General features: G+C 41.6%; 1 protein-coding gene and 1 long non-coding RNA gene across 2 annotated transcripts; one reads left to right on the top strand and one right to left on the bottom strand.

Moving 5' to 3' along the window:
* Nucleotides 1–36585: 36585 nt before the first annotated feature.
* On the bottom strand, nucleotides 36586–85933 carry LOC143106489 (tripartite motif-containing protein 29-like). Its single transcript, XM_076270768.1, has 4 exons — nucleotides 85346–85933; nucleotides 84644–84739; nucleotides 40635–40904; nucleotides 36586–36810 (listed from the first exon to the last, which is right to left on the bottom strand). Exons 1-4 carry the CDS (start codon nucleotides 85931–85933, stop codon nucleotides 36586–36588), a joined length of 1179 nt encoding a protein of 392 aa, XP_076126883.1.
* LOC143106151 (uncharacterized) lies at nucleotides 55962–62637 on the top strand. Its single transcript, XR_012983633.1, has 3 exons — nucleotides 55962–56704; nucleotides 60204–60302; nucleotides 62067–62637. It is a non-coding gene; the product is annotated as an uncharacterized LOC143106151 (long non-coding RNA).
* Nucleotides 85934–117979: the final 32046 nt, after the last annotated feature.

The raw sequence follows: 117979 nt of genomic DNA, 5'->3' as shown, positions 1-117979 counted from the left end.
TTTGCATATAGTTTTATGCATGATGGGAAGATGGTTTCCACCAATGTAAGCGACCCTGCTTGGTACTGATTGGTGAAGGGTGTTGATGCAGATGGCGTGAGAGGGTGGCACTTCTCAAGGGCTGAGGAGTATAAAATATAGTGTATGGTTAAGGAGTCTGTAGGAGAGACATTGTCGGGGGCCCCAGCTGATGACATCTCCTCCCTATTGCTTTGATGGTTGGTCTGAACTTTGGGCTGTACTATCATTGCAATACGGGGCAATACGGTGAATAAAGATCAACAGTCTTCAGAAAATCTTCTATCTACATTGTCTCCTTCAGATGCCTTGTTCCAGAGTGCTAAATTACGAAATAGTCAAGTGGTAATTGTTAATTGGTCAATTGGATTTGGAAGTGGCCATTTTCTAGCCTGGAAAATCCAGACCCTGATAATCTACAAAGATTAAGGGTCTGTGGCCGGTTGCACAAAGCACCTTAAGTTTTTTCCCTTTAAGGCTTAATTTCTCCTCAGGTAAGGGATTTACTTAAGGGTGTTGCACAGAATACCTTAAAATGTTTCCTTAGTTGAGGAGAAACGTCAAGGGATTTACTGCACTGAAAGGGATTTTCCGGCATGAAAATTCTATAGTTTCCACGGAGATTGTTCAACAGCTGTAGCCTAGCTAACTGCCTTTGCCGCGATGCCGTTAGTTAACCCACCGAACACAGTGCTTATATCTTATCATTCATCTTACCTTAATAATATTAGCGGAAATTATCCAGGTAGCAAGTAAAACATGTTATATACATGAACTGAAAAATACTAGGTCTTTTGTGCAACAGTTTAAGGGATTTCTTACAAGATAAGGACAAAACCTTAAATACTAAGGGAAAATGTTAAGGAACCCTTAAGGAGAAAACTTAAGGGTGTTTGTGCAACCGTTTTTATTTTAAGGGACCCTTAAATCAGATTTTAAGGGAAAAACTTAACTTAAGGTGCTTTGTGCAACCGGCCCCTGGCCACGAACAATGTAATGGCCCAACTCGAGGGGCGGCACCATGGATGCATTTGAAAATCTCACTGCACACAATTGGATAACACTAGACCAATGTTTACTCTGAATGATTCCGGACTTCGACACAATTGGATAACACTATGACCAATGTTGCAGCGCTGTCGTCATCAGTTTAGCTCGCCTCTGGCCTGTATATATCAGATGCAAGGGGTAAAAGTAACGTGCATCATTGCTCATTCCATTGTGCTCTCGCGAGAACTCTCGTTCCACGACAGTATCCTGATTGGAGTGCGCTTCTCTGTTTACTTTTCGGTGCAGTTCTACTAACCGCTGCTAAGAAACGAGTCCCTCAAAATGTTATGCGATCATTGAAATGCAAGGATAGAATAATGTTAGAAATAAAACTATCAACACAGACATTTACATCGACAGTCTGCCGTTATAATTTATTTGTCTGCCGTTATATGTATGTATTTGCCTGGGTGTACTGTGGAGTGGGTAAGACTGTTTTTAGTGGCAGGCTGCGAACTCTGCAACTAGAAGGACTGGATGAAACGTTTTGAAAACGGTCTCCACTGATAAATATCACACAATGAGGTCCTATGTCCAAAATCCTGAACCACCCCTTTAAAAATGTGTTGTTGCCTATAGCAATGCTATAGTAAATCAGCTTTTGCAAGCCAGTGCTACAAGATGACAGCTCACCTCCACATTGGCAGATAACGCAAAGATCTGCGCATATGCCAGGTTCCTCTTCAAGTGCTGTCTCATCATCCATTGCAGTGAAATGGAAAATAATGAATCAAGACAGTACTGAGCACAACTAAATACTGATATTCATCCCAGGGGAAAATATTGCTTCTTACAACAGTCTCATCTTTCAGAAACAAAATTTAGAAAATTAACTGCTATCCTAATACTTTGTGTCCCTTAATGTGCTTTGTAAGACATTATAAGGTGGCTTGTAACTCATACAATTAAATCCCATTTTTTAAGAGATTGACAAATTTGTATTTAATTATATTATTGATATCTACCATCAAAATCCTCCAAAATCCTCCAAAATATTTAGATATTATTTTTTGCACACCCCTAACTTCAACTGAACAGATAACGACATGCCACATTACTAACATCAAAACTGGTAGACAATGCTAGTCTTCAGGGTCACAGAAATTGCCAGGAGAAAGTGGACAACACCTTGTCCATGAAGGGAAAATAGCAAGGGCCACAGTTAGCAGTCATACTGTACTAACTTATGGAAAGTCACAACAGCACAGAAAGCTATAATTTACAGCTGGAAGTAGAACTGCTTTTACTGTGGAAAGGACTGCATGGGCAATATTGAAAGAGATATTGGTCAGGTCATGACTATGCTAGTGGAAGTATTTCACTGTTATGTAAATGCACATTTGCCTACAGTAATTGCAATCAGATTCTTGATTTTTATATACAAAGGAGGGGTATTAAACTCATCGTGCTGTAGATAGGGACTCCCCATGTCAAAAACAACCAAGTCTATGTTGTGCAAAATAAATTAAATAATTTGTAATTGAATTGAACATGGCATGTTGATTGGCATGTCTCTACCGCCTATAACCTTGTATGTCAGGGGATGAAACTGCTAACCTTTAACCCCATGGCCTGAGTCCCTAAGTTCATCTAACTTGTATAGACAATACATGTACTAGAGTTAATGAAGATCCATCAGTCTGCTTCGGAGATATGAACCAAATACTGCATGTGAGTTATTTGTGTGACCCCTTGTAACTTTGACCGTTGACCTCAAGACCTAAATTGTCTTGCCAGCTCTTTGACAACTTATAGTGGGTAAATAGACCAAGTTTGATGAATATCTTTCAATTGGCTTAAGAGATATCAGCTGATATCTAGATGTACTAACATACGTTTTTGGCCCAAAAATCATTGTGCCATGCTTCACTTAAAGCCCTATATATTTTTTTCGGTACAAATCTGCGCTGTAGGCACCACAAATTCTTAAACTACAGAAAATTATGATTAAAATGATACCAAATATGCTTTTGCTGTATTTACTTCCACCTTTGACCCTTTTCTAGGCTAATTCGCTCAGACTATAGCAGTTCAGCAACATTGCAAAACGGAGGAGTGTTTATGTTCGTTGATTAATGCTAATCAGCTAGCTAGTGGACTAGCAGTGGCAATCATTCACCTGTCAAAATAAAAGCCCAAGAAAAGCTAAAGGAAGACCTTCTTGCTGGCAACGTTTCATGAGTTTTACCAAAGAGACATTATAAAAAGAAATAGCTTTTTAAACTCACAAAATTTGCTGTGCAAGTCCTAGAGGAGCATTTTAAGGGATTTTTTGTCAGCTGATATTGGCAGTAAAAAAAAAAAAATATATATATATATATCTTGGGCTGTTAATCACCTTCTTGAAGATAGAATAACATAAAATAACAAAAAATCACCAACGAATTACAAGGAGCTACAGCAGCCTTAAACGAGTCGGAACAGGCTCCAAAATGGCTGCAGGCTTTACTAGATAGCCAAAATCAACAGGCAAAACAACTGCAAATGATGCTTGCCCCCGTTCTTACGCACATAAGTGAAAAGGCGGCAGTACAAACCCTCACACCACATCTACCTGCTCCTACTGGTGGTGGGGAAGAGATGGGACTACGCTCAACAGTGGACAGGCATACATTTGAGCCTAATGTTATGCCTCCAGCTATGTTGGACATGTCTGTAAGGCCAAGAGAACATGTCAGTGGGCCCTTTGCAGCTGAGCTGGATGTTATCAGCCAGCGTGCTCCCACTCAGGTCCGACTAGGCGGAGCATTAATCCTGAACTTGACATTAGACGGAGAGATAGCAGAGATCCGGAACGTGAAACACAACGTCCCAACCAAGATGGGCAGAGGCTTAATAATAGTCAGCCGTCTGTGCAGGAAGTACGTAGGCCTAAGCTTGCCACATACGATGGTAAAGAAGACTGGGATGCCTTTTTGTTATCGTTTGAGCGCCTGGCCAGGAAATATGGATGGAGTGCTCCTGAGAGAGTAGACAGGCTGCTTGAATGTTTAAGAGGAGCAGCTATTCGATACGTCTGTTCACTACCAGAGCGCACAAGAGAGGACTATGTCCTTTTAGTAGAGCAGCTCACTCAGCGCTTTGGGCAAAAAGACCCTCCTACTACCGTACGAAGAAAGCTATGAGAACTTCGCCAAGGCAAGGAGACGACAGCTGAATTTGCAGAAGAGGTACGACGTCTCGTCACTTTTGCATATCCAGGAGTCAATCTTCGGCTACAAGACCAGCTGGCAACTGATGCCTTCTTGAAGGGTTTGAGAAATCAAAAGGTGGCCTATGAAGTTATGAACCGTGACCCATGTTCTCTTGCAGAGGCTCAGAAGTGTGTAGAGGCCCACGAACATAATTTTAAAGCCACTGTGGGGCGTGAAACTGAAATAAAGAGCAGAGCGAGACGCATATCTTGGGCTGATGAGGGAGACATCGGCAATGACTTTACTGCTACTTCTCGTAGAGTGCAGGCTCCTCAATATGTCACTGCTGATCAGTTTTCTGTACTGACTGACCAAATCAAGGCCCTTGTTAGTACAGTGGGGAACTTGCAATTGCAGATGGATCATCTCAAGTCTAATCATGCAGAAAACCAGCCAACAAAAGCATCAGCACGACCCCAAGAGAGGAGGCAAAGTCCCCAACAAGTGCACCCTGGTCGAACGCGCTCCCTGTCCTCAAGCCCAAACCGTGGCACACCTGGTACATGTTTCACTTGTGGAGAACAAGGGCATTTCAGGAGAGACTGCATGAGGTCATCAAGTCCGACAGGAACCCGAAACCATGGTGAAAAGAACACAGTCCGTCAGAAACCACCTGAAGGCACCATAAATTCAAGTCACCAGCCACAGGACTTACAAATTAGCTGCACCAAAAACAAAGGCAAGAGTCTACAGATTCCTGTAACTGCAAATGGTGTTCCAACTCAAGCTGTGGTAGACACTGGAGCCCAAACAACTGTGATCTCTGAGGAGCTGTATCAGAGTTTCTCAGGATGTGAGGTGACAAACCTGCACAAGACTTACCTCCTGAATGCAGGTGTTGGAGATGGCATGAAGGCAAAGCGTGGGCTGACCGTCACCTTCTAAGACCATTGACTGAGATGTGCATATAGCCCCCATCCGTGACTCTGTTCTCCTAGGATTGGACTTGATGAAGGCCCATGACGTCGTCATCCACACCCGTGGCAAAGTTTTCATTGGAAATGAACTTGTACCGTCCAAAATAGTGAGAGGGGATGGATCTGACTATTGTGTTGCCAATGTGATCCTGAGAGAGACTACCACTATACCACCCACATCGGAATGTGTGGTGTGGGGGGCGGTAGAAAATCCAAGACCAGGTGTCCCAGCCGTGCTCGAGCCTTTGAACATCACTGAAGCTGTAGCTTCCGGAAGTGTTGCTACCACCATGGAGAAGCTGGTGCCAGTCAGACTATGCAACTTTTCCACCAATAAAGCAGCATTGTCAAAAGGAGCATGCCTTGGGTTTTTAGTTGAAGCTTATCCTGACGAATCAACAAGTCCATGCCAACAAGGTGCAGCAACCAAATTAGAGAGCGAGTCAGTGAGTGTGCGACCATTGGTGGTTGGAAGAGTAGCAACTATTTCTGACCTACCTCAGCATCTCCATGACCTGGTTGCTACCACAAGCGAAACACTCACTGAGGAACAGCAGCAGCGTTTTCTTCAGCTACTAATAACTTACCAATCCATTTTTGCCAGAACTGACTCTGATCTGGGTTACCTCTCTGCTGTAACACACAAGATTTACACTGGGTCAGCTAGACCTGTGCGTCAGCCAGTGAGAAGAACACCTCTTGGCTTCCAAGGTGAGGAAGAAGCCCATCTTCAAGACATGCTGAGAACAGGTGTCATCACACCATCATCGGAGTGGGCCTCTCCAGTGGTTTTGGTACGCAAGAAGGATGGAGGAGTTTGATGGTGTGTAGATTACCGCAGCCTAAATAGTGTGACAGTCAAAGATGCGTATCCTTTACCCAAAATAGAGGAATGCCTTGATGTTCTCGGGGGAGCTACTATGTTCTCGACACTCGACTTGCAATCTGGATATTGGCAGATAGCAGTGGATGACAAAGACCGTGAGAAGACGGCGTTCATCACCAGATGGGGCCTCTACGAGTACACCCGTATGCCTTTTGGCTTGTGCAACGCCCCCAGCACTTTTCAAAGGGCTATGGAGCTTGTCCTCAGGGGACTCCAATGGGAGACGTTGCTCATTTATCTGGACGACGTCATTGTCCTAGGTAGAGATGGGGATGAGAGCCTGGATCGTCTTTCACAAGTCTTCGATTGCCTCCACAGCTATGGACTGAAGTTAAAGCCATCAAAATGTCACCTGCTCCAAGAGGAGGTTCTCTTCCTAGGCCACATTGTGAGTGGAGAAGGTATTCGGCCAAACCCAGCTCTGATCAGGGATGTACAGCTCTGGGGATCTCCCAGCAACGTTAAGGAGCTTCAAGCCTTTCTTGCAAGTCCTCTCCACAATCTTCTAAAGAAGGGAGCCATGTTTCAATGGACAGAAGAACATCAGGAGGCCTTTACACAGCTAAAAGAAAGACTAACAACTACCCCAGTGTTGGGATACCCGATTGCAGAAGGCAAATACATTCTCGACACTGATGCATCAAATCATAGTGTTGGGGCAGTCCTGTCACAACTCCAGTGGGGAGAGGAGCGAGTACTGACATATGCCAGCAGTCACCTTACACCAGCTTAACAGAGGTATTGCGTCAGAAGGCGTGAGTTACTTGCTGTTGTGCGCTTCACCTGCCAGTTCCGCCACTACCTGCTGGGAAGGAAGTTTTTGCTGCGAACGGATCATGGCAGTCTCACCTGGCTCTTCAGGTTCAAATATCCCGAAGGCCAGCTGGCACGGTGGTTAGAGGAGTTGAGCCAGTATGACTTCCAAATAGAACATTGTGCAGGCCACAAACACTCAAATGCTGACGCCCTGTCGAGACGAAGCATGGAATATGCAGACAAATGTGACTGCTATCAAGCAGGGAAATACTTGTCTGACCTCCCATGTCAAGGTTGCAAGTACTGCCAAAGGCTTCATGAACAGTGGACACATTTTGAGGAAGATGTTGACGACGTTATGCCATTGGCGGTGAGGTGCATTGAACCTGCCAGTGAGCCCAGTGGTGAGCCCATACAGTCGATGGAATCAGGCCAACTATCAACAACCCAGCTGGAGACTCCAGTAGTTAATTGGATAGAGTCCATCAGCTCTGATGAGCTTGCCCAACTCCAGAAAGTTGATTCTGTCCTCTCCATCCTTCACCTGTGGAAAGAATCTGGGACACTTCCAACTAAAGATCAGGTGATGCTTGAGAGCCCTGTAGTGAGGAAGTTCTGGCTCTGTTGGCCTCAGGTGGTATTGAGACAAAGGAGTTCTATACTATTCCTGGGAGAGAGTCGGAGGGCAACATCCAACATTGCTGCTGTTAGTGCCAGTTTCCATGCAACAAGAAATCCTGTAGGCTAGCCACAACCCTCCCAATTCTGGTCACCTTGGGGAGGTAAAAACCTTAGAGCGCCTGCGCCAAAGCTACCATTGGTATGGAATGGGCACAGACGTCCATCTGTTTGTGAAGAAATGTCAACACTGCAATGCATCCAAAGCTGCAGGACCAACAAAAAGGGCCAAGCTGCAAAACTATCAAGCTGGTGCTCCTTTGGACCGTCTCCACCTGGGCATCCTTGGACCGTTCCCGGAATCCAGCTCAGGAAACAAGTACATTCTTGTCATAATTGACCAGTTTACTAGATGGGTGGAAGCTTTCGCTGTTCCTGACCAAGGGGCAGAAATAACAGCCAAGAAGCTTGTGTATGACTTCATTGCTCGATTTGGTGCCCCCCTTGAGTTGCATACCGACCAGGGCCGCAATTTTGAAAGTTTCCTCTTTCAGAACGTATGCAAGCTTCTGCAGATAACAAAAACTAGGACTACCCCATATCACCCAGCCTCTAATGGACAAGTGGAACGGTTCAATAGGACCTTGCTCCAAATGATCCGGTGCTATGTGGACCAAAATCAGAAGAACTGGGACGAGCACTTGCCATTACTTACCTCAGCCTATTGCAGTCCTTGGCATGCAGTCACAGGGTTTACACCTAACCAGCTCATGCTTGGCAGAGAAGTCCACCAACCGCATGATGTTCAATCTGGGGCCGCAGAACTCAAGTCAGATAGAATGGGTGTAGTGGAGTTCCTTTGCAATCTAAGAGAAGGACTTGAGGAATCTCAAAGCATAGCAAGAAAACATCTCCGCACCGCACAAGAGCACCAAAAGAAGATATATGATGTGCGAGCTCAAGAGCATTCATACAGTGTTGGAGATTTGGTGTATGTGAAGGATGACACTAAGAAGAAGGGACTAAGCCCCAAGCTCAAGTCACCATGGAACGGCCCCTTCATTGTTTCTGCCCGTCGTGGCCATGTCCTCTATGAAATCCAAGGCTTTAAGCGCAGCAAGATACTTCATCATGACCGGCTAAAACCCTATGACAGTGATGTGGTTCCTATTTGGATTGGGCGTCGGAGAAACCAAGTGCTACAGCAGCATCAGGACCTGGCAACACCACTGCCTGAAGAGGATCTTCCGTTGGTATCAGAGCTGCCACTACTAAGCATTAGTAATGAGCCAGCCAAGGGAAGTGCTTCTCAGGAGCCACACGAGGAAGACGAAGCATCACACCTTAAAGCTTTAAGACGTCAGGAGGAGAGAGGACCAGGAGCCCAATCTACCCCAGATAAGATTATGAAGACTTCTAGAGGGCGTATTGTTCATAAGCCAGAACGATTCAAGAACTAGTAGTTTAGAAGAGAGACTGTTTATTTAATTTTCATATTTCTCTAGTTCATCGAAGTCCAAGTTTAGTGTTAAAAGAGAATATGTGAATTTAAGAGTGATACAGAGAAAAAAAAATGTGTTCTACTGCATTTGATTGTGTTAGATGTGTTTTGGAGTCACTTGTACTGAAGGGACTCAGTACTCCTGGAGGGGGGTAGTGTAAAGCCATTCACATATATTGTCCTTTATCCTTTCATGTTTATGTTGTGTGATGCTTACGTTGATTGGCCATGAGCGTGACATAATCACGTATAGTGAGCGTAGTGGAGATACCATGTCAGTTTTCAGTTTCTAGGTTGATAGGCTCACAGCTCACCGCATGGACAGTAGTAACATAACTGTACTGTGCCCGAGCTAGAGACCATTACCTAGTTTAGCCACGGCCACTGATGTGTATGTATTGTACTCACCTGCCGAAGTTCAGTAAATTCCACAAAAGGAGGATTCTTTGTCGTGTGAAGTCATTTAACCCACGTCAGACGAGCGGTGCATTGCCCATTCAAGAAGTCACAACACGACAATATTAACACAGCAGGGCACACTAGTCCAGTGATGAAGGATCGTGCAAAATCCCCATCCCCAGAAAGTTTCAAACCAAACTTGCGCTGATGATGCATGATCACTGATCAAATTGCTGACACGATGCACAACCATTCCCAGGTGCTCACCTGTCTGAATCTCAGCTCTTTAGCCTAGCATCTTAATGCTGTTCACAGCACGGTGAATGACAACGATGACAAAATGCTGTTAATGTTTATGAGTTCATAGCCTGGTTATTTATCGGACTTATTTGTCAAGTTTTATATTTTATTGATCACTCGCATTGGGGTTACTGAATAGGTAATGCTACTGTTAACTTAGCATGCCCACCATTACACTGGAGATGTAAAAAAAACTATTTTTACGTAAAACTACTTCACATAATTCGCTCATTAGCTCAGATCAGTGACTAGAGGAAACGCGGGGGAGAAAACTCAAACAAGTTAATGTTAGACTAGCTGTACTGGTTCTCGTTGCAAAATCAAAATTTCACTGGAGCTCCATTCGCTTTTGTAGACTACACGCAGTCTCAAAAACACTGTTTACAGCTTTTCGAGTCACTGTACGAGGTCATTTATTTTATAGCGATAGGCCTAATTTAGATACACTTATGGGGTGGGTGCAATTGCGTTTTCTAAAGAATCTCCCGTCTTGATTTTGTACAGAAATTAATATTAAGTGACATACGTAAAAAGGCGGAAAAAAAGGTCACCTTATATAGCAGGCTAAGATATAAGGTCTGGAATTTAATTTAATATTGTTGTAATGGTAGGATAACTACATAGTTTACACAATAATTGCACTGTGTTATAAATAGTGTATATCAAAGCATTTATTGACTGTCAATTACCCAAAATCGTGGCTCTGTCTATCATTGAACAGTAGCCTATTTAATGCATTCTAATCCATTGTCAATCACTTCCGGGAACTATTTGAAGTTTACATGAACCACGTGACCTTAACGAATTTTGAATACCCATTGTCGCAACTCTACCTTTATATGGCTCTGTGTTAAGTTAGATGGGGTCAGATATTCTAGAATGCTTATTCTACAACATTCTAATGAAATTGTTGTCAATTTGCTGAAAGATAATGCATAAAACAACCCTCATTTTAACATATTTCCACCAACTGGATTGTCATGGTCTTTTGCATGCAAGGGCATTTCCACCCTACAGTATCTAAAAAAAAGCACAATTTTGCTGTCCATGGGCTAAAAGTGTGTTTATTATAAAGTGTGTTTTTAATCTGGTAACCAAATGCTTAGCACACCAGTTTCTCCTTTTAATTCTGAATCCATACATACCTCATATGTTAAAATTGGATAATCTAATGAAAAGTTGTAGCAGTTTATATATTTTACGGCGCCCCCAGAGGCCATTTTTTATCTGTGTGTTTGACACTCGGACTCAAATTGTTCTATAGACCCTAAACTTCAACTTGGAAGTGAAAACCAAACTTTAACACAAATTTGAAATGACTGAACCTTAAACAACCCCACTATTACATCTGCCAAGAACGATAGAGAGCTTACACATTGAGTAACGAGTTTTATTTTAGCTCTACTGTAAAACCTTATAGCTGTGTGGACAAAATGGAATGACTGCTAATGTGTTTAATCGTCAAAACGTATGTTTATCCGTGAAATTTGTTCACAATATGAAAGTGTAGACTGTATACTGTCGAATTATGCAAAAACTTGTGTCTGTCTAAACATGCTTTAATGAGCTTACACTTTAATGAGCTGAATTTGAGCTTACAGTTCTTTCACCAACCTATGTGTTTTACATTTACCCCCCGCCCCCCCTCAAAAAAAAATGCAACGTCCCTGATTGTGCCTGATCTACTGGATTGCGATTTCTGTGTGCTGGTGAATTAAATTAGGCCTATTTACGTGTGGATTTGTACGACTTTAACGCAAAGAATGTCTCAAAAACACGCAACTTTGGAAAGCAAAGAATGCCTGTGCTGGTGATTAAATTTAAAATTGGACAAATTAAATTTTCGGTTTTACAAATGGCATTTATTTACAAATGCACATCTTTGTAAAAATCAATATACAAGTTAAAAATATGATTTTTTTTATTTGTAGATATCAAAACACACATGCAAATCAAGAAATATTTGTGGATCCCCCTCTGTGCATATACAAATATTATATAATACCATGTCAGTTTTAAACTAATGTTTGAAAGTGACATGATCTGATTCTTTTTTAAAATATGCAAATTAGTGCATACTGAGGATGAGAGGGCCTCATTTGCATATTTAAACATTAAAATAGGAAAAACATGCATGTTTCTCATCTTAACATAAGTAATCAACTGAGAAGGACAGAGCACGCATTCTCTCCTTGCACCGCTCTCCCTGAAACAGGTTGGCTTCAGACCGCACCTCAGAAAATCAGAACATGCCTTTATGACTGTAAAATTTCCAGTCACACCAGTCCTGTATATCTTACCTAAAATTCATAAGAAGTACACAGACTTTCCTCCAGGCCGACCTATCGTTGCTGCCATAGGATCTTTGACAGAAAAAATCTCTGCCTTTGTGGACTACTTTTTACAGCCTCTAGTGATGAAACTTCTAAAAACAATAGAACTAACTGATGAACCATGTTTTCTGGTCACCATGGACATCGAATCTCTATACACAAATGTACCCTTTGAGGGTGGTTTAAGAGCATCAGAATTCTTTCTCAATTCACGGACAGACTGCATTCCTAGTACTAAGTGCATTGTGGAGCTCCTTGAGATTGTGCTGACGTCTAATTTTTTCCTTTCTGGTTCTGACCATTATCTTCAGGTATTGTTTTTTGAGCATCAAATCATCTTTAATGAACTAAAAAACCCATTCTTCCATAACATCTCTTACTGGAAAAGGTACATAGATGATGTTAAACAAATTCCATCAGTTTATTAATTCCAATTCCCAACATCTCAGGTTGACTATGGAACATGACACAGAACGTATGAACTTTCTGGATATTTTGATTTACAGAGATGATAATACACTGGGGTCAAATTTATATAGAAAAAGCACTGACAGAAACTCAATCTTACATGGACAATCTTTCCATCCCACAGCTCTGAAGCAAGCCCTTCCCATATTCCAGTTTAGCCGCATACGGCGTATCTGCAGCAAGGACGAAGACAATGTAACTTCACACAGAAGACGAGCACTTTCAGCCACCAGCGCACAGGGAAGTCCTTTAACATCAAAGGTATTATTACCTGTAACACGTCGAATGTCATATACATGCTAAAATGCCCGTGTGGCTTGGCATATATCGGCAAAACCACACATCCATTAAAGACCAGAATATCCGAGCATCGTTCCAATATCAGAAACCATGACCCCAAAAGCCCGGTGGCTGTTCATTTTACTCAGTGCTCTCACAATCTGTCTTCACTGCGCTACTGTGGAATAGAAGTGGTCAAAACACCCACTAGGGGGGGTGATATTAACTCTTTACTTCTAAAAAAAGAAGCGTTTTGGATTTACACACTGGACACTCTAGCCCCTAGAGGAATGAATGAAGAGTTTGACTTGCGTCCCTTTCTATGAACTGACCTTGGCCTTTTTGGACTGTTGTGTTGATCTGTAGCATGGTGTAATATCTTTCTGATCCTGAATTCCAATCTGTTAGTTTTGTCCTGATCGGTTCCTTCTTTGATGTTGTTCATGCTGTATATATCGCACATATTGATGTGGCTGCCTGTAACATTTATGTATTTTTTGTATTATTCACTACTCCTCAATGTGATCTAGTGGTACTATCTGGTATATGAGTGCATTGAAATACTGTTGTGCTTTGTGTTATTTATTGCACGCTGGCACTTTATTTTATTGTATTGTATTGTATTTATTGCATTTTTGCACACTGCATTTTGCACACTAGCACTTGAAGCACTTTGCACTCGGCACTTTAATCACTTGCATCATGTGATGTCAGGTGTTCAATTAGTATAAGTATGGGCTGCTAGGTACCTGTCTTATGTCTGAGGAAGGGCAGTGTGTCACGAAACGTCACATGTGGTGAATAAAAAGAAAAAAATAATTGAGCTCTAGTGTGCGGACTTCTTTGTAATTTTTATTGTCACTTTTTGAGTCCAGCACCTACTTTTTTAACATTTAGATGTGCGCACCTTTTTTTACATTATTGGATTTTCAGCCCGCACCCCTACGCAAATCAAAACAGTGTCTTGTGCAAGCATTCAAGCTAACTTTGCAAAGTTAGTGTTATAGCCTACGTTGTCAATCGCAAACGCTAATTTATTCTAACGTCTCTCTACGGAACTACATGTTTAATTTGCGGAGGACGAAAGCACTTTTGATAATTGAGCCAGTAGAGAAATAACTGTTCAGAACTAATCTGTAGCCTAGGGTAGGCTTCTGCAGCAAGGCCGTAGCCAGGATTCTTCAAATACCGAGGTCAGGGGCGTCGCTAGAAATTTTGGGCACTACCCCCCCCCCCCCCATTTTGCCAACAACCATATATTTGTTCAGATTATAACATGTTTTGTTTATAACTTGAACCAACACACTTTTCCACAATATAATTTTTTTTAGATGCACCTGTATATCTGAGCCTTTTCCCAAATTGGCTTTGGATATTTATACTGGACCCTGCTCCATCTGTTATTAAGAATGAGCTGCTTCTCCTCATCAGTGTAGCAAATATTGCATAATTTCAGGGTCATAGGCTGCAGATCTTGTAGGCTACCTTCCGACACAGTGAGTGTCACATCTTGACTCTCACTTGGGAGGGCCCTTCACCTATCATTTCCCTCTTCTCCTCTTTCTTCTCAACTGCCTGATTTCTATCCCCTGTCTCCTGTGTTGGATTTCTTAAAACAACAAGTCTCTAAATTACTGAACAATAATTGATATAATTTGACAATAGGTAATATTTGTGCCATGAGATAATATCCTTCACAACATTATCCATCCTATATAACATTGATAGCTTCGTTTTCAATGCAGGTTAGCTAACTGCATCTCCACTGAATTTCAACATACATTTTCATTATTTAGCATCTCATTGGTAGCCCTAGGCCTAGCCTACATTTCTCACCTTCCCTCCTTCTCTGTCTGCTCTTCTGCTGGCTTTCCAAACGTTAACTTTGTAACAGCCTTTGTTCAGGTCAGGTGAATTAAGATTAGAAATTAACAAGACGTCAAGTTTATTTTGAAATGTATTTTTAAACTATGTGAGCTGCGTTGCGTTCGTTAATTAGTTTAGGACACACTCCGCGATAGCCGACTAGACTCTACTTTCGTTTTGACATGTCCTAGGTAGGCTATCATGTGACGTTCCGTTGATGCAAAGATAATTGTCTCGTCGGCTAGGCCTATTTGTAGCCTAGGCTACTTAATAAATGAAACGAAACTTGAAGAAAAAAATGCCGAGGACATGACCTCGATGTCCTTTATGGTAGCTACGGCCATGTTCTGCAGAAAACAATGTTGTTGGTGATTTAATACTATCTAGCAACGTTTTTAACAGGCTACGCAATAGAGGCTTAGACAACTATGACCCACGTTTTGGTTTCGTAAATTAATTTGCCCTACTTCTTGACTGCAATGTAGTCAATTGACTGCTTGACAGGTTATTTTTATTTTTCTGTACAATAAACAAATACATCTGCTTTATGCCGCAGAATTATGCACTTGGCCAGCCTATAGAACGGGCACATTTTGGAGAGAATAGAGAATACGCACGCAAGAATCTGTAGGCTATTTTTTTGGCCGGTTACCAGCAAACAATGTTTAATGCATTAACTCAAGACGTCAAACGTTTTCTAAACAATAAAATCAGAAAGGATGCAGCAGGCAGCAAATGTATAAGAGTCATTTCCAATGGAAGAACAAATAGCTGAATGAAGCCCAAAGCTATGAAAGCATATTTGGCAAGTTATTTTATGAAGACGTAAATGGTTGCGCTATAGGCCTAGTCAAGTTTGGAAGAAGGAGACATAACACACTATCCACAGCTGTGGTAGCCGGGGCAGGAGGATTGTGGGCGGTGGTAGTGTAGTGGTTCAGGAGCTGGGGTAGCGTGCAGTAGCCTAAAAGTTGTCGGTTCAATTCCCAGCTTCCACCGTTGTGCCCTTGAGCAAGGCACTTAACCCAAAGTTGCTCCGGAGACAATGTGATTAACATATGTAAGTCACTTTGGTCAAGAAGTATCTGCTAAATGTAATGTAATGTACTGTTAGCGCAGGCTTTAAATAAAATTCTTCAACAGAAGGCCTGCCTCGAATGCAGGCTTGCTCAAAATAAAGGCCTGTGGTTTGCGCAGCCTACAGTAAGTAGGCTAAATAACAGACCCGCCACAATGTGCGGTATGATGATTTTTTCCGAGCAAAATGTTTTTGGTGCCCTAGGCGCACTGCATGTTCTTAAATAACAATGATCATCAGTAATATTCGACCATTATTTTGTGTAAATGGGCTATGCATTGGGTTAGATACCAGGGGCCATATTCACAAAGCCTTTTATCTTACCACTATAGTACTAGGAACACTCCTAAATAGCAATAAAAGATTTTAGCTAGGAGTTTCTCTTATTAAGTTATTCACAAAGCCTTTCAGACCTACTCTTAGTAAGGAAAAATGACAACTCCTAAACTAAGAGTGAGTCTTCGTTGCTATAGATGACGTTATTACTCATGCACGAGCTTAGTCCTAGAACTTAGTTTCACAAACAATAAGTTTGCTATCAAAGCCTATTCGTTTTTTTTTTTTGTCTGCCCTGGAGCATAGGACTTTCCTTCCTAAATGTCTGGCTGAGTTCACTACTCCTGTGCATGTCAGTGCATGCGCGTTATGTTTTTTGCCCATATACAGTGTCTTAGAAAGTAGCCCTCAAACCTACTCACCTGGAGTGAAGTCACCTCTGTAGGAGTCTATGTTGCAAGGCGTTCGATATTCTTGGCAGCACAGGGGAGGCAGAAAAACGCTAGACAGTCTTTTTACAAACCCCTAACCAAAAGTTAGGGTTTTGAATTTATTAAATACAAATAAAAAGAAAAAGAAAGAAAAATGTGTTTAAGTCTCTGCGGCTCGACCCAAAGAAAAATTAAAAAGAAAAACCCTGATGAAAGGGCCGTTCTCTCAAGTTTGGTCTTTATTCTGTCTTGCCATGAGGCAATGGTTCTTTTTTTTTTCTTTCTTGCCAGTTGACTTTTTTGCTGATATATAGTCTCTTATAGCTAGTACATTATATTCTCATTATGTTCTCACATTGTGTTCTTACACTATGTTCAAAACACATTTCATTTAGCACACTTTAAATCTAACATAACTTTTTATATCTAAGCAAAAACACTTTATGTTTCAAGGAAACATTCCTTAAGTCCAAGCAAAACACTTTAAGTTTTATAAGCAAACATTCTTTCATGTCTAGGAAGAACACTCTAAGTCTAAGCAAAATCATAACAGGTTATTTTAGCAAAAACAATTTTATGCTTTAAGTAAACACACTCTAATTATAAGCTTCTACAGTTTCACACTGGTTGTCTATCATTACTTTTTCAGCATTTGCACATTTTTATTTGTTTTGGAGCAAGCTGTATTTAAGCAGTTATATGACAAAAAAAAAATGTTAATTGCAAATTATGATATTTTCCACATGTTCACTTGTTATCTTGCGCTACAGAGATGAAGGAGGGTTAGGGAGAGCAGGAGGGAGAGGAAATGGATTGGATCAGAAGGGGTGAAACCAATAGTTTATGTGTAGTGTGGTGATGTGTGTTCCAGCAGAGGTCTAGAGGCAGGGGCGGAGTGGGGCACTAAAATCCACTGGGAAAATGCTGACCGCACCAGCCCAACCCCCATATCAAGTTCATATAGCTGCACTCTAATGGTAGCATTTATTTATGTGATTTATGAGTAATATTGGGCATGTTTAGCCTATGTACATAAATAATAAATAAGGTAGCCTGTAAATAAATATGCCTTCATGTTTGGTGGTCGTAGGCTAGTCCTTAGCTGTTGTCAAATTAATGTTTAACATTATGGAGGTTCATCATTAATGTTAGGTTTCTCTGCAGTGTCATACATCATTGCAGGTCCTAGTAACGTTGCTGTCAAAATGTTAGGTTGAATGTGAAAGGTCATGCTGGCTAATGTTAAAGTTTATGAGCTAATTTGGTCTAACATGTAACATCATGTAGCTCCTTGCATTTGTATGGTTTTGCGAGTTTTAAACTCCGTAATCGTCTAAACTAGTCAACATTGAAGGATGACATTGATTCAATTATTTAAAGGTGCTCTAAGCGATGCCACACGTTTTTTAGGCTAAAACATTTTGGGCCCTATCATGACATTCTAAAGTGCATCGTCACTCGTCAAAAGTCTATTCAAATTTAGTAGGATGTCCAGTTCACATTGGGAGGGGTTTCGTTCTCAAAAGTGGAGCGCATGGCGTAACAAGGTGTTCCTAGGTCTTTTAATCAGTCATATGGGTGTGTTTGGGGCGTAACATCATTTTAAACCAATGAGAATGACATCTGTCATTCCCTTTAACGGCGCAACGCGCGATATGTCAAATAAATGCATCGGTATTTTGGCATTCAACGGCGCATTTGAAGGAGGCTGCTTGCGAGACCGTATGGAATAGTCATTCTTAAACCATGCTTTACTAAAACCTAGCATAGTCTTCACGCATTTGCACTCGTCTATTATTTGAACTCATTGGCAAAGTGAAACTAACTTCACCAAGGAGTCAGTCAACGACAAGACAGTTATATGCAGTTACTTTCACTATTGACTGACAATGGGTTACCATCGAAAACATAGGCTGGAAAAAGCAACACTTACCCTAATGTTGCTCAAATGACTGAATAAAACAACATTTATCCTGCAGAGGAGTTGCTTATATCTCGTGACAGTGCGTCTTCAGCTGTGCTCCATACGTGTCTCTCGCCTCTCCCCTAATCACTTTTAACCGTAATTACCAATTTGCAAATGATGGTGAATAACTACTCATCATGAGATGTACAGTATTTCGTAATATCTTTATTCTAATTATGTTTCCCATTGTAATCGTGCAATTTAATGCTTTGCATGGACGTGCGCTGGTGTGCGTTCATGAATGATAGAAGGATGGTGCGTGCACCTGCCAATATGACTGTTGACATGCGCTCTTAAAATAGCATATGAACAACTCGCCATTGACTTCTGACCAGGTTTAGGTGGTGTATGATAGCGATTTTTAGAAAATGCGCGAGTCCCCTCCCTAGGTTGTTAATTGCCACACCCCTGGGCGCAATGCTTAAAAAATAAACGTGCAAAATACCGAATTCAACTTTCCGCGGGTGAATAACGAGTATTACGCCATGAGCTGGTGACCCAAAATACAGCCCCATATGTCACTTACTGTAAACATCACCTAACCAACTGCTAGCTGTCTGTGTCCTGAATACACTGTAAAAAAATGTGATCTCTGTGGACAGCCCAGGCTCCAAGAACGGCAACAAAAACAACCTGGGCAAACCTAGCCCATGAGAACATAACAAACTGTTCCAGCAAATCAGACGAGATGCACGTTTAGGAGAGTTTCAATTGCATGGGAGCAGCACGGGAGGGAGGGGGAGGAAGTAGCGAGCTAGCTCTCTGTTTTGTTTGAAAGTCAGCATAAGTGACGTTGCCCAGCATCGCTTAGAGCACCTTTAATTTTGACAACGGAATGTTAATTAATGTTGATATGCAATCTGCAATCTTTTTTGTCTTGCACATACAATGTTGCCCAAGCCATCTGCTTGATTAACTTCCTCTTCAGTGGGAATGTCCAACTTTCAGACTCAATGTACCGCCCCCCATTGGTGGGGCAGAGTATCACAGTTAAATCGTAGTGCGCAGGTGCTAACATTATAGCCCATGTATGCATTCAGGCCAGAAATTGGAGTATGCTTTATGTCCGCGGCAAAAATGACGCATGCCTTGGACACGCGCAAATGTGACTGATGAGTATGTCCGTTCCTTAAAGGATAAGTTTGGTGTGATATTGACCTAAAGTGTGTTAAAACATGATACCAAGTGTGAACTTGTGTCACATAGCCCATCTCGGCTTGTCCCCTGCATTCCGAAATCCGGCGCTAGTTAGCCGATGCTACCAACAGGCTTACAATTTAAGTGCCTTGGGCATATAGCCATGCAAAGAAATCCCTATTTTACACCATTTACGAGGCTCAAAGTAGCCCCACACTTCATTGGTAGACTTCCGAGGGCCCTGACATTTAAAACGAGACATTGAGAACTTTGAAAAAGCATTGGTAATTTATTTACAGGACGATTTATACAGACAGTACCTTCTCAACGTTTTCCGGGCGCCGCCATCTTGAAATCCCGCGTGTCACGGGAAGTTGATTGACGAAACTACAGCTGATACGTGATACGTGAATACTCGTATTGGTTTTGGACTGGAGTTGTTGAGAACACAGTTGACAACTTCTGCAAGGATGGCAGAGTACAAAGATACTGAGTTTTATGAGGAATTTGAAGACAAGGATGAATTTTGAGTTTGATGGGTGTCCTTATTTGTTTGAGCCGGAATATACCGAGATTTCAAGATGGCGGTGCCCGGAAAACTTTGTGAATACTGTCTGTATAAATCGTCTTGTAAATAAACTACCAGTGCTTTTTCAAAAGTCTTAAAAATTGGCTCTTAAATTCCAATTCAATTCTTGAATTTCACTTGCATTTCAATTGAGGTAGCAAACAGGAAGCAGAATTGCAATTCGAATTTTGCACAACCCTGCTGTCTACATGTGTAGATGCTGTAATACCTGCTGGGGTCCAGAGATCAGGGAGTGATTTTGGTCTTTTGTTTTGCCCAAGAACAGTGAATCTCAGGCAGCTGAGAGGCAGCTGCCAGATCCTTACATGTGAGTGGAGGCTTATATGTGTGCTGATGACATTTAATGTGTTTATGGGTGTTTGTGTGGATGTGATAACAGCATCTATCTTATCTGGGGTCTTGACATTTCTTTCCTGCTGTATACAACGTAAGTCACAACAGCTTTACTGATGATTTAATACCAAACTTAAATCCTGGGTAGAGTGTATGAGTGAATGTGGTCTTGACTCTATGCAGGAGGGTCATTGTGTCAGAGATGGCGTAGAAAGCCAGAGTTCCTGCCCTGTGATCCACATACACTCCTATTCTGGAACTGGTCACTAGAGGGAGTTCAGTCTCTTTCTTATTGTGCCAGAAAGAGGAGCTGGTACTGTCGTAGGGCCTCAGAACCCAGGGATGCAGCCCCCAGGACTGATTGTTATATCCAAACTCACACTCATCACCCCCTCCTTTCCTGCTGATGCTTTTATATGAGACTGCTATATAAGCCAACACCCCACTCCACTCAACCTCCCAGTAGCAACGTCCAGACACACCCTCTCTACACAGCACCTGCCACTTCCCATCAAATCTCTCTGGATTATCAGGATATGACTGGAGCTCAGCTCTCCTCTCCACCCTCCTGTTCTCCTCAGACAGATGGAGGTTTCTGTGTGCTGTGTTTGGATCCAGTGTGAAGTGACAGGAGTCTGATGGAGAAAATAGGATACACTTAGACTTGTATATGTGTATCACAGTGTGTGTCATTTCTAGTGTCTCTATTAAAACTTCAAAACTGTGCATGTCCATGTATGTGTTTGTGTGTGTGATTCTCTTCAAATTTGTATGAATGGCCGTATGCATGGTTACATGTCTGAGTATGTGTCAGTGCCTGTATTAAAAGCTATTAAGTTATGAATGAAAAAAAATAAAAGTGTGTGTGGTTATGTCTGTGTGTGTGTGTTGTTTATATGATTGAGAGAGTGAGAGTGTGTGTGTGGGGGGCAGCGTTCTAAATGAACACCCGCCAAATGCGGGTTAAAATTCATTTTGGCGGGTGTTAATAAAAACTTACTAGCCAGATTGGCCGGTGATGCATGAGGCATTACATGCATGATACATAAGGCTCTGTTCTCGGGTCATATATCCTCTTGGCAGTACTTCCTACATTTCCCATGACCACTGTGCCGTAATGCTACGTGATGACGTTTCATACGTCCATTTGCTGTGCGCAGTTTGCAGTGAAACCAGCGCGAGAAACGATGGAAACGAACGGAGTCAGAGCAGGGAGCATAGACTGTAAGAGGAGGGAGTTAGCCAGTAAAGTAAAGTAAAAGTACATAACACATGTACATAACACAAATTCAAAATGTGTTACAGACTATTAACGCATTGTGTTTACCTATTTTCTTTGTGGGGGGCTGATATCATGTAACAGAGGCTGCAAAACCTGAAGCAGCAAGATCGTTTATTTTATTGTCTATGGAGTTAGCTGAAGATGGAACGTGAGGAGCTTGTAGGTAAATCTTTTTTTGTTTTGTTTTAAAAAGTTGCCTGATCAGTGATCACCACCACCAGACACATCACGCACTGCGTAGGCCACCGAGAGACAGAGGAACCAACATTTAGCCAATAAATAGTAGCTGTACTGCAAACTGTTTTTCACTCTTGTTAGAGAAAGTATACAATGTCAACATGCACCAACAGCATGTTACATAAAGATGATACTTTACGGGTCCTCTCTATAAAGATCCAACTTGAACGTAGGCCATGCTACTATATTTAATTGAAGCCGCATCATGTGGCCGTGGTTGGGGCAGACTTATGGGGGTTAGTTAGTTAAGTTAGTTAGTTAGTTAATTTAGAACTTATTTTAAAAAATATTAAAAGTGTGTGCGTGTGTGTTTGTGATTCCACAAATACTTGAATAAATGACTGTGCACGTAAATGTGTGTGTGTGTTTTTGATTCCACAAATACTTGAATGAATGACTGTGTGTGTACATGTGTGTCTCAGTGTTTGTAGACCAGACCAACTTACACTTTAAGAACTCCTCCCTGGTTACTGGCTCAGTATAAACAGGCTGGACATCAGACACTGAGAAAGAAAACATGCATTATAACTAACCAAACTTGAACCAAAGTGAAGATGGGGGTGCACTCATCATTCAAGCAGCTTGGGAGGAGCAGGTTCAGAAGACCTTCAGATGTGGGGGCTGCTGGTCTAGTGGTTTGGGATCTGGGCTTCCAAATGGAACATCCAAAGTCCTTTTAGGCCCTCCACTCAGCAGCCACATTACAACACATTTTTGGCACATACAGTATCAGGATTCTATTTCAGGTAGAAACTTGAACCTGGCAGCTTCATCTGTGCAGCACTGCAAGATCGAACACGGCTGCTGATTTGACGATACCGGACCAGGAAGGCTTGGAATTTTCTTCCTACAGATACAAGTCTTAGATAGATAGATAGATATATACTTTTATTCATCCCCGTAGGGGAAATTCAGATGTGCAGCAGCAGTGTGTTGTCTACCAACAAGCATTCTCACTGCAATACACTCATAAAAACCCTGATGACAACAGTTAATAAAATAAAAAGAGTCACAAAACATGCTACTATCATCAGTAGTAAATAATTAATGCACTTCAAACAGGTCCGTTATGTAGTCTTATGTCTTGTTATAACCTCTCTGTACAATTTCAAAGTTTACAATAATTAGATTTGTCTTAGAAACCCTCACCAGACTACCACAGAAGTGTAATTATATTTTGAGCATTGTTAGTGGTATAAAATAGCGACGTGGCACCATCACTGTAAGCCCATTCAGTGAAAATACAAATAAATGGTCTTGGTCAAAATGCCACCAATTAACGTAATTTTGCTCAAAATCAAAAGTTTGAAGTTGTTAACTACGATAAATAGACCCTAAGTATTTTTTACTCCAGAGTTACACTTGGTATATTATATACTGAATTACCAAAACTATCTGGGTACAAATAACAAGAGTAAGTATGTGTAAGTCACTTTGCCTAATTAATGAATCATCACATGACCAACATGACTACCAACGGCTTCAATCAATTATTTTTATAGTTTCTCAGAGTGCTGGACTGAATAACTCATTTACCTGTAACAACTTATAACAGAAAAGGAGAAAAGGCTGCACTTTATACATTTAATTATTTTATGTGACTTTATTTTTTTTTAAAGAATATCTACAGGATATACTGTAAGTCCCCAGCTGTTTAAATCTTAAAGGCCTCCAACCTCCCACTGACAAGTAAATATGGAGATGCACTCATTCACAGGTCCCTCATCTTCATTAGGAGGGTAATGACATGTTTAGAGGACCTTCAGTTCTAACCCACCAGTTCTAACCAGTTCATTATCACAAGACAATTGCAGAAGTAATTGGTGTAATCTAGTGGTTTGGAGTAAATGATAAGGTTACTGTTTGTTAAAGCTGAATTCTAACTCTCCATCTCCATCAGCTTTTGCCTTTGTCTGTTTTATAGATAAATCTAAAGATCTAGTCAATAGATTCTAGTTAAATTTGATCAATTCAAATATCTAATGTATTTGCTTTTTTCCTCCTAAACCCATTATTAAAGTCTTACCCTCATGTCTCTTTCCGTAATTTTACCCAAAATGTAAATGTAAAGGGCCTTCATTTTGTAACTCTAGGGAGTAGCAACACCCCCAAGCCTCCAGTTTTTGGCAGCTGAGAAAATATTTCAAAGATGAAAAGATTCAATGAAAATATCATTCCTTTACTAGAGGCTGTTACAATCAGTCGCTTAAGACTTACTGGTTGGTGGCATTGCTGCATTACTGTTTTTTCTTCTGACTGGGAGTTCAGGATCAGTATCTGGGAACCAACACAGAGACACTCATTCACCCAGGATCTACAGAACAAACCAACATACATCTTTGCATATTATTTAGTCATGTGTATGCCACCTTTTTGTAGAACATTTGTTTTTAGCATCTGTGACAGGCCTGTTAGCTCTGAAAGGAAGTTTTATTTCAGGAATGTTACTTAATGATAGACTCACATTCTAAAGACTTGATGATCTGGATATGAGTAACTGCTGAGAGACAGAAAATACAGTACAAATGAATCCATCACTGAACATAACAGTGTCTTATAAAAGTAGTTCATGATTGTGTCAATTCTAGATGTTTGTCCAACCTGCTGCAGATATCTTGGCTACTTCCTGCTTGAAGATGCCTTCCAGTTTCTCCTCCAGCTGCATCTTCACTGCAGAAACAGATTCCTTCACAGCCTCAAAAGAGAAACTTTGGCTGAAGGTCATGCTGGGTAGGTCTTTAGAGCGAAGATAATCCCTGATTGATGGGATATTCTACAGAGAAAAATATAAAAGGATAAAAGGGGAGAGAGACTATCTGAATATTCAGTTGGGGCTGTGTTTTATCGAGGGCTGCATCAAGACTAAAATCAGTTTGTTTTGTTTAGTTTATTATGACCGCCGCTAGCGAAGCGGTCATATATTGTCAAAGTTTTTTTTTTTTTTTCATATTATTGTCAACGTTTTTTTTTTTGTTTTTTTTTCCCCGTCATCTACTTCCTGAATTTTTGGTCAGTGATACCCGGGACACCGAACCACCGGGCACATGAAATTTGGTGGGTATGTAGCCCCACTAGACATTTACGGAAAAATTTTGTTTCGTCCCCGGGGGCCACTCCCCTCCCCCCGTGCTGGGCCCCCCGAACCACAAAAAAAGCAGTTTTTCCTAAATAACTACCTGAACCGTGGCACTGAGGATGAAGAATCGTTTATGGTATGTTGGCCTCAAGGGCCCACATCAATCTGGCCCATAATCACTCATTTGTGATTTGCACCCCCCCGGTAAAAAATGAAAATGCAATATTATTCTGCTTTAATCGCCCCTATCTTCAGTTAAGATTTTCAGAACTGCACCAAATTTGATGTGTATGATTGACCTGGCATTCTCTGGGGGTATGCCACGTTTCATAGAATTTCATCCATGGGGGGGTCTAAAAAAATTAGGTTTTGTGTACAATTTCTGCATTTCCAGTATTGGCGATAAGTAGTCGTTTGTCCACTAGATGGCGCATCGTTGCAGTGAGACGTAATTTTGTTAATGTTAAATAAATAAATAAATAAATAACATTATGCTGATACCTTTTGCTTTTCCCAAATACAATGTAGCCTACAGGTGTAAGTGAACTTTCATCAATCCAGTTGCAATGGATGAACTGTGATGAACTGCCCTACTTGTGATTGTTTAGAGATTTTAAAGGTTTTATAACAATGCTACATCTTCTTTGGCTATTCTACAATCTATTTACCTTTTCAGCACCAGTAGGCTACTTTCTGTGCAGCCGCACACACACACTCAGGCATACCAAACAAGCATACACAAAAGTTTCAAGAGTGGGGAATAGAGTAAAATATGGAGACAAATTGAAGTGTGATTTATTTTCGCGGAACGGATGTACAGGACTGAGCGGCGGTCACATTTTGTACCGCTATGCGGTACATCTAGTTTTGAATGTGATGCTGGTGGGAAAGAGCACCTGTGACTGACACAACATACTGTAGAGAGAAACACAAAAGGTGAGAAAGGCCACCTGAATATTCAGTCAGGGCTGTTTCTATGGAATCAAAACAACGGCATATATATTTTGTACCCATGAAAAGATATTCACATGTTTAATAGAGTTTTGCAGCTGTATAAAACAATTTGTGCTTGTGCACTGAAACTTTGTACTTGTAGAAATATTTTGTGCATGTGTGAAAAAAAATGTCTTAGAGGATATGATTTGCACATGTGTATAACCATTTTGTAGCTGTGGAATTAATTTGTGTGCAAAAATACCTGCAGAAATATTTTGTGCACATGTGAAAAACATGTGTGATAAAAAGTGTGACATCCATCGTTCATGTGCAACATTGGATGTACAAAGCTACAAAACTTTTTTACAGACATGAATTTTGGCAGAGTTTTGTCAGCTTTTCTGAAGAGCCAATCAGCAATATTGGCACGGTCTTGAAAGCGTTTCTGAATAGCCAATCAGCACATTGCATCACCTACTGCCTAGACAATCAGGGGACTCATACATTTTGGGGCATCTCACCCGGGGGTCCTGCGCCACATCCCTCATGCGAGTTCTCATTGGCCAGGGTCAGCGCGCACAGGCAGGCACAGAGCTAGCGAACCTAGTTCTTAAATCCAACAAGTTATGCCTTTTACAACAAGCTTTTTGATGGAAAAGTGGTGTTTCATTTCCATAATCTTTGTTTAGTGTGAACGCATAAAACCGTCAGTTTGTAATCCAGTGTTGCACAAGAACGATGGATGTCACACTTTTTGTCACACGTTTGTCACATGTGCACAAAATATTTCTGCATGTAGGCCTATTTTTTTTTTGCATTGATAAATTAATTCCACAGCTACAAAACGGTTCTACATATGTGCAAATCATATCCTCGAAGAAGTTTTTTTTGCACATGCACAAAATATTTCTACAAGTACAAAGTGTCCATGCACAAGCAAAAATTGCTTTACTCTGCAAACTCTATTACACATGCACAAAACACATGCACAAAATATTTCTACAAGTACAAAGTTTCCGTGGACAATAGGTGTTGAAATTATTCAGATAATCGATGCATTGCAATGCGGACACGGACAATGCTGCATCGATGCAGTGGCCGACCATAATCGATTATAACGCAATGATGTTGCTCGTTAATTTTCCGGCCGCGGCATTCAAATGAAAAATAACATTCTCAGTCTAGTTAGGCTACTGAGAATGTTATTTTTCGTCCTTGTCCGTAGAGTCTAGATCAGGGGTCTCCAACACACTGCCATGAGCCTATGCCGTGCAGAAGCCGAGCGGGTGGAAAACATCTTCTGCACAACGGAGTTGAGGAATCGCGTACGGCAGACATCGATGGAGGAAGACGGGAAGGAGTTGGAGGCGACGCGCCAGACCACAGCACAGCCACCACAACACCGGCCACGCGAGTGGAAGAGGCCGGCCAGCAGAGACGAATGCTACCGGGAGCCAGGACACATCTCAAGGTACTGCCCGGCCCCGGCACCCCTCACGCCCACGCCTCAGTCAAACTAGAAGGAGGTGGCCTGGCGGAAGGGATGCCACCTTCAAGTTCTACTACCTCCCCGGCCATGGACTGCATACGGCTGGGCCGGCTCGGCCAAACAAAAGGGCTCTATGTGGACTGCACTCTGGACGGGAATCGGTGTCGCGCCTTGATTGCTTGTGCGCCCCAGCCTCTTACCCGGCACGCTGGTAGCCAGACCCAAAGGCTGGGAAGAAACAAAAACGTGCATCACTACAGTTACCGGAGAGCGAGCGGAACTGTATGGGCAAAAAGTGGTGTGTGTGTGTGCATCACCGGTGAGACGGCGAGCCGCCGACTTTGGTTGGCTAGCATTCCAGTGAGTGCATTCTCGGCCTGGACGTGCTAGAGAAATGGGTGGCTGTGGTGGACATTTCCCGGTTCACACTACACTTGGGGGCGAGCAGCGTGGTGTTGCACACAGCAGGGAAAACAGAGCATGAAGTGCGCAGAGCTAAGTTATGTGCTGTTACCAGCAACCATAGATAGTAAAAGAAAGCAGCAAGTGGCCTTGTAGCCTTGGCTACAATTTCTGTAGTTGCTGCGTCCATTCATTGTTATTCTCTCTCCTGCTCTAACAAAAGTTGTGCATGTATTAATATCGTCATGATGATAACGTGTTAACAAACTCTACTTTACAGAAAATATTGAAAATAGCCTACTGTCATGCAGTTAATGGGATACTGTGCAGAGTTGGAAAGTTAGGTCAACTTAGAAACTGTTTCTCGTTGTTGAGTTGCCTGATGGTAAGGTACAGCCGTAGCAGGTGCGCTTGGCCGCATGGAACACACTTGGCTCCTCTCATCTATACGACGCAGTTCCCATTTCTGCAAACCATACATAATTACAAGGAAAAATATTACCACACAAGGGAAATCAGTGTGGTGTCCATTAAAATGTGAAAAAATAGGTATAAATCTAGCGTACACATTTCTACAAATCACAGATGTGTTGATGACATAAATTAGGAAATATTAGAGGACTTAAGGAGACGTGATGTTGAACTGCATGCCGATGCCATTTACAGTTTTTTTCAACTGCTTACACACTAAATATTTGCTTGTCACACAATTTTCTAAACATGTCCTCCAAACATCATAACCCGACACCAAATCTGCAAAACCATACACTAATTCTCAGTGTTTGACTCAGTTTTCAATTGACTAAAACACATTTTGCAAAACACCACACACAATTTTCTACCTAACACAAAAATCTAACAGGAAGTAACTTGATTTTGTTCTTCATGACAACCCATCAAAATGCCACACTAAATCACCAGTGCTTCACTCTTTCTCTTCACATGTGTAAACACTCTTTACTTTACTGAACACCATCCAATCATTGCCTTAGTATAGGTCTATGAATAGATACACTCTCTATATAGGTATGGACCCTTTCAATCTGCTCCTAGAGGATTCAGAACTAATGCAGATACTTTGAAAATTACAGTAATTGGACTTTAGCTTACAGTAATGTTCTACAAAAAGTTGACTTTACTGTATGTAAAATTTGTCTTTTTACTCTATTTTTGTTTGTCCCCATGTTACAGTACCATTAGCTCAATACATTTTTCTGTGCCTCCAGAAAGGCCTTAGGAACGCTTACTGTAGAATTGTTTGTTTCTGCAGTTGAAAGGGTCTATAGGCCTATGAATACATACTGTACACAAACCCCCCCTCCCACACACAAACAAAATCAGTGTTTTCAAAACTCCATGTACTGTACATCTGGTGGTCACTGTATTCTGCTTTGCTTTTTTTCTTGTTTGCTGTAAAATACTGTATTTGCAACAGCAAATTATTTGGGAAAAATCACGATTTTTGGTTTCAAAATTGCTTGCATTTTTACTGTGTATTTCAACTTCTCTTTGTTGATACCGTAACTTTCACTCTTGTATGGAAATACATATAGAAAGCCTAAGACAGAAGAGCTTTAGGTTTTGAGCAACAGTGTGTACATGATGTATCTAAAATGTCATATTATGACAAAAGTGTTTGTAATGTGAGGCGAATGTTTGCTTTAAAGATGTGTTTTTGACATTTTGAATTAGGGATGCACAATTAATCGAATTTTAATCACGATCACGATTTTGGCTTCCCACGATCAAATTTGCGTGATCGAGCGATATTAAAAATGTGTGCTCTACCCGAACCAACCTGGCAACCCATAGAACGCTCCGCTACAAAACAAATCAAGCGCTCCTTAAACCTGTCTGGCCATGTGCCTGCATGCAGCCTACCAATGACAACTGTTCCCTGCACTGCTCAGCCTGATTCACTGCTCAGTTTGGATGCACTGTGGACTAGTAGCATTATGTTAACTATTAATAGGCTAGTTAGACTATACAAAAAAACGACGATCAAAAATCAAATGTGTGGCACAGCAGCAGGCCAAGAGCTTGTCCCTCGAAACGGATCATCTGTTCGAAAATATTTCGGATTTCAGGCAAGTGAAGTTAACCAAAAACTTAAGCAAAGCAGGGCTCTCAACTCATACCGTGAAACACATCACATGACGTAAACCACACATGCCTTTTCATCACGTTAACTTTTAGTCCTTGTTTGCTTCCTCCGATATAGCCTATAAGAGTTGAGCTAACGACGGGATCGGTGAATTATATTCATGTATTTTATAAGCTACATGTGCAACCTACCATGCATATGCGTTTCAAGACACAGCCAGGGTCTGACTGGGAACAAAATTCGGCCCTGGCAATTTTCTCCTGGACTGGCCCACTACTGGACCAACGACCCCCACACACACAAGCCCACCGATACCAAAATCCCCCCCTGATTCCCCCCCATAAATAACAAACACACAGTATCATGCTGTAGCAACACTTCATAAACTGAACCCAAACATTTGGACTTATAGGTTATTATAATCACAATAACACGGGGGTCCGGGGGGGTCTCTCTGGGATTTAAAAAAAAAATTCTGGTTAATCGCACTATTTTAAAGTGATTTGAGAGGGACAGGATTCAGGGATAGGCTACTAAAGACAGGCTCATCTTCTGTCTGTCTCACGTCATGTTACCCCATGCATTAAACCACATGTCACTGCTTGACTAAATGAAAAATATAGGCTACTGAACATGCATGGAGATCGTTATAGTTGACAGAAATTACGATTTGTGCCAACATGTTGTAGAAACACAACCACAGCCTTTACGCCTATTTGGTGCAAATCTTCTCCTTTACTTTGGCTATTCACATTAACTGTAGGCTGTCACCACAAGTGTATACTAAACGTTTTTGCCCAAGTTTGTGTGCCGTCATCACATTTTGCAAAATTAGGCTACCTTCGTTACTAACCTACCAGTTGATACTTTTTACGTGCATCGACTCGCGATTGATTGTGCATTTAATGTAACACTCGGTGGAGAGCAGTGTTGTAGTACTCGAGTCCGAGCCTCGAACTCGAACTCGAGTCCGAGTCATTAGCTAAATTTAGAGACTCGTGATTTGACTTGGACTTGAGCACTGATGACTCGAACTTGGACTCGGACTCGTGCATTTGCACTCGCGATGACTCGTCGAGGACTCAACTTTTTTTTTGTAATATATCATAAGGCTATAATTGTAGTATGTCATTAGGCTATAATTTGCTATATAATTTTAATTATTCGTAATACTAATTTTAGTTCAAGGGAATGTTAGGCTACTGCTTCGCGTCGTAGGCTACATCGCAAGTCACATCATGTTCACAAGCAAAGCAAACTAACGTTAACTTTAACACCAAAATGCCTGGAGATATATGGCCGCCGCTATTTCAATGTAGTAGGCTATTGCCAGGCAATATTAGTTCTCATACATGACATAACATTACCTAAGATTACACTCAGCCTAGGCTAAACAACACACACTGCTGCTGGATAGCTGATCATCGTGACTTGGTGAACAGTGTTTTCCCTGACTGACGCAAGAAGCGAGGTTCCATTCATTCATTTTCATTCGGGGCGTGCCCTGCCGTGCTTCAGTCTGTTAATTTGCAGCAGGCTATTATCGGATGAAAGAAAAATAAACTAAACGTTTTCCCGATCAAGATATAGCATACTTCTTAATTTTGGTGTCATAAAATATAGAAGCATAACATAATTGCCTAGTAGAGTGTCCATGTAGTGTAAATGTAGGCCTAGCCTACGTGTCTGCGCAAATGAAACTGACAAACTGAACCTCTCGTGGGTAGGCCAGAAACAACTATATTTAAAACCCTGAATGAACTGGATTACTGTTACTGTTCAAACAAGCGATTTGATAGCCTAATCCACTGCACGAAAAAAAAGGAAATAGCAACGTGTTCTATTTCTAACAGGTGAATATCGTAGCAAATAGTATGGCGATGGCAGCTTAAAAAACATTTATTTCACTCATCTCGCTGAAATGAACGTGGCCTGTTGCACAAATAAATTAATTAGGCAGATGATCTACATCTTCGTTAACCTAAAGCTAGTTTTCATCTCTATTGTTGACGTGAAATATGTCTCCATAGTGGCAGTGAAGTGATAACACAATAATGCAGTTGCCGGTAGCCAGTGTTCACATCACGGGAGTCAGAAAGAAGCTACCAAGACGGGCCCTGCTCTGTTTCTGTCCCTCCCAAACTGCGCTAAAATTGTGTAGGCTATTTAACAGCCAGAATAAAAAAAAATGCCCTTTTATGATCCACACTACCTCTTACAAAATAGGCCTACTCCAACGTTCATCTAGCTCTTGTGAAGTATGAACTTCTACAACACTGCCTATACAATTGTCAGCAGTCAGTAACAGCATAATGTGACTTAATGGCCTGTGTGATTGGGATGTGGATTGCTCATTTATTATGAGTAGGCCTATAGGCTATGGTATAGCTATGGTATGGTATTCTCTCCGATATAATAAATACAACACATTGGGTTTGGCAAAAAATTTGGCAATACTACTTTCCCACAAGTGATGGCACCCCTGCTTGGAGACAGAAGATTGTCCGTTTTGCTTTTAAGGATTTCATCTGCAATGGAAAAAAATGGAACGACATATAGGCTATGCTTACTTTAGTGCTGGACTTGATCAATAGGGACTCGACTTGGACTCGACGTGGATCAATAGTGACTCGACTCGGACAAATCCACTTGAGGGTTGGGGCAGGGGGGCGCGATCATAACACACACTGAACCTGTCATGAAGAGGCCAAAATGATTGACCTGTCACCCCCCAGTCCAAATGGAAGCAACTGCATTTAGGTCTACATGACGGGCCGCAAATAGGCTAAATAACTTTAAAAAAAAAAAAAAATCCCGGAGGTCACCGGCCCACATGTGGACCGGCCCACCGGGCATTTGCCCGGTTGTACAGATTACCAGTCCGAGCCTGGACACAGCCTACTCAAAACGAGTGAACAATAATGAAATTGTAGCCTACACGTCAGTGTTTTACATATCAACGAATGACTAAACCAGGGGTGTCCAAACTGCGGCCCGCCACGCACTTTAATCCGGCCCGCCGAGCATTTATTAGTTTATCATAGATCCGGCCCGCCACACTTTAATCAGGACTGCCAAGCATATAATTAGGTTATCATAGGCCTCGCTATTTTTTTCCAGCGATAGACGACGTTAACTTCAGGCTACTGCAAACTGCTTTACACTCTTTCTAAAGAACGTTTACAATGTCAATGTCAAAACAGCTTGTTACATCGAGATAGTATCTCCATTGCAGCAGATCTAACTACGTTATGCTACTCCATTTAATTGGGAACGCATTTGAGCGTGCACGAGAGGGAGCGCAATGGCAACAGTTCCCATTACTGACCATTTACAAACTGAGCGGGCACAGCACTAGCCATAGGCTATTTGAGTGGATCTGGCAAAGGGTCTTAAAGTGACAGTGCACTATTTATAAATGAATTAAAAAGCATCAAATTAACAGTATTTCTTAATACTTTGTTGTAATTACTGTGTTGCCGTTAACGTTTCAGCAAATATTAACAAAGTAGCACGCTGGAAGCTTGGAAGTCGCAGTCAATCTATATTTGAAGTGGAGTAAATGTGAGGGGAAGAATTTGGGTGAGCCAGATAGCAAGTCCAATATGTTTAAGGGAAAAAATATTTTTGTAAATAAAATTAATTAATAATCGTGATAAATAATTGTGATCTCAATATTGATCAAAATAATCGTGATTATCATTTTGGCCATAATCGTGCAGCCCTATTTTGAATGTTGTGTGTCATTTTGCTGGAGATTTGAGGCATTTTGCATTTTGTGTGAGCAATTGTGGGTTTTGTGTGTGAAGTTTTGAAAAATAGACACAGAGTTTTGAAAACGTGTGTAAACAACTGTAAAAAACTGTAACCCAAATGCCCCAGCAGCAGCATGGGAGAGGAGAGCTTATCTGACAGAAGATCTGCATTGTCTATAGTGAGGTAATGTTAGATTACATTACAAAAATATCACCATGCATTCATAACCTCGTGATTCAGTGAGAGTGATCCCAAAACATCGGAAAGTATGTCTTTGTCACATTTCTGTATTACATTTTGTCAAGATGAAAAATCAATAGCTAACTGTTTCCAACTGAACAGTGCTTATAGGTAATTAGTGAAATTGTAAAGATGTGTTGGCTAAATGTAGGCCTAACAACATTTCTGTTGACTTTGTTTGATTATATGAAAATGGATGTTCTATGTTAAGTTTGTCATACTCAGGAAATCCTGTAATTTGTTGACAAGTACTGTCTGCTGTGTTCAAACTTGGTATAAAAAAGATTGTTTCTATCTTACTACTTGTATTTTTGGATGAAAACATAACCATATGAAGTAATATAGAAAATTGTATTATATTGAACTATACAGTATCTTAATGAATTCCATCAAGTCAAATATCCTACAACCCCAAAACAGAAAAGTTGGGACGTTGTGTAAAATGCAAATAAAAACAGAATGTGATAATCTTGTAAAACCCATTATTAGCAGCAAAAAGGACATAGACAACATATCAATGTTGAAAATGAAAATTTAGACTATTTTATGGAAAATATATGTTAATTTTGAATTTGATGCCAGCAACATGTTTCAAAAAAATTTGGGACGGGAGCATGTTTGCCACTGTGCTGCTTCAGCTCTTCATTCAACAACATTCTGTAAATGTTTCGGAACTGAGGAGACCATTTGCTAGAGTTTTGAGAATTAAATGTTGTCCCATTACTCCCTGATATAGGATTTCAGTTGCTCAACAGTATGGGGTATTCTTAGTCATGTTTTTCATTCCATTCCGTGCAGACAGTCCATTTTAGCACCTGGACTCTTCCTCTATGGAGAAATAGTATTTAAATATGTGCAGAATTCATTTTGGCTTTGTTTTCCTGAAATATGCAAGGTCTTCCCTGGAAAAGACATTGCCTGGATGGAAGTATGTGTTGCTCAAAATCTGTACATCATTCAGAATTGAATGTGCTTTGCCAAATGTGCTAGATGCCCATGCTGTAGGCACCAATGCTCATCCACCCCGTCATAGATGTTGGGTTTCGAACTGACCACTAAAACAAGTTGGATAGGTTGGATACTTGGATAGGCCCTCTCCCCCTTAGCCCAGATGAGCCCATGATTTCCAAAAAGAATGGCAAATTTTGATTGGCCCAAGCACAGGACATTTTTCCATGTTATCTCAGTCCATTTTAAACTAGATCAGGCCCAGATAAGACGGTGGTATTTTATAGTTTTAGCAGTTACAATTTTGCCTGCAGTTTTTGAATTGAGTATCAAACTGTCCACATAGACAATGGTTATCAGAGGTTTTCCTGAGTCCATACAATTACAGGTCTGGAAACAGGTCTGGTGTTGATACAGTGCCATCTGAAATCCAAAAGACCACAGCCATCCAATTTGTTTTTCAACTCTTTCCCTCGTTTGCAAAGATTTTTCTGGATTCTCTGAATGTTTTAATAATATTATGTCCTGTAGATGATGAACTCCCCAAATACTTCACAATTTCATGTTAAGAAGCATTAAAATTTCATCATCTGTGCACACAGGTTTACACAGAGAGATGAATACCCCTACATTTTTACTTCTAAGAGACCCTGCCTCTCTGGGATGCTCTTTGTCATACCCAGTTGTGTTGCCAGTTACCCTAATTAGATAGATAGATAGATAGATAGATAGATACAGGGGAAATTAAGATGTCCAGCAGCAGTGTGTTGTCTACCAACAAGCATTCTCCCTGCAATACACTCATAAAAACCCTGATGACAACAGTTAATAAAATAAAAACAGTCACAAAACAAGTTACTATCATTAGTAGTAAATAATTAATGCACTTCAAACAGCTCCGTTATGTAGTCTTATGGCGGCCAGAACGGATGACCTCTTGAAACCTCTCAGTCCTGCAGCTCATGGAGAGGAGTCGGTCTCTGCGGCTGCTTTGCTGGGCAACCACAGTGTCATGCAACGGGTGGCTCCTGTTACTGAGGATGGATTTCATCATGCTCCTCATTCTTTCATCCACCAAATCTCCTACAGGGTCCACCCTCCTCCCCAAAATTGACACACACTTCCTGACCAGTTTGTCAAGGGGGTTCCCCTCCCTGGCTGTCAGCTGCCCCAGCACACCACAGCAAAGAACACTGCACTGGCCACAACTGATAAAAAAGGTACAGCATCTCATTACAAACTTGGAAGGATTTTAGCTTCCTGAGCAAAAAGAGCCTGCTCTGACCTTTCCTGTATGCTGCATTTACATGCAGTGACCAGTCCAGTTTATGGTCCAGGTGGACTCCCAGGTGTTTGTACGTCTGGACCACCTCAATGCCCTCACCCTCAATTACCACAGGTAGATGATGTGTCTCCCCCATGACGCCTCCCAAAGTCCACTATCTCTTCATCTCATTTAGATGTATTGAGGATAAGACCATTGCACCTGCTTCAGGTCGCAAACTCTGAGATAACCGTCCTGTACTCCTCCTCGTCTCCTCCCCTCACACAAGCCCCCACAACAGTGTCATCAGAATATTTTTGTATGTGACATGATTATATTCTGTGTGAGAAGTCTGATGTGTATAGGGTGAAGAGGAAAGGAGATAGTACAGTTCCCTGGGGTCCCCAATTCTTGTTTTCACGGCGTTCCCCAGTCTGATGTACTGTGGCCGCTCTGTCAGGTAACTGATGATCCACTCCATGAAAGCAGGCTCCATGCCAGGTTCTCGAGTTTGCCTCTCAGGATCTGAGGCTGGATGGTGTTGAATGCACTCCAGAAATCAAAGAACATCAGCCTCACATATCCATCGAGAAAAGAGATTGCTCGATGAAGCAAGTAGAGGACAGCATCCTCCACTTCCATGTTGGCTCGATAGGCAAACTGCAGGGGGTCTAGTGCCTGCTATAGTTGTGGGCCCAGGAGCCGGAAGAGGAGCCTTTCGAGGGTCTTTATAATCACAGACTGTAACAAATCCACAAACTAAAGATTTTTCACTTTTAAAATGAACTAGAAGCTGAAACCATGAGCAATGAATTGTTATTGACTTTGTTTTCAATGTTGCTTTGTATTTAAATATGTTATGCTCAGGGTTTCCGTTGTCCGGTAATTACCGGACATTGGCCGGAAAAAAAATGAAATGTCCGACAAAATTAAATCTCTCCGGTCAAATTGTCCGATTGAAATTGGCTAATAATCCCGTCCCCTAACGCAATCTGAATTTGAGAATAAGCTTTAATATGTAAGCCTATATTATCCGTCCTCTGGCTATGTTTTTAAATGAACAGGCTCTACTGTTTGAAAAGTAAGCTATTAAACAACACGCATAGCCTATGCTGCATTTCAAATAGGAAGTGCACGCTTAAAACGTCCATGTTAAACAACGAACAAATGAGTGAGGCGGTTCAAACATGGCCAGGCCCAGGCAGACTAGCCTTAAAAGTTTTTTCAGAGGACAGACGCGATGGATGATGATAAATTGGTAACGTCTGAAGCCTCAGATGTCCGGTCAACTCCACCAACACCAGATAAAAAGCAGAAGTGTCGGGCGTATCTGTCGGAATCAGTGACATTGGAAGTGGAGTTGCGGGGGGTGCGTCCGCTCCAAGACACTGTCATTCTCCGTGTACACTGGACATGCAAAGTGTTCTTTACCCAAAGCATACAGTAGGCCTATGCGTTCTCTGTCTATGATCTGCAGGGTTAGGGCCTCCTCGACGAGGCGATTACTGGTCCGCGGATAATTTCTGGCACAATTAAACGGTATCATTGAACCGCGGCCGAAAGAAAAAGAAACTGAAACTAAACATTTCCCAGAATAGGAAACATTTCTTAATGTATTGTTATCAAATAAAGAGGCATAGCATTAGGGGGTAGTGGTGTGAGCGCTCATTCTTGTGTGTGCACATCTGTGTAAGTTAAACAGTCACCACTGGAGATAACGTGGGTAGCAGCAACAAACAACATAGCCTTTTTAAAACAACGAACGAAGCGGACTCTTCTATACAGCCTGATTATGTCATCCTTTAAGCTACATAGCCTGTCTCCAGTTTTCCTCAATTTGACTAATTAAGAAGGGATAATAGGATATTTGACCGGCATATCATCAAAATGTCCGGAGAACGAAACCTCTGCCGGTCACTTTGACCGGCACCATTTTTTTCTAGCGGAAACTCTGGTTATGCTGCCCCTTTATGAAACACACAAGTTGTAGGCTGGGAGGGGGGTTGGTCTGATAATCGGACCAATGAAGAGAGACTGACAAGTTTTTGAATAAAAGAGAGCCGCAGGTAGAGGAGACAGGTGGGATTAAATGGAGACAGGTTACCTGGAAAGACGCTGTTACTTTTTTCCAATCGTATTTTTTGGGATTACTATTTTTTGGTGGACAACGTGGACTGTTTTTGGAGTGCAATCAAAACCGCGTACGTCTTTTTCACTTGGATTAAACACGTCGGACTGGGCATTTTCCTGAATATCGTAAACTTCTCAAACAAGGCTGCGGTGAGGCAAAGACTTTCTTTTTTCTTTATTTCAGAAGCAGGCGGATGCCGCACATGGACTGAGATTGTAAGAGACTGATTATTATTTGTCCTCGTTGAACTGTTGTGAAATTGTGTAAATTGTTGTGATTGTTTGTCGGGGTGCAGGGACTAAGCCGGCTGTGGGAGGGGAGGGTGGTTTAAAAGCTGTTTTTGACTGAAAGGGGGAGATTATTTGTTAAATGTTTATGGTGTTAATACACGGTGAACGAAAATATTGAGTTTTTGTTTTTGTATTCATTCAATCATTGATCAAGAAGTGCTGGGTGTTTGTGCGCCGCCGTGCGCAACATATGTTGATAAAAGAAACCGCAAATCTGATTGAGCGTTATGTAATAAAACCTTATCATAAAGGACGAGGGGAACATTACAAGACGTCAGGGCAACTGGTCTGTAATCCCGGAAGGTCCCCCCCCCCCCCTTAGGCACTGGCACAATGCAGGATGTCTTCCACTGCTTCGGCACCTGACTCGTCTGGAGGCTTCAGTTGAAGAGTGTTGTGAAACATTCCTCCTTATGTTTTCTTTATCATTACACAACTTTTCCAGCATGTTGTTACCCCCGTCCCAACTTTTTAAAAAAAACATATTGCTGGTATCAAATTCAAAATTAACACATATTTTGATATTTGATATGTTGTCTGTGTCCTTTTTGCAAATAAATATGAGTTTAAGAGATTTGCAGATTATTATGACCGCCGCGCAGCGAAGCGGCGGTCATATAGGTTTAGTCAGATTTTTTTATTTATTTTTTTTTCGCATGTCCAAATTTCCGTCAAGGATTCCCGGGACACTGTAAGACCGGAGTACACTAAACATGGTGGGCATGTAACCCCACATGGATAGCATGGAACCATCATTTTTCGTTTTGATCTGTAGCCCCCCCGCTGGACTGGACCCCCGAAAGGAGGGTAGGGCAGACACAGTTTTCTGTGAATATATTGAGAACCATAGGGCCTAGGATGACCAATTTTTTCCGCATGTTTGCCTCCAGGGGTCATCTTAACCCATTCCATGTGCACACATGTGCATAAACAGATACACATGCACACACATACTGTACATTCACAGTAATCATACGTATGACACATACTCACACAGTACGCATGCATGCACATGCACAAACATAGGCACATACACAAGCACGCACACACACAAACACACACACCCACACACATAAACATAAACATGTACACGCACACATGCACACAAGAATTTCTCAGAATTATGAACAGGCAAGATGGGGGTGGGGTTGTATAAAATTAATTTTACATGTGAAATCTATGAACTAATCATGTTTTGGTACTTGTTGTCTAGCAGATACCAGTGAGAATTGAGTGTGGATAATGCAATTTAGTGAGACAGTTAGAATCATATAGGCCTTTCAGCGTGATTTATTTTTGTGGAAAAAATGTGCTGGACTGGGCGGCGGTCATATTTTGTACCGCTCTGCGGTACATCTAGTTACATTCTGTTTTTATTCACATTTTCCACAACGTCCCAACTTTTCCTGTTTTGGGGTTGTATATTACCCTGGAAATCCAGAGTTCTCGCGAAAGCACAATTGAATTGAGTAATAGTGCACGTTACTTTTACGTTACTTTTACAGTAAACATTGGTCGTAGTGTTATCCAATTGCGTGCAGTGAGATTTTCAAATGCATGCTTGGTGCTGCCCCTTGAGTTGGGCCATTTTCATTATTTGTGGCCAGACCCTTAATCTTTCTAGATTACCAGGGTCTGGATTTTACAGGCTAGTTGTATATGACTTTAATAGAAAAATGTATTTGATGCATCGTGATGCATTGAGGAATCGAATCAAATCGCTGACATGATAATCGTAATTAAATCGAATCGGGAGATCAGTGATGATTCACACCTCTAGTGAACAAGCACAAATTGTTTATACAGCTGCAAAACTCTATTACACATGTGAATATCTTTTCACGGGTACAAAACCTTTTCCCAAAGTCTGCAGACATAATGGGTTAAATCAGTTGGTTTAGTCTGTGTAATTATGCATTAGTGTGTTTATGTATGTGTGCATGTCACATACATACTTGTACATACTGTACCTACTGCTTGTTAATAAGTACAATCACATCATACCGCACACATACAGATTTTTATCACATACTGTTCATAAGAGCATATGTCATATGTTGCACAGGAAGTTTTCTATTTCATACTTTAATTTCAGTTTCAGGAGTGCAGGTCAATGGTACCTTGAGGAAATGGATGTGATCCTCTGTGTGTGAAAGCTGTTTCAGTTCAACATCTCTCCTCTTCAGCTCAGCAATCTCCTGCTCCAGTTTATTCTGGAGTCCTTCAGCCCGACATACCTCAGCCTTCTCCTGAGCTCTGATCAGCTCTGTCACCTCAGAGCTCCTTCTCTCAATGGAGCGGATCATCTCAGTAAAGATGCTCTCACTGTCCTCCACTGCTGTCTGTGCAGAGCTCTGTTAGGAGACACACAAAGAGGAGGACAGGAGACACACAGAGGGAGGTGAAGCTGAAAGTGTTTCATGGTGTCAGTGGTTCTTTGTGTGCTGTAGAGATGACAGCACAGGCTCAGTTACTCACTGGGCTCACACCATCAGGGTGCAATTATAATATATTACTGCTAATTTAGACTCGTCTCACTCCCCATGATTCAGCATCAGGGGCGGTCTTAACATAGGTAGGCAGCTGCTTGGGGCCCCTCACCAGCGGTCATAGGGGGGGCCCCCAACCAACCTCAAAAAAAAAAAAGAAAAGAAAAAGCCCCTTGTCATCATGAACGCTTCAAAAGCATGGTAAATTGTATTAATATTCTTAAGAAATGTTGAAACCAGGGTCGGACTGGGAACAAAATTCGGCCCTGGCAATTTTCTCCTGGACTGGCCCACTACTGGACCAACGACCCCCACACACATAAGCCCACCGATACCAAAATCCCCCCCTGATTCCCCCCCATAAATAACAAACACACAGTATCATGCTGTAGCAACACTTCATAAACTGAACCCAAACATTTGGACTTATAGGTTATTATAATCACAATAACACGGGGGTCCGGGGGGGTCTCTCTGGGATTTTTAAAAAGAATTCTGGTTAATCACACTATTTTAAAGTGATTTGAGAGGGACAGGATTCAGGGATAGGCTACTAAAGACAGGCTCATCTTCTGTCTGTCTCACGTCATGTTACCCCATGCATTAAACCACATGTCACTGCTTGACTAAATGAAAAATATAGGCTACTGAACATGCATGGAGATCGTTATAGTTGACAGAAATTACAATTTGTGCCAACATGTTGTAGAAACACAACCACAGCCTTTACGCCTATTTGGTGCAAATCTTCTCCTTTACTTTGGCGATTCACATTAACTGTAGGCTGTCACCACAAGTGTATACTAAACGTTTTTGCCCAAGTTTGTGTGCCGTCATCACATTTTGCAAAATTAGGCTACCTTCGTTACTAACCTACCAGTTGATACTTTTTACGTGCATCGACTCGCGATTGATTGTGCATCTAATGTAACACTCGGTGGAGAGCAGTGTTGTAGTACTCGAGTCCGAGACTCGAACTCGAGTCCGAGTCATTAGCTAAATTTAGAGACTCGTGACTTGACTTGGACTTGAGCACTGATGACTCGAACTTTGACTCGGACTCGTGCATTTGCACTCGCGATGACTCGTCAAGGACTCGACTTTTTTTTGTAATATATCATTATATATATCAAACTATAATTGTAGTATGTCATTAGGCTATAATTTGCTATATAATTTTAATTATTCGTAATACTAATTTTAGTTCAAGGGAATGTTAGGCTACTGCTTCGCGTCGTAGGCTACATCGCAAGTCACATCATGTTCACATGCAAAGCAAACTAACGTTAACTTTAACACCAAAATGCCTGGAGATATATGGCCGCCGCTATTTCAATGTAGTAGGCTATTGCCAGGCAATATTAGTTCTCATACATGACATAACATTACCTAAGATTACACTCAGCCTAGGCTAAACAACACACACTGCTGCTGGATAGCTGATCATCGTGACTTGGTGAACAGTGTTTTCCCTGACTGACGCAAGAAGCGAGGTTCCATTCATTCATTTTCATTCGGGGCGTGCCCTGCCGTGCTTCAGTCTGTTAATTTGCAGCAGGCTATTATCGGATGAAAGAAAAATAAACTAAACGTTTTCCCGATCAAGATATAGCATACTTCTTAATTGTGGTGTCATAAAATATAGAAGTATAACATAATTGCCTAGTAGAGTGTCCATGTAGTGTAAATGTAGGCCTAGCCTACGTGTCTGCGCAAGTGAAACTGACAAACTGAACCTCTCGTGAGTAGGCCAGAAACAACTATATTTAAAACCATGAATGAACTGGATTACTGTTACTGTTCAAACGAGCGATTTGATAGCCTAATCCACTGCACGAAAAAAAAGGAAATAGCAACGTGTTCTATTTCTTACAGGTGAATATCGTAGCAAATAGTATGGCGATGGCAGCTTAAAAAACATTTATTTCACTCATCTCGCTGAAATGAACGTGGCCTGTTGCACAAATAAATTAATTAGGCAGATGATCTACATCTTCGTTAACCTAAAGCTAGTTTTCATCTCTATTGTTGACGTGAAATATGTCTCCATAGTGGCAGTGAAGTGATAACATAATTATGCAGTTGCCGGTAGCCAGTGTTCACGTCACGGGAGTCAGAAAGAAGCTACCAAGACGGGCCCTGCTCTGTTTCTGTCCCTCCCAAACTGCGCTAAAATTGTGTAGGCTATTTAACAGCCAGAATTTAAAAAAATGCCCTTTTATGATCCACACTACCTCTTACAAAATAGGCCTATTCTAACGTTCATCTAGCTCTTGTGAAGTATGAACTTCTACAACACTGCCTATACAATTGTCAGCAGTCAGTAACAGCATAATGTGACTTAATGGCCTGTGTGATTGGGATGTGGATTGCTCATTTATTAGGCCTATAGGCTATGGTATAGCTATGGTATGGTATTCTCTCCGATATAATAAATACAACACATTGGGTTTGGCAAAAAATTTGGCAATACTACTTTCCCACAAGTGATGGCACCCCTGCTTGGAGACAGAAGATTGTCCGTTTTGCTTTTAAAGATTTCGTCTGCAATGGAAAAAAATGGAACGACATATAGGCTATGCTTACTTTAGTTCTGGACTTGATCAATAGGGACTCGACTCGGACTCGACGTGGATCAATAGTGACTCAACTCGGACAAATCCACTTGAGGGTTGGGGCAGGGGGGCGCGATCATAACACACACTGAACCTGTCATGAAGAGGCCAAAATGATTGACCTGTCACCCCCCAGTCCAAATGGATGCAACTGCATTTAGGTCTACATGACGGGCCGCAAATAGGCTAAATAACTTAAAAAAAAAAAAAAAATCCCGGAGGTCACCGGCCCACATGTGGACCGGCCCACCGGGCATTTGCCCGGTTGTACAGATTACCAGTCCGAGCCTGGTTGAAACCAATGTTCCCTCTAAGCTGCGCACGTGAAGTGGCCGCGCAATAGATTTTTCAGACTGTGCACATTTTTCGGACCGCACAAACAATTTTTTTTTCAGGGGTTAAAAATCTGAACATCAAAGGCGATGTAGGCTAGGTAATAAACATTAAAAATACTGACATGTCTGACAACCAAGCCGGATGTACGTTACAATGTTTACATACAAAGTATCATTTAGGCTACTCCAGGCAGGCCCTATGATGCGAACTTCTGGGTACTCAGATTAGGCAGGCCCTGCTCCAGCAGTTAGCGTAGCGTAGGCTACCATCATGGCGAAAAGGCAGAGCAGATGCCCCAGAAAATGGTCTAACGTTTAAACATGAGTGGCTAGATGAAATACTCCAAATTGACAAAAAAGATGGTCCAGGTAGGAAAAAACTTCCAGACACGAAAGGAGTGGCGTGATCTGCAAATTCTGCTCGGAGGCAAAAGCGAAAGGAGAGTTCGCTCGTGGGAAAACTTGGTCTGAGTGGAAGCTTGATTACCTAAAGCGTTATCTGATACACAGAAAGTCCATGTAGACGCATTGAAAACATTAAGACTTAAACATGGGAACTCTATCGATCAAATTCTCCCTGAGACGAATGAATCCCGAGAGATGAATTCTGAGAGCACGATCCGACCCTAAACAAATAAAATTATTAATCGACAATGTGATGCTAGCAATTAACACAAACATGTTATCAGTTCAGGATACACGATCATATGGCACAATGCTTGTGCTTAACTGAAGTGTAGAGGTGTACGCACATCTATTCAAATTTTACAAGTGCTGGATATTGGGAATACTACGTAGAACACAAGAAGAGATATCCGCACACTGTGTCTAAAGCCCCCAATTTAATGGTGGATGATGATACACAACGTTTCAACCACTCAGGTCTTCGTCAGGTGACAATGCTTGTGCTTTACATTACGTTTCGGAAGCAAACTGATTTCAGTTAAGACAGTTTTTGCTGGAATCATTCAGCTTTCAGGATGCCCTGCAGAAAACATCCTTGATGCCATTGCCAAGTTCTACGCAGACCATGCGCTATACATGAACAAATGGTAATGTTTACTTCAGATGGTGCTTAAAGGTTGTATCAGTGATTACGGCGGAACTTCTCTTCTGTTGATGTTTAAACAAAACAGAGTGCTAGCTCGCTACTCCCTCCTGTGCAATTGAAACTCTCCTAAACGCGCATCTCTGCGTCTGCTAAATCCATAACCATAACCATAACCATAACCATCTCGTCGGTTATTGGTTGGAACACTTTATTTTGCCTTTGAGTGGTTGCCAACACTGTTGGTAGCAATTGTTTTTGTGTACAGATCTCGGAGCCTAGGCTGCCTACAGAGACGCGTTTTTTTGACGGCCTATTATGAGAATGATCATTTATGTCGCTGATATAAGCCACATAGCCAGATAGGCCTATCTTCCTCAATGAAATTCAAATGACATCATGTTTTGTAGCCTATATTGTTGCAAACCACTCCAGTTATAAAATTGTGGCTACCTTTAGGAAAAATGACACCATGTCAATTTAATAGGCCTATTATTGTTAAGCACTGCATTGGCATTTTTCTTTCAATTAAGTTCCACTTATACCTGCAGAGAAATTACTAAACACCTTGGATACTTTTATTTTATATATATATATATATATATATATATATATATATATATATATATATATCATTATCAGTCATAACCAGTCATAACCTCTCTAGACCTTATTGAAGTTCAACCAAAGATCTTTTAAGTTCAACTAAACTGACTGGTAAAACACCATCATTAAAATGTCCAACCATTATAAATATCAACCTTCTTAGACATATTGATGCATTTGCTGTTATCTCATTGAATTCCCTATGGCTAATGCAGGCTCGTGGTCATTTTCGGCAATTGCTCACAGACACAGTGCTGAAATGTGCACTCAGAAAACAAAATATTTGCTCAGTGCTCAAAAAAATTAGAGGGAACATTGGTTGAAACCTCCTAGGGGAGGCTTTAACATGTAAATGAAAATGCTGTGAGTTATACAAATGCAAATCAGGGTAGCAGGGGGAGTGAACTGTGCATGCTGGCATGACTGTGGCCTTTGGTCTTGCTTAAACAGTGAATGTGTTAACCACACAACTCCCAGCAATACGCTCAACAGGCAATACGCTTTTTGTTGAATGAAAATATGTATAAACCCCAATAATCAAGTAATAATATGTGTGTATATATGTGTATATATATATGCACATTCACTGTCCTTTCCACCTGATGACCCCTTGGTTTCAGCACGGATCTCGGATTGCCTCTCAGACATAGCTACATGGATGAAGGCACACCACCTCCAGCTGAACCTCTCAAAGACTGAACTGCTGGTCCTCCCAGCTAAACCTACCATACACCACGACATCAACATCAAATTTGGCTCTCTGTCTGTTTCACCTACCAGGTCTGCAAGAAATCTAGGAGTTGTTCTCGACAACCAACTAAACTTCTCAGATCATGTTGCCTCAGTCGCCCGGTCATGCCGTTTCGCACTCTACAATATACGGAAAATCAGGACTTACTTAAATCAAGATGCCACCCAACTTCTGGTTCAGGCAATAGTCATCTCACGACTCGACTACTGCAACGCCCTCCTGACAGGTCTCCCAGCCTGCGCAGTGAAACCACTTCAGATGATCCAGAACGCGGCGGCGCGCCTGGTCTACAACCAACCCAAGAGGGCACATGTTACCCCGCTACTCATCCAGCTACATTGGCTACCTATGGCGGCCCGCATCAAATTCAAGGCTCTAACGCTTGCCTACAAAGTAGTCTCCGGTTCTGCTCCCACCTACTTGAATGCCTTCATACAGACATACGCTACCTCCAGACCGCTGCGCTCCTCAGACGAACGACGTCTAGCTCTACCTCCGGTACGCTCAGGCCAATCCAAACTTTTCTCATCTGTTGTTCCTCGCTGGTGGAACACACTGCCAGTTCCTACAAGGGCAGGGACATCCCTCTCCATTTTCAAAAAACTCCTGAAGACCCAGCTCTTTAGAGAACATCTCCTCTCATAGCAACACTTACAACAAGTCTTGCTGATCCTAGCACTCACCAGCCGTCTTAAACTGACACGTAACTGTTAAAAACAGCACTCACTGATGCACTTATTCTTACTGTACTCTATTGTTTTTTTAAATTGTCCTAATATTGTTGAGAATTGCTCTAAACTTAAACTGTTTACCATGTTGTTAGTCGCTTTGGCTAAAAATGCGTCAGCCAAATGTAATGTAATGTAATGTAATGTAATATATGCACACACATTATTACTTTATTATTGGGATTTACATTTATTATGAGCCAGGCAGGGTGACCAATAGTGACAGATCTGCCAACCAATCACGAGTGATTTTTCTTGTTTGAAAGTTGTGGTTTCATCCAATACTGAGTAAGGAAATTCAAGCCTGGCCTGGTGTAGCCTGGCCTTAATTGCCTTCCTACGTACTTCCGCTCGATTTTCATCTCCCTCCACGACTCCGTCTAGGATTCCGGCCATTGGCCTCGTTCGCAGCGGTAGATTCGACTCCGCGCCAATCAGCGAGCAGGAGGCGGGAGTTGTGAGAGACGACGTCGAGATTCTGCGCTGTGTTTGAATTGTAGTCCTCGAGGAGTTTGGCAATGGCATAAGTTAATGAAGTAATTCAGTCCGTGCTGGCTACGCTTCCAAATATTCAGGAACTGAACTCTGAACAAAAGGAGTGTTTAACACATTTTATTTCGGGCAAAGATGTTGTGGCCCTACTCCCTATGGGATTTGGGAAACGTTTGATTTGTATCGCGCAGTAGCCTCGATATTAAATTACAGCATGTGCGGCAGACCCGGTATGAATGAAGCGGCGTGTTTTCAATGATGATCACATCTAGCTTTGACAATTGTGATGATATTGTATCGCCGAGGCTATTTGCCCCCGTGTTGGGCTTTCCCCTGTGTTCCCGGCGTGTGCGTGTGTGTGTGTACGAGTGTTTGTGTCTCCCTCTCCCTCCTGTGTCATAGAATGTGTCAATAGGGGAGTTCGACTTGCGGCCATAGACAGTAAAAGAAATGGACGAACAGACTCCGTCGTTTTCAATGGGAGGGCACTGAGTCAAATAGAACGATTTTTCAGTTGGTCCCCCCAGTACGGCGCAGACTCACACTTAACTTCGTGACGTTAGCCATCAAACTGAATCTTGTAACTCATATGATAGATACACAGAAATTCTTCTCACACTTCCTTCGCCTTCAAAGTCATCAAAGTTAAACATTTATTTATGTATTATTATTAATATCATCCTCACCAAGTCGTGTTAATGTTGAAGCTACCATACATGATCATCTTCAAAAACAGTCATGCTAAAACAAAACAAAAAAGTTATAGCCTTAAGCTAATCTTCTTTCCACTTTTCCGACCTACGGTCAATCCATCGAAAACCTCTGAAATGATTAGTGCCGTTTTTAAAAAAATTAGGTTTACTTTTTTATTATTATAAGGTTGCCTCTGTGTAATGCTTTACCTTAACATACGGTCGTGTATGCTAGGTTTTGCTTATGAGTTAGAAGCTACCGTCAGACAGTAAGGTGGACTGAGCTTCTTATCCAAACCATACGGTTATCTCCCTACGGCGCGAAAGAGAGATTACGTCAAAGCTAGCTTCCCTCCAACAGAACAAGCTAACCATTCTTCTTACGGGTAACCAACGTTACGGATGAGGTAATGGAGTCTGTTTTGCCTTTGTAGTGTTTATGTAGATTACACAGAAGCTACAATATCGGCACAGGATATATGTTATATTAAGTTATGATATTTCAAAAAAATCCTACAATGAATAGACTTCTATGGGAGTTAGCAGAGAGGTGGTCCCTCCAGCCTACGTCGATTCTTCTACTTCCGGGAATTCGCCTGCCCCCTTGCTTGCGGCAGATCTGTGCAGATCTGACTTGATGTGATGCATGCTGGGTTGAACACAATGCATACTGGGATGGACGCAATGCATACTGGTTAGAAATTCTGTCCGACTTCTCTCAGCCGGGGAGGGACTTACCACCGTGACACCAGAGCCCGTCTACGGAGAGCCTTGCCACTCCGTATTAAGTCCCATTGTACCGAATTTTGGTTGCAGTTCCACTAGATTTCCACTGGGGGCGATCGCCATGAGTGCAGAATGAATGGGAGTCAATGGAGCTAGACGGCTAAATTTGCTTCTTTCACCTGATTGTCGTTGACAAATCTCAGATTTGATTGTAGTTTGTATAACTTCAACATGGGTTATAGGTCAAAAGTTGAATGAACGAGTACTTATGTCCTTTTGATTTCTTACAGGTTGGGTCGTTGTTGCCCATAACACGCTAGCATTGTGCTAATGAATGACGTCATTGACACGTTTGAAAGGCTTTTTAGAACAATTAAGTGACTTTAAAAAATATAATACTCAACCAAGTGTATTTTCTTTGCCTCCCCTTTCGAAAACAATATTCAAATTACTTGGAAGAAAATTATATCCAGAGAAAAGTGGATTTTGAGGGGTACAGCTCCATAGACCTCCATGCATTCTGCACTCGTGGACGAGCGCCCTCATGTGGAACCACAGAAGGAACTGCAACCAGTTCAGAAACCGGAAGTTTTCCGGTAGTCACGAGAGTGGCAGTTCTCCCCTTATTAGACATTCTCTGGTGACACCATGTCGCATGGCCTTAAAATATCGCGGGAGTCTTAGCCTGCAGACAGATCTTGCAGTTGCCTTCCACCATAGATATATACACTAGATGTCGCCTTGACTACTGCTGTTCATTGGAACGAATGCGTCAATCGAGACGCCATCTTGATTCAGTGATCCACTCCTCTATAATACATTAGCGTCAATCTGGGCAATGATCTAGCGAAAATAAAATCACCATAAATCGTCAAAATCTCAAGCAATTATCTAGTTTTTTGGGTTGTTCCAACTGACAGGCATGTATTTATGGTTGAGTCTAGAGAAAACTAAGCTTAAGACGATAATAAAGATACATTTTACCCGTCTAGCCCCATAGACTCCCATTCATTCTGCACTAGCTAGCGGCGGCCTCTAGAGGAACAATGAGTAAACTGCAACCAGGTTCGATACAATGAAAGTAAACAGGCTCTTCATAGACAGGCTCTGGTTGAGGCCACATACCCCTCGTCTCGTTTACTCATGTAAGTTGTAATCTCACCAGAAGTTGCTGTAGATCTGTAGAACATTTACCTCTGCTACTACATAGGCTACGCCAGTCGTTACTTTTATAATCATGGGTCAGTGCCATGGGCAAACGAGATGTAGCTGAATTCATAAATGACAAAGCCATAAGAAAGGTGATTGTTTTACGTTTCAACAACAAAGAAGCCGATCTGCCATCATTGTGAGAAGTTCCCAAATTTGTCGCTAATCGCTAAAAAGGTTTTCTATCGCTGGGGGTGGCCAAACGTCGCTAAATAGGCCTAGGTAACACTGACAATACAGGAGAACTAGTTTAGCGCTTCAGATCCCTGTACAAAGATGGCGGCGGTGTTGACGCATGCTGAGAAGCAGAAGGCGACATCTAGTGTATATATCTATGGCCTTCCACGAGCTGCACGAGCTGAAACACGCCCTCATGACGTCAGTTCAAAGACGTGATAGGGCCATTTGGGAGGAATGTCCTCATGACGATTATATGACTAGAGGCTCATGCTGCTTCCTTATGTTGGAATATGCGAAAATAAACAGAAATCGAAGGGATACCTTCTTATACGTGATTTCTGCAACAATGGTAGGCTAGCCTTCTGAAAACGTTTGGATATTCTGTTATTTTCTGCTGTTGGCTAAATAGATAGACACACATATAGGGGAAACACTTGATATTGAATTTATGTGCTACAATGCAGGCCTGTTAACTGTATGACAACAATGGTTTATTTAAACTACATCATAAGAATTTATTTCGTCAGTCATCATGCTCATTTTAATGAGTAAGAATGAAAGTTCTGCTGTGTTTATTGCAAACAAGATTCCGCGATGTCTCCCGCGAGTCACGTCAGGCAGACTGTAGCCTTTCTGTCCGGGATGAGCTGCCCTCTGTTGTAGCTCCTCCCGGCTAGCCTCTGAAGATCACGTTTACGTAGAAAGCCAGACGAAAGTCAGACTCAGACAAGACGAACAAGCCTAATGAGTTCTGATGTGTTTTGATTGGGGGGAGGTGTCCGGGAGGGAATATTTAGGTGTATGGATAGGTTAGCAATTGCTAAGGGGAGGGAATAGAATAGGGGGTTCTAAGACGTCTAAGTTTAGTCAGAGTAGAAGTGGATTACGTGCGACTGAGTTGTGTTGCGTGTTGTTGGCCGATGAGTGTGAATGACGAGTGAGACCGTGATTTATCAGCAATCATTTTTTTGTTTTGTAGTGGACACCTCCTGTTGCCCGTGCACTAGCCGGTACATCTATAGGAAATAAACTACCGGAGTTTTGGAACGATATATCAGCCTCCCCGTCTCCTAACTTCTCATCGGGGTCATTCCACGTCAATTCAACCAGGGCCCACGCACTTAGGTCTCAAAAGATTCTGAAAAAATTACCACAGGTTACTCTATACAACCACAGGTGGCAGTGTGGTGACTCTATATAAAACATATTGATGTCAATGGGGCATTTTGCCCATGTTCAGGGTGGAAAATAAAAAAAGAAAGATTTGCATAAGACAAGTCAAATTGGTGTTTTCAAAAAGAAGGGATCATGGAGAATAAAAAAACATATTTAAAAAATCTTTGTATATTCCCACAAGGTGTTTGGGTTCTCTGAAAATTATAACCAAAATGATTTTTCAGACTTGTGAGGTCTGCTGTTCAGACCCTGAAGGGATTTGTTTTCTGTTCATTGCTTTTTGTGAGAGTGTTTCTACTTATCTCAGTAAGGAAAATAAATCAAGAGCCTATGTTGAGTACAAATATGTCTTCTGAAGGCTTAAACAGAGCCCAGCCAAAAACTCCAATAAAATTTGTATCAACTTTGAGGGACAGCTATGACCATGCAGGATTATCCAGACTAAACGTGACGATTTTGCTACATACTATTCCTATGTATGTACCAGCATGCAAAATTTGAGCCTCCTACATGGTTTAGTTCTTGCGCTGTGGGCTTGTGAACTTTGACAAAAAATAGAGGCCGAACAAAATCAACACCCCCCTCCCCCTGTAAAACTGGCTGTATCTTGGAAAGTATTGATCTTACATAAGAGTAATTTTACAGTGTGTCTCCTGGGTAACATAGGTACACCTGGTAATTTTTTCAGAATTTTTTGAGACCTAAGTGCGTGGGCCCTGGTTGAACTGACGTGGAATGACCCATCGGCGTTACATTATGTTATCTTCAACCTTACTGTTGAATAGTTATTTGCTATTCTTCCACTAACTCTTACATTTGTATCGCAAAGCTGGCATGGTCATTTACATCCATCTTGTTCGCTTTGGTGGGGAATGATTGTTGTGGGAAATTTCTGAGTGTTGTAGTGTAGCTTACTTCACGATCGAGCTGGCGAATAATATACGTCACGGCCAAACGTTAGCGATTGGGTGAAATCAGATCCAATCGTTTCAAACTTCTACAGAGTCCACGCATCCAGTTTGCAAACGTTCGTCAATAGCCGAGATCCCAGACCCTTGTAGAAGCGAAGCGTACCAAGGGGATGGCAAATTGCCAGGCTAGGCCAGGTGTGGTTTTGCTGCCAATCACAAGTGATTTTTCTTGTTTTGAAAGTAGTGGTTTCATCCAATACTGAGTAAGGATATTCAAGCCAGGCCTGGCCAGGTGCGGTTTCGCTGCATTCATATGCTAATTAAAGCCATTAGCACTCTGCAAGCTCTCATACGTCATAGTACGGTTCCGACAATTTGTGGCACAGACAACGCGACATTCGTGGGTTGCAAATTGTCGGCAACTGCCGAAAATGAGGGAGATCTCCGGGCGTTTACGGGGACAAAAATCACACTTTTCACACAGTGTCACCACAGGTGTGCCTCAGGGATCAGTATTAGGGCCCCTACTTTTCTTTATTTAAACCACTTCCTTGGGTGAGACCATTCGCTCCCATGAATTTGATTATCACTGCTATGCGGACGATACTCAACTTTACCTGCCTTGAGCTTTTGGTGTTTCCACCACGAAGCACCCAAGGACTGGGCGCTGAACGCACTAGCCAGTGTCATAAAACTCCAGAGTGCTGGTTCACTGACTAGCATGAGTCCTAATGTGTCAGGAGGGAGCTAAACTCATAAGGTGTTTTTAAACTCATATGAAACTCATATTTATTAGATGAACAAAGTGTTCTTCTAATGCTTTCGTTTAACATACAATTAAGTTAGGTAACGCAACTAACGTTAAAATTTTTTAACTTACCATTTGTATGTGACATGAACCTAATCAACGACAATTCCCATCAAGTTTTCACGGTAGGCCCTACACTTCTGAAGAAAGTATATTCCTCCATTATGAACTGTAATCAGCCGTGGAGGATGTCTGTGTCGTTCATTCCTCCCAGCTGCATGGCTGAGACTCATAGCTTCACAGCTTACACAGGAATACTTTTTAATTTGAATAAAACTTGCGCGATAGCTATGCTCATCTCATTTGTGGATGCCATCATGTTGTTCGTTGCGTCACACACCCGCCTCAAAACCAACGCTGATTGGCCGTTCGTTTGGTGAACTGCTCCAAATTTTCTCTATTGGAAAGTTGCCAGACTGATCTGCGAGTGAAAACCTGAAGCTCGCGAGATCAGGATGGTCTCACGAGGCTAGTGTTGTACTAACTGACTGGGTGTATGTACAGAAGACAAAATAGCCAATTTCCCAAATGGTAGCATGTTTCTTTAAGAGACTTGACAGATGCTATCATCCATGGGTTTTAGCCTCCTTGCTAGCATGCCAGCCTCTAGGGGGCAAAATAGAAGGATTGAGCCCAGGAAAGTGCAGGGTTTAGTCACAAAGTCAAAACTTCACACATAGCCTAAATGCACCACAGTTTTTGACTCAGTGTCAGAATTTATGGCTACTTCCTTAAAATCCAACATGTCTGCCATTTTAATTATGCATGATTGTCACATTATGTATTTCATAATGCTGAAAGATGGCTACAGACACATCATATTATGTTTTAAAAGCAGCATAGCATTAGCCTGGTTGAAACAAGGATACAAGGAAGTTTATTGTCACATGCATATAGTTACTGGAAGTAAGAAATGCAGTGAAATTATGTCTGGTGTCAGCCTATTTGTGCATAACTGAGAGTGGGTCTGGGGAAGATTAATTCACAGCCCATTTCCAAAGGGCGTTCCCAAACGGACGCCGATCGAAATGCCTGGGACACAACAGGAGAGGCCAAAAACCAATCAGAGCAACGGAAGAGACAGAGTGAGGGAAACACACAATTTGCAACACTGTCTGGTTGTAGGGAGAAGCAGGAAGAATTAACCACTTTTTAATTAAACGTAGGCTAAGACATTGTGCCACACTGAAAGCTAATATTTTGTCACTAGCAATTTACATCTGCCCTCTGTCAAACACAATTGCATTTTCAGCTCTGAACAAAACCAAGCATGGGGGACAAGAGACTTTGCTTTAAAACTTAAACTGTTTACCATGTTGTTAGTCGCTTTGGTTAAAAATGCGTCAGCCAAATGTAGTGTAATGTAATGAGAGACTGAAACGTTCAAAGCAATTATGCCGGAATTGTTTTAAAGCAAACACTGAAGTGTAGCTTATAGTGGTCTGTAAGTTGTCTTTCCATAAAAACTCGATGTTGCAATGTTTAGGCTAGCCTAGGCCTATTTCATTTTTTGAGCAATCGAGTTATGCTCGCATATAGCACACCAATTCAAAAGTATGTGTTTTCTGTCGGCTACGTGTCCAGCTTACTGTAGGCCTATAAATGAACAGAATATCAAACCGTTTTCAGTAGCCTACCACTGTTGCAGATATCACATAGGTATCCCTTACATGTTTGTAAAATGTTGGATATCCCAACATAAGGAAGAAGTTGCAAAACTTCTAACTCCCTGTCTACGTGATAACAGCTTCAAACAAGTTTTTTTTTATTTTATTTTTTTAAACCCGGCTTCTTCAACAGGGTGCTCTATCGTCATCGTGTAAAGCCCGCCTCAAGGGTTCTGATTGGTGCCTAGATGTAGGAAAATTGGAAATGGGCTAGAATGGGTTCTTGGCCAGACAGACTTTCAGAGCAAATCTCGAATTTGCCGGAAGCACGTCTGGGTTTTTCCCAGGCTAGCATGGCATCATAAATGTAGAAAAAAGGGCATATTTTGGTGGCCATATTTGAAGTCAAGAGCGCTATGTGTTGGGGTCCATTTAACTTTTTGGTCACTAGGGGTAGTGGGCAATTCCATGCAAAGGTCATCCTTACCATGGAAAAAAAAGTTGTGCACACACAAATATAACTATTGTTAAAATGTTCATTTAGGCCTACACTCTAAAAACTGCTGGGTTGTTTCAGTGACCCAAATGCTGGGTCAAGGCATCTGGATGATGTTTTGGGTATATTTAACCCAGCGTTGGGTTAGAAATAATTGGGTTACACGAAATCGAGGCTCGACCGTTAGGTCTCCATAAAAATCTCCAAAGAAATCTCTGATTCCACCATCTTTTGAATGACTGACACCGAGGGACAGACATGTCAACATTTTTTCCCTCTCCTTCCCTGTTTCAAGTAAGTAAATTCTGTATGTCTATCACATCCATGTCAACATAATTAACATAGGCTTATAATTAACATAGTCTAATCATATTGTGATGTTACTAACGTTGTTGTTAATGTTATTGTTGAAGGTCATCATTTGTAATGTTAACTTAGCTGTTAGCATGGGAATGATGCTAAACTTAGCTGTTAGCATGGGAATGATGCTAAAAAGATGTGAATGTAAAATGATGTCAATTGCTGAATAGTCATAGGTTAACTTTAGGTATAAAGTTAGGCTAAGTTAATTAACGTTGCTCAACTGTTTGCCTAGCAAAAGCTAGTTAGCCATAGTTAAACCTCATCCAACGTTACTGTAACATTAGGTAGCTGCTAACATTAATGAAAATAATTTATTAGCGGAAATCGAATCAAATCAAATATTGAAGAAGCACTGAAAGGTAGTGAACACTATTCTCTGCATGAGTGTCTTTCTGGATAGATTAGCTAAAGTTAGCTTCATTTCCCATGTTTAATAGTTCATTATAATGGTGCGCCGCAAACATAGAAACTAACGTACATAACTGACCGCAAGTAACGTTAGCCTTGTTATAGGATTGAGGCAGGGAAGTCATGTGTGAGATAATTTGGGCTCAAATTAACGTGGCCAGTTTTGCCAATATGGTTTGCCGTTATATTTATAAGATATGCTACCAACATGAGTTTGCTCAGAGACAAAATTTGTTAACAGGCATAAGTTAACGTTAATGCGTGCTCTCCTGTTAACACATTAGTAAGTGATAGGCCAACTAGGAAATTAAGTGTATCGATAGGAAATATGGATGGAGGTGAGGTAACATTAGGTTCACTTGATGCTGAGGAAGAACTTCCCCATGTGTGTCGTGGTAATTTTTTTCAGGCATGTCTGTAACGTAAACGTGGTGCAAAGGAATGAAACCTATGGTGCGATAAGGATAAAACGTGACTAATGTTGCGCTGTTTAATGGACAGGGAAGCACTGCAGGTATTGTGCATATTTAATCAGTTCCCTTACCGCATAAATGTACAGCATAGTGTACTAATCTAATCATTCTAATCCTTATCTATAACAATCACTAGTATTGATAGAAAGGGACTGTGGATATCCATTTTCTGGTCTCTATTCTAGCATGTCTGGTTTATTAGTACCTCTTTTCAATCCATTATTATTTGATATTTTTTTGTCATGTTATGTTGGTGTCTTTCTGCTCCTCTCGTGTCTACTGAGGCTGCAATGACCACATTCCAATTAAACCCAGGAAAAAATGAACTGTAAAATTTGACAGTAAAACAATGAAATTTACAGTTCAACTTAAATTTGTTATAGTTCTACCATTGGCGTTACAGTTCGACCATGAATATATCATAACTTGACTATGAACTCTCCCATTACTATGAACTTCATGGACGGACGTCTGATGCGGACTTTAAAGTTTACAGTTAATAAGTAATGATGATGATTGACTGCAATTTGTTTATAGTCAGACTGAGGTTTTCATAATTATGAGGTTTACTATAAAGTTTACAGTTCAACTAAACATTTTCAACTTCAAAAGTAAATCACATTTCTGGGATAATACCAGACTGTATGAAATAAAACATGAATTCCCTCTGTTTATATCCTTCACATTCCTGTGCTACCTCTAGGCTACTTTTAAGCCTATGCCATGTTTGATGTGGTCATCAAATAGGCTATGTTTACTTACTCACATGTTAGGCTACTTGTATCGACTAAAGTTTAACAACATGACAGAAAAACAAACTTTTGATTAAAGAACACAGTGTCATCCATTATCACTTATCATGAACACATTAAAAGCGGTCATGGTAGAACTGTTAATAAATACTTCATGGTTCAACTGTAAAAGATCCATAAGTTGACAGTGTTACTATGAACTATCATAGTGAATTTTACAGTAAAACCATCAAATTACCACAAATAAATGAATGAGAATAGCAGCACTCTTTTTATGGAAGCCTTAGCTATGTATGACATCATGTGTGCAGGAAGACCATCTTACTCAATTTAGCTCTAATATTCTCAGGGTCCTTGACTCTATTTAGTATAATAGCACCTGCCAAGGTTAGAAAGACTTCAGTAAACCTAAAACACCATGGAGGAATAGTAGAAAATCAGAAGAGAGAATGTAGTAAAGCTGAACGTAAATGAAACACTAAGCTTCAGATTAACTCATCTTCAAAAAGAGACTCCACATATATAACTCTGAGTTATGTATAGGGCCAGGCATTGTTCATTAATTGTAACATTATTAACACATTAATAACTCCCGTGCTCTTTTTGCCATTGTTGATAAGTTAACAAATTCCCCAACAGAGCTACCTCAAGATTTCAAGTCAACAAAAATGTTTAATGACTTTTGGTTCTTTTTTTTTCATCACAAAATTGAAAATATTAGAGTTCACCACAAGCCTAGACAAAATGTAGCCTCCTTATCTGAATTTACTGCTATGATGGCCAAACCCTTGAAAAAACTGTACTGCAACTTCGTTCATCTACAGTACCTGCTGTCTTGACGCTCTGCCTACAAACTTCTTTAAAAGTGTTTTCAGGTGTTTGGCATTTGAGCTTATGCAAATTGGGAACCATTCTCAGCTCAGGCATTTTCCCAGCAGCACTCAAGACTGCAGTTATAAAACCTCTCCTGTTGTGTTTGCGGTCAAATGTGACCGATTGACAATTATTTTCTCTCATAAATATTGTTACCTTATTCTGACTACCATAAGGTGCCATGACTTAATACAGGGCATCTGAACACACAAAAGAATTTTTGATCATTTTCATGACAATTTGAGTGTTTTATTTAACACCCATGTGTATTCCCTGTCTCAAATATGACCGGCCATTAGAAATGAATAGGTGAGAAAATGGTCAGTGTATAAAATTGAATCCAGACACATACTTATTGATTAGATGGACTGTATGTGTGCTTCTGTACATTAAAACACCCTCACTCCCCCTCTTTGCTTCTATGCCAGCCCCCACTGGAACCTTTCCCTAATAGAATCTTCCCCTTTCTGACTTGCATTAGCTCAGGTCAATGAGGCCTACAGGCCATAAATAGCAAATGGAAGTTCAATAGGTTATATCTATAGAACACACATTCATACAAAGGTCTATCACAATATTAGATGATAATATATGTGCTACTATGGATTTATAACAACTTTGGGTGCTGAGATATCATGCAAAACATGAGTACCTTGTCTCACCCCCCACAGCACAGACAATCTCTACTCTTTAGCCCCTACAAGATTCTTAGCAATTCTGACCTTTTGATGATCAAAACTATCTCAGGAACAGAGATATGCCCCAAACAGCCCCTACAAGATTCTTGGCAATTCTGACCTTTTGACGATCGAAACTATCTCAGCAACAGAGACATGAAACTGCCCCAACTGGTCCTTGACAATTCAAGAACTTCAGTGCATTCTCCTCCAAGCACTTTGGGATGCCCCCAAATATGTTGCTGGATGTATTGTAAGCCACCATTCTAAGCTGTTACACATGCCAAAGCTGTTTTGTCATTCAAAATAGGGTATTGGTCTTCACAACTGAACGTAAATGCACAACTTAACAAATACAGCTATCCCTCATGTTATGTCGGTGTCTTTCTGCTCCTCTCGTGTCTACTGAGGCTGCAATGATCACATTCCAACTAGGGCTGGGATAAACGATTATTTTTTAAACAATTAATCTAGCGATTATTTTTTCGATGCATCGATTAATCTAACGATTCATTTTTTCAGTCCGATTCGATTTCGATTCGATTATCGATTATCTCCCCATTAATTGACTAATAGCAACTTATACATGTTGATTTACATATCTGAATGAAAAAAACATGAATTCCTTAACATTGGAATATATGTTTATTGCTCTTAAGATTCCAAAATAAAAGACTATACAAGTGCAAAGTAATGCATTCTTAGTCAGATGTAGCATTCAGTTCAGTTTAGTAGGTCTAATTGAGTGCCTGTCTCTTTAAGACGACGTTCGTGAGGGAATCCCTGCAATTAACATTAACACCGTTAAAACGTTGTTGATGTGTGTATGCAATTCATAACGTAGTTAGTTCAAATAACGGTTCGTAGCCTACTTCTCATTGGGACAAGCACTTTTGAGTCTTGGAAAACACTTTTTCATTTACATTGGGATTTTGCAAACATTCAGAGTCAATAAAATGAGCCCTACATGAGTAACGAAATTGACAAGCAGATGTAAGTAAGCATGCTAAACTTGACATACGAACAGTATTCTAACGTTAGCTTTGAGATACTGCTTGATTGCATAACTTAACTTAGTTTGGTCTCCTCAATGTAGGCTACTATGTTGTGATGAGACCTTAGCAGAGTTAACTTTAATGCAGCAGTTTTGAACAAATTTGCGCAGCATGGTGACTAGTTAGCAGGTATGTTAATCCATTTTAGAGTATTTAAGTTTGTTTTAAATATTTATGTTGCAGAGAAATGAGGAGATGTGGCTTTGCAGCTGCTGCCCATGCTGATCCCACCAAGTGTATAAAGTTCGGAGGAGAATCAGGCCTACCACCGTTGATGAGCCTGTGAGTTAAGACAATTGTTACAAATAGAACAAGCACCAACTATTGGCACTCCTGGTAAAATTGAGTAAAAAGAGCTATCCCAAATCGTCCAGCCATATTTACTAGTATCAGTATCAGAGGCAAAAGAAAGTGGTGACTCCCTACCTTTGGTCATAACGTTTAAATATGTGGTAGAGTTCTGGAATTTAAGCAAATAAAAGCTTGGCCTATTAATCAAGTTTTTACACTATGCTTTTTACTCACTTTTATCAGGGGTGCCAATGAATATGGATGGTGCTGTACAGTGTAGTTTGCACTAGGAGATTATAATGCTTTTATGTACTATGTACTTATGTACTTTTACTTAATCATTTTGTGTGTGTGTGTGTTTTTACCAGTGTTGCCACAGTTACCTTGAAAAAGTAATCTGATTACTGATTACTGATTACTCCTTTAAAAAGTAACTTAGTTACTTTACTGATTACTTGATTTTATTAGTAACTAAGTTAGATTACAAGTTACTTTATTAGTTACTTTCAGCAGCTGCCGACAACACCCCCAACGCCTCAACATAAAAATGATAACCGGTTTTGCCAATACTCAATATACTGGAAATGCATTTTAACAGCAGACATCCCAACCTAACCTACTGAAATTCAGATGTTTGTTCAATAATGTCTAAGTACACCAAATAAGGAAGGCCTATTGATAGAAATTGTTATAGTAAAATATGTAGATTTTTTTTTCATGTAGCCTTGGCAACTAGCCATCTTGTAGCCTATAGGCCTGAGTAATATGCAAATGAAATTACACTTGTTAAACTCACCTCAACAAGTCTTTTGCAATCATTTAACCTGCCGTGAGCAATGCTAAAGTTGCTGTTACAAACAGTGCAGTGTGCAAGATTATCATTATGTTTTAATCTTTTGAGACAATTGGGTACACTTTTGTGTAGTCTGATGTGAAATGGGTCTTAAATCTTCCTTTTTGAGGGGCACTGACGCTGCCATGACGCTTCTGTTCCTAGATACACTGACTGAACTGATTAATTATGTTTGGGAGAAAAGAGATATAAGCACTTACACTGAAAACGGATTGGTTGATATAGCAAAATAGACCAGGATGCTCTCTGTCTTGGATGCGCTTCAGGCACAAACGCACCACTCCTCTCTCTCTCCCTCTCCGTTGTGTGCGCATTAAGCTATGCACACGCGATTTGAAGCAAAGATTCTAGAATCTTTGATTTGAAGTCCGGTCTGGCTTGCGTGCTCTTGTTCGCTCTAGGTTCCGGGAGATTTTATGTAATTTGCGGGCGTCAGGAAGCCGCTATCAATATGTGGGAGACTCCCAAAACTTCGGGAGACTTGGGATGTCTAGCTAGACAGCACTTTGTCGCCAGCACAGAATGTACAATGTACCTTAATGTTGTCATGTTTAACTGACACAAACTCAAAGTAATGACTGATGAAATGTGCATCTCTCTCTCTCCCTCCATTGTTGTTTACGTTTGTGTCGCTGCACGTGAATTGTCCTCATGCTGAAAACGTGAGCATAGCCTACATGACATTAATACCCAAGACAAGAAGAAAGCAAAGAATATATCTTTTTATTAAGGAACATGACAAAAATAGTAACGCACAGTAACTTAGATAAGTAACTTTAATCTGATTACTGGTTTGTAAATAGTAGCGCGTTAGATTACTCGTTACTGAAAAAAGTGGTAAAAATAGACTAACGCGTTACTAAGTAACGCGTTACTGGCATCACTGGTTTTTACCTCCACAGACTGGAACGAACATTGCTGAGTATCTCACACGAGCAAAGGCGAAGTACCCATTTGTAATGTACTGTTTTTCCTCTGTTTTTTGACTTGATGCTACTTCTTGGCTGTTTAAGTTAGAGGCCATATCTTGGAGAATCTAGTTTTACCATTTTATAATGACTTTACTTTTGAGAACTGAATGGGGGAAAATTTCATGTAAATTAAAATATCAATAAAAGAATGATTGAAATTTGAATCTTTTCTTTATTTCTTAAGCAGTGTAACATTGGTAATAATGATTAAAAAAAAAAGCACCAATAATAATTGGTGATTGTGAATGAATAATGTTAACACATAATTTGGGTTGTAATATTTAACCCACGTATTGGTAGCTTTAACCCAGCAATATAGTCATTATTAACCAGATGCTGGGCAGAAAACATAACCCAACATGCTGGGTTAATGGAACCCAGTGCTGGGTTGGTTAAGGGCTGGGTTAAGATAACCCAATGTTGGGTAGGTCCTTATCTGACTCTGCCGTTGGGTTAAGATAACCCAATGTTGGGTCTGTCCTTATCTGACTCTGCCGCTGGGTTATTTTTGGGTTATTTCTAACCCAGCAGTTTTTAGAGTGTATATTTTATTGTTTGTACAGTGGGTCCCAGTTAAGTTTGGACGGGTTCCTTCATGAATCACGCACCCCATTTTCTCAGCAGAAATGGCACAAACTGCAGTTGACACAAACAACCACAAGGTGTCACTTGGGAGTTCTGCCACTACTATTTTTGATGCGACTTGACTTAACTGCTTCCATGATGCAGTGAGCCATTACTAAACATATATGATAATACAATAGCGTGAGTTTATATATCTTATACCCTATTTGTCACGGTTACTTATAGATGTGATAGTGTAACGATAAGTGCATGAGACTTTCAGCGGGGGCACGGGAACTTAAATTGATCACGGTAGTCTAAGCTTACACTTAAACAAACATTCTAATATGAAAATGTAGATGCAATTGTTGTAAAATGGTGCAGCTCCTTTAAGAAAGCCCCGTGCGCAGGGATGGAAAGAGAGAAAGCGAGAGGGGATGTGTGTTAGAACTTAGATGTGTGTGGAAAAAGTAGACGTGCTGTTGAGACTGGAACGAGTCATATTCAAAATAATGCAAAAAATAAATCCGCAGATAAAACCAATTATCCTCATTCATTGCAACCGCAGCATGCCTGCTTGCCGACGTTAAAAACGAAAAAAAGATATCAAAGCACCTTTTGCGTTTGAATGTAGCATGATTTTTTTTTTTAAACAGCTGGAGCATCTATATAAAAAAAGTGTTTTCTTTTCTTTTTGAGCACGTCCGAATCCCAGGACATAACGCACTGGACCTTATAATAGGCTCGAGATATAATTCCAAAGGGGGCAGATAGGGCCCTACTGCACTTAAAACTTAAAAAGATTGAACGAAGCTTCCCGAAATTTGAAATTGCGATCAGTGACTGGCATCGGGTGAAGCTTTTCGAAGTTGAACAGGCTATTAAAAATTATTTGCGCACCTCAATGTCACAGGAGAGACTGGGCTCTCCCTTCTATGAATTGAAAAAGACGTTATGCTACCTGCAAACTGGCCTATGATTTCATTGCTGAGTTTGCGGCAAAGCAAGACAATGTTTTTTCAGAGTCAGGATATGGCGAGTCAGTGTCATTTATTTGTCCAATGTTAGCCTACAGACCAGTTTCCATAGTGCACATCTTATCAACAGTTTGAATGTCGTGTGTGTTTCTGCTCATTGACAAATACCGTTCAGCACAATGATTCATGCCCAATTAATTTCCCCTGTTAAAGTGTTCGCCTTTGTTACACTATTTGGTTTCGTGATGTAGCCAATGATAAACACCATATGGCCAAATATGTGTTTCAGCTAATGTTATAGGCTATACAATTTCCCCTCTTAAAGACAAGCTGGTGTAGCTTATTATACTAGGCTACTAAAATGCACTTAGCCCTGGCTATATGTAAAGTACAGGCATGTGCAGAGAAGGGGGGCTACAGGGGCTCTAGCACCTGCCCTTTTGCCCCTTTGATGTCCAAGTGCCCTTTTGACAAGACCCGTTTTTTACTTTTTAAAATTTGTAATACTTCCGCTAGTTCCAACGTGAATATTCGCTAAAATGTCTCATTAATAGTTTGTGAAATTAGAAATTTACAAATAACAATTTTCTGTGTTGCGGCCACCAATCCGTGACGTCATACATTCAGTGAACTCTCAGAAGGTGCTGCAGGAGACGTTAGGGAGCACGGTAAGGTCACTTGGCAGTTAGCCTGTCTGAACATGCAATAGTATTCAGCTTAGAGATAGAGAATAAAATGTTTAAAGTTGTTTCATGTTTAATGAAGTAGGCTATCAAACCCGTTTTATGTCATGGTCCATCCATTTCAATAACCTGGCAGCTTCGAAAATCTAAGGCTGAACGTTCATAACATATTCTGTTTAGGTTACTATGTTATAGTAGCTTAGGTTAGTAGACCTAGTTCATAAAACAGAGTAGGCAAACCTTTTCTAAATCGTCATAAGCCGACGACATAGGCTACTGTAGTTGTTTAACCCAACTCCACACGTCGTTCTCTGTTTATAGGCTAGGCTACATTACGCATCATTTCACTCAGTGGCCACACGCACAGCACGTGAATCTGCAAGACACCAGCTTGCTAATGGTGGTAGTTTACTGTGATAAACATTAAAATTATAGCCTGACAAGCCAGACTAGGCAATAACATATTTGCTGCCGCTAGGGTGCGTCTAGATTTCTATTAAAATTACCTTTGAATTTAATCAATAATGTAGCCTTATAGCCTATGATCTCTGTGTAGACAATAGCCTAATGAAAACTGAAAAGACCTATCTGTCTGTGCCCTGGCTACAGTAGGCCTACAGTCATGCACTCCTATTGAATTTTCAGAACCAAGGATAGAAATGAGAAAAATGTGTTACAGCTCTGTCTGCTATTTACACCCATTCTTCTTGATACATAATGAATAAATATGAAAATGTATAAAATATGAATAAATATGAAAATTTATAAAATGTACATTAGATAGTACAAACAGTACATTAGACTACTTTGCAAATTGCTAAACCATATAATAGCCTGTCCCACAATCATTGAAATAGCATAATGCTAGAATTTAAATGCAAAAAAAAAAAAATGTCCAGCTCAGGTTCAGATGATTAAAGCTTTATAGGCTAGGGAATGTAAAACTAAGTTCCAGTTTACACCAAATTGTGTGTATATTTTCTAGCTTTCGTATGCATTATGTTCTATAAAACATGATTATATTCTGCAGTGCTGCCCACTAAAGACAGGAAGCGAAAGCAGAGGGCGAAGGAGCTGCGGGAGGCAAAAGGCAGTGGATCTCTGACCAGCTGGGTCAAAAAGCCAAACACCACAGGTTGGAATAATCCTCATTACATAATTAATGCTGCACTTTTTGCAAATGTTATATTTTTCTTTTGTGGTTACAGTGTGATGGAAGATGTTTTATTTTGATATAATTTGCATGTAGCCTATGTATTCTCTATTGGGTTGTAATCAAAATTAAGTTTTAAATAAAATTTTCTTTAAACACGTTTTCTGAAAACTTTGTTCCATGTGCCCTTTTTTAAATTTGAACCCCTGCCCCTTCAAAGGTCTCTGCACGCCCCTGAACCTAAGTCTTCATCTCGGACGAGTCACAACACTGTGGAAGACATCATGTCTCACCCCAGTCCCTAAGAAGCCACACCCAAGTCAGCTTAATGACTACAGGCCTGTCGCGCTAACATCACACATGACGAAGACAATGGAGCGACTGGTCTTGTGCATACTCAGATCCCAGGTATGCCATGCACTAGACCCGCTACAGTTTGCATACCAGAAGAAAGTGGGCGTGGACAATGCCATCACTTATCTCCTACACAGGACACATTCTCACCTAGACAAGAGGAACAGTGCTGTGAGAATCATGTTCTGATTTCTCAAGTGCTTTTAACACCATCCAACCCCTCAGACTGAGAGTGCTCTTGCAGATGGGTGTGGACGCTCACCTAGTATCCTGGATGACAGATTACCTGACCGAGCAGCCACAGTACGTGAGACTGAAGAACTGTCTCTCTGACATTGTGATCAGCAGCACCGGAGCTCCACAGGGAACTGTGCTCTCGCCAGTCCTGTTCACATCTGACTTCTGCTACAACACTCATGCCACATGCAGAAGTTCTCTGATGATACTGCATTTGTGGGGTGTATCAGGGATGAGCAAGAGGAGGAGTACAGGAGCCTGGTGGAGGTCTTTGTGCAATGGTGCAAGCTGAATCACCTTCAACTCAACACTTCAAAGACCAAGGAGATGGTGGTGGATTTCCGTAGGTAAAAGCCCGCTCTGCTACCAGTCTCCATTGATGGGGTCAATGTGGAGGTGGTAAACACCTACAAGTATCTGGGCTTACACCTGGACAATAAACTGGACTGGTCAGCCAATACTGAAGCACTCTACAAGAAAGGGCAGAGCAGGCTGTACTTCCTGAGGAGGCTGCGGTCCTTCAATGTCTGCAGTAAGCTCTTCAGGATGTTTTACCAGTCTTTGCCAGCGTCCTCTTCTATGCAGTGGTATGCTGGGGAGGAAGCACAAAGAAGAAGGATGCTGGGCGACTTGACAGGCTGGTAAGGAAGGCTGGCTCTGTAGTGGGAGCTGAACTGGAGTGCATCACTTCAATATCTGACAAAAGGACCCTAAACAAACTGATCAACATTTTGGACAATGAATGTCATCCACTCTACAGCACTATCAAAAACCAAAAGAGCTTGATCAGCTGGAGACTTCGCTCACTGCCATGCACAACTGAAAGGCTGAGGAAGTAATTTGTTCCTAGGGCCATTGAACTGTTCAATGCCTCACTAAAGGGAAGAGGAGAGATAGACTTCTCTGCTTAGTCTGTCTGCCTCTCCACCCGCTCCATGTCCATGTTTTTTTTGTTTGAGTACTGACTGCCCACTACTGCTTACTACTGTTTTACTACTGTTTTACTATTGTACACAGCCTAATGTTTTCACTACTGTTTTACTGCTACACTGTTACCTCAACCTGTTCTTGCACTGAAATAGTTTTTTATTTTACCTTGTCTACATTACACTTTACTCTCCTATTTGTATATATTATTTATGCTGGTCTCTAGACCTTACTGTTGCACTGCTGGACTAATGTTGGACTACTTTTTGCACCTTCACCATGACACCCACTCTCTTGAGCACCTTGCCAGGCACACACAACTAAGGACTATGGTTGGACTACTGTTTGCACCTTCACCATGACACTCACTCCCTTTAGCACCTCACCAGTCCTGGCCCTGTCAGTACAAGCGTCTTAAAGATGAACTGAACTGAAAGAATCAACATTGATAATGTGTTGATTATGACAATTAAAAATAAATGACACTAAAAAAAATAATTAAAAAAATCAATACGTAGCCTTTTTTAAGCAACACCAAAATTGTGTTTGTTAGTATTAGAACGCTACCAGTTTCAATGACGTCACTGGCATGGTAGGACCTGAGAAGTTCTATAGGCAACAGCTGCAGCATATTATGTATACACGAAAATTTGTAATTTTAATGGCATGGGTTACAAATTTGAGCCTGTGAGGGACAGGCCTGTAGTGTCTTGACTACCACTAGATGGGTTTCAGGCTCCAGCTCAACCTTCAGTAGGATCATTTGGGTGAAAATGACTGTGTGGGCGCTGCCGGAGCATGGACACTGGAATCTATCTGTTGCAGCAGTGGCGAACGTAAGGAAAATGTTCAAGGAAGCCAAAGTGACGGGAAAAAATATGTTTATTTATGTATGTGTTTATTTCGGGGGGTATACATTTTGTGCAATGTACAACATAGATACATTTTGTGCGGCACAACATATAGGCTACTGTAGACCTATCCTAGGTCATGTAGAAAACTGGACGAGGGGCGCTTGAGACAGCAACACGCACGCTGTCTCTCTGTCTCCCTCCATCCCTCACACACATAGCCTACTGTACATCCTCCACACAACTGCGTACTCACTCACCACCACTACATTAGGCCTATGCGAAGGCTACGGTGCATATACAAATAAGCTATATAACACGCATTGTCACGTCAATGTAGGCTAACGCAGTATGGACTACTGGCACTCGTAACAGCAACTCACACGGGCTCTCTCTCTCCCTCCCTTGAAACTGTTAAAAACTTTGTTACCCCAAGTTGACCCCAGATACACGGAGGATACACGAGTTTGCCGTTTATTTTAGGCTAACGTTAGTGGAGAGTTTGCAGATTTTTACCTTGTGGATGTTCATATTGCACGAGTCTCTTGGATAGCAGCACTGCGAGTTAAACTCCCTCGCATCAACAATCTGCCCTGAGACGGTGAACAACTGACTTCAGGGTGAGTAGAAAGGGACATTGGATTCTGTTTACAGACCCGCTGTGGTTTAGTTACCAGCTAGTAAAAGCATTATTATCGATCTGTGATATCGTCGGAGTCATGGTTTATACTCTCTATGGTCGGAGTGCTAGCTTGTGGAGTTTGACATAAGAGTGTTTCCAAGGTGTTAGCTGCTAGCCCTTTCCTACGTTGGATCGTATGGTAGCCTATCTAACACTGGACCTCATCTGAGGCTACTTCGAGATATTTATTCCAAAGGGGACAGATAGGCTACTGCACTTAAAACTTTAAACGATTGAACGAACCTTCCCAGACTTTGTAACTGCGACCAGTGACTGCATTGGGTGAACGAAGCCGAAGTTGAAACTTAGGCTCCATGGCACATAGACTGTGGGCTCGCCCTTCTATGAATTGAAAAAGACTACAAGCTGCTCCACCGAGTTTGCGATAAAGTAAGCAAGAAAAGGGTTTTTTAAGTCAGGATATGGCAAGTCAATGGCATTTATTCGTCCAAAGTTACAGACCAGTTTCCATAGTGCACATCTTATCAATAGTTTGAATGTCGTGTGTGTTTCTGCTCATTGACAAAATAGCGTTCAGTATGATTCATGCCAAATTAATTTCCCCTGTTAAAGTGTTCGCCTTTGTTTCACTAGTTTGGTTTCATTTTGTATGAGATTTTGTGATGTAGGCTAGCCTATGATAAATGGCTTATGGCCAATATGTAACTCAGCTAGGCCTAATGTTAGTTTCCTCAGCCATGTCAGCTAGCCTCAGACTCATTATCTGCTATAGACCTCTCCAGAATAAGTCCCGCCTCCGTAACTTCCGTATCCATCCAACTTCCGGGCGTGGATTGTCTATGGGGAATAACATGGCGTTTTGAAATATCATACCGGTAAAACATCTGTAGGTAGCGAAGTTGAAAAAGCCGGTGGGCAGATTGGCCTACACACTTCTGCGATATAGTTTCCACTGGATTTTTTGATTGTCGGTGCCGTTTAAGTAGTATACTATAGACTATACTACTCAAACGGCACCGAAAATCAAAAAATCCAGTGGAAACTAGATGGCAGAAGTGTGTAGGCCAATCTGCCCAGCAGCTTTTTCTACTTTGTCACCTACAGAGTTTGACAGGTACGATCTTTCAAAACGCCATGTTATTTCCCATAGACAATCCACGCCCGGAAGTTGGATGGATACGGAAGTTAGGAGGCGGGATATATTCTGGAGTGGTCTATGGCTGCTAGTGCTAGTGCAGAGTAGCTTACCATGCCAGTGACGTAGCCGATTGTTGAAATCCAACATGGCGGCGCCCGTGTAACAACAACACCACTTTCAACGTACAATTGTATCCCTTTTAATAAATTCAGCCATTTTAATCATTGTACCAATGAGAAGAAATAAAATACATCTGTTATATCACCTTTACTTCAAATTCCAGTTCAGTTCATCTTTAAGCTTGATCACCCTCAAGCACATTGGACTTTCTTAATTTAACTTATATAGTGTATTTAATATTTAGTTTTGTTAGCTTCTTATCTTATCTTCTACTGTCTTTATTGTACAGTGGAGTTTAGTTATATGTTTATACTTATACTAATGTTTACCATTTCTGTTGTAAGTGCATGTTGTGTGTTATGTCTGTATGCTACTGAGACCCTTGAATTTCCCCTTGAGGATCAATAAAGTATCTATCTATCTATCTATCTATCTATCTACGCAAATCAAAACAGTGGTGTGATAATTGAGCCAGTAGAGAAATAACTGTTCTGTAGCCTTGGGTAGGCTTCTGCAGAAAACAATGTTGTTGCCGATTTAATACTATCTGGCAACGTTTTTAACAGGCTACGCAATAGAGGCTTAGACAACTATGACCCACGTTTTGGTTTCGTAAATTAATTTGCCCTACTTCTTGACTGCAATGTAGTCAATTGACTGCTTGACATGTCATTTTTATTTTTCTGTACAATAAACAAATACATCTGCTTTATGCCGCAGAATTACATTCATATTTTGGCTGACTTCTGCAGATGCGCAAAAAACACTGCCAGGCCATCCTTAAAAATATTTTCGTTTGCCGTAACCCGACCGACCCTGTCAATTTAGAACCGACCAAATATTTATTTTTTTCCCCTTTTAGTCCGACCGACTTGCCGGTTGTAAACTTGCATTAAGACCGACCGATTTTTTTTACTCTAAACAACCAATACAAATAAAATACTATTTATTTTAGTAGGCCTACGTATTGTGAAAATAAATTGCCTACATACAAACGGCTCTCTTAAATAAAACCCTGTGGCATCATCTCTACCATTGGTTTACGCATGTCACACTATGGCCTATACGCTTCGTTTCATTCACACAAACATATCGACTCAACGCTTATTACTTGGCACGAAGCTCTGGAAGAACTGTGCCCAGATCTTTTCCCATTCTTTCTCCCCTCTAGTCTAACGGTGACCGTGTTGAAGAATTGAAATTGGTTGTGGTCTATTCAGCATTTCTCAAAATATGGGCTTAACCCAGATTCGAACTCTTGGACAGGGGACTGATAACTGCTGCGTAACCGCGGCTGTCATCAGCCGGCCTTAACGCACTACGCCACAGAATTGACGGCGTGGGTGAATAGGGATAAATAACAATAGAGTACACAACTGTTTCACCAGCACATTTAAATGACTTGACTAAAACCGTGCATAACTGGAGGTACACCTGTTATCTGAGCAGTCTGTATGTCCTCATTTTGCGAATGCGAGGACGATATATGTCTGTTGCATAGATGTCCGAGTCACGCATAATGTTTGAAAACCACTGGCTCGTAATCACAATAATTTAACACACGACAGTTGAATACTTCATCATGTTCCCATACATTTTGGTGAGTAGCATAGAGATTGTTAAAACAATAAAGTATGTCTCTCCGTTTGGGACATCGAAAACTCCACTATCTCCAAAATCTCCACTATCATCAGTCAATGCCTCCTTGATCAAAGTGGGGAATGAAAGAAAAAGTTTGAGAACCACTGGCTTAACAAGTTACCTGTAGTACAGAACACACAGAATATTGCAACAGAAAGTTGCCTTTATAATCAACTACTATTTGTTCCAACAGCATTCAAACAAAGCCTTTATAAAAGTGAAAAAAAAAATATTCCATAAGAAGTAAAATAAAATACTGTTACTGTAACTGTATCCCAAGCTTCAGCTCCCCACGTCTGTGACAGGCAGACGTGACACCGCTAAATTCATGCACCTTCGACAATGAATAACTCATTACACTTAGGTTACTGTTGAACGTAGGCCTAACTGGTATCATTACAAACAATATTCTGTGTCCTAAAAACTGGCATTTTATGGCATTGTGTCATGTAAGGTTGCAAAATCTAGAGAAATGTGTGAGGTGGTCAGCGGGGGACAATTGAGACACACATTGGATTGTGTTATTACTTGAACATTCCACACTATCCACAGCTGTGGTATCGGGGGCAGGAGGATTACTGTTAGCGCAGGCTTTATATAAAATTCTTCAACAGAAGGCCTGCCTCGAATGCAGGCTACTTCTAAATAGCAATAAAAGATTTTAGCTATAGGAGTTTCTCTTATTAGTTATTCACAAAGCCTTTCAGACCTACACTTAGTAAGGGAAAATGACAACTCCTGAAAAGATTCTGGAGCTGAGCGCTCTAGAATCTTTTGACTAACAGTCTAAGAGTGAGTGAGTCTTAGTTGCTATGGATGACGTAATGTTACATTTAATTTACATGTTGACAATTAGTAGCCTAGTTTTGGTTGTTGTTGGTGGCGTTATTGCATGTTAGTTATGCCTACAATGCAAAATTGCTTCCTCACGATTGGAAGCTCCTGTAGCCACATAGGATTTCAAAACAGGCGAAATGCCACAAAACCGGTTTGTGAATAGGTCTGTGAGTTAGGAGTCCCTGACTTCTTTTAAGCTGTCACAGCTGGTGGGAAGTTATGATTTGTTGGGGGCAGGGCCGGATTAACTGGGCACAAATGTCTGATGCCCCCCCCTGCCCCCCAGTCAACGTGAATCGGTCATTTAATAGGCCTTTATCGTGAAGATTTTTCTTGCCATCTAAGGCACGGGTGCATCTTTGAGGCCAAGCCTCACCAAGTAGCCTGTTTGTTTACAACTAATATTACATTTAATTAAACTGCTTATAGGCTATGCCGAAATAGTTTTCAACATTTTGAATATTAGTGTCGGGTGAATTAGGAAATGTTCTCAAAGTAGTCTTATGGCTGAAAGCTGCTTGGGCCCAATTGGAAATAAATTAACGCAACACAACACAGACCCCGCTTTTCTCGCGTCAGTCACTGACATGAACGAAACACAGAACCCGCTTCTCTCACGGCAGTCACTGATAGTAGTCTAGAATAAATGCATGGGGAAAAAAACTTCCCCATGACAAAGACATCGTAAAACACTGAAAGTTAATATTTTGTCACTATAACATACAGCCGTCCTTTGTCAAATGTGTTATGTTCCAAGTAGCCCTAGTGCGTAATTCTGCTTCATAAAGTTGAACAAATACATTTGCTTATTTCACAGAAAAATATAAATAGCCAATTAGGGTCTACAGTGCAGAGTTGGTAAGTTATAGGCCAACTTGGAGTGAACATACAAACAGGGGAAATTCTTTCTCTAGTAGCTGAGTAGCCTCAGGTGCGCACGTAGAAGGCCGAACATGCAAGCGCCAATGAATCATGCTCTCACCAATCACGCCGTTAAACTTAAATAGGTTAACATCACTCTAAGTTCGCCTTCAAGCAAGGAAAACGATGATTTCTATGCTGGGGAGGCAGCACAAAGAAGGAGGATGCTGGGCGACTAGACAGGCTAGTAAGGAAAGCTGGCTCTGTTGTGGGAGCTGACCTGGAGTGCATCACTTCAATATCAGACAAAAGAACCCTGAACAAACTGATCTGCATCTTGGACAATGAATGTCATCCACTCCACAGCACTATTATAAAGCAGAAGAGCTTGATCAGCTGGAGATTTCGCTCACTGTCATGCACAACTGACAGACTGAGGAAGTAATTTGTCCCCAGGGCCATTGAACTGTTCAATGCTTCACTTACAGTAAGGGTAGAGGAGAGATATACTTATCTGCATATTCTGTCTGCCTCTTCTAGGGATCGACCGATATGGTTTTTTCAGGGCCGATACCGATATAAACTAGATGTACCGCATAGCGGTACAAAATATGACCGCCGTTCAGTCCTGTACATCCGTTCCACGAAAATAAATCACACTTCAATTTGTCTCCATATTTTACTCCATCCCCCACTCTTGAAACTTTTGTGTATGCTTGTTTGGCATGCCTGAGTGTGTGTGTGCGGCTGCACAGAGAGTAGCCTACTGGTGCTGAAAAGGTGAATAGATTGTAGAATAGCCAAAGAAGATGTAGCATTGTTATAAAACCTTTAACATCTCTAAACAATCACAAGTAGGGCAGTTCATCACAGTTCATCCATTGCAACTGAATTGATGAAAGGTCACTTACACCTGTAGGCTACATTGTATTTGGGAAAAGCAAAAGGTATCAGCATAATGTTATTTATTTATTTATTTATTTATTTATTTATAAACAAAAACATCTCTGTCAGTTCCATGCCGTTTTCAACAGCTATCAAAAACAAAGGTCATTTTTGGATGGATGGACTTTTTGTGAATGTTTCTTCTTCTACATAAGATTTTAGTCATCTTTAGTTCATGTAATACTTTATTGTCAATGCACAAATTAAGTAACAGTAGTCTGAAACGTTATTGTTAATGCACAAATTAAGTAACAGTAGTCTGAAACGAAATGCTGTTTTACATCTAGTGGAAATAACTGACATGTCCAAATGGGCCTTGATGAAATGCGTCGCTAGACTGTTCATACACATTTTAACGGGCCAAAGTTGAAGAGCTGTTGTCCGTTATTGTTTGTGCAACTATAGGCTGATTCATGTTCCCTTGCATTGTGTAACTGAGGTCCATGGCTAGTCTGGCTTTCACCAACCTCAATCTTTTAAGAAATCAAAAAATAAATAGCGGGCAGATCAGGCTGGGTTCACCAAGCCTAGTCCATAGGCACCCGATATTGTTCACGCTCTGGCTGTTCTAAATGCAAAAATGCATCAGGGAGTTATGACAAAACTGTAACTAACAAACTAGATCCTAATAGAAAGCTGTTAGCTTCCCTAAGCTACAGGTAAGCCTATAAGGTAGGCCTATTTACAACATAAATTGTCAATAGGCTATGCTGGCGACACAAATAAAATCTCCTTTGGAAACCAATGGCTTACGCCTTACAGTATCAAGCGGACTTAAACTGCCATATCGTGGCGAAAAGTTGTAATAAAATTCACGCAGCTCCATGAGTCAAGGAAAGCGCGAATGAAGTAGCCACTTCTAAATGGGACCCACTACACAGTAGCTTAAGGTGTGTTGCTAAAGCAGCCATAATGAAATGAAGGTGTCATTGTTTGGATACTTCACACACACATGCTTTTTAATTTCACAGACTACAACTACCAAGCTGGAATCAAAGCACATCGATTCCCCTCTCACACCCTGCACGCACTTATACACAAAATAAACAGGCGTCTCAGTCTCACGCATGTATAGGCAAAACTGAATCAGACCGGTGTAACGTTGGTAAATCTTCCATTGCACAGAATGATTTTTGTAGCACATGCAACAAATGACAGTCGAAAGATACAATTACAGTGCTGCTATCAATTTGCTTGGTATAACCGCATTTATAGTTTTCTACAAATGCAATCAATCAAATTGGCCTCCATCACTCAACCAACGCTAACGGTAACATTACCTAGGTCCTTATTGATATTATAAGATTAACGTACCTGCAGTAAAAACCAAGCATGTCCGATAAACATCCTCAGATTTATTTCGGCTTCAAGAAGAAATGGGAATTACATTTCATGTGAACATCATCCTATCCTTATTAGACGTTCTCTGCGGTTAACTATAGTCCTTGTAGGAAGCGTCCATTGTTATTACAACCCACGTTTAACTTCCAACAAAATTACGTCTCACTGCAACGATGCGCCATCTAGTGGACAAACGACTACTTATCGCCAATACTGGAAATGCAGCCATGATGATGATGAATATATATTTTGGCTTTCTTTTAATCCTACTGAATTTGTAATTATGTATCGGCCGTTCTAATACCGATAGTATGTGGGTGCCTGTGTGTGTGTGCATGTGTATATGTGTGCACCGCCATCTACAGGCCAATGAGTGTATAGTCACTAAATGTACACATAATCTATTTTTTTTAAGACCCCCCCATGGATGAAATTCTACGAAACTTGGCATACCCCCAGAGAATGCCAGGTCAATCATACAAATAAAATTTGGTGCAGTTCTGAACATCTTAACTGAAGATAGGGGCAATTAAAGCAGAATAATATTGCATTTTCATTTTTTACCGGGGGGGTGCAAATCACAAATGAGTGATTATGGGCCAGATTGATGTGGGCCCTTGAGACCAACATACCATAAAAGATTCTTCATCCTCGGTGCCACGGTTCAGGTAGTTATTTAGGAAAAACTGCTATTTTTGCGGTTCGGGGGGCCCAGCACGGGGGGGGAGTGGACCCCGGGGACGAAACAAAAATTTTCTGTAAAAGTCTAGTGGGGCTACATACCCACCAAATTTCATGTGTCCCGGTGGTTCGGTGTCCCGGGTATCGCTGATGTAAAACCGATATGTCAGTTGTCAAAAAGGGGGGTAGGTAGGCGATATGCTGCAAAAAATTAATTCAAAAGCATTTAATTATGCAAACTTTTCTTTCCTCTTTTGATACACAATTGTCTATCAACTTGCATCACTTGCAAGTGTAAATCCTGTGTATCATGTTAATCCAAGAGCTAAGTGATAGCAATTATTTTCATAGACTAGGCCTACACAATGGGCTATGTGCTTGGTAAGGGACCTGTCACAAAGAGGATGCTTTGCCATCATGTGTGTGAGTGCACGAGAGAGGGAGAGGAAGAGGTGCATGCGTGATGGCAAGTGTTACGGTTGAATAGTTTAACAAAACAGTTTTAAAATAGTTCTTAGGCTATTTAAGTATGCAATTTGTGTCCATGTGTAGGCTACAAGCTACACTTTTGAGAGCCTAAAGCTCAGGACGCGATTTAGTTCAGGTCGGATTAAATTACGGCTGGCCCTGGGTGCATGTTGTCTTTTCTGACAGTCCGTTTCAAAAAGGAGCAATTAGACTTTTTGACGTTCGCTATCGCACAATTTAGGACTTGTGTGTACTATGTCCGCCGTGGTGTCCCGTTATTCACAATTAACGAACGAGGCGGAGGCAGAGAACTCCCGACACGCAGCACCCGAGTTTGTAGGCTAACTAGTAAACAGCATCAGTAACGTGCATCAATCGGGAATTCGCTAAATGAAGGAAGTGGGTGCTTTACTTATTGATCCGGATCAAAGAGACAATAGCTTACAAAGTGGTGTTTTTGTAACTTCAGTGTAGATGATTGTGATTCATTGCAACTTCAGCAATGTAGGCTACCTTCCTTACCTTTGAAAAATAGCTCCGTACAGCTGAAGCTCAGTCTACAGTCTGTTTCAGTGAGAATCCTAAACTTTGTCTGTGTTCAGTCTTCGATCCTGATTGGCTGCATTCGTGCTAACTAACAAATCAGACGGTGTAGTGGGCGGGACAATGCTCTTGACCACAGAGTAGCAAATGCAGGGAGTGAGAGACGCTTTACAGACAAAGTAGCGCGTTTCATTCTTTATCCATTTCAATATCGGCTTATCGGTGGAAAAAATGACCGATACCAATTATTATAAAAATGCTAAATATCGGCCCTAATAATCGGCCAGGCCGCTAATTGGTCAATCCCTAGCCTCTTCACCTTCTCCATGTTTGTGTACGTACTGTCCACTAGTCGCCCTCACACTGAACAAGTCAATCAACACTGTTCTGCTCATCTACCTCATGTGTACTTCAACCTTACAGTTACCATAGTATTATTAATACATAATCATTGCACTGAACTGCCTTGCACTATATTTACTTTTAATCTTAAACCTCAGTCTATACTGATATTGCACTATCCCCACCCTTTCAACTGTATATTGCATCTTGCTTGTGTCTGTTGAGGGGTCCACGACCATGGCACCCTTGCATGGAAGTGCACAACAAGGAAGTGATCATCCTCAGCTGCACCCCCCAGCTAAAGCACCTTACAATGCACACTGAATTACAGACTAAGTCTCTGCCCTGTCATCTATCTATCTATGTATCTATCTATCTATCTATGTAGTTTATAGTGTAGCCTATTGAATAATTTGAAATACTTTGAATTCAAGCAGAAACTCTTTTTTTCATAATTGCTTGTATAGCCTATTTGAATATTGAGATCATGTGCTCCATGGCTACCTCTGATCAGTCAGAATGATAGCAAATGAGACACATTTGTTCACTTTCAGTGCTCCACGACACTTGTCATGACAGTTGAAAATGTGCATATATAAGAGGTATGCATAAGGATTTTGTATTAGGTGTGCCTGACCAATTTGAGGACCGCTTGGGCATATGCCAGGGCCGATTGTTTTACCCCAGTCCGTCCCTGGCTAAGTATATAGCTGTTTGTGAGGGTTAACTACTTGTCTTGCTAGTTATATTGATATTGATCTTAAAAAAATAATAAACAGTTCTGGTTTTCCTGGCATTTTGGCAAAGACAGGTATTATCTGAAACCTTAATGGCGTTTACAAACAGAAGTTCGGGAGGAGCATGACATCATTTGCCATGCCTCCTTCTTCAATCAGTCAGGCTATTTATTCGCAGCCTACCTGCCGAAGTTGCAGCATCAGGGTTACTCCGCTCGCAAGACGCGAGTCAACGCAGCTAAAATGGAGCTCAATCTACATACCTCCTTTTTTCCACCCACTCCACCCGCTCTTCCTGCTTCTGTCTACAGGCCCCGCAACTCGTGTCTTATCCTTCCCTGAGTTCGCGGTAGCCTTCATGCGATTTACAGAGGTTATCAGTGTTCCCTCAAAGGCGCCACAAATTGAATGACTATCTCTCAAATATCGCGTGGCTAGCAGCATCTTTCGGAGGTACTCATTTCTATACATAACAGCGGGCTTTTTCCGCAAAATGTGCAGCCCGGGTTGGGCTATGGAATCAATGTCCTTATTGGGGTGCATTAGACCACAACCGCGTGTTTTTCACAACCGCGTGTTTTTGGGCTGTCATGTTCAACATCGACTCTCCTGTGCAGCCCTATAGGCCTAATTTGCTAATTTAATTTTTCCATCGCAGGGAGAGATCTCCTATTTGCTACAGACTACGGACACTCCGTTACTCGCTTCTGGTTTCAAACACAGCTCAACGCTGCTCTAATGCAAGTTGGAAAGTTACTCTACTCATTTTTTTTTTGGTGCAGCCACCAACACGGCAAATAATGGTCTGTCCGATCAAGCTCTCAAAACTCTCGGCCGTGGTCCTACGACGCCTATCACTCTAATATCAGATCAAATATCTCTGATCTGAGAAAGCGCACCTTGCGCTCTCCTGTTGAATTTGTTTCGCGTGGTCCTGGCTATAGGGTTTTTGGGGTGTATGGCGGACTCCTGCACGATCCCGCTATTCACTTCAATTCACGCCAAACATGCTTTTCTATTACGCTATTATATCTTTTGCAAATTATGGAATGTGAACTAGTGAAATTGCATTTACAAACAGAAGTTCGGGAGGAACATGACGGAATTTGCCACGCCTCCTTCTTCAATCAGTCAGGCTATTTATTCACAGTCTACCTGCCGAAGTTGCAGCATCAGCGTTACTCCGCTCGCAACCCACCACCTTCCCTCACGCCTCCCGTCTTCCATAGTTTAAGAATAAATGGGGTGTATGGCGGAATCCTGCACGACTCCTGCCTGCGCAGTTGACTCCTGCACGATCCCGCTATTCACTTCAGGACCCTTTACCCAGTGGTGCAAAAATGTCCAAAATGGCCTTCATGAAATGCGTCTCTAGATACACATTTTAACGGGCCAAGTTGAAGAGCTGCTGTCTGTTATTGTTTGTGCAAATATAGGCTGATTCATGTTCCCTTGCATTTTGCAACTGTGAGGTCCATGGCTTTCGCCAGACCAAGCTCAATCTTTTAAGAAATCGAAAAAGAAATCGCTGGCAGATCAGGCTGGGTTCACCCAGCCTAGTCCATGGTAGGCGCCCGATAGAAATATTGTTTCATTTTGCGATTGAGATATCCACGCACTGGCGCCCCCTCTGCGATTTTCGCCCCCCCCCGGTTTCAGAGCTATTCTAAATGCAAAAATGCATTGAGGGAGTTATGACAAAACCGTGACCGTTAACCCTTAGAACCCTAAGCTGTTTTTAGGGCATTTTCACTACCTTTATTCATAAGGATTTATTCTGGTCATTGTAAGTGCCACACACATATATTATATATTGTTTTTTTCAGGAGAGTTTAGGCTATTCAGATCTGCCATCATTTCATGTATTAATACTAGCATTGATTTTATTTTGATTTTTAAAGAATTAAAATATAAAAAGTGTATTATAAAAATTCATATATTTAGACATGTATCTCACCACAGCAAGCTCACAGCTCTACATGCATTTCATGTGTGTGTAGGGCAGACTGTCCTGAATCGGGCAATATAATTGCCATGTTGGAGCAATTTACAGAAATATTTGCTGTGTGATTTACGGAAATAAATGCCATTTTTTATTTAGTGATGAAAAATGACCTTTCTGCGCTCCATATCTGTGACACGAACTGATCTGACCTGACTTGACCCGAGGTTGCGTGTTAGCCTGCATGCCTGTGTGTATGCAGTCATAATAATTCTCAACTCTTTACTGCATTGCCATGAACAAAGTAAAGGCAAAAAAGGTGTTTATTTGTTGAACAAATTGGGATGCAATGTGAGCCTTGAATTGGATGCCATGCAGGAATTTGCTAGGATCTCAAAACCGGAATATGAACATGCTTTGCCATAGAGAAACACATGATAGCATTGGATTATAAACATGCTTTGCCACAAGAACAGACAAAAACGTGGGGTAAGTCCAGCTATATGAAGTTATTATTTTGCTGTCACTTCGTCTGTTTTATAACCCAGAAGGATGTACTTGGTATCAAATGATAGCTCTGAGTCTCCTCTTTCATCTGACATGCGTGGCATATCTATGCGATCACGGGTCCGCGAGTAATTCAAACGAGAGTAATGAGTGTGCAGCTTGGTTTGTGTACATGACGTTATTATTTTGCAGTCACTTCGTCTGGTTTTATAAGCCAGAAGGATCGATAAACATGGTACCAGTGGATAGCCCTGTGTCCCCTCTTTCATCTGATATGCTTGCCATATCGATGCGATCACGGGTTCGCGAGTAATTCAAACTAGAGTAATGAGTGTGCAGGTGAATGCAGAGAAGTATAGACTGTAAATATGATGCAATTTGATTTAATTTCATGATTTTTTTTAATTTTCATACTTGATCGTACAGACACGTGTGTAGTCTCGTTGGAAAGCCCCACTTCTGCTCTGTCGTGCAATAAAGGTTTCATCTCGCTGCGATGAACCGTTCCGGAGCAATGTAACAGAGAAGAAAGGGTGTGTTTTTTGACGCACTTTGCGTCAATCGGGTTCTAAGGGTTAAACTATAAGCTATATAAGGTAGGCCCTATGCTAGGCCTATTACACAACATATATTGTCACTAGGCTATGCTGGCGACCCAAATAAAATCTCCTTTGGGAACCAACAGTATCAAGCGGACTTAAGCTGCCACTACTTGGCGAAAAGTTAATAGTTTTGCATATCAGTAGTAATACATTTCACGCAGCTGCGTGAATCACGGAAACCGTGAATGAAGTGGACACTTCTAAATGGAACCCACTGTACAGTAGCTGAAGGTCTGTGGCTAAAGCAGCCATAATGAAGAAAGTGTTTGGATACTTCACACACATATGCTTTTTGATCGCATAGACTACAACTACCAAGCTGGAATCAAAGCACATCGACTCCCCTCTCACGTCCTATGTTCCCCGCTATTTGTATGGGACCGGGGAACATAGGACCCTTTTTGTAGAAAAGGGTCTTATGTTCCCCGCCTTGTATCTGACCACGGAAATTGCATGGGATATGCTTGCGAGTGCACATTTCGTGCACAAACGGTAGCAAAGTGTATTTTTCTGTCAATGTTGCTTGCCGTATCACACCAGGTAGACCTACACATACGTGCACGGTGCAATATTGACACAAGCCAGAAGGGCGATTTTCCTAACTTCCACGTTGAGTATAGCGGAGTAAAAGAATAGATGAAGAACATTTTTTATAACATAGGCCTACAATGGTTTTACTTGTGTAGTGCTTCTTTACTGAATATAACGAGTTCAAAGTTAACATTCTAGGTAACTTCGCATTGTCCGCTTCAGCACTAAATTGAGGACAGCAACACACACGTGCTGCACCTCTCACAGAAGAAACGCGCTACAACTACATGCCTTTTTAAGTTGATATTTAATTGGTTTGTTTTGTTCATTTTTCCGTTCGCTGGCACGCTGCAGGGGGGGACTGCGCGTTGCTTCGAAGCCCCTTTGGTCTGACTCGTCAATAATCCAAAAATGTCCCTTTGGGTCTACAGCCCAGTATAGTTTGATATCTCTTTGTTCCATTAAAATTAATCCCATTCTTCCGACAGCTCAACCAAAGTCTATTTTAGATCACTTCACCTCTTGTACAGTAAGAATCAACAATGAGATGCCAAGTGCAAAGACAATGACAAGCTTGGGACTGAAGCCATGCAGACTCGGCTAGATTTAAACACAGCAGGCCGTTGCAGCAAGACAGTGAGCCAATCCTAATATCATAGGAAAACAGGTGGGGCTGTGTCATTAGGCTGATTGCCACTGACACCAGCTACTGTTACATACAAGACTTAAGTGTCTCAATTAAATCAATTTAACGTGACTATATTGCACTGGGCTCCGCACTGCGCCTCTGTGCAAAGAACTTCAGTTCGCGACGCCCCCTCCTTCCCTCATCACAAACGAAGTGTTTTCCACCAAAAGCTGTCACCGGTCCGCACGTCTGTTGTAACTGTGTTGACTGAAGGGATTGTGTGTTTCTGGTTAAATAAAACGGATATATGTGAGTGTGTGTATATATTTTCCTTATTTATTGATGTCATAAGCATGCTTTATAGGTAGCCTAAGTTAAGTTTATGCTAACATAGCCTAGCATTATTAACTTAAACTCGTCTCTCTTAGCATCTGTTGAACCTTCTTTTCATCTTCTGAAATTATCGATGCGCATTAAACCGCATATAAGTCAAGCAGCTATTTCAAGCAGCTACTGTTACAATTAAATCAATTAAACGTGACTCTATCACACTGGGCTCCGCACTCTGTGCAAAGAACCTCAGTTCGCAGCGCCCCCTCTCCTTCCCTCATCACAAACAAAGTGTGGGCACGGAGCAACAACAACCCGCGCCTTGCCGTGCGGCTGCAGTCTACTTGGAAGCAGCGGGGAACATAGGACCCTTTTTTCAAAAAAGGGTCCTATGTTCCCCGGTAGCGGGGAACATAGGACCCGGGGAACATAGGACCCGGGGAACATAGGGATGACCCCCTCTTCCTTACTTGAATCACCTTTGAAAATAGAGGATTGAAGTAGCCTAGTGGGTGTTTGGGAATGAACGTTGACTCAGATGCTTTTTGAGACTTTGAGCAGAAATGTCCCAGCCTGGTGTTTAGGATGCATCATAGACAGGTTATCTTTCAGGTAGCATATATATATTCTCCATTAGAAAACCATCACGTTAGCGAATGTGTTGTGGCTAACTCACTTAGCTCCTGCTAGTAGCCTAGGTTATGATCATAAAAGAATGGGATGACAGTTGAAAGAGTTGAAGTAGTGCTGTTATCAATTTGGTTGGTAGCCTATAACGGCATTTATGGTTTTCTACAAATACATAATCAAATTGGCCTCCATCACTCAACCAATGCTAACGGTAACATTATTTTACCTACCTCCTAGGCTATAATTTACAAGATTAACGTAGCCTACCTGCAGTAAAAACCAAGCATGTCCGATAAACATTCTCAGATTTATTTCGGCTTCAAGAAGAAATGGGAATTACATTTAATGTGGAAATCATCCTACCCTTATTAGACGTTCTCTGCGGTAAACTACAGTGTTGTCCTTGTCTTTCCAACCCACTTTAGATTAACTTCCAACAAAATTACGTCTCACTGCAACGATGCGCCATCTGGTGGACAAACGACTACGTAACGCCAATACTGGAAATGCTGCCAAATGATGATGAATATTTGTTTTTCCTTTAATCCTACTGAATTTGTAATTTTATGTTATCAGCCGTTCTAATTGCCGATACCGATAGTATGTGTGTGCCTGTATGTGTGTGTGCATGTGTTTGTGTGCACCACCATCTACAGGCCAATGAGTGTACAGTCACTAAATGTACACATAACTTAATTTTTTTAGACCCCCCCATGGATGAAAATCTACAAAACTTGGCATACCCCCAGAGAATGTCAGGTTAATCACACATAAAATTTGGTGCAGTTCTGAACATCTTAACTGAAGAGAGGGGCGATTAAAGCAGAATGATATTGCATTTTAATTTTTTACCGGGGGATGCAAATCACAAATGAGTGATTATGGGCTAGGTTGATGTGGGCCCTTGAGACCAACATACCATAAAAATGTATTCATCCTCGGTGCCATGGTTCAGGTAGTTATTTAGAAAAAACTGATTTTTTTGGGTTTCGGGGGGCCCAGCGCGGGGGGGGGGGAGTGGCCCCCGGGGACCAAACAAAAATTTTCCGTAAAAGTCTAGGCTACATACCCACCAAATTTCATGTGCCCCAGTGTTTCGGTGTCCCAGGTATCAATTTTGGGGACCAAAATTTCAGGAAGTAGATGACGGGGGGGGGAAAAAAAAAAAAAAAAGAATAAAAAAACTTTGACAATCCCTATATGACCGCTTCGCTAGCGGCGGTCATAATTATATTAGAGAGCTGAAACCTTAATCAATCAGCTGTTGTTTTGTCTGTGGTCAGTAGGCTACTCACCTTGAGAGTCTCCACAGCCTTCCTCAGCTCCTGCAGCTCATTCTCTCTCTCCTGGATTCTCTGCTGGAATCTCCTCTGGGTTTGGCCCAACTGCTTCTGTTGATAAAAAGGCAGACATATTTAAGGCAAGTTCATTTATATTGAATATTTAATACACATGGGTAATCCAATGTGCTTTGCATGAACAAAAGAAAATCATAGTAAATAAAAAAAAAAACATAAATGGGGCAATATTAAGCATAATTTAAAAAGTAAAGTACATAAAATGGAATAATAAAAAAAAACACAATATAGAATCATTACAAGACAAAAATACATAATGCATCTGATTAACAGGAAGTGCTTTCGAACAGTTCCTGTAACAGAAAGCATCTGAGAACAGTGCTATGTTCTATTCATTTGTTTTCAGTAGGAGCCCTGACATCATGCATTAAACACAAGTCAAGCTGGCTCAGAGCCTGAAAAAACATTGAACCTTTTGTGTGGAATGGTACTCCACTGATGTTGCCATCAATGTTTGACAGAATTTATACATGTTGAACTTTGCCCCTGCTATGATTTGCTGTTTCATGTCTTCTCTACTGAGAAGGACAATCTGTCAAAATTGAAGACATAATGTTCTTGTAATTACTCAAACACATTATACCATTGTATCAGACGTTTCAAAACAAATGAAGACACAAATGCAGCTCCAGTACTCACCTGTTTGTCAGTCCTTTCTGCTGCAGCTGTGATTGTGTCATGGTCTTTATGTTCATCCATCATGCACAGGCAACAGATACAGCTCTGATCAGTCCGACAAAATATTTCAAACAGCTTCTTATGATGAGGGCATATCCTCTCCTGTAGCTGGCCTGTGGCATCAATCACTGAGTGGCTTCTTCCTGGGTTTACATAATTGTGATCTTTAAAGTGACTTTCACAGTAAGACATCAGACAATCCAGACAGGACTTCACAGCTTTGAGTTTTCTCCCAGTGCAGACGTCACAGTCCACATTTTCGGGTCCAGCAGAACACTGAGCAGGACCAGCATCCTGGAGTCTAGTCTTCCCAAAGTCTTCCACCATCTCAGCAATCAGAGTGTTTTTACTAACAACAGGTCTTGGCTTAAATGTTTGTCTGCACTGGGGGCAGCTGTAGATGCCTTTACCATCCTCCTGGTTCCAACAGCCTTCAATGCAGCCCAAACAATATGTGTGTCCACATTGAATGGCGACTGGATCCTTTAGCAGATCCAGACAAACTGGACAAATGAAGGACTCCTGTCTTTTGAGTGAAACGTCCGCCATGTCTTGTCCTGACCACACACAGCAGGAGAGGAGACAGCAGTGTGAAAGATCACTTTTGGTTTCCTGTTTTATCATCAGGAGGAGTGGCTGCCACATGGATAAGGAGGAGGGAGTAACAGCAAATTTATCTGGGAATGTACTATACAGTATGTATGTCTGTGTCTATCCCAGAATCTGTGGGGGTGGGTGAGACAGGGAGAGACAGGGCCCCCCTGCGTTGTGTTCTGAGCCCACTCCTCTTCTCCCTCTTCACGCACGACTGTATACCCACTGATGACTCCAACATCATAATCAAGTTTGCAGATGACATAATCGTGATTGGACGTATAAGCAACAACAATGTGGCCCTACAGGCGAGAGGTGGAAAACCTTGTGGAATAGAGTCAAAATAACAGTCTGGTTCTCAACTCTAGGAAAATGAAAGAAATTACACTGGACTTCATGAGGCATAGAAAAGATGGTCACCGTCCCATCAGCATCAATGGTGAGGTGGTGGAGGTGGTTCAGACCTTTAAGTACCTGGGAGTACAACTCAGCTGTGACCTGACATGGTCTACCAACACCAAAGCCATGGCAAAGAAGGGGCACCAGAGAATGTACTTCCTAAGGTGCAACAACGCACCATCACTACTACAGCACAGAAAATCCTCGGAGCACAGCTCCCATCACTGGAGGAAATTCCCAGAACCCGCTTTAGCAAGAAAGCCCTAAGCATTTGCAAGGACCCTATCTATCTATCTATCTATCTATCTATAGTACACTCATTCACAATATGTACACTCATCAACACTAGCATTTAATAATTGAGCTTACCTTGGTGTCGTGAGTTTTTCGAGGGGGTAGTATTTTTAAGTGTAGCTGGACTAAGTAGACTCGTGACGTTAGCTTTACTAAACTCAACTCGTGGTTGTCTTGAGCTACGTCCGTACTTGCTGTATTGTTTTCAATACAGCCATCTGTTTAATTTCGCTTAGACTAGCCTTGGTGTCATGAGTTTTTCAAGGCAGTGGTTTTTCACTGGATCAATTAGGACTAGCATTTAAAGTGGCAATTGTGCTGGAGCGTCAGCGGTTGTGTGCAGCCGTCCTCGTGTGAAGACTTACGGCGCTGATCCACTAGCACGACACGACATATGCATGGGGTCGCGCTGCCTCCCCTCGTTCAGTCGTGTGTGGGCGTTTCGTTTAAAATGTCAGTTAGCAGCTTATATTCAGTTCGTTTTAACGTGTCTTAAGTGTTTTTCCACAAATGGACTACAATTTTAGGCATGTACTTAACAGTATACAACACATCATAGCTGTCAACCCTCCCGTTTTTTCCGGGTTTCTCACGTATTTTTACTTTTTTCCCGCTGTCTTCCCGTTTTAATATTTTCCCGTAAATATCCCGTATTTTAACAATCTCATAACATTAGCTCTACCATCGGACTTGTCAGTCTCTGTACTGTTGTCCTGTTGCTACACCCTTGCCCTTCCAACTAAACAGATGTTTTCAAAGCATCGTTTTGCTTGCTTGAAGGCGACAGTGAGACTATTTAAGATGCACGAGAGCACGATTCAGTGGGACCTGCATAGTGTAGGCTACGGCCGAACGCTGTGTGTATCGGCCTACCACTCAGCTACGAGTAGAGAAAGAATTCCCCTGTTTGTATATTCACTCCAAGTTGGCCTACCATAACTTCCCAACTCTGCACTAAAGCCCATAAACTGCATGACAGGCTATTTATATTTTCTCTCTAAAATCTCTAAAATAACCAAATGCATTTGTTCAACTTTATGAAGAAGAATTACGCACTATAGGCTACTTGGAACGCACACATTTTGTTTGCGCAGGAGAGAGAATGACAGCGCACAGGGCCATCGATTAGGCTACAGAACTTTAGCTTTGCTAGGGCTGTATAAAGTTGACCAAATTAATATAGGCTGTTGTTAGGCGTAAATAAAGTAGGCTACGTTGTTGTATTGTTTAGCTGACCAATGCACGAGCTTGCAATTATGAAACGGACTAATACTGCAACCCTTCCAACGTTGGGGGACGAATGTTGACATTTTCCCGTATTCTGCGTGAGAAACCCGGGAAATCTCCCTTATTTTCAAAGCTCAATGTTGACAGCTATGCAACACATTAATAGCCTATACAAACTGCAAGCCATTTCGAAATCTTGTTTTATTTAAACTACTCAATACAATCTCAAATCCTCACCAGAAACACCAACAGTCAATATATTCCTCCAAATCCTAGTTTCGTTTGTTTTATGGACTACTAGGTGGTCTTGGAAGAGATCGTTAAAACATTAATTTGTCTTGTAAGCAGAACCAAAGTTTCACAGGCAGCGCTGCGTTCAACGGATTCATTTGCATAAAGATGGGCATCGGCCAGCTTTTTGACGCGCAACATTTTTTCAAATGCAGCGCTGCCTTCCCGGAATGCTTTGCGGGCACATTAAAGTCACTTGATGTGTGGAATTGCCAATCTGCAGTGAATAAAGCAATTGATTGCGCTTACAGAGACGATTAGGCCAGAGAATACTGCCACACCTGCAGCGTTGTCGACCAATTATGCTTTTTCGCATACCAGTCGTTCATCTGGTAGGGGAGGCGGGACAGGCTTTCTTGTCTCTGATGACTGGAGGTTCACACAGTTGCTGTCTGCTCAGAACCACAACTCGTTTGAATAGCATGCCATCATGATAACTGAGCCATACAAATTATAGCCTTCTTGGTGGTTATTTATCGCCCTCCAGGACAACTTGGGGACTTTGTGAATGAGTTGGACATTCTGCTGTCTGCTATTCCAATGGATGCATGCCCATTATTACAGTAATCTTTGTCAATTTTAATATTCATTTGGATAACTCGTCTTCAGTTGACTTCCTGTCCTTACTCTCCTCATTTAATATCACACGTGTCCACAGTCCTCCTACTCACAAGGCTAGTAAAGTAATTCTGCTACGTAACTGTAATACAGATAATGTTTTGGTTAATCCATTACATGTATCGGATCATTACTTCACTAGATTCTCTGTGCGTCTCCTGGATAACCCAGCAGCTCCTTCTCCGACAAGTTCGTTCCGACGTAACCTCAGAAGCCTCTCAAGCGACCATTTTGCAACATTAGTAACATCTGCTTTGCCGACTCCCATTCTTGGCACTGGAGGTTAATGAGGCTACAGAGACTCTCTGCTCTACACTGGCATCTTGTCTGAATGCAGCATGTCCTTTCCTCAAGACCCACTCATTCTAAACCTTGTCATCCATGGCTGACGAACAGTATAGTCTCAGTATGAAAGGAACTTAGAGCTGCTGAGAGGAAATGGCATAAATCCAGAGATGGAAATGATGACTTTGCAACATTTTTCACTGAAAAAGTTGCTAAAATAAGTGCTCAGTTTGATGCACCTATAAGGAGGGCTTTGCCTTGTGTTAGCATGAAAGCATCGTTGGACTCTTTCTCTCCTCTTGATGAGGAAGCAGTCACCTAATTGCTTCAGCGAAGTCGCCCAACAACATGCCCATTGGATCCCAGACATCCCAAGTCTCCCGGAAGTTCCGGGAGTCTCCCGCATATTGATAGCGCTCCCTGACGCCCACAAATTGGATAAAATCTCCCGGAATCTATAGTGAGCGATCAAGAGCGCGCATGCGAGACCGCGTGTGCATCTGAGTGTAGCGAGCACACGACAGGAGAGAGAGAGGGGTGGTGCGTGTGTGCCTGAGCGCATCCAAGACAGAGAGCATCCTGATTGGCCTGTTTCGCTAAATCAACCAATCAGTTTTCAGTGTAGGCGGGCTTTTATAGCTTTTCTCCCGAACTTCAGTTCAGTGTAATCAGTTCAGTGTATAGGAACAGGAGCGTCATGGCAGAGTCAGTGCCTCAAGAAAAGGAAAATGTAAGACCCATTTCGAAGTGAAAAATAAAGATAGGCCTAGTCCTGCGCTGCACTGTTTGTAACAGTGACTTTAGCATTGCCCATGGTGGGTTAAATGATTGCAAAAGTGTCAATTCATGTATTATTCAGGCCTATAGCCCAGCGGTCCCCAACCACCGGGCCGCGGCCTGGACATTCCTAACCGGGCCGTAGCCTACGACAAGAGTTTTTTTTTTTTAAATGCATGCAAACTAAATAAACTCAATTTAATTTGCAATAATGTCACATTCGCAATAATACCCACTGACGATGGTGAGCCAGATACCTCAAAGAAAAAGAAGTGGTCATTCAATGCAAAATATGACGAGTCATATTTAAAATATGGTTTCGCAGAGACCGGTGACTCGCATGCACCAAGTCCTTTATGTGTGGTATTTGCCGATAAGTTGTCAAACGAAGCAATGAAACCATCAAAGCTAATTCGACATCTAGAGTCCAAGCATCCTACACTTAAAGACAAACCTCTTGAGTTCTTTGAGCGTAAGACACGCGAGCAAGAAGGACAAAAATCTAGTTAGAGAGGGTGAATGGGTCACCGTGGTACTATCCAAGTTGGTTGGTTGCAGGTCACTGGCCAGAGTGTTTGAGTTGCGAGAGCCGCTGCAGAGATTTCTTACAGAAAAAAAGTCACCGTTAGCTGCATATTTTAGTGATGAGGGCTGGGTGTCAAAACTCGCTTACCTGTGTGACATATTCGGGTTGCTTAATGACCTCAACCTGTCACTGCAGGGGAGAATGACGACTGTCTTTAAACTGGCAGATAAAGTCGCTGCATTTAAAGCCAAGCTTGATTTGTGGGTACGACAAGTGGATCGGGGTGTATTTGATATGTTCCAAACAGTAGTGGGGGTTTTGGGAGAGACTGAGGCAGGGCCCTTTCTCTCGCAGCTGGTGCGCGATCACCTTGTTGCGCTTTCAAATGAGTTTGAGCATTACTTCCCATCCTCCAAAGATCCACGGCAAACCAATGAGTGGTTGGGTCCGCAACCCATTTGTCAATATCCTGAATAGTCCTAACTTGTCAGCGCAGGAGGAAGAGCAGTTGATCGAAATTGCAAATGACGGTGGTCTTAAGAGTGTGTAGGCTATGAGGAAACCTCTCTGGCGGGTTTTTGGATGAAAACCAAAGCAGAATATCCCGAGATAGCCGTAAAAGTGCTGAAAACGTTGCTACCATTTCCCACCACGTATCTATGCGAGGCCAGGTTTTTGGCAATGACTGCAACTAAGACCAAATTGCGCAATCGACTGGACATTTCAAACACACTGAGGGTGCATAAGAAAGGTGGGGGAGGATTGGGATTGGGAGGGGGGGGGCACCAACAAGGAGCACCCAAGAGCAACAGGGGCAAGGAAAAACTCCCTTACCAAGGAAGAAACCTTGGGCAGATCCACGGCTCAAGGGGCTAACCCAACTGCCAGGGGTCTTGGTGTGTGTGTTGGGGGGATGACAGGGGAGATGGGATAGTGTGCTGTGTATGTGGGAAGAGGGCAATGTGCAATATGTGTGTTGGAGAAGCTTCCTCATGAGACAATGTGCTGTGTATTGGGGGGGGGGGGGCAGTGTGCTTTAAGTATGTTGGAGAAGCTTCCTGATGAAATAATGTGCTGTGTATGTAGGGGGGAGGCAGTGTACTGCAAGTATGGTGAAGGGACTTACTATTGCAAGCAGAGTACTGTATGTATGATGTATGTGAGTGATGTGTGTTGGAGAAGATCCTGAAGACAATGTGCTGTGTATGTAGGGAAGGGGGGGGGGGCAGTGTGCAGCAAGTATGTAGAGGAGGCTTACTGTAGCAAGCAGTGTGCTGTATGTATGTGAGGTGATGACAGTGATGTAAGTGTGTGTGTTTTTTGTGTGTGTGTTGGGGATGAGGGTGGGGTGGGGGGTGATAGGGGCAGAAAGGCTAGGCAATCAAGGACATGGGTAGATAGATGGAGGAGAAATCAAAAATAATAAATAAAAGTTCTATGGAGATGTGCAAAAGTTGGAGAAAGTCAGATATGTGTGTGTGTGTGTGTTTTGACGTGTGATGAAATAAGAAAATAAATAAAAGGTCTGTAGCATATGGAGAGGGATGTAAAAGTGCTAAAAGTCATGTAGGTGTGTGTGTGGGAGGGGGGGGGGGGTCATGAGTGCTGAGGAGTGAATGAGTGCAGTCAGTATAGTGTGAGTTCAGAGTTGGGAAATGTTTGAGAGTGCTGAGGAGTGAATGTGTGCAAAGTCAGTGTATAGTGTGAGTTCAGAGTTTGGATGGCCTGGGGATAAAAACTTCTCCTAAGTCTCTCAGTTCTGGCTTTGTGACTACATAGGCGTCTTCTTGATTTCAGCGGTAGGAATAATCCATTGTTAGGATGAGAAGAGTAGTCCTTCAGAATCTTTTGGGCTCTTATGAGTACTCTTCTGGAATAGATATCTTGTAGAGCAGGGAGTTGAGTTCTTATAGTACGTTCAGCTGAGCACACTACTTTCTGCAGAGTACTACTAACTAACTGTGGAGTTCCCATACCAGGTGATGATGCTACCAGTTAGAACACGCTCAACCACTGAAGTGTAGAAGGCCTTCATGATGGATGTAGAAACTTTGAATTTCCTTAGCTGTATAGTGTATTCCTACAGAATTTAAATAATTAATGTGGAAACAGTTCAGTAATCTAGTGGTGGATGCATACAAATGAATTGGCAATACACCCAGAAGTATAATGAAATATAACAATAAAATATTATTTCATAAAGAGCTTCAATCAGAAATGAAGAGGGTGAACCTAATGTTCACCCTGACTGGCTGCAGGAGAAAGTTAACCGAATGTTAACAGTAGCTAATGTCGGCTAGCCTGTTAGCTTACAGAGCTAAAAGTTACCAGTGTGAATAAACTATACAATATGAACAATATACAACAAGTATAATAATTATCACAACAAAATAATAGTAATCATAGAATAATAACCCAACCCAAGCGCTTGCCGTTGGAGCTCGGTGGTGCACGGTGGCATCTCTGAGCTACAGGCAGGACAGCAACCCTGCAATGCCCGTCCGACTCGTCGGTCGCTTGCGGCGACAACCGAGTGTGTGTGTGTCAGATTAAGCGTACTCACGACCGGTTTCACTCCACCCAGCCAACGAGCCGATGGCCATTGTCCCGACGGGGACGAGAGGCAGACGGGAGGCAAGCAGATGCCTCGAGCTAGCCAATGTAGCTAGTGCCAGCAGGGCGGTCGATCTGCCGGTGGCCTCAGTACCAGACTCGCCGGGTGGCTCCGCTGGGTTCAGCAGTGGAGGCAAAACGGCCGCGTCCTTCTCCAAAGGTCAGCTCAGCACCGGAGGAAACTAGCGAGTCCCTCTCCAAAGGTCGGTCCGCCGGTGGGCTCAGCACCGGAGGAAACTAGCGAGTCCCTCTCCGCCACAGGAGATCATTAAGGCGTCGAGTTGAGGGCCTATGAACAACCGTTCAATGGTCTCCCCAAAGCCAGCTAACACCGACAGCACCCTCTCTCTGTACAGTGAGTGTAGGCACAGACTGATGAGCCTTCTCCTCTCTGAGGAGATGGAACCTTCACATTCTCCGCGATTTCGCGACATAAACAAATAACGAATAATCATTGGCTGCTTAAACAATTCAAATAAAAGCAAAACAAACAAAGACATTTGATTGGTGCACATGTATAGAATGTTGTAAATCACAGAAGCAAGTGAATTACAAAACATTCTGGTACATGAAGTAAATTCATACAGAAACAAAAAGGAAAATTACAAGGTTATTAAGCATACTGAAATGTCAATTTTACAGGTGCTTACATAAATAATTATTATTTATTTACCTCCAACCCCTCCCCCTCCCCGTTTAGAAGGATGGGTCCCTGCAATATAAATGGTACTGACAGTAGTTTTGAGAACATGCCGGGACCCAGTTAAGCCCATGACATTCTCTATTCCTGTATTGACAAGAAATAGAACACAAATGCATCAAGCTTATAGGGTAAACCAGTCCAATCTCCTACCCGTACCACATCAACCTCAGATTTCCCCCATGGATCATATTTCCCCAACACTTACAGCAAAACTAGCACTCCTAAATATCAGATCTCTTTCAAACAAATCATTCTTAATTAATGATCTAATTTGCAAACACAACCTTGATTTTTTACTTTTAACTGACACATAGATCAAGCAAACAGTGCTGCTACTCTCATCGAATCAGCTCCCCCAAATTTCAGTTTTTTGAGTGCTACCATCTTGAAGAGCTAGGTGAACTGCTATCAGTCATTTACATAGAGTTTGACTGTCTTATTATCCCTCCTGTTATCCTTGGGGTCAATTTGACCCCAAGCAACGTTTAACATCATAAAATATATGGTTCACTTTTTTTTTTTTGCTTCATGTTTCATGACTTTTCCTCAATTGAAGGGTACAACAGAGTTGAAATTTGAAATAATATGTTTTCAATGTCCTATACAAATATTTTGTACATTGATGTTCCTTGGGGTCAGTTTGACCCCAGCTGTATGAAACATAGGATACATGAATATTTGACACATTATGGATATTATTATTTGAATAGTATGAGAACATATTGTTATTATCATTATTACATACACAAGTACTTATTACATATAAGTCATTTTGGCAGGACTGTATAAGTCAAAAGGGGAAGCAACAGCAAGCATTTGGGCTGCTGACACTGGATGGGCAATATTGCCAGCCAGGGTTCCAAGGTTCATAAAGGGGTATGGGGAGGGGGGGTGGGATTGTTTTGTAGGGCTTTTGGTGGTGGCTATTTCACTCTTGTTAAGTACCTGTCACAAAAAAACTGGGTAACAATATGAATTATAATCATTTTCTGAGGGTTTATTTAGCTGGGGTCAAATTGACCCCAAGGATAAAGAGTGTCGGTAAGATTTGAGGATAACACAAGGGATTATATCAGGGGATCTAAACTTGCATGTGGATAATCCTGAAAACAATTATGCCAAGGAATTCATTGCACTAATCGATACTTTTTCCCTAACACAGCATGTACAGGGGCCAACACACTCTCTCGGCCATACCCTCGACCTTGTTATCACAAAGGGTCTCGATGTCTCTACAGCTGCTAAAGACCTGGCCTTATCTGATCATTTCTGCGTGTTCTTTGATGTGTCTATGTCCCCACACACTCAAAACACAGTTATGATGGTAAAAAGGAGAGTTTGCTCTCTTTGAGCAAACACTTTCACTAAAGTCAAGTCAATTGTCAGACTCTGTAGAAGACTTATTTGATCACTTTAATGCAAAAATAGCAAACATTATGGATGACATTGCTCCCTTACAATTCAAGAAAGTTAAGGACAAACAGAAAGCACCATGGAGGCAAAATCCAGCAGTGAAACTTTCAAAAAAGAGAGTGTAGGAAGAATGAAAGAAAATGGCATAAATACAAACTTCAGATCCACTATGAAATCCATAAAGAGATGCTCCGCACATAACTCTGAAATATGCAAATCAAGACAGTCTTTCTTTTCTAACATATCAAGTTCAAATAACACTCGTATTCTATTTTCAACTGTTGATAACTTAACAAATCCCTTAACCTCTCACAATTAGCGCCTGAACTTCTATCAACTAATAAATGCAATGAGTTTTTCATCTTTTTTAGGTAAAATTGACAAAATCAGACTCAACATATCTGCTCAATTACAAATTCAACTTGATAGACTACGAAAGTTCAGCTTGATAGACTACGAAAAACGGTACAGAATCTCAGCTCTTCCACATGTGTCTTAGACACTCTGCCTACCAATTTCTTCAAAACTGTTTTTCACCTCATAGCGGCGGATGTCCTTCAAATTGTAAATGTATCACTGCTGTCTGGCACTTTTCCTAAGTCACTGAAAACAGCTGTTGTAAAGCCACTTCTCAAGAAGAATAACCTGGATGCCTCCATGCTAAACAATTACAGACCCATATCTAATCTACCTTTTATTGGCAAAATTATTGAAAATAATTATTGAAATTAATCAATTAACCTAGCCTGGCCTTGGCCTGTCTACGTACTTCCGGCCGATTTATTTTCCCTACAGTACTCCGTCTGGAATAGGTTGATTCACGCTCATTTACTTCGGCAGTTGGGCAGCCGACCAACCAGCGAACAGTGGGCGTCCCTGAGAGCGATTACGTACCCAGGCATGGTGTTTCAATTACTACAGTACGGCCCCGCCCCTGAAGCAGATCGCTTGGAATACATCAACGTAGGGAGCGAAAATGACTTATACTTATGAAATCTTTGAGCAAATGTAAGTAATACTTTAGCCTATTAACAGGAGTGTCATGAACGAAGTCACAGTGGAGTAGGATGTTATATCGTCAGCTAAACTTTAGTCATAGATTTTGTCACTTGAAATAGGCTACGAACGTATCCGAGTCAAACTGTAGTTTAGTAGGCTACATGGTCACGTCAAAATAGCTATTTTTCAAACACTAAGAAGGCTCGACATAACTTGAAACTTTGATCGAAGCATCATCAGTGTCTCTACATATGAACTCGAGCATTAAGAACATTGTTCGTGTACACATAGTTTACTAAAAAGAAAGATTTTGGACAACTCACTCCTTGCAAGATGGCAAAATGGCAGCGAGCAGAAAAAACAAGTGAGTTGTTCAAAACCTCTCTTTTAGTAAACTCTGTGTACACCAACAATGTTCTCAATGCTCGAGTTCATGTGTAGAGACACTGATGATACTTCGATCAAAGTTTCATGTTGTGTCGAGCATTTGAAAAATAGCGATTTTTACGCGATTGTATCAAATAAGTAGTAGCCCTATAGGAATCCCATTCAAAAGGTCATTTCACCCGAAAACGACAACGCATACAAGCTTAAAAGTGGCGCTTTGGACGTACTTATGCATTTATATGAAAGTTTGACTTGGGTACATTCACAAAACACTATATGATGCATTTTAGCGAGAGTTACGCAGATGAAACGTGTGATTGTTTGCTGATAAGATGCACCCGTGCTTGTTAGGGGCGTGCTGCAGAGAAACTTCTCTGTATGACGAAACGCCGGTTGTTAGTGATTGGTTGAAAGGAACTCCAATGATTTTAAACCTCAAACTGTGCCCTCCCACCCGGAAATAAACGAATGCCTATGGATCTAGGCCAGACTCTCTGCGAAGTCAGAGAGTCTGGTTTCCAGGCTACAATTAACCACCTTCCTAACATCAAATGGGTATTTTGATTACTTTCAGTCTGGTTTTCGGGCAAATCACAGCACTGAAACAGCTCTCATTAAAGTTTCCAATGATATACGCCTCAACACAGATTCAGGTAAAACATCAGTCCTAGTGCTACTGGACCTTTTGACACTGTTGATCACAATATTTTACTACACAGACTAGAACACTGGGTTGGATTTACAGGCATAGTTATCAGCTGGCTAAAATCATATCTACAAGAAAGGAGCTTCTTTGTTGCCATCGGAAACTGTACCTCAACACCAACGTCCTTGACCTGTGGTGTTCCCCAGGGGTCGATCTTGGGGCCACTATTATTCAACCTCTATATGCTCCCACTTGGACAAATCATCCAAAATAATTTGATTTCATATCATAGCTATGCAGATGACACACTTGAATCTATGTGTCAGTGTATAAAACAAATCAACACCTGGATGTCTCAAATTTTTCTTCAGCTGAACAAAGAAAAAACTGGAGTAATTATATTTGGTAAAAAGGAGGAAAGACTTAGGGTTGCCACTCTCCTTGACACAAAAGGGTTGAAGGCAAAGGATACTGTTAAAAATCTTGGTGTATTAATTGACAGTGATCTAAATTTCAACAGCCACATGAAAGCGATAACTAAGACTATGTTTACACGAAGCAGGGTATTTTCCTAAACGAATATCTGGCCATCTACGTTTGCAAATAAAACTGAATTTACACAAGACCGTTTATTTTTAAAATGTGTTTACACGAATCTGTGTACATACATGCTGTCATGAGCACGCCAAACCACAGTGGCAGTCTAACGATAAACTCAAGCTCACATTAACCAATCAGAACCCTTTAGAACCAAACGCATAAACAGAGTTTTCCAAAAAAAACACTTTGGCCGGAGTTTTTTTGGATAACCGTTTTATGGGGCGAATTCTCCGTTTGCGTCTAAATGAAAGGCTCAAACGTAGGGAAATGTCTTCGTTTATAAAAATACACATGCTCGAGTAAACGGGGTCTAAATCAGCTTTTTACCACCTCAAAAATATTACCAAACTCAGAGGGCTGATGTCAAAACATGACTTAGAAAAACTCATTCATGCATTTATCTCCAGCAGGGTTGATTACTGCAATGGACTGTTCACAGGCCTTTCTAAAAAGACTATTAAACAGCTTCAGGTGATACAAAATGCAGCAGCTAGGATTCTAACAAAAACTAAAAGAACTGACCACATTACTCCAATTCCTAAGTCCTTGCACTGGCTTCCAGTAAGTCACAGAATTGACTTTAAAGCACTATTGCTTGTTTATAACTCAGTAAATGGAGCAGGACCTAAATACCTGTCAGACATGCTTCAGCAGTACACACCTTCTCGTCCTCTCAGGTCCCAGGTGAAAAACCTGCTAGTAAAACCTACTGTTAGAACTAAACATGGTGAAGCAGCTTTTAGCTGCTATGTGGCTCAGCTGTGGAACCAACTTTCGGATGACATCAAAAAGGCCCCAACTGTAGCCAGTTTTAAATCTAGACTTAAAGGAACACGCCACCCAAAATCAGTAGTAATATTGTAAAATTGTAGATCCTATCCACCACAGAGTTTAGAATCCATGCTGGATCGACCCTCAGCCTCTCCCTCCCCTCTGAGCGAGAGAGAGGCACACACACTAGAGATGCGCTGATGGGCTATTATTTCAACCATAACTGCATAGCAAAACTTATCATCCATCAGCACCAAAGTTTGTTGACCAATTTTCAAAACCGCACCCGCCCACCATCCGTTGGTTGTTTTAATGTAGGCTATATGGGTGATGCAGCGCTGCTGACGTGAGGCTAGAAAGCCCTTGCCTGTTCTAGAAAGACTGATCTAATGCAGCAAATATATTAAAAGGCTAAAGTCGTATATTGGCTAGGCCTATCCCCAGAATATCAGCAGCAAACTCAGTCTCTGTCGCGCAAAACAGTCTCCAAATAAAACGCACATCGGCCTGTTGCCTATTCTGCCAGCTTGTGACAATATATCGTCCAAAATACTTGATTGCATTGCATTCTCCACATTTTTAGCTAAATTTTCATGTACCACATCAGCATTTTTGTTCAGTGAATCTTTTGTAAATTGCTTTACAATTACCGTCTCTGTGCGTAAAAAGACGCTACTTGCAGTCCAATCAGCTTGAATGAAACCACAGCACCTAACCACGCACCTACTGTAACATAATGACAATTTTTGTTAGACTTTTTTAAAATTATTATTAGACTATCTTATATCGTAATATCCCACGTGAAAACGTGCGTGAATAGTTGGCCTCTGGAATTTTCAAAATGCTCTCGGGGAACCCAGCCCGAAACCAGATTTTTCTTTTTCTTTTTTTTGCACCCCCACTTTCAAACTCGTTCCGGCGCAGCTGATGGGCTAAACTATTATTTACACTTGCTCAAAGATTTCATAAGTATAAGTCATTTTCGCTCCCTACGTTGATGTATTCCAAGCGATCTGCTTCAGGGGCGGGGACGTAGTAATTGAAACACCATGCCTGGGTATGTAATCGCTCTCATCACTGTTCGCTGGTTGGTCGGCTGCCCATCTGCCGAAGTAAATGAGCGTGAATCAACCTATTCCAGACGGAGTACTGTAGGGAAAAGAAATCGACCGGAAGTACGTAGACAGGCCAAGGCCAGGCTAGTTTTAAGTCAGTCGGAGTCAGTCTTTTTCTAGTTTTGGCGTTACGACAATATCAAACCAATAGTGACCTCTCTCCAACAGGAAGGGGCAAAGTAGGCGACAGCTGTAGCCTATATGATTATTTGTTATTTAATTTCTTATAAATTATTAGGCCTGGTCTTCAATCAGCCAAAGAGGACACATGTAACTCGTCTCCTAGTTACTCTCCATTGGCTCCCTATAGTAGCCAGAATTAAATTTAAATCTCTCACTATGGCCTATAGGACACTGACTGGATCTGCTCCTTGTTATTTTAATTCAATAAACAAGATGTACATGTCACAGGGTGACTAAATGGGGAAAGAACACTGCGGGGGGAATTAAGTATGGGTTGACACTGAGCTTCTGTGGGGGACACTTGGGGGAACACCAAGATGGCCCGTCCCTAGCCAGGAGATCAAAGCTAATTAATGCGTAGCAAGATGAGTCGTCCTAGTTCATGTCTATGAGGGCAAAGTGGAGTTCAGTCAGAGACGGGCTCTGGTTCAGTCCCCGCCTGCACAGGGGTGTGTCACTGACGTACAGTATGACTGACGTTTAAACACCTCGGTTCCACGCCAGACAGAAGCCGGAGTACAAAACAAACTTGGTGTACACCTTCATTAATGTTGATTTTCTCCCGACTAGAGGGTCATACTGTCACGACATTCTCCTGAAATGGGGAGGAGGGTTTGGAGATCATGATACCATGTCCGAAATGTGCATCCATTGCTCAGAAAAATAAGGCTTTGACAAATTCTGGGAAATTCTTGGATTCTGCCATAGACCTCAATGTTAAAAAGGGAGCCCGATCACTGCATAAATGGGGGATAGTGCCCCCCCCACCTCGTGCGGGGCGTGTACTACTGCTACCCTATTTGCATACATGTCTGGCGATTAGAAATAACGGGTGTTGGTCTAGCCCACCCCCCCCCCCCCCCCCACACCTGTGACATACATCACCAACCGCCCACTGCGGTCTTCTGACGATTAGAAATAACGGGTGTTGGTCTAGCCCACCCCCCCACCTGTGACATACATCCCCAACCGCCCACTGCGGTCTTCTGACGAGCGTATGTTGTGTCGACCAGTCATAAACAGCAATGTTTACACCAGATGTTAACCTCATATTAGGTATATTGGTGATAATGTTATTGATGATGGTCTTAGTATATTGTGTGACTCTGGTAAAAGTGTTAATAGTAGGATAGAAGGAATATGAGTGTAGGGTATTAATGAAATATTTTTTTACCATATCATTTTTTGCTATATCTATATTGTAATGCATTCATTTTTGTTGCTATTTAAATTAAACAGGAGTTCTTCAGGAGAATCAGGGGGACAGTAGACAACTCCAATTATACAATTTTTGGTATTACTGAATTTGATCTCAGTGAATAGAAAGTCTGAGAGACCATCATTGATGATCAAATCCTCACACACTCTAGCGCTTGGACCTCACATATAAATAAACACCACCTCCAATTTGATCTGGTCTTTTTTTGTTGATGAGTCTGTATCCCTCAATGTTTAGAGAGTATATGTGTGATCTCTCATTCAGTCAGATTTCACTACAGCACACCACATCAAATCCATAGTCGTTAATAGTCAGAATGGAAACAAAATCATTGTGATGTTTTTGCAAGCTGGTAGTGTTCAAATGGAGAAGAGAGACGTTATTATTGTTAAAAATGTGTTTCACCTGGTCAGGAGAGTAGCTTGTGCAGTTTAATCTCTCCATAGTCAACACAAGGCTGGCTATCATCGTTATTGTTCAAGTGTTCAAATCTCATAGACCCACACCCAAACCACTGTACATAAAGGCTATGCAATGTACATATAAGGGCAGGTAAGGGCAACAGATCAAAAGGTGGGGCCATATGATCTTCTGCCAGGGATAGTGACCAAGTGACCAGGATAATGTCCAGGGGGTAAAGGAGGCAGTATAGAAGTCCAAGGCATGCACCAATGGTACAAGCTTCAGAGTTAAGTCAGCAGTTATAGCCAAATTTCATTCATAGTCCAAAGAGTAATGTAAGTAGTACGAGAATCTCGGGCATACAATGTCCATGAGTCCACTTTTCAAGCTTGCAATAACTCGTACAGAGACTACGCCCACACAAATACACACAGTACCATAGCACACACTCATCCCCCCACACTCAGACAATACATGCAGACATGTAGTACACAAGCAGGTACACAAGGTCATGAGAATCCGAACTCCTTCCAATGACTAAAGAGGTAAGAAGCGTCTTAAAAAAAGTGTTAGATCAGGGGCAGGATCCCCGGGCTAGACTGTTTCTCAGGTGTTTTCTGGTATTTCTCATGATGGGTGTCTTTATAGATCTGGGGCCGAATTCACAAAGCCTTTTATCTTACCACTAGGAGTACTCCTAAATCGCATTAAAAGATTTTAGCTAGAAGTTTTCTCTTAAAAGTTATTCACAAAGCCTTTCAGACCTACTCTTGGAAAAAGGACAACTCCTAAACTAAGAGTGAGTCTTTGTTGCTATGGATGACGTCATTACTCATGCACAAGCTTGACCAGGCTCGGACTGGTAATCTGTACAACCGGGCAAATGCCCGGTGGGCCGGTCCACATGTGGGCCGGTGACCTCCAGGATTTTTTTTTTTTTTAAACTTATTTAGCCTATTTGTGGCCCGTCATGTAGACCTAGACCCCGTTTACACGAAGGCAAAACGCAGATATTCCCCTGCGGTCGGGCCTCTCGTTTACACCAAAACCCCGTTTTTATCACAAAAAACGATTATTTCTAAAACCTCCGGCCAAAGTGGAGATTTCTGATAACGCCGGTTATGTGCTGCCGTGTCAACAGGGATAAACGGCGTTTTAGCTTCTTAAACGTCACATTATGCGCCAGAAAATCCTTAACATCATGTGAGCGCCATGTGAGTTTCTTTGGCTACTGTTCAGGATTATCATGGATGCTGTTAAGGTGCTACTAATTTTTACTTTTGTGCAAACGCTTCTGGCCTGTTTGCATTTGCAACAACTGCTCTACATGGAGGAGCAGAGGCGAAGGATCGCACGGAGGTCAGCATTTTTACTGCTCGTGTTAGTCGTTGGTGTCAATTCTGAGGATTTTGATTGGCCAGCATGGCTTTATTCCTTTCCCTCCACTGCCACCCATAGGTTTGGCATGGTTATTATGGTGCTCGACAGCGTATTTATGCGGGTTGATGTAAATGACAAGTTTTTTGAAAACTATGTTGTGTGCACGATGTTATTATTGAAAACGGAGGGGGGGAAATATTTGTTTTTCTAAATACCCGGCTATGTGTAAATGTGGCCCTAGGCTTAGCCTATAAATGCAGTTGCATCCATTTGGATTGGGGGGTGACAGGTCAATCATTTTGGCCTCTTCATGACAGGTTCAGTGTGTGTTACGATCGCGCCCCCTGCCCCAACCCTCAAGTGGATTTGTCCAAGCAGCCGCTTGGTTTGTGGGGAAATATAGCCTACGAGTCCATGCATGGTAGCCTAGGCTATATGTGCCCTCCGCTGGCTGGTGTTCACATCATCACAGTTTAACCGTAAACAACAATCAGAGGTGTCTAGTTTTATTCCATAAATATATTGTTTTTATAGACGTTAGTTGCACACGCTACGAAGAGTTTCCATTTACTGCACCATGTAGGCTACTGTAGTGCGGTTTGTCTGTCAACATAAAAAAAACTCCGGGTAGCCTACAATTTTCGCACAACTTGGTGGAAAAGTGTAGCACAGGTTAAAGAAAACCTATTCATGTTTGGACTCAAAAGGAACTTCAAAGTATTTCCCATATAGTAGCCTTTTAGCTCACAACGACAGTGAAAGTGAAACTTGGAAAGTGGAAGTCTCTCCACCGAGTGTTACATTAGATGCACAATCAATCGCGAGTCGATGCACGTAAAAAGTATCAACTGGTAGGTTAGTAACGAAGGTAGCCTAATTTTGCAAAATGTGATGACGGCACACAAACTTGGGCAAAAACGTTTAGTATACACTTGTGGTGATAGCCTACAGTTAATGTGAATCGCCAAAGTAAAGGAGAAGATTTGCACCAAATAGGCGTAAAGGCTGTGGTTGTGTTTCTAGAACATGTTGGCACAAATCGTAATTTCTGTCAACTATGACGATCTCCATGCATGTTCAGTAGCCTATATTTTTCATTTAGTCAAGCAGTGACATGTGGTTTAATGCATGGGGTAACATGACGTGAGACAGACAGAAGATGAGCCTGTCTTTAGTAGCCTATCCCTGAATCCTGTCCCTCTCAAATCACTTTAAAATAGTGCGATTAACCAGAATTTTTTTTTAAAAATCCTGGAGAGACCCCCCCGGACCCCTGTGTTATTGTGATTATAATAACCTATAGGTACAAATGTTTGGATTCAGTTTATGAAGTGTTGCTACAGCATGATACTGTGTGTTTGTTATTTATGGGGGGGAATCAGGGGGGGATTTTGGTATCGGTGGGCTTGTGTGTGTGGGGGTCGTCGGTCCAGTAGTGGGCCAGTCCAGGAGAAAATTGCCAGGGCCGAAACCTTATCACTAAAGTGACCACCTTGATTGGCTGATGATTGTAACGCGGGAATGACTCCAAACACCTCCCTTACGATGATGAGTGACAGGTGACAGGTCTGAGAATGTGTGCGCTACACAAGTAGTGCGAAGGACGGAAGATGATGAATAACTGAATATAAAGGCCTAGCCTAAATGAATAAAGAGTAAGGCAAAACAAATAGCCTAGTAGCCTAATGAAACATAGGCCTACGGATGAATGCAGTATCATTGCAACATTATTAAATTAATCTGTCACCATATGCCTACGTTTGCAAAAAAGGAGAACATTTTAATTTGATTCACAATGAAACGTTACATTTAATTTACATGTTAACAACGAATAGTTTTGGTTGTTGTTGGTGGCGTTATTGCGTCCCTTTTATGAATGCAAAATTGTTCCCTCGTGATTGGAAGCTCCTGTTGCCGCATAGGATACTCATTTCAAAACATTGCAACGTGAAATGCCACAAAAAGCTGTTTGTGAATAGGTCATAGTGAGTTAGGAGTCCTCTCGACTTCTTTTAAGCTGTCCCAGATTTAGGTGCTACTTTTAGGTCTAAAATGCTTCGTGAATTACTTTTAGCGAAAAAAATTAGGAGTCCTAAAGTTAGGAGTGACACGCCCATTATTTTTAGGAGTTGCTCCTAAATTCGCCACTTAGGAGCTACTTTTAGCCTTAAAATTCTTTGTGAATATCAGAAGCACAAAACCCGTTGCCATTGACATCGGTAATTATATGTTTGCAGCGGTAATTACATGAATTTATTTACCGCTAGAACTTTGGGAAATCCCATTCAAGTCAATGGAGCGTTCTACTAGCATTGTGAAGAGCCGTATAATAATCTCAAGTATTGGCACCCCTAAAAAATCTTATATACAAAACCTAAAAGCATGTTCCTGTCTAATTTCAACTTATTTAAGTTAACCAGTGTCTGTGAACTTTCAGAAGTAGTTCATGATTTTCTTTTTCACTATGGTATGAAAAAAAGTCTCACAGAGGATAAATCCTCTAGTCATTTTTCAACATCGGAAAGACAAGCGAATACACTAAATTTAAATAACAAGAAAGTGTGAGTCAGAGAATGTCTATGAAAACTAGGTACTTTGTTGAAAATGCCTATATTTACAGTTAAAACAATGATTAAAATGTTCATAAAAGATTAAATGATAAATTATGTATGAACAAGAAATTACTAATGATGAACAAACCATTGACTAATAAGTAACAAAGGCTTAACAAATGATGAATTGTGTGTAGTTATTATAAAGTGTTACCAAAGGTTCTAATAATCTGGAAATGTGACAAACATGCTTGGACAAAGACCCATGGCTATCTTGCCCCCACATACATGCACAGTATGGAAGATGGTAAGATTCAATAGGAATCACTGTTGGAAAGTTACAGACAAAGGGGTTAGAAACACTCTCACAAAAAGCAATGAACAGAACATAAATTCTTTCAGGGTATGAACAGCAGACCTCGCAAGTCTGAAAAATAATTTTGGTTCTCATTTTCAGAGCATTGGTGTTTTTAAAAAGAAGGGATCATGGAGAATAAAGAAAAAAATATTTTTTTATTAAAATATTTTACAAATCTTTGTATATTCCCACAAGGTGTTTGGGTGCTCTGAAAATGAGAACCAAAATGATTTTTCAGACTTGTGAGGTCTGCTGTTCAGACCCTGAAGGGATTTCTTTTCTGTTCATTCTGTGTTTCTACTTATCTCAGTAAGGGAAATAAATCAAGAGCCTATGTTGAGTACAAATATGTCTTATGAAGGCCTAAACAGAGCCCAGCCAAAAACTCCAATACAATTTTGATCAACTTTGAGGGACAGCTATTATTATATGACCATGCAGGATCATCCAGACCAAATGTGACAATTTTGCCACATAGTATTCCTATTAATGTACCAGCATGCACATTTTGAGCCTCCTAAATGGTTTAGTTCTTGTGCTTTGGGCTTGTGAACTTTGACAAAAAAAAGGGGGCGAACAAAATCGACACCACCCTCCCCCTGTAAAACTGGCTGTATCTTGGAAAGTATTGATCTTACATAAAAGTAATTTTACAGTGTGTCTCCTGGGTAACATAGGTACATCTGGTAATTTTTTGATACCTAAGTGCGTGGGCCCTGGTTGAATTGACTTGGAATGACCCCTAATATTCAGCACATCAATCGAACGTCGTTGGAGATATCCTCTTGGGTGGGGTGAGATTTGGCAGTGATCACGTGGTTCCACCAGCACATCATCAGTTGTTTGCCCCAAACATCATTAAGTGTTTCGGCCACTTATAACAAAGAGACTTTAGAGGTGAATTTGCTGACGGTTACATTGCATGTACTGCATAACCAGGAGCAGATTGTAAGGAGTTTAGCCAGTTAGCCTCCTGCTAGACAAATGATCACGCATGCAATTTTATTTTCTTTAAGGCTTAAGGCACAACTAAATGCCCCCCTAAGCCTAAGCTGAGTTTTAACAGTTCAGTTTTCAATCGGCCCCTTGAAAAACCTTTCAACAAAGTGTGGTTTTACATTAATCTGATTTAAAGTTATGCACATTTTCATTATCCTGTTTGGTTGGAGTTTAATTTACAGTATTAAGATGTATGTTGATTTAATTAATATAGTTTCAATTACTGTTGGTTAGGAGGACAGGAGGACAGGCCTCACAACGTAAAATATATCTTTACGCTTTAATCATTAATCGCTTATCACTTTATACTGTATGAGCTTTGGAAAGACAAGTGTAAAAGACATGTTTGTGCTTTAATTATTAATTGCTTATCACTTTACACTGTGTGATCTTTGGAAATGACAAGTGTCAAGGACATTGCCTTACCTCAGTAACATACAGTAGGTTTCTATTGTGGGGGATATTTATTACTTAAACACATTTTGTACAGTATATTCCACACACACTTTGACATTTGAGAGACTCATGTCCAGATAAGCAGAATCAATCATGTGTGTCACTTGGAAATGTAGATCTTCAGAGTCTAATAGAGGGTTATGGTGGTATTGTTATGTTATTGTGCTGTGTGACCCGAGTATGCATGCAGTCAGAACTGATAAATGTTTTTTTATAAGACTGATAAGGGTTTTATAAGACTAACTATACAGAGATTCCAGAGTCCAAACCCTAGTATCACTGGCATTACAATATGGCTGCTGCTTTCTTCGAATTACAACACTCCTACCTTCAGCTCTCTTTGTGTGTGTGTGTGAGTGTGTGTGTGTGTGCGCGCATTTGTGTGTGTGTGTGTGTCCGTGTGTGAGTACGTGTGTGTGTCCATGTGTCAGCTGCCCTGCCCACACACTAACATGAGAGTATCTCATGTGTGTTTGCTGGCTGGTTGGATGTGTGGTGGCTGTGTGTGTTTGTCTGTGTACTGTATGCATACTGTCGTGGGCTTTATTGAAATATATCCTTTAGTTTATATATATTTTATGTAGTATCTTTATTCTGTGTAATATCATTGTTTTGTGAAACTGAATTCTGTAGTATGTTCAGTGTGGGAAAGGAAGACTGGTCTAAGTGAAAGAGCAGGCTTGGCAGAAAATGGATAAGGTTTGGTGCCAGAAAATGTAAGCAAAACCTAAAGAATGGCAAAACCTAAAGAATGTATGAATAACAGGATGAGAGGGCAAAGGTGATGTTACTTGGTCAGTTATCTGTAAACATAGAGTGTCTTGTCTGGGATGACTTGAAGGGGTATAAAGGCTGGACAACAGCCAGAGGATGTTATCTTACTTTGCTTTCACTTACTTGCTTTCTTCACTAACCAATGCTCCGGAGTGCATTAAAGCCATCATCTGCAGTATACATCCACAGTGTGCGGACTTCTTTTGATGTTGTATTATTTAATTTGGATTTGACACCACAATACCTGTGTATGTGTTTGACTGTGATTGTGTATGTGTGTGTGTGTGTGTGTACAGATACAGTATGTCTATGTTCAAATGTGCATATCTGTATGCTACCTACGAGGATGGATTTGTGTGTGTTTCTGTCTCTCTGTATATGTGTGTGATTTTATATATGTGCATGTTTCTGTGTGTGCATTAGTGTGTGTGTGTGTGTGTGTGTGTGTGTGTGTGTGTGTGTCATTGCATTGCATTGCATTTGTGTGTATGCATTGGTGTGGGTAAGACCATGTACATTAGTGTGTCTGTGTGTGCCATAGTGTGTCTGTGTGTTTTTTTGTGTGTGTGTATGTGTGTGCATTAGTGTTTATGTGTGTGTGTGAGAGAGAGAGAGCATGTGCATTAGTGTGTGTGTGAGAGAGAATTCATGTATGTGTGTGTGAGTGCATGTGCATTAGTGTGTGTGTGAGAGAGTATGTGCATTAGTGTGTGTGTGTCTGTGCGTGCATGTGTCTGGTGTGTATGTGGTGTGTGTGTGTGTGTGTGGTGTGTATTAGTTTGTGTGTGTGTGTGTGCTGTCTGCTGTGCGGTGTGACAGGGCTGTCAGGCGCGGGCTGCTGGCTGGCGTCTGAGTATCATGTCAGGCGTGATGGCGACGGCTCCTCTCTAATGAGGGCCCTGGCCACCTCCCGCTCCCTGCTCAGTGTCAGAAACGGCCGACAAATCAGCGGTGTGTCACGCCGGCCCGCGCATCATGTGTTGACAAATGCACAGAGTTCACTCTTTTAATTGCCACTAAGAGACGGAAATGATCCTACTGCCAAGAGCCGCACAGGAAAACAATGGGAGGGAGAGAGAGAGAGACAGAGAGAGAGAGAGAGAGAGAGAGAGAAGAAACGACAGACACAGACAGACAGAGGGAGGGGGGAGAACAGGAGAGAGAGAGAGAGAGAGAGAGAGAGAGAGAGAGGGAGGGAGGGGGAGAAAGTGGAAGGGGAATTTTATGTCTGTCTTTCTTTGTGTGCATGATCACTTGTATCTATGTGTGAGTGTGGATTATTGCTTGTGTGTGTGTGTGTGTGTGTGTGTGTGTGTGTGTGTGTGTGTGTGTGTGTGTGTGTGTGTGTGTCCACAGGCAGGCAGAAAAGAGAGATGTAGGCATGAGACAGTGGGCTGTGTAGAGTTTGCAGGGGCTGTCATTCTCCCAGTGTACCCCACGTGTCCCACCGAGCCATCCCATCATGATTAGAGCTTCGTTACCAAGGCGCTGTCAGCACTGACAGCGTCGTGGAAATGCTGCTCTTGCATTGGCACTGAGGCGGCGGGCCTGCTTGCCTGGGCTTGAGTGAAGGCTGAAGGCTTTAAACCAACCATATCACATTATCTATTTGTTTCAAGGTGTCTCTGTGTGTGTGTGCATGAATGTCTGTGTGAGTATTGGTTTGTTGTATGTGTGTGTGCATGAGTGTCTATCTCTCTTTGTATGTGTGTGTGTGTGTGTGTGTGTGTGTGTGTGTATGAGTGTATTGTATGTGTGTGCGTGAGTGTCTGTGTGTGTGTGTGTGTATGGATGTGGGGTATGTGTGTGCGTGAATGTTTGTGTGTGTGTGTGTGTGTGTGTGTTGTGAGTGTGCGTGAGTGTGTGTTCAGCCTGAGCGGAGACAGATTGAAGAGCAGCAGTGGTGAAATCAGTAAGGAGACTGCTTATTTAGCGCTGTCCCCCGCCTTGGACTTCAAGTGTCTGCCCAGTCTGTGTGTGTGTGTGTGTGTGTGTGTGTGTGTGTGTGTGTGTTTGTGCGTGTGTGTTTTAGCACATGCGGCGCCTGTTCACCCTGCTTCATCTTCAGTGTAAGATAATGCTGCAGTACTCCTCTACAGCCACTAGAGGGCACCAGTCGGCTGCTCCCCAGCCCTGAGTGGGAAGGATGGAGGAGGAATCGAGTGCGCGGGTCGATAAACCGCATGTCCTGAATATGTTTGAACCATTTGAAATAAACAGATCCATATGTGGCTGCGCCGCAGTGAGAGCTAATCATTAAAGAATGGGCTAGTGCCGTGGAGGGAAACATTCAGATCATTGACTTGAGATTGGTGGTGGATATCCCAGCAATCTTCCATAGCTCATAGACCAGGCCCATTATATTCTCTAGACACTAGAGAAGTGTGTGAAAGAGAGAGAGAGCGAGAGAGAGCGAAAGAGAGAGAGAGAGAGAGAGAGAGAGAGAGAGAGAGAGAGAAGAAAGTACATGTTTTACCACAGTGAAAGTGAGAGGGTTCTAGTAGTAGAATGTAATGAGAAAAGATTACATTTAGTGTCAAAGTAGCTGTATATACATACATATATATATATGTAAGATGTAAAGTGTGAAGACTGGAGCTAAAAAAACATGTGATCTTTGGCTTTACAGCTTTCTCATTGTTAACCCAACATGATCCATCACAGGCATTCTAAACTGAGCTCTACAGTATGGGTGCTTCGTTTAGGTGGGGATCACACTGGCCAGCGGCAAGCGGTAGCGACAAGCGTAACGCAACGCAATGCGGACCATAATAAGTTCTACCTTGTTCCTAAGTAACACAAACGGTTTGCCTAAACTGACATCTCAGTATTTCAACACTAGCATTACGTTAGCGCTGCCACCGTTCCACTGCCGAACCATAGAGAACAATAGGAAACCTAAGTGCTGTATAGTATAAGTATAAGTAAGTAAGTATATATACTCTTTTGATCCCGTCAGGGAAATTCAGTCTCTGCATTTATCCCAATCCTTGAATTAGTGAAACACACTCAGCACACAGTGAGGTGAAGCACACACTAATCCCGGCGCAGTGAGCTGCCTTGCTACAGCGGCGCTCGGGGAGCAGTGAGGGGTTAGGTGCCTTGCTCAAGGGAACTTCAGCCATTCCTACTGGTTGGGGTTCGAACCAGCAACCCTCCGCTTACAAGTCCGAAGCGCTAACCAGTAGGCCACGGCTGCCCCAACCTGCTGTTTGCCGCTGGTCAGTGTGATCCCCGCCTTATCCTGGTTATCGCTGGTGCAGTGCATAGGATTTGACTTGAAGAGGCTCAGACTTAAACACATGCAACAAACGTCCAGGTGATTTTACGCCAGATTGATTTCAGTGATTCAGTGATTTCAGTGTTTGGTGGTATCCACCATAGATATTATTTACATACTAAGTTCTGGAGCCCAATGCGCTATCTAGCTTTCTAATATCTATGGTATCCATCACGTCTACATACTCTGCGTCCTTAGACGCTTCACTGACAAAGGTATCTGTAATTGTTTGGTGGTATGCACCTTGTTTACATCTCTGCATACTTAAAGGAGCAGTTAGCGATTGTGCAGGATGTCGCATATGTTTTTTGTTCATGTTTATATTTAGAATTATTAGCAGATGCTTTTGTCCAAAACAACATACATTATATTTTAACCAAGGACAGAACAAAACACACCAGAGAGCAGGGGCGGAACCAGACATTGTAAATATTCGGGGCTTAGCCCATTTAAAATGTTTTTTTAAATAACCCCTTAAATAATGACTTCTAGTGAATTTTGTGTAAACTAATGGACACATTGAGACTTAAAAAATGTGAAACTAACTTCAAGGTATCTGACTGGCACTACACTGTGTAAAATTATAGTTTTGGGTCTTTCAAGAGGCAATATTTGTTCATATCTGTTTAGCATGTACTGAGTTAATTAAGTGTTTCTTATGGTTTGTATATTATAGTATTTGTTTATTTTCATTAGGCTATTGTTTGACATGACATTATTGTTTATTATTGCTATTCTCCTTCTTCCTCTTCCCTGATCTCATCTGTGTGACAAATATATAGAATATCTTATACTATAATATACATAATATTATGATATAATTACAGTATGGCCAGTCATCATGATACAAGGGTATTTTAGAAGGAATGCATTATCATCTTGACATAGGCGTTTCTAAATGATATTAATTTTGTAATTTAGCAAGATTATTCATAGGTTTCATCAGGTCCCTTTACACAGGTGCATAAAATCAAGCACCTAGATTATGAATGCAGACTGCATGGTGCTTGATTAACACACTTATGGAAAGGGCCCTTTCCTCTCAATATATCATTGTAATGTTTTTTTTTTTTTTAGTTAATAATTAGTTAGGCAGCCAAAACAACATAACATGACTTTTATATTTATGTGGACTCTTGGATTATAAGATCTGTGGTGGTGGATAGGATATCAACAAGGTTTTAAGGTAGGCTAACAGTTAACATTCTTTTGTGCAACATATGACACTGAAAAGTTGACATGGACAGATAACTGTTAATGGGTTTTTCTGACATTTCAAAACAGTGTAGCCTAATTTATTACAAGACGAGGATCACTTTGTTTTGGGAGCTGGAATTTCTTATTCTGCAGTAGGCTTAGCTAGCCTATGAGAGTACTGAATTTGCCTTTTCCGCCGACGAACGAGGACATTTAACGTTAACGTTAAGCATTTAGGGAGCTAGCCAAGTAGCCTAACGTTAGCCTGCCTAACTGACTGAAAGCTCTTAACGTGAAATCACCAACCTGAAACAACACCATCCGTCAGTTCACTTGAACGGAGCAGGGTGGTCTTTTGAAAAACTTTCTAATATCCATAACGTTTCAACAACATGTACAAAAAGTGTTTTATCACAGACTGTAAAAGTTACAGACTTCTGACAGAGGCTTTTTGGAACACCGAAGCCATGACGTAGCGTTGTCAAGGCAGAATTTTCACTGGATCTAAACAAATCAATCTAACCATTGAAATCACCATAGCGGATAGCCCAGAGGCATAGATCGTGTAGCAAGTCAAATTATTTTTCAATATTGGGCTTTGAAAATAAGGGATATATTTCCTCAGTAATAGAGCATTTTGTGACATTTATAGAGAAACCGAGGGTTATATAGGAAATAAGAGTTGCCGGGAATTTAAAACACTAAAAAAAGATTCGGGGCTTTTGAAAAAAGATTCGGGGCTTAAGCCCCCTAAGCCACCCCCTAGCTCCGCCACTGCCAGAGAGATAGTTCACCCCTCCCTTCAGTATTTCAAGAGACACTCCTCACAGGGTTTTGTTTTTGTTTGGGGGACAGGTTGCACCCACTTTGTTTGTTTCCAGTTTTCAGTGCCTGGGCTGCTACAGAGACCCCAGACAGTTTGCTGAATGTGTATTTTTTTTGGGGGGTTTGACATTGTGTACGATTGCTGACTGCACCTTTAAGTGCTTCACTGCCGAAGGTAAAGGTAATTGTTTGGTGGTATATCCACCACGTCTCCATTTCTAAATCTCTTGGGGCTGTGTTTGCCTGTCTGCTCTGTGGTGTCAGAGTCTCTGATTAAGCCTGGATCTGTTTATCCCTGAATGAAGCCAAACTCGGACGCTCTCGTTTCCTCTTCATTTGCTGATGTGCTGTCATACATTTGAATATATGCACAGGACGGGGCGGGGACAGGGCAGTGCGACTTCGGGTCTAATAGTTAGGGGTCAGTGTGGTATGGAATTGTGTGTGAGGATGTTGCGGCGGTTTCTCAGACGCTAAATTGGCACCGTGGGCAGCTGCTTGGCAGTGGGGGGGGGGGGGGATGACTGCAGCGCAATTTGTCTGATCCATGGTAACCCCTGTTTCGTTACCTCTCGCTTTACACACAGTCTGTCTAAAAACAGAACAAACCTGGAATATCCTCTTGGAATATCATTCCATATGGAACCATTTGATTGCCTGATGTTTTGCACGGCTGGAGCATAGACAGTAAAAGAAATGGACAGAACCATTAGGTCATGGACTAAGCTTTACTCTTCAGTAGAGACAAGTGAAGCCAATTTCAACCCTTTTCCGGGAGAAGCCTTATTGTACTGCGCATCCTCAGTGTCAGTTAAGTGATAACACATGACGTTAAGCAATGGACTGAAACACAGTTAGTAATCTAGTAGCCGTGCTCATCTGAGTTTGAGTGCAGTTTTTAGGTAGGTGATTTGTTCCGACGTGCCAACAAAACATCACTTAATTGTTTTTTTTCCCTCTATGCTTTGTTACGACCCCCTGTGCCCCCTTCAGGTCCTGGTCTGTCAGTGCACGGTCAGGCCTTGGCCTGGTTAGGCTAATTACATTATTAGATGCACCTGTATTGGGTGGGGCTATAAAAGGGGTTCTGTATCTCTCTCAGTAGGCACTTTTTCCTCCTTTCTTGCAGGCATTTTGATAGTCCTCTATGCTGGCATGTTATTCTTTCTCTCCTCTTTATTTCTATTTTCCCCTTTGCCTTTCACTTACTCATCTTAAATGCTGATACTACCATTTACATTCACGCATACACGCATTCTTCAACACTCATTTCCCTAGACACTATAGTTTGTCAATGTTGCGATAAATATTCATAAATGTTTAAATTTGAAACTGTTGTTGTCTCTCTTTATGTTGCGGTCTGTTCACGAGCTGGCCGTAACTAACCTGACTCTCGCTTCGTTCCGCTTAGCTCTGCCTAGCTTCACTCACATCCATCTGGGACCTCTTCCGTTGAGAGTGATTTCAGCACGAGATTGTATGGTAGAGCCAATCAGGACACAGGGCGGGAGTTTCATAGATGTGACGTAGCGTAGAAGCGACTGTAAGACTGTTATCAGCGTCACGGGTTGGCTTCGATGTGAGTGGTTGAAGAGGCACGTCAATAGATGACAGACAAGTGGCTTATCCAATCATATGCAAGCATTTTTTGATTAGGCCCAGCCTTCTGAAGCAACACTTCAATGGATTGATCCCAGATGGATGAGTGGAGCTAGGCGGAACGAAATTCATCTGGCGAGAGTCAGGTTAGGCCGTAACAGCTTTCCTGAAAAAATATCTTTGCTGTGGACTTTCCCTTAGACTGCCTTCCAGTTTCTTATCCAGAGAATACAGTTACTTCTCTCAGTTTCTTATCCAGAGAATTCGGTTACTTCTCTCGTGTGCGACTGAAAGTCACATGCATAACATAATTTTAGCATTGAAAAACTCGGAAAAAGTAAAGTGAGATACAAGGTTATGACGCCAGTCACACAATGTTGTAATTCTCTGGAAATAGCAATGGTTCATATGAAGGCTTAAAACTTGAAAAAAGTTGTTCATTATTAAAGTGACGCCAAAATGAATGGGGGTCAATGGAATGCAGGTGAATACTTATTAGCCTCAGAGCCTCCCACACTTTCTGAACGTTTGCTTACCCCCTTGGGCTGGAGTTTAGCTTAGCTTCTCTTAGTGTAGCAGCAGAAGCATCTGTAAGAGGTTGAGCTGTGTTGAAGAAAACTCACTGCAGCCTGAGGTGGCTACCAGACACACTCACACTCACACACACACACACACACACACACACACACACACACACACACACACACACACACACACACACACACACACAGTACTCTGTATTAGCAGGGCTGACAATGGGGATAAGGTATTTAAATAGGAGATCTCTGTGCCTAAGGATGGCTGCACACACACACACTCACTACAGACAGAGGGGATGAGGTGTTTGAGCAGCAGATCTCTGTTGTGCCTGAGGTTTCTGCTAAACACACACACACACACTATATTACCAGAGGGGATGAGATGTTTGAGTAGGTCTTTGTGAAGCCTGAGGGGGAGATAATTATTCACTGTAATGTAATTATACCTGCAGCAGGAGAATCCCAAAAGCCACAAGAAAGTTGTGAGCACACACAAACACACACACACACACACAAGCACTAACATTTAGTATGCACACATGAATACATACAAATACACACATAAACACGTACACATTTACACACACACATACATATTGATATGTACGAATGCACTCAAAATGTACACAAAAACACACAAACTATTCAACATCTGTTTACATAGAACATGTTTGCTTACTGACATGAACACACCTGTCGGTGTTCACAACACTAGATTTTTGCCCTAAACCTCGTTTTTGCGCGTGCACGTGTAGGGGTAGGGTGTCCCATTACTTTAGGGAGCATGGGGAAGTGCTATTTTCCCCTTAAAATCTACCCTCAAAATATAGCCAGGACCGATGCAGGCTTAAAACGAAGTGGGAGATGAAATTATCCAGGATACCGTGCGAGCTTAGCGAGCCGGCCAAATTTGTCATATATTTTCGCAAATAAAGATATTAAAATGTCGAAATATGTTGGAATATGTTAGTTTGACGCACATCCAATGGACTGTTGAGTTTTGAACACTAATGTTAGAAAATATCTCACAAAGCTATCTGACAATGTTCTTGATATCTGCTGAGTGCTTTGAGAGAGTCTGCCCATCAAATAACGTTATATATCTGATCTGGGTAGTTTTGTCAATATTTAGGATGTGTGTTCCGGCGTTCACATGAACATGAATATCTTTGTTGATTAACCAGACGTAGATAAACCAGCACAGCCCACACAACAATGACCGCTGGAACCGGCGTGTTCCTGAATGAAAATAGTAGTAGGCTACTACCGGTAGACACGTTGGCGCTGCGCGTGACGTAGGTGAGCACGTCTGCTATGCTAATTTGCATATAGTGGTGTCCCAATTCATAGGGAAAGATCTTCACCCCCACTTCCTTTGTCGAGGGGACTTTAATGTTGAGGGCAATCAAAACCAAGTGGAAGTTTTAAGGGGGGAGAAATGGGCCCTAAGCATACTGATATACGGGAGCCCTATGTTCCCACAGCCCTATGTTCCCAGAGCCCTATGTTCCAACAGCCCTATGTTCCCACAGCCCCATGTTCCCACACCCCTATGTTCCCACAGCCCTATGTTCCCATCAGAGTTTCCGCTAGAAAAAAATCACTGCATGAAAAGTGTGATTTTCGTCCCCGTAAACGACCGGAGATCTCCCTCATTTTCGGTAGTTGACGACAATTTGCAACCCGCGCTTGTCGCCGTTTGTCTGTGCCACAAATTGTCGGAACCGAACAATGACGTATGTGGAGAGCTTGCAGAGTGCTAATGGCCCTAATTAGCATATGAATGCAGCGAAACCGCGGCTGGCCAGGTCTGGCTTGAATATCCTTACTCAGTATTGGATGAAACCACTACTTACAAACAAGTAAAATCACTCCTGATTGGCAGCAAAACCACACCTGGCCAGGCCAGGCTTGAATTTCCTTACTCAGTATTGGATGAAACCACAACTTTCAAACAAGTAAAATCACTCGTGATTGGTTGGCAGATCTGTCACTATTCGTCACCCTGCCTCATAATAAATGTATATATATATATAAATATATATTAATTTATTTATTCATATTAAGCTGTATATTCATGTCATTGTTATCCTATGTAGGCTACCATCAAGGACATGAATGAATTTATAGAGGAAATTAACATTTGCCAGGAACATGTTTATGCAAAGAAAGAGCTTTATTAAAACAAACACAACTATATACAAAGCGAGGATCTGCCCACACATGGGTGGAGGATGATCCAAAAACTACAACTCAGTGAACTGTCCGTTTGCCTCCTCTGAGTTGTCGGTAACTGGCGCTGTTCTTTCCAAGGCAGGTCCGTTGTGCAGACGCCTATTGTGCGTGGCTCTGTACTTCGGAGTCGCCTCTTACCGGGACTGCAGCTTCGCACAGAGTTCAGAGAGCTCCAGCCTACGAAATGACGGCGACCGGCGATCCATCCAGAGACCCCACCAACAACGCCATCTTCTTCGTCAGACAGTTCCACCTAGTCATATGCTAGCACACTCTGTCTCGATTCCAGCAGCTGTAAAAAAAACAATGAATCAGTACTGTGCGATGATGCACTGCGTA

Source organism: Alosa pseudoharengus, unplaced genomic scaffold (assembly GCF_046254945.1).
Source record: "Alosa pseudoharengus isolate Yale_2024_CS ecotype anadromous, Long Island Sound unplaced genomic scaffold, YU_APseudo_1.1 YU_APseudo_1.1_scf_6, whole genome shotgun sequence".
Classification (NCBI taxonomy): Eukaryota; Metazoa; Chordata; class Actinopteri; order Clupeiformes; family Clupeidae; genus Alosa; species Alosa pseudoharengus.
This window is presented reverse-complemented; position numbering and strand designations above follow the sequence as displayed.

Bases quoted from the DNA above. Each gene is read 5' to 3' on its own strand.
- LOC143106489 (XM_076270768.1), bottom strand. From the start codon at position 85,933: ATGGCGGACGTTTCACTCAAAAGACAGGAGTCCTTCATTTGTCCAGTT. The intron at 40,905-84,643 runs GTGAGTAGCCTA...GTCTCCTAACAG, and splicing joins AGGCTGTGGAGACTCTCAAG to AGCTCTGCACAGACAGCAGT. The intron at 36,811-40,634 runs GTATGAAATAGA...CCACAACTATAG, and splicing joins CTCCTGAAACTGAAATTAAA to CAGGCACTAGACCCCCTGCA.